The 144,179-nt window shown below is 37.5% G+C and overlaps 1 pseudogene; it reads right to left on the bottom strand.

The window, feature by feature from the left end:
- Positions 1–23,176: 23,176 nt before the first annotated feature.
- LOC121314002 lies at positions 23,177–141,589 on the bottom strand (annotated as a pseudogene).
- Between the last annotated feature and the right edge of the window lie 2,590 nt (positions 141,590–144,179).

Here is a 144,179-nt window from a genome sequence, read left to right as displayed (position 1 = left end):
GCCCCTGGATTGAGTTTCTACTTTACTAAACATGGTTTTCCAGACTGAGTAAGTACCATACCGATAGGATAGGTCAGGGGTTTATACAAATACAAATACAAAATAGTGTGCACTGTAAATGTATTTTTTTACGTTAACTTGTACTTCCCATCTCTGCATAATTATGTGCCATTTAAAATGTTTACCTCAAGATAAAACTATTTATAACACAACAATTTGGGTAAACTGCCGGTTTATTAAAACCAACATAAAAAATATCCAAAGGGATGCGGTATAACTTTCTGTTATTTAGAAATCTCTTTGGAAACATTTATTCCTTTATTTTGCAAGTAAGCAATGTATCCATTTCATCAAACACCGAAAACAAATTCAACCAGATGCTATTGCTGTTACTAAAATGCAGCCGTGCCTAATAAATAAAACAAAAACCGTCCAAGTATGAGTATTATGATTAATAATGATATTTACTGGAACATTTACACTGTACTCCTAAAGAATGCAGAAAGATTGCACTTCCCTGATTAGGAGTGTTGGTGGTCCAGTGGTTAAAGAAAGGGGCTTATTACCAGGAGGTTCACCCCCAAGTCTCTGTAAGTCACTTTGGATAACAGTGTCTGCTAAATGTCTAAATAATATTAATAATAATTAGTATTCAATTATATAGCAAATTGAAAACAGCAGAGTTCATAAGCAGCACAGAGCGCCCTCCATAGGCACAATCGCTAGACACTTGCTTCACCTGCACCCTAATGGAAATCTTGCCTACTCAATCGAAATCATGCACTCGGAAATACGGACGTGATATATTCTGTTTTTTTTTTTTAATGTTATCTGCACTGTAAAAAAAAAAAAAAAAAAAAAAAAAAAAAAATGTAATACGTATGCACAGTGGTATAAAGATACTATAAATACGGTTTAAAAAATAAAAATTATATATATATATATATATCACCAGGGGTAAGCGTATCCCCGGTTGAAAACCCCTGGCATAGGTAAAATAAAAATTAATAAAAACAAATGGTCACAAGTTACCCTCATACCCCTTCTCTCTTGTATAAGGTATTGGTTCCTTTTGAATGAAAGGCCTATGCAGACAAAGTAACTGCTCCTTCGATAGAACCAACCTAATTTCCCAGGGGACAATGATGATGGGAGATGATAATGAGCCTTGTGAAACCTCTGATATGAAAAATACTGAATTGTGGCCAACAAGGAATAATAAATAAACAGTTATCAGTCCAGAACCATTACTCCCTGTGGGGAACTCTCTCTGAAAAGGGGGACTGACCGGCATGTGTCCAGACTAATATGTGGATGTCAAAGATGTATAACTGGTCTGCCACAAGCAGAACCAAAACCGTGTCCTCCAAGTAGCCATATGGTAAAGCGTTGCAGGATAATATTTGAGTGTGCCCCTGATGATCCACAGGGGAATAGCCTTTTCCTATTTAAATGTTAAATTAGATGATGTAAGAAGAATTGAATGAGATGGGCTCACTTGCAAAAACTAGAATAAAAGAAGGGCACATTGCTACAAGGGTTCAGATATCTTATTATACCAGGTAACTGATTTAGTAAAACACACTTGTGATGCTCAGCGCTGGATTTCAGACCCTGTGGTGGCTTTTAAAGAACCTTTGAGAGCAGAGCCGGACAAAGATTTCTAATCCTGCTGGGAGCACTCTGATGTCCTGGACACAAACTGGCTACAGTGTTCAAAAAACCCCTTAGGATTTTCACATATCTCAAACCTAAAATGTTATTAGATCTTAATCTAAGTCCTAATAATAGATAAAGATGATTAAACAAATGACACAAAAACATGATACTTTTTCAACATTTATCCACAAATTATTCAACATTCAATATCCATTCAAAACGTATGTGAACCTTTACATTCAGTAACTGGTGGCACACCTTGAGCCAAACATAACATTTCTCATTGAGGTCAAAAAGTTCTTCCTTTGACTCATCTGTCCAGAGAACATTGCTCCAGAAGTCTTGTGGATCATCTGTGTGCTCTTTGGTGAACTTCAGACAGGCAGCACAGTTCTTTCTACAGAACAAGAAAACGTGTTTATGGCTATCCTTCCATAAACACCACTCTTGTTCAGTCTTTTTCTGATAGTTGAGTCATGAACACTCACATTAGGCAAGGTGAGAGTGGCCTGCAGATCCATGGATGTTACTCTGGGGTTCTTTGTGACTTCCTTCATGATTTTCCAGTTTGTTTTTGGAGCGATTTTGGTAGGATGACCGCTCCTGGGTAGAGTGACTATGGTTTTAAACTTTCTCTATTTGTAGACTAACTGTCTGACAGTGAATTGGTGTAGCCCCAAATCCTTAGAAATGGTTTTGTAACCCTTTCTAGACTGAGGAGAATCAATAACTGTTTTTCTGAGGTCCTCAGAGGTCCTTCGTTTGATTGTGACATGACGTGTTTCCATACACCTGTATAGTGAAGACCAAACTCTACAAGTACCCCATATGTACATGTAATGTGTTTTTAACAATTCATTTAATTAACCCTCTGCGGTCCAATGTTGGACCAGGTCCGACATTACGATTTTCCCTTTCCAGTCCAATGTCGGACCCTGTCTGACATCATCAAAAAAACGTAAAGCACAGGTTCCTAGTTGTTTTTTCTCTGGAAAAAGCCGAGAACCATTCAATGGCCAAATGAAACAAAAAAAAAAAAAGGGGCTTGTGAGCAATAGCCCTAGCAGCTGCACCATACAAAGACAAGCAGACATAAACAAAGGAGGTAGCTGCTTCCGTATCCAGCGTTCAAAGAATATCACAGACATTTGCAGAGCTTTTTGAGATGTTATAGTAATAAAATAATGACTTGTATTGCATTATTGAGGAGTTTGGTGATAAAACGAGTGATCAGGAGAGGATTTATCAGTATGCACGCATGCACGTCTTTAAAACAGTTTTATTCGGGGGAAAAAAAAAAAATTAAATAGCGCATGTAAAATAAACAGCACGTATGAAAATAAATTGGACCTGACGTGTCTGACAGGCGCTGAATAAATGGACCACGAAGGGTTAATGGCAAAAGTGCTTATGCAAAACAGGAAAAACACAACGTAGTATGTGGGGGTATACAAGATTATTTGGGGGAGTATATGGGGGTATACAAGATTATTTGGACCTACACTAAATGGTGAAAAAGATGATTTGAGCAGAATTGCACCACACAGTACATAACCTGTCTTCAAAACAGTCATATTGAAAATATTAACACTAAGACATTACTTTAATAAAATGTGTCAGATTTTCACACTACAATCTTGCTTTTTTTTTTTTTTTTTGGTAAAGTACACAAACATTTAAAAATCTGAAGTTTGTTAGATTGTTAGCACCTATTCACTTAAGATCAAGCCTTGCTCCTGTATTTACTTCTGCATGTATTGCATATAGGGTTGTGACTGGCTAGTTTCTATACATACCTTATCAATCATTACACACCAATTTTAGAATTGTAGCCAACACAAATCAGGGCTGGCAATTAGTTGCGTACCACAGATGTAGCAAATTCTCACATATTCTCATTGTACCATTGAAAATACTGTTGCATGCTTTTTAGCTCACCCTGTATGACAAGTGCTACTTGGAATCAAATAGTACAGTCAAGTCATGACATGCAAAGATGTCTTTTTGGACACTGTACCATTTAAATGCAGACTAGTCAGTATCCACATGGTATTATTGATTTATTGCATAATTTCCAGGGCTTATCTAGATCATAGTACCCAGAACCACTGGTCAAAGCTCCTTAGAGGAATACGATGAGCTTTGGTGAGTGGGTAGAGGCCCAGAGACAGACTACAGTTCAAAAAAAATAATACTTTTATTATCAAATAAACACAAAATAAAAGGGCACAAGGGCCAAAACAAAGGTATTTAAACACAAATAACAAAACACAAAGCAAAACTTACAAAATGAAGGTTTCCAGGCTGGGCAATGCCTTCCCTGGACCAGAAAATACCAAAAACAAAAACCCCCCCAGCAAACCAAAAAACAGCAAGCACAACCATCAGCTTGCTTCCCCAGCTCTCTCCTCTCTCTAATGAGAAGCTGAGGCCTCCTTTTATGTCAGATGGCTGGGTGCTGATTGATAGTTAACTACTCCAATCAACCCCCATCCACCTGAACACAATAAATCAAGGCAGTTAGGGGAGTTTAACCCCATCCCTGCCAATCTATACAGGGCAGAGATCTGCTTTGCCACATTGTATTAAACAGGACAGCAGAGGCTCAGTTTGTCACGTTAAAGTGATATTCTTACCAATGAAATATGAGGGCTGTAGCTGCATTTTTAAAAAAGCAATAGGATGATTGTAATTGTACATTTTAATTTTACAGTAAGTATTGCTGAAACAGAAATGGTTCAAGAAATACATACTTTCCTGTGCACATATTAGTAAAAACAACACAGACCTTCTAATTAATTTACAGACTAATTAACACAAACATGTCCCTATGAAAGTAAATTTTATGAATGGGGTGTGTTTGTTTTAAGGTAAAAAAAGCAGTCAAGCGGTTTAGAGCCATTACGAGCAGGGCACAAGTGTGTAGCAGTTCACTTTCTTTGAATTGGACTGAATACCTTTAATTCAGTTTGGATTGTCTTGCTCCACAATTTCTTCTTTAACAGAATCCTCTTTTTCTTCCTGAAAATGAAGATTAAAAATAAAATGAATTTTGACATTGAAGTTCTACTTTGACAAGAGTTCCTGTCAACCAGTAGTCCTAGTCATGTATAAGAAAATCGATTGACACAGGAGGCTGCGATGTCTGAGGGTTAAAGAAAAGGGCTTGCAACCAGGAGGTCCCTGGTTCAAATCCCAGCTCACTCATGGACTCACTGTGTGACCCTGAGCAAGTCACTTAACCTCCTTGTGCTCCGTCTTTTGGGCGAAACATTGCTGTAAGTGACTCTGTAGCTGATGCATAGTTCACACACCCTAGTCTCTGTAAGTCACCTTGGATAAAGGTGCTGCTAAATAAACTAATAATGATAATAATAATAATAGATAAAAACATGCAAAATCCAAGGCTAGAAAGCTGCCATTCAACACCAATACTATCTGAGCTTTTTATATGCAAGACAATGGGGCACAATGGTAGTAAATTACAGATTGGAGTAAATGTTTTTACTCTATAGTTTCATATCTAAATGTTTACCTTCAAGACAGTGTGCCTTTAAAACATTTTTTTTTGAGGAGATACACGAATCTAGAAACCTTTGTATTTACACATGTTTCACCTATCCTACTAATATTAGTAAGCCTTAGCTCAAATGGCTACCTTCTTCAGTTGACAACTGAATAAATCAAGTTACGAATCTGTTGGTATTTAAATATCAGAGGTCACAGTTTTTTGGCAATTTAAGTAGAAGGCATTTAATTTATAAGATTTTTTCCTTGCAAGAGCCTTGTCACTGTCTTAAAATCCCTTTTGAGAAGTGGCCCTCACTGAAAAGTGTTTCACTTTTTTGAACCCAGATACTTTTAATTCACCATCTGATAAAAGGATATAAATCTAAAACCAGACACCTTATGTGCTGCTGCACCGTATTTCTGTGCCATCCACCATATCTTTCTGACAAGTCTGCCAATTTTCCAATTACTTGTAGCACCATATGTTATCTGAAGATCAGTCAGGTCTAAAATGGGAAACATGAAAATGTCAGGCAGCGGCATGCTAACAATCTTATAAAGCTCTAACTCAGAGTTTTACTCATAATTTACTGCATATCCCTCGGGAGCACATGGTATAAATGGAGTGCATCACACTGCCGGTTTCCATAGGGATGATAAGTGCCCTGTGTCCAACACAAAGAAGATTCCAGCAGAAGTTCAGTTGCTAGCATGAGATATGACAGACTTTAAAATACCTAAGGGTTTAATCATAGTGATAGCAAACACTTAAGAAAATGTATATCTACAGAAAAATCTTGTCTCAGTTTGTTTTCACGTTTTACATTCAGAATGAACTTAGAATATGCAGGCTGTAAAATATACTATAATGTGTTTTTTATTGCAGTGATTTTTAGGGATTCAGGCACTTGTAGAATAATTTAAATGTAACTACCAGTGATAAGTTAACAGATCTGATCTAATGGCCACTCCAGTTGTATTTTAGCGATTTGTTGAATACCTACAAGAAATGTACTTGTTTAAAAAATTGTGAACAGAAAGAGCATACAAATAAACTGGAAGACACATGACAGTAAACAAACTATGAAGGTACATGTAGTCCGAATAAGGCTGCCAAGGCAGTGACCAGTTAGACTGCTGTCATCACCCAAGCACAAAATCTTGATAACATTCGCTGCTTATGTTCACTGGATGAAAAGTGGCGATTGGCCAAACAGAGGGAAGGAGGTTGTCCCTTTGATACTGCTCTCTGGTACTTCTGTAGTTCGTATGTGTTTTGCAGTGCATCCAGAGCATGCTTCCTCCTGCAGCAATGTTGGTGCTGACTGGTGCGTGCTGTACTGTGGGAAGAGAAAACCTGCATTGTTGCAGAAGAGAGCATGATTTGGATACACAGCAATCCTCTGAGGAAAACTTATCTTTCCCCTGGCAAACATTCAACATATATCAATATTAAATCAAACAAAGTAGGCAACTAACGTTTAACTGTAATATGATCTACATTTTTAATTCGTGTGTGGTCCATATCGGTCTTGTGTGGACTGACCCTTACCTTACAGCCATGTCCAGTTTTGAATTGTATAAGCAGTGCATTTAACAGCACCAAGACCTTTATCATTAGATTGAAAGCAGATATACAGTTGCTTTGATCAATAGCAGATTTTGAACATTGCCACTGTGCAGCAGAAAGGCAGCTGTTTGTTTTCCAGTGAATGGGATCCCCGGCTACATGGATCATTTTCATACTGACAGCTTTGACAGCCTGACATTTGCCTTATGAAGTATTTTGAAGAAGCCATCAGGAAAATGCACCTCTGGGATTTTGTAAAGTTGACAGTACTGCCTTTGTTGTATATCTCCATTGTTTCTCATTGGATCATTGGAGGGTGGGGGTGGACTTGCTATATAATTTACCTTTAAAAATAAGTTACTCATTCACCTCACCACTCACCATCGAAATGGTAAAAGACAAGATTTGAACTAATCACATGAAAACATTTAGATTTTTCTGTTGCAAGTTGATTTTTTTTTTTAAATAAGGAAAGCCAATAGTGATGTTCTCTCAGGAGAAGAAAAAATATTATGAAACCCTAGGTGGCAATAAAGTCCTACTCCACGGTGTTTTTCAACAACCAACAGTATTGTGTTATTTCAGCTGCTCATCTGCATTCTCAAGTTGATAAAGCCTCCCCATCAACTTCATAAACAAGGATTACCTTAAAGAACAACATTTAAAATGTACCCTATTTAATTGTTATTGGCGTTACATTTCTTTATCACACCTATCAAGTCCTTAGAGTATTAAAGACCAATTAGTAATATTTGTTTTCTTATTCTTTTTTATTTTATTTTATTTTATTTAATATGTCTGTGTCAATTGACCGTGACGAAAAATCATTTTCAAAGGAGAAAAAAACTTTTTTTTATTATTTATTATTGTCTGTTTTTCAAATCTCCAGAAGGCAATCCACAATTAAATAGTAGTTGCTGTTATTTTCTTGTAAAAGGTAATGGTTATCATGGATGCAGCGAACTTGAACCCCAGAACAAGTAACTAGGGTGAAACTATTTGAGGGAGAGTTTTAATCGCAATTTAGAACTTGTAGAACTGGAAAACAGTTTTTTTTTTTTTGTATTATTGTGTAGCCTAGATTTTAAAATTTATCAGAATACAGACAGATATGTTTAAAGGGAGGGATGGCCTCATCATCACTGCTGGGCTGTATACATTGTGCTGTCATCCCAGTATGTTCTGTGTTCACTGTTCCTCCAGTGTCTTAGCACTACGGTGGCAGATAGCACACACATGCGTTCTGTAAATAGCCACCCCCCCATGACCATGGCACCCCCCAGTATACACAATACAGCCTAACCTATGCATTACTAGCCTTCTTGTCAAAGTTCACAGTTCCATCTGTGTACTTTTAGAAAGGAAATCAAAAGGTAAAAGGAAAATCAAACAGTTGCATCTAAATTTATCTTGCTGAAAGTTTCATCCTGAATGCTTCAAGGCTCGGCCAAGGCGTTACTATGATGAACCCCAGTAGAAACAGACAGGGCTAAAAAATGGAGAAGAAACTCACCTCTATGTTTATGCTGTAAAGGTCGAGTTCGAGGCCACCCTTAACACCCTTGTTCGAAAAACAGGGTTTTGTGGATCCAGACATTCAGCCAACAGAACTGCATAAAAGTATGGGGAGTAGCACACATTGCTGCATCGCAAATGCCTGACAGATGCACCCCTGGCACAAAGCAAACGAAGTTGCCATGCCCCTGATAGAATGGGCAGTGAGCTTCTCCGGTGGGAGCAAGTTGGCTCGCTCACATGCAGTCTTAACTGTGTCTGTAATCCATCTTGATAGTCTCTGTATAGACAGAGCTTTACCATGAGTCTTAGCCTCATAGCAAACAAAAAACTGATTAGACTGCCTCCAACTTTGAGTTCTGTCCACATAATACGCTAGTGCCCGCACTGGGCAAAGCGTATGGAGCTGCCGCTCTCTATCGGACTGGAAAGGAGGATGAAAAGCCTCAAATTCCACCATCTGGTTGATGTTTCCGGCAAAAAAACAGGATTAGTGCTAAGTGTAACTTTCGCCCTGGCATCTGCAAACATTAGCAGGCTTTTGCAATAGTAAGCACTTCAAGCACCATACTAAGCCTCCAGTGACAATGTCTTTCATAGGTGGCCGAAGCCATGAGCGCCTTTCAAAAATTGCAGTATAACCGCTATGGGACAGGTTATGGGGTCAAAACCCTTAGGCAGACACAACGTTTAAAACACGCCCCGCTTGTACCCATACTGGGAATGCGTGGACTCCACTCTGCCATTCTGTAAGGTGTCAATGACGCTATTAGAAAGCTTAAATGGAGCTGTGCAGGGGCCAGACCCAGAACTGCAGGCTTGATCGAGTCAGGATGCCACAATATCCCCCGTGCCTGACTGAGCAGGTCGCAGAGTTTCTGCAGTTTCCACGGCTGACCTTTCAGGAGCTGTATCAGGGTTGAAAATCAGAGTCTCCTGGGCCAAAACGGGGCTACTAACAGTACCCTGGCCCGGTCCTGCCTGATCTTTTCCAGGCACAGCGGGAGCATGACAAATGGTGGAAAATCATACAGAAGCTGCCTCGGCCACACCAGGCATCTATTGTCAGCAGGTCCCTGGCTCTCGTTATGAAGAACCAGAAAGGGACAATGGGTTGATTGCTTGGCTTTGAGCGCCAGTTTGCCGCTGGTTTGCGCACTGGAGGTGGCCACTTGGGAAGCAGACGCACCAGCTCCTTTGTCGTCTCCCTGTACGGTGAGAGTGCTGAAGCATCTCATCCACCGCAGGACCAAAGGTATGCCCCGGTGTAAAGGTGGCATCTAACAGCAGGGATTCATCCCTGTCAGAATGCCTGGGAAAGCCAAAGCTGCTTTCTTGCAGCTGTCAAAGGTGTCAGGTGGAGCAGTGCGCTGAGCAGCTCAGCAAGCACCGTGCCCTGACGGGAAACAGCTGCCCAGAGTTTTTCCAGCTGCTCTGTCCGATCTCTTGGGCTGGTGACTCTTCCTTGTCCTCTTCTTTGTAGAAAGATGGGGAAAAGGAGAAGGACAGGGAGAGGCAGAGGATGAAGAAGAAGACTGTGAAGTTGGCTTTCTACATGGGCTCTTGGCATGGAGCCATCTGGAGAGGAGGCAGCCATCTCTTTTACAGATTGAAAGCCCTGTCCAATGGATATGGAGTGAACTAAAGAGTTGTTTGACACACGTTTCTCCAGCGTGCGCGGTTTGGCATGCTCTGGCCCCAGGGAAGAAGAGTACCTGCTGTGCGTTCACAGGAATAAAACCCTGGCATGATGCAAGTACAAATTGCGCTGTTCAGTATGTAACAGGGAGGACGTGTACAGTATTGTAAAAACTGCTGCCTCAGTCTGCTCAGTAGCAACACCACTATACAGTAATGTAACAGGATGGACGCAGTGCAGAGTACTGTAAAAAACATTAACAAGGTGGGTCAAGATCCGTACCGCTGTCAGAACCAGGTGGGTGATTTTGCACAGGGTCCACTGGGTCACAACTACCGGTCGGTTCGGCACTGCTATGCAGCCTGGGAGGAGAGGACAAAGTCAGCCGACTTATGTTGCTGGGTCCCTGGGAAGGTGCGACTCGAGCCACTGGCTTCACAAAAAATATGGAGGTCTGATCAGCATTTCCGAACTGTCCAAGCTGGTACTGTTTGTTAAAACGGAGCCTAATAATGAAATGCAGAACATGTAAAAGCTTCTCTTTGAATTCCTTAGGAAACTAATCACACTTCTTTGAAAACGGCTGCCTGTATGTCATGGATGATTCAAGATCGGGCAGTGACGCCTTTGTTTGTCTTTTTCTCAGCAGCAAGTCACATTGTTGTTTGTATACCCGGGTATTCACATCTTCTGTTGGCGATTATAATACGCACATCACTATACTTGAATTTAAGATGCAGACCATTTGTTAGAAGAAAAAAATTGTTTAAAAAGCATGTCTTAAATTCAAAGGAATACGGTAATCCAGAAACAAAGATCGTCGACTGAATGTGCATATAGAGAATCCTAGCAGCCTTTCCAATTTGAGTACATACAATTTTCAGTATCAGCTTCACTTCCAATTTCACGGTTTACCTAAGTGTAAAGTATTTATTCCCCTTTAATGTTTAGTTATTAGATTTAGCAAGGTGTCTGGTTTAATTCATTCCAGCTCTATGGTTTGAATGGTACTGTATGTGATGTACTACAGTTATCATGAAAGATGCACTAATAATGAAAACCAAATGTGAATACACAATTACTTAGTTAGTTGCGGTATCCTGCACTGTAGTAGTAAGCATTCTTGTTTCACTCCTCTACAGTTCTGAGTATAGGTAAAAGTATATTGCCTTTTGTACCAGATGAGTTATATTGGATTCATGTTAGAATGCCCACAGCAGGTATCTTAATCCTTGTTCAAATGGGGGGTAACTGAGTGAGCCCTGTCTTTGGTAGGCAAACTTAAGACAGAGGTCCCTTTATCAAAACTGTCATGTATAGTACAATGATGACATGTTAGATCCTGCTTTATAGATAACATACTTTGATCAACCAGTGCCACAAACATCTCTCTGGGCCATCAGTAAAACAACTCCATGCTTTACAGTAGGCTGAACAAGTTTCAACAAACTTGTGAATAAACTCTTCTGCTCTATATCGTTTGACAATGTGAGCAATGGTAAAACAGACTCATCAGTTTCACAGCATTTTGGTGGTGGTGGTAGTTGGAGTAATTGTGTGTTTTGGGCTTACGTTCACTACTCACCTGAGACACTGATTTCAGGACCTGGCTACACTGTTTTTTTTCAATTTTTTTGGAAGCATCAGTGCGTATAATTAAAAGTTAAGTATGTCCAACATGTAACAAAGCCCTTTTTGGGGGAAATAGGTTAAAAGATGTGATGAAACAAAACAGATTTTAAAATCTAATACCACAATTTCCAGACATAGCTGCACATCGGTGTAAAATGCGCTCCACTGCATTCCACACACTTTTTGTCATTCCTGTAGTAAGTTTATGATATTACACACTCCTATGAATAACACACACTATTTCATCAAACCCTGTATCAGTTATTAACACTAGATTCCTCTGCATATTTCAAATAGCAAAAAGCTGTATACAGGCTACTAACTGAAGAAAAGTCTGCAACACACTAAGGAGCATTCAAACTACTAGAATTTTATTTTGCGAAATATGGTAGAAACATGTTTTTTACCTTAATAATTCTAATTTGCAATGAATAGTAAGACTAGATTTTAATTTTAATGTGACGCCTCCCTCGCGTTGTCATCTCTCTCACTTCAGGTATTGGTAACACTGAATGAGACTTCTGGTTGAATGTATACATATTTTTTACATTTTGCATTTAGTTTGTCATGAAAAATACAAATCTGGTTAAATGGAGTTTTATACTGTACATTTTTTTATTTTTTTATCGCATTTGAAATTGAGTACAATATCATCAACACATATTAGGGCTGGGACAAACACAGGATTTTCACGTTCGGATATTCGTTTGTTTTCAAAAAGTAATAGAAGTCATTATATTGCTAAGAACGCAGGCAGAGACAGCATAGCAGCAGGGACAGGGGGACGTGGCCCATGTGTGCGTGTGCCTTTATTTCACAGCAAGACGTTACACTGTAACACGTTAAAGTAAAAAAAAATAAAAATAAATTCCCAGTAGTAAAGAATATGTTGTGTAGGCCTTACTTTAACCCAGTGAATTAACTACAAAACAAAGGATGCCAAATACCAGTTCAAGTTAAATGTAGTTTTGTTTTTTCCTGAAAGAAGTAGTACATAAAGTTGACACCAATTTATTTTTTTTTTCCCATTCCTTGCCATTGCTGTTTCTTCACAATAAAACAGTCCCATAGACATGTTTTCATAAAGTAATAGCATGAGGTTTACTTGTGCCTTTTTGTAGCTGAACAAGCAAACAAAAACTGAAATTTAACTTTAAACACTTCAAATAAAACTAAATGTGGAAATGGCGAAGTAAAACGAAGGGGAAATGGTTGTGGATGTGTGTGTAGGGAAATTGGGTTGCAGTAATGGCGCGAAAGACGTGGGGGCGTGGAAGAGACAGGGAGATAGGGGGAGACATGAGCGAGAGAGAAGGGTGTGTTTGGAAGAGACAGAGTGGAAAAGGGTAGGGTAAAGAAAAACAAGTACTACTAATCATTTTATTTTCATTTGACACCCAGTTCCCTTCCCTTTATGATTTGATTTTATCGATTATCTGGGTGTAAAAATAAACTGCTTGAGCCTTCAACTCCATCACAGCTGCAGTCTTTTCTCTGTCCCAAGAACCTGAAAACGCTACAATATAATATATACAATCTATATAAAAATCATTACACAACATTTCCAGTAAGTTGGGCACTGTTTAAGCGAGGCATTTCACAATGACGTGCATGCCTTTTTTCTGTTCCATGAGATTGACTTTAAAGCAGCAAAGCGCTTTTTTGATCCAGACAGCATTCAACAGAGATCATTATGTGTGCTTGCACATAATCTTGTTTGTTTACTTCTTGCTGTCTAAAACTTTTAAATAGAGGCTCAAGCTGCTGTGATGATCATGTTTTTATTTTTTATATTAAATTTTACATATCACAATTTCATTTGCCATTTTTTAAACTGTCGAACAACTTCCGGTGAGGCGGTAAATAAGTGCAAGGTATTTTTGTAATTTCTAGTGAATATGAATTTTAAAAAAATATTCATTTTCATATTTGGATATTTGTCCCAGCACTGATATATATGGAATGGGCTAATACATTTCTATGTTGACGTGTGCAGAACTAAAAATAAAAGTTGCTGAATTTCACAATTAGAATAAGTGTATGGGTTAAAAGATTGTCCTTTTTCATATCACATACCTGTTCTTAAATCCTTTTTCTTACACTGTTGGTAAAATAATTAAAGCATACAAAAAAAAAAAAAAAAAACAACAACATTATTTACCTTTAAAAGGTCTATTTGTATTTTATTCTACACAGCTGTACAGTTTGTACTGACCGAAATTCACATTATGAACAATAGTGTTAAGTTGTGGTACAAAATTACATTCAAAAGGTTACACACAATGCTTATATGGATAGAACTGTTAGTAAACATATAGGGAGTTAACACAACAGCCACATATATACACACATACTTCACTTTCAATGTCTTGAAAAGGTTGTAGCAGCTCAAATGATTACTTACTGCTATCCAGCTTTGACTATCAACACTGGTCAGAAAGCAAACTGGGGGCACAATACAGAAAGGCTCTCGCTTGTAAATAAAATTAAACCTTTTCCTGCTGATCAAGGAATAAGATGCTCAAATTGCATTAGATTTATCTCAATTCAACAAATCACACACTCTTGACTGATTGACTTTAATCTGGGGTCTGTCTGGACAGAATCATTTTACTGTGGTTTCCCACCCAACCACAACATGAAATCCCAAATAATCTCTTTTGAGTTTATCATTTTATTTTAATCTATTGTATTTCAGTATTTTTATTTTAAAGTTCAGGCTTTCTATATGAACTAGTGACTAAAACTACTCCATGTATGCCCTTCTGAAATGTAAATTAAAATCTTGCCTATTTTATTTTCACAGGTTTCCTGTTACGTATTGAGAGATATTGTAATTACTAATACTATCAACCTATGCAATGTATGATTCTTGCACAACTGTGCAAGATTCTAACTAAAACTATTAATATTATTCAAATAAACCAATTACATTCCCTGTATGATATACAGTAGACTCTGTGCACACAAACACCTAAGTAGAGAACACTTTGGTAAGAGAACAACAACTTGTGGTGAAACTGATTTTTCCCATTGTAAATGCTCCAGCCAAAGTAACAGGAACTTCACAAAACACCTTTTTTGCACCAATAGCGATTCTTTCACAACAGATACAGTACTTTTCAAAAGTGACTTGTCGTCGCGAGTGTCTTGAGGCACATCGACTGGTTTATTCAATCGTTTCAGAACCGCCATCATTAAAAATTGCATCGTTTTGTAATCTGATTTCCACGAGTGCACTTCATTGCTACAAAACGGAATGTAAACAAACAGTGAAACGAGCCACTGTTTCCCTTGTTACAAAAAGTTTGAAACTGTTCGAGCTCCTGAAAAAAAACCTGAATCAGACAAGTCGCAGAGCAATTTGGTGTTTCCCGTTCTGATTCACCATTCTGTTAAATCATTTTGTGTATGCGTTGAATATTGCTCCTGTACATGTATTCATAACTCAGACTGCTGCTGATTATTTTTTTAACGTGTAGGAGTGTTGTGTTAATTTAGTTTGAGTGTTAGCCTGAGGGGTTTATCTAAGCATCCCACCCAGAGGGGGTGGCATGAGCCTTACCCAAGCTGATTGCTTGATTCATGCTGAACTTCATTGTCAGGCACACGTCTTTGCCAACTACCAAAAATCATTCTTCAAGCAATTGTATTTTAACATCTTTAATCTTTCTTAAATACTGAAAAAAATATTGGTGGTCATAGGAAATCTTTGTAATAGCTGTGATAGTGATAATAAAAAAAATAACATTAATTCCAGAATAAATTAAATGATTTGATAAAACATAGACATGCAAAAAGCATAATGTGCACTAGTAGGATGCATATAAACCACTTGTTCGATACAATCTTTAAACATACAGTGTGCTGCAATAAAATCACACACTGCACATCTCTCTTAAGAAAAACAAATCTAACACTACATTTGACACTGTCTTTTGAAAATAATTGAAATATGAAAGCTGATTAAATAGTGTTCACTTTAGATGAAAGTATTGCAGTTCAGCGATAACCCTTAAAACTACTAGAGAAACAACCTTTACAAGATATACATTATTAATGGCTATAGAGCACCATTTCCTTATCTCTATTACCTTAAGGTGACATTGAACATTGATATAACATTCTGCTTTGACTGATGATGTGCTGACCTTAATGTCAAATCGAGTTGTGCAGGCTACTGCTTGTCCATTTACCAAACAAAACTATGACATTTTAGAATGCAATGTTACTTCATGCTGGTATTTAACCAAAACCACTAAACAAGTCGTCACCATGATCTTTATCTTAATTGTAATTCAATACCTAGAATATGCTGGAATACATTAAAAAAAAAAACACCCCGCACACAATATTACACTTTAGGTCAGGGGTGTCAAACATACGGCCTGCAAAAAGAAAAAGTCCATCAGAAATATTTTTTTCTGTGTGAAATTTTATATACTGTAATGGAGGCCTGCTGGGAGACTTACTCTGCTAGAGCCGCTGTTTGTTTTCCCTTGCTTTTGCTTTGCTCAGTTAGGCTACACCAACAACACACCCACAACACAACCTTCAGCTGCTCGCAGGCAGCTCCTAAATAGAGATCCCCCAAGCCTTCACACACACAAGGGCACATTTACATACAGTACACACTAAGTAATTGCTCAGACCCTCGGTCCCGCGCAAGCAGTTGACCGGCGGAAACGAACACAAATCACAGTGCAGCCAACACAGACCCCTCTCTCATACAGCTGCACCGTGCACATGACACCCTAGGCAGCATACTAGCACTGCCAAGACACAAAACATGCTTCCACTCACGCAGGTTGACACACACATAAACGGTGGGGAAAACAGGACAGCCACACACAGAAATACACTATTTACAAGAGGAGTAATAGTCCCAGTCCCCCCACAAGTTCAGTGTAGCACACAAAAAGTCCCACTTGGTGGTACTGCGAGACCCGACCGTACTAACATATAACAGAAGCGAGTCAACCAGGGTCCGTTTCTGTCTACATTATTATGATACAGGTCATACTTGCAAAACTAATGACTCATATAGTAATCAATGTTTGGTTAAGTGGAATGAAAAAAAGAGAAATAAAACTCCCTCGCTATAACATGGGTCTTTGACGCACACACACACACACACACACACACACACACACACACACAATATGAGAGTTATAACCGAAGAGCACTATAAACGTTGGAGGGGGTGGGGGGGTGCAGTGGGACACATAACAGCGCTGTCCTTACTAACGTAACACAAAATTGTCCTGTCAGGACACTGCACTCTCATTGGCTATCATATTATTGTTACTAAAACAATCCTATCCCTACACCGAAACCCTAACCTTAACAGTATCCTATACTGCAGTCATTACACTTTTAAAGTAGTTAATGTTGGCAGTGAATAAACGTTTTTTTTACTTAAAAATAAATAAATAAACAAGTGACTGGAGGTGCTGACTATCTCAGTTGTCCTGACAGGAACATTTCGTGGTACCTTTGTAAGCACTGCCATAACAACACACATCTGACTAAAATACAAAACAACTTCCTCTCTATAATGCACATATAGCGAAGCAAAACTGTAACTTTCTGTGAATTAACCACGTATAAAACACCATGTAATCAACGCTATATTTTTTACTAAATAAAAAAAACAACAAAAAAACATTCCCACTCGTGGATCAGTTTTTAAACTATAAATAGCCTGGCTAAACGACAGTCAGGAGTTCAGTTAGAAACAACAGACAAGCAAACCAAGTGCGAGAAGGAGAGCAGGTCGGGCGAGGGGAAAAAGGAAAGAGAGAATAGGCTGCTGGAGTGAGGTTAAACCGAAGCTGAAGCGTCGCGACACACCATTTCAGCAGCTTTTAGCAGCATTTCTTCAAAAACTCTCCATCAAAAAAGGTTTTGAATAAACCTATTATCTGAGCAATCACATAGCTTTCCTTAACAGTAGCATCACTTATGCTACAAGCATTAGCACACATTAATTGCTGCTTTTTCAATGACTGTGCTAATTCAGATTATCACATTTCTTGCCATGATTTGCTTCATAGAGTTTTTTTTATTGTTGTATTATTTCACAACAGAAATAAAGAAATACGAAATTCCCGATTTCTCTTGAAACACAAGGCACTCGTTCCACCTTTCTCTTCCGGGATAAAGACATGATGACACTTGTCACTAGAGAACTTAGAAAACAGAACTGAAAACCTTTTTCTGGCATCACTGGTGTGGTAACTCGAATCAGCTGGCGCGCTGCCATCTCAGCCACGTGGTCGGCGATTGACAGCAATCATACAACATGACAATGTGTGCTGCTCATGCAAACAAACTCGCTGGAGGCATGTTTGTACATATGTTCTAAGAGGTGACGGTGAGCAAAATAATCAATGTGTACTATTTAGGGGAATGTAGATATGCCAAGTTTGATAATGTTTGTTAAATACAATACATTTTAGGTTTTGGGTTCGTCTGTTTTTATAACTACAACTCGGTCCACACCAAGCACCAGGGTATCGGATCAGGCCCTCCAAACAAAACGAGTTTGACACCCCTGCTTTAGGTTAAGGATTATTCCCTACCAACATGAAAGGTAATGGTTAATTTTAACATGCACAGCAATTTTTTACGGTTTTAATTACCTTAAATTATATTAGAAATAACTCATCAATAATTCAACTGAATGCAGACAGATTCCAATCTTATAGTTTTATTACTAAAAGGTATTGACAGTGTCGACCCAAGGGACTTTTACAGCCTGAAAAAAGAAACAAGGACCAGGGGTCACAAATGGAGATTAGACAAAGGGGCATTCAGAACAGAAAATAGGAGGCACTTTTTTACACAGAGAATTGTGAGGGTCTGGAATCAACTCCCCAGTAATGTTGTTGAAGCTGACACCCTGGGATCCTTCAAGAAGCTGCTTGATGAGATTTTGGGATCAATAAGCTACTAACAACCAAACGAGCAAGATGGGCGGAATGGCCTCCTCTCATTTGTAAACTTTCTTATGTTCTTATGTACTGCAGCTCACACATTGTATACATTGTTTCCAACTTCTCAACTCACTTCCTGCTAATAAAGCTTGAATACAAGAATCTTAAATAACATTACACAAACAAACAGAAGGCAAACACATACACTACTACAAAGCAAGCTGAAAGTTAGCAGGTGCGTTTAATCAACTGACTTAAGGTGTTTTTTTGGGGGTTATTGGTTAAAACCAAAAACGTCATGCCCTAATTATATTGCAAATGTAAAACTATCCTGAATAAGCGGCTGTTCCAATTAAACAAGTCATTTGAGAGGACCTTATTCACACTCATATTCATAATTTACGACATGCACAAGGAAGAAGTATTTTTGACTCGTTTTCGCTTCTCAGCCATGACAACTTGCAAACAGCAAATGACAAAAATGGTGAGGCAAAAAACAGGACTTTACACAATTCACAGCTTAATCACTTATCACTGCACGGACCTGTCTTGCTCTGAAAAGCAATCTCGGTTCATTTGAAAATACTGTATCCCAATTAAACAAAGTGATGTTCCAATTAAACAACATAAATAACACTGAGAAAACCTTCTCCCAGAGTTCTGTCCCATTTAGGCAGAAATCACAATTTTCAGTGTCCCAATTAAGTGGCTACTACTTCATTTGATGAGATGCCGTATTTATTACTTTAAAACATGGATCGAGAATTGATCAGCAGTTTGCTACGCATGTGGACTGGCAGAGCTATACTGGTGTTCTTTTCTGAAAAGAGACTAATATTGCAGATAGCAGACTGTTTGGTTCAAATTGCATGTACTGCTAACAACTGATAGAGACCTTGTGTCTACCAAAGCTTCTTGCCCAGCACTGACTGCAAGCTAACAAGATAACAATGCTGTGGACCAGAAGGGGCCGGGTTCTAAGACTTTTGGAATGCAAAGCATAAAAGAGCTAAAAGGCTCCCAGGGACTGGCGTTGGACCCAAAGGTTCTCAGGGAGAATAAGAGATAACGCCACTGGACTCAAAGGGTCTCAAGCAAAACGGAGAGATATGAACAAGGAAGATGACAAAAACTAGATGTATGGACCTTTTGGGGCGTCAGGGGTCTGAAGAATGCAGAGGTCGTCACACAAGACTACACACACAGACACACGTACACACTAAATTAAATATATGGTAACAGAATAATGTGTTGTACCTTTGCTATTGGTTAAGCATCAGAGAAAGAGGAGATGGACCATCTATACAGAAGGGTATTTAATGTCATGCAGAAATTGTAAGGACGAGAACTCTGTTTTCCTGTACCTGGGACCAGAATCCCTGCATATTTCAATAAACCTAACAATTGATTGAAGAAAAGGACAATGTGCATTTTCTTGAATATATTTACTTACCATTCATTTTTTTAAGTTACTTCAGAGTACTTTACAAAAATTATTTGGGGTTACTTAAGACTAGGTGCTGCTCATTTAGGATAGTTTTGTCATTCAGGTATTATTATTATTCTTATAATAGACGGAATGATAACTCTCCTGTAAACATTTTTTACAGGAAAATTATCACCATTTTTGTCATTTGCTGTTTTCCTGTTTTTCAGTCTTATTATACAATAGTGTATAATAGGATTAGGTGGGCAGGCAAGACCTGTGTATAATAAGACTACTCATAAATAATAAGGTTTATAATTATTATGTATGGGCAGTCTTAACAAACAGCCACTAGTACATGAACACACAAAAAAGATATTGTCAACACCAAAACAATCACAAGGGCCTGCTGATTTAAAGTTCTATCTGCAAATACTGGGAAACATTTGTGGTAGAGCAGAATAATGCAGGTACTTGAAAATCAATAGACAACATAAATTTAGCAAGAAATTACCTTGGCCACATGTCCTCTGTGAGATGTTAGGCAGGATAGACTGATGACCCACAGAAAACAGACGATTTTGTGTGAGGAAATTATTCAACTCCACCTTCCAAAAAAGCCAAATGAATCTTGTACTACAATTTTTAGTAATAACACATGTAGTCCCGCCCCCCCCACCACAATTAAAAAATAAATATAATCAGTATATTTTATATATATATATATATATATATATATATATATATATATATATATATATATATATATACACACACACACACATATATATATATATATATATATATACACACACACACACACACACACACTGAACAAAAATATAAATGCAACATGCAACAATTTCAAAGATTTTACTGAGTTACACTTCATATAAGAAAATCAGTCAATTAAAATAAATTCATTAGGCCCTAATCTATGGATTTCACATGACTGGGAATGGCTATGACACTCCTAAATAAGCTCAGATGCAACCAATTGCCTTCAGCATTGACACAATAAGTTAAATGGAGTCCATCTGTGTGCAATAAAAGTGGTTCACATGATTTCTGATTAAATACACCTGCTTCTGTAAGATCCCACAGTTAGGTAGTGTTTTCAAAGCAAAGATACTACCATGAAGACCAAGGAGCTGTCAAAACAACTGTGGCGATAAAGTTGTGGAAAGGCAGAGTTCAGGGTAGGGATATAAAAGATTTAAAAGGCATTGAATATCCCTTGAAGCACAGTCAAGTCGATCATTAAGCAGTGGAAGGTATACGGCACCACCCAGAATCTGCTTAGAGCACGTCGTCCTCCCAAAGAAAGGAATTGGTCAGAGAAGCCACCAAGAGGCCAATGACAACTCTGAAAGATCTACAGCGCTCCACGGCTGATGGGAGAAACTGTCCACGTGTCAACAATAGCTGAGGTACTCCACAAATCTGGCCTGTATGGAAGAGTGGCAAGAAGGAAACCATTTCTGAAAAAAGCCCATGTAAAATCCTGCTTGGAATTTGAAAAAGGTATGTGGGAGACTCTGAAAAGATGTGCCAAAAGATTCTGTGGTCCGATGAAACAAAAATTGAACTATTTAGCCTAAATGCAAAGCGTTATGTCTGGCGCAAACCCAACACAGTATATCACCCAGGTAATACCATCCCTACTGTGAAGCACGGTGGTGGCAGCATCATGCTATGGGGATGATTTTCATCGGTAGGGACTGGGAAGCTTGTCAGGGTAGAGGGAAAAATGGATGGAGCTAAATACAGGCAAATCCTTGAGGAAAACTTGCTTCAGTCTGCAAAAGACCTAAGATTGGGATGGAGATTCACCTTTCAGCAGGACAATTACCCCAAGCACACAGCCAAAGCGACACTGGAGTGGCTTAAAAACAAGAACGTGAATGTTCTAGAGTGGCGAAGTCAAAGCCCGGACTTGAATCCGATTGAGAATTTGTGGCAAGACTTGAAGACTGCTGTCCACCAACGATCCCCATCCAACTTGACAGAGCTTGAACAATTTTGTCAAGAAGAATGGGCAAATATTGCGCAATCCAGATGTGGAAACCTGGTGGAGATTTAACCCAAAAGGCTCAGACTCACAGACAATTGCTGCCAAAGGTGGTTCTACCAAGTATTGACTGAGGGGGGTGAACACTTACATAACCAATACATGTTTTTTTTTTGTTTTTTTTAATTTTTTATTAACTGATGTTTCACAATAAAAATTCCCTTGCCTCTTCAAAGTGTTGAGTAGGTTGTGTAAATCAAAGAAGAAAAAAAAATCCCATTTAAATGCATAAAGACTTCAGGTTGTAACACAGCAAACTGTGAAAAGGTCCAAGGGGGGTGAGTACTTACTACTATAGGCACTGTATATATACAAAATACTGAAGCTTTAATACAAGACCTTTGATCACTGACCCAACCTTAAACACTATCTTAAAGTTACTGCCCTAGAATTCAATACAGAAGAATGGCCTTTTCTAAAACAATTTAAGCAACAGCCATTGGATTTTTCTTTCTTCTTTTATTGAATATAGTTTTTGTGACAAACCAAGCCCTTATATTTAAGAATGCCCAATACTTACTTTTTGTATTTGGGTTTGTCTGGTACAGCAATACATATTTTGACTTGATTGCTACAACTGTTATGATTTTAAACCAAAGATCTCTATTTGCCTTTAATATCCCTTCAATAGTAAACTCAACAGAGTGTGACAATTAATTAACTTAATTAGGGTAACTTAATTATGCTCTTTCACAGGTCAATATGTTAATCTTCTTATATAATAAAAATGACACCAGGCCATGACTCTGAAAAATTGCAGTAATCAAACATATTGTGAGCTGTTAAAGTAATGCATTTTGTGGTAAGTTTCAAAAGGGATGACTTTTTAATGTCACACTACTACGACTACTACTACACTGAAATACCAGTAAATAGGACACAAACAAACAAACAAAACACATACACATGTCAGTAAACCTATTGGACAGACCCAGATGACTCAAATGCAGCCTTTCAGGTGCCAGACCCACGGCACCAGGCTCAATGGGTTGGGATGCCATAAGGTCCCCCATTCCTGACTGAACCGGTCGCGACGCTGGGGCAGTCTCCACAGCTGGCCTCTCAGGAGCTGAATCAGGGTTAAAATAAGGGGCTGATTTTCTCCAGACACAGTGGGAGCAGGGCAAGTGGTGGGAAGGAATATAAACGATTGTCTCTGCCACTGATGTGCCAAGGCATCTACAGCAAGCGGGTCCCCGCCTCTTATTATGGAGAATCAGAGGGGACAGTAGGTCGATTTCTGGGAGGCAAAGATATCTATCTCTGCTCTCCCGAACTTCTCCCTAATGAGGCTAACCACCTCGGGGTGAAGCCTCCACTCTGAAGCTTTGGGAACCCTCCTTGAGAGGAGGTCCACCGTTCTGTTTGTCACCCCGGGCAGATGTACTGTGATGTAGAGGTGCAGTGAGAGGAGGTCCTCATGTGCCCGGAGCAAAAGCTTGCAGGCCACACGACAGGGTGGAAAACAGCTGCACAGAGCTGCTCCGAATCCACCAATCACTTGGAATGGCGACTGCTCTTCTTCTTCATCCTCTGGGAAGAGAATGAGTGGCAGAGCAGGAAGAAGGCTTCTTGCGTGGGCTACTTTCTCGGGTACGCTGTCCACTCTCCCTTGGCAGAGCCATGGTGTGAGGGCGCAGCCACCTCCCTACAAGAGGGTGATGGGGAAGAGCGCTGTGCAGTTATAAGGGACACAGAGCACTCTGTAGAGCTGTGAGAGATGTTTCTCCAGCATGAGTTTGGATACAGATACAGGCAGGAAGTGTATCTGTCATGTTTTTCTCAATAGGCAGACTGGCCTTGCATGTCTCGCAGGGATAAAACCCAGGTATGATGCAAGTAGCAATGCAGTGTACAGTAAGTAATGGGGCTGGTCAAGATACGCACAAGACAGACTTGGCACCATACCAGGGATGTCGAAACAGGGATGGTACTGGGTCGTTGACTTTAGCATCGGGTTGGTGAGGTACGGTACCATTGCAGTAACCTCGATCCTGGTTGTGGTACGGTACGGATCGACAGGTTTGCAGTTACCGCGGGTATCACCGTATAAGGATGCCCACCTGTGCAAGCTACTGGCAAAACCACTCCGTCAGCACCCACAAGAGACTGAGGGAAGCCTGCTTGTTAGCGGTACTAACAGCCCTCGTAATGGTGATGCAAAGCAGTCACCAAAACAGCAACAAGACACAGTGGAATAAGACTGCAAGCAATCTCAATATAAATCATGTATCTTGGTCCAGCGTAATGCTGTTGAGCCCAGCAGATGTGCGCGTACTTCTGTTAAAAAAAAAAAAAAAAAAAAAAAAAAAAAACCACAGAAAATACGACAAGAAAATATTTCTGCATAGAAAACAGTAACAATACAATTACAGTTCAGAAAGTAAATGTCTTGTAACTTAAAATGAGAATTTTAATTTGACTCCAGCCAGTGCTAAGCAGCCTGTGCAGATAGCACAAATCAGCCAAGTTATGTTGCTTGATTCCTGGGAAGAGGTGACTCAAGCCGCTAGCTTCACGAGGCACAAGGCCGCTTCTGGACATAATAAAACAGGCTGTAGTGCACAACATACGCGTAAATAATTAAAAAAAAAAAAAATTACAGCGTAAATAAAATATTGCATAAATTATGTGAAACACAATAATTAGCAAACATTATACAGTCATAACAACAAGTACTTATCTGATACCAGGCTCCTCCCGTCAGATCAGATCTTGAAAGTAACAATGGTGCTGAGATCTGTGTGTGTAGTCCTTTATACTCTCAGGGGCGGGCATGACAGTGTCAGGCTCGGCTGACCATCTTTGGTATAGAATATTAAGGTTATGCGGTCTTTTGGAGGTAAACACCTGTGTGGTAATGGTTACATTTCGTACTTGAAAGGGAATTGTCAGTTTTACTAATGCAGCTTCTAAAGTGCTACAGGTTTCTTCTAGCTTTTATGACTGGAACAGAATGACCTTTAATACTTAAAAAATATCCCTGCTGATGTTTTTAATCCCGTTAAACTGCTTCTAGAGTGCTTTTGACTAATGCCAGCCATCAGGTAGTTGCACATAATAAAAAAAAAAAAAAAAATGCTTTTATCCAAGGTGACTTAGAGACTAGGGTGTTCAAACTATGCATCAGCTGCAGAGTCACTTATAACAACATCTCACCCGAAAGATGGAGCACGTTAAGAAGGAGGTTAAGTGACTTGCTTAGGATCACACAATGAGTCAGTGGCTGAGCCGGGATTTGAACTGGGAACCTTGTAGTTACAAGGCTGTTTCTTTAACCACTGGACCACACAGCCTCCTACGTTACAAATTTACACCCCATGTCCACAAGGTTGAATTAAAAGCACAACAGTACAGTGAAATAACACAGTTCTGCTTTTTTTTTTTTTTGTTTCATCATGTAAGGTGCTGGGGCTCCACAAGACTCTAAGCTCTTCTAATCATCCAACCTGTCAACAAGCAGCCTGCAATTCTCTAAATTGGCAGCAGAAAATGAATGTGGAAATCCAAAAATCCCAAAGTAATTATTAGCAGAAATTGGGCATTGCTGGATTTAAAGTAAGGGCTGTTTGATTAAAAACTTAAAGCAGCCTTTACCCAGTGGACTAAGATAAAGACCTGTCATGCCAGACATTAAGCCATCAATTCCCTCACAAGGAAATTAATCAAATATTCTGAGAACTAACAGCATCTACTTATACAAGGTTCATATGCTGTGTAAATGACAACCTTTTTTCATAACCACAGCTAATCAAAACATAGGACTGGATGCTATAAATAATACCTTAGGACCAACATGCTCCATTTGCCACCAGATTTATACATATACAATGAAATACTGTACATAGATTTATGTTTGTCTATATAACATCAGAAATGCCTATACCCTGTTCATTATCTTCTGCAGGCTTGTGGTTACTAGATCAAACAAGTCAACCTAAATATATAAATCCCATTTCCTTAAAACACCATTCTAAATGTGAAAATGGAGTATCTATTGAGAAAACAAAACCACCCCAGACTTCTGAATACATGAAAAATACATACATACACAAATAAATAAATAAATATGCATAATGCATACAAACCCCTTTTTAGCTTTAGTTCTGATATGCATTTAAACTGTATTATTACCCACATTCTAAACAGCTAAACACATACTGCACTTACAATGTGAACAATGTTTCAACCTTTTTCATATTCTATAGTAGAAACCACCTATATTAAAACAAACATATTTAAAATATGTTTAACCCTGCTGGCCAAAGGTAAACATATGGGTTTTGTAGGCTGCTGCATAAAACCACTTTTAAGTATTAAGAAAAAAAAATCCCTTATATAAGATTGCTCTATCCAGAACTAAAGACTCATCAAGGGGTAAACTAATAGAACTACAAGTTATTGAAATGGTCATTGGTCTATGGTATGTAGAAAGTGTGGACAGCGGAGTTAAAAGGTCACTGCATTTTTACAATTTCTTTAGATTCAGAAAAATACAAAAATGATCTGGCAACTAGGATTCTAATGTTCAGATAAGGCCTAAAGAGAACTAATAAAACACGATAATAGAATTAAAGAATTCATATCCACTCAGAAGTATTGCAAAAATCATCTAACTGAAAGGTGATGAAGTAAATAACATGACCTTTGAAGGTACAAGAAAAACACATTTTGATGTCAAGACCTTATATCTTGTACTTTGTTCTTTTTTTACTGGCATTTAATTTTTTTTCTTCTTATACTTCAACAAGGCTGAATATATTATGTTAATGCAGCATTTGAATGTATACCTTAGCATTTACCCTAGTCCAAGTGAAAATGTACACAATCCATAAACTGGCTATAAACAAGCTTTGCATCACAATGGAACTGGCTTGCAAATTAAAGGCCTGTCGGTATATTACAGGGGCTGACATTTTATTAGTCAAATCAATTTTGCGTGGCCTGGGGTGGAAGGAAAATGGATGCTGTCTTTATTTGCAGGAGGTTTATCTCCAGTTCCAGTGAAAACATGACTGCAGTAACGAATTGAACCAAACTATCTAATAAAGACTTATCAGCAGCAGCATAACACAAACACCGGCCTTTCTTTTCAGGCTGTAACTTAATGAGAATTATTTTTAAAAGCTTGAATTAAATTTTGTGGAAAACCCATGGGTTGACAAGTTAAAGCTATTGAATTAAAGGTTTACAGCTAGAGGTTTTTTCCCAGGTAAATAAAGTACTTTTTCTTACCATTTGTTTCTTTAAAAAACAATCAGGAATACCTGAATGGTGCTACCACAAAATGTCAGCTCCATGCAGAAACTAACAGCTTAGTTATGTACATATGTAGTTTACATTATTCAACAATGTTCAGACATTGAAAGCCCCAATACTAGGGTTAACAAACACAATAAAAAATATTTTCAGGACCATGCCAAACCTTTTTAACAAGTCTAATATGAATGTAGTGTATAATAATTGAAATAGCAGCCCTCCAAAGTATTCAGGTTTAATACTAGAATGGAAACACACAGCAGAATGACATGACAGAGTATTTAGGATTTGAAAGGTACCATAATTTTATACTTCGGCCTAGCGTAGCCTGCTGTCTGTTAACCTTTCTAGTTTAATCTTAAATCCATCCCAGAGCTACAGTACTATATCTTAAAATGGGTGCTGTCTGATAACTTTAAAGTAAGCTGTAATAGTCTTACCTCTGAAATGCCAGATTAATGAAAAATGTTGCTGGCATGCCTCTCAGTCCCAGCCTATACCTTACCTTCTGTATTTCTCGATATCTATTAAGAAGTTGTTTAAGTGGAAACTGTCTATTTAGGGATTCAGTTTCCTCATTTTACAAATGAGTTGTCATTGCTTTTAATTGATACATCAGATATTATTTTGCCAATTAAAAAGATACCAGGGGAGGCAGCCTTTTATATTATCCTTAAAGATCGTCAATGAGTTTATATATTTGAACGTGTAAGTTAATTATGAATGATACAGCTTTAAAATATTGTGCTTTAAGGACTGTATTTTATTTGTCGAATAAACTGAAGAATTAACTGAAAAACAGTTTAGTCATGCTCTTGCACTTCAATTAAAAGGCGCTGCCATGAAAACAATTCGTCTGTGAAAATACTGGTGCTTGTATGCTAACACTTTAATTTTAATTTACTGTTACAGTCAAAGCAGACGCAAGATTATAAAGTAAAACTAATCAGCTTTTAGTTGCACACATTTTTACTTGCAAGTATTCTGTAGTCTGTATTGTTTGCACTTCTTTTAAAAAGGTTAGGCTTCTGAAGTAGAAAGAATATATTAGATTTGCCCTTTCTGTATTTAGCCATACCTTATAAAATTAAAGCACATTTTGATTTTCTACACAAGGGTGACAGAATGCTAGTCTAAGTTATTTGATTGAATTTATTTATTTTTATCAGAGAAAAGAGCAGCACCTAGAAAATGCTAAAGTTTTGATAGAAATTTGACCATTTTCATTTTCTGGAAGTTATCAGGATAACCATCCTCTTACCCATACATTGATGCACATACTAGATACTAAAATCAGAGTTTTGTAATTCCCGAATTGAGCCATTTCCATTTGCGAGATGCCACAATATTGGGAAAGATACCCTGTTGATATTCATCAGTACAGATTTGTTTCACATCAAGATTCCTGTATTTGGCAGCTTGCAGTGTCACTGCTGATATCTAGCAGTCAAACTGAAGCAACAGATTCTTATTTAAAAAAGGCAACTGTGCACTGTAATTGAAACAAAGCACACTACAAGGCAGGATATACAGACTGGACTTCATTATCACCTGATAGCAAATGGTAAACCTTTTCGTGGACAAAGACTATTAACATCTTATTGATAATAAAAATACACCTTTTCCCCAAATAGACTTATAAAAAGTTTAAACAACCTATACCTGCAATTATTAACAATTGTTGGCTCATTAGTTAATATTTCAGATGTTTTAAATCACCAAACGGGTTATTTGTTGCACACCAAGTTGTTAAACTGAATCATATCACTTGTACTTTTCTTCCCTGTCGTACCTGACAATAAACATAAATACATTAATCTTAATTGGCAAAAACAGGGTTACCAAACTAATGAGTTCCATATAAGAATACAGAAAGTGGAGATTTAACTTTCTCAGACTAAGTGTCTGACAAGCCACAAATGAAAACAGAGTTATGCATGCTTTGAGGGGATGAGACGTTATTGTAAGTAACTCTGCAGCTGATGCACAGTTCACACAGGCTAGTCTCGTATCTTTGTGATGGTGGTCCACTATGAATGGTGCTATATAATAATAATAATAATAATAATAATAATAATAATAATAATAATAATAATAATTAATTACCAGTTAATAATTAACAACATAATTTGAACATAAATAATATTTTTACATCATAAATCTATTGAACTCTTTTTTTTTTTTTTTTAAGTCCCTGAGATACTGTAGTTTTTAGGAAACATATTTCTTAAAAGCAGTCCTCCAGTAACAATGTACTGTAGGTCAGTCAACAAATAAAGCTGTTTTGAAAAAAAACTGCTTATTGCTGGCATTACAATATACAGACTAGTTGAAAACGAGTGGCATTATTACAGAAATATACAATTTCATAAATTTACAAATTAAATACAATGTTCAGGACACTTATCTCTCCCATCTCTAGTTTCATCTGCAACAATGCAGACTGGTTTATGCTGTACTTGCTGTAAAGCTGCTTGCATGTGTTTCTCGTATACCCTGGGTAGATAGAGTTGCCTTATTTAGAGCAGGGCTCTTCAACTAGCTTTATTTTTTTAATTTAAGGGGGGCAGACTGGAAAAAAGTTAGGAGTAGGTGGTCCAGAGTATCTTATTCTACACATTTTTAAGCAATAATAAATATTACATAACTTAATGTTCATGTATTGAAAAGACTTACACATTTTACCTTATGAATAGTACGTATCCACTCCCAAAGAAAATGCAGTTTGAAAAACTATACTGTTAAACCAAGACTGGATGCCCTTACACAAGATTGAATGACACTACATGTATTAATTGAATTAATTTACAATGGTGATAAACACAGTACTATGCAGCTTACAATATAATTCAATAAACAAACTTATTTTTATTCTTGTGGGACTTGTGACATTTTCAGGTACATTAACATTAAAATGAAGTAGGGCTTGAAAGGTCTTCCAACAGAGCTAGGTTTTCTTAAACGCAACAATCTGATAATAAGCTGTCACATACAGTGTGCAGTGCTTCATAAAGAGATTTCAAACAACAGCGGAAGTCTAAAATAGCCTGGATTTTAACAAGCACTTTGTGCTGCATTCATTGCAAACAGTAAAATTATTTCAACTTCATACATAAAGCATTTATTTTTGATCCCTAATTAACAACTTTAACTTAAACAATTCATATGCCACATTTCATCCGTTATCCTCTAGAAACATTCAGGTGCTCCAGAAATGTATAAACATGTTTCAATGTTGTATTGATATTTTTTCAGCATGTGTGTGTGTGTGTGTGTGTGTGTGTGTTCATTTTGTAGGTAAGACACATACAAATTAAATCCCAATTAATAATTTAGCATAAACATGCAAGTACAGGTAATCTTATCCTTTAGTATGATGCCCTTATGCTCTTATTACCCTCCAGCCTTATTGCAACTGGCAGGCATTCATTGAAAAGTGATGTGACAAACACAGTGATGTGTTTAAGATCTGAAAGCCTGTCAGGACCTTTGTGATGAAGACTGCCTATTACTGAAAAGTGACAGGCAGTATTACTAGCTAAGAAGATGCTGCCCTAATGCCCTGCAGCAAAGTCACTGACTGCCCATTATTTGACATAGTTAATTATGTAAATATATAGCTGAGAGAGGCCAAGTTAACAGGATTGCAAATAAGTAACTTGTAAGGTTGTGGAGAATAAAATATAATTCACACTCTTTAGGCAGATAAGCCATTTCATTTTCCAATAATTTGTCAATCCATCTACAATAAGGCTAACTATATCTTGAAATAGACTTTCACTTTTGGGGTTACAAACATTTTAAGTGAAATAACGTTTTTTAGGACAGTCATGAACCATGTGTTTACCAAACACTTACTTGAAAGTGTGCAAAATGTATGTGTCTATAAGCCGAAGGAAAGCATTCTCTATATAGTAGACTCTCTTGACTTAGTGAAATGCAGTGTAATAAATGGCTAACTGAGATTGCAGCAGTAGTGTTATAATATACAGCTTTTTTTAATGCTGTCTAATGCCAGTATTTGTCAAAACTTTAGAAATGCTAATGAATTGTTTACACACTTGTTTTGAAATCCTTGAACAAGAATCAAGAGAAGCAATTTAAGTATCAATGCATAACAACCCACTTTTACTCACAAACCTGAGAAAAATTCAATTGCAATTTTTATTCTATCCAGATGCAACCAATGTATTTAAACAGTATGCAAGTATGTGTGTGTGTGTGTGTGTGTGTGTGTGTGTGTGTGTGTGTGTGCATGTGTGAAGGGCAGCTTCAGTAATTAACTAAGAAAACTGTTCCATAAATCTTACATAGTATAGGGTGGGTGCTATACAACATCCTGACCAGGCTCTGCCAATCCAATCTGCGATTCAGTTCTGGGCTTTCCAGATTCGAGTCTTGTGTGGTGTTTTTGTGATGTACTGTAGGCAACTATACACCAGACTGTGTTAAGACTGACAACTCTCATCACTTTTGACCACAGCAGGGTTCAAGCCCAGCCTCCAGAGGTGAAAGCTTACTTGTCCTTGGGAGGTTTGCAGGCAAAGAATTTTCCAGGTTTCCAATTATAAAAAGTAACACTTGTATGTGTATTTTACAATGCTATTTCTTACCTTGGAGGATGAAGTATCACAGTCTTGGCAGATCCAACCATAGCCTGTCTGTTTTGGAGACTTTTTTTTAGAGGATGGTCCAAACATCCAAAGTGGTAGCACAGGCAGCATTCATCACATCTAGACGATAACATAATTTAGGTCGATCAATTAAAATTCTACACTCTTTCCATATTTTCTCTATACCATGTACTTTTAAGATTTTCCCTTCAAATTTCACAGCTCTATGTTATCTGAATATATATACCCATGTTGTAATAGACTTCAGTTTACAGTTTTGAGTCTACAAAAGCAGAAATTACATTCCAGTACAAAGTGTTCTCATCTAAATGCCCTTTAATGAACCTATCCAAGATATGGACACCATAATCATATTCCCAGAGTGTTATATTTATACTGTGATATTTTTCAAGTAATGCCATAAGGCAAGCAGACAAAATCATATTTGCATACAAATTATATCCTTGTAGGAGCTGACGTGAGATAAGAATAAATAAAATGTGTCAGAGGCCGACTTTGGTCTTGAGAAGTCACTGCATTTGTTATCCTCTAAACAAGGACTGCACAGGCAGTTTAAATATGTAGAACCACAAATTACATTTCCCTGCCATCCTTGCATCCTGCAATATGAGCTGTCATGAGCTGATGGATGCTATTGTTTTCAAGGCATAAAACAATATTTATTTTATGCACCATATTCACAGGTACATTTTACTTTTGAGCAGTTTACTAACACCTGGATAACCATTTAAAAATTGAAACCAAATTAAATCTCCCCTTAGCCACAATAAAAAGAACATTATTTTACCCACCCTGTGTACAAAAAAAAAAAAAAAAAATGTTATGCCTAAATACAAACATGACACTTCAAAAATCATCCCAGATCCTACAAGTTCATTATTAATGCTGACATGCCAACAGGGCTCTCAATTAAGACATATAAAAACAAGCAATTTGTTTATGCTGTGCAATTTTTGAACAGCTAGTAAACAAAATTCACAAAGAAATTAAATACCGTATTACTTTGAATTAACGCCTCACTCAGATATCAGCTTTTAATAGATGCCACCCTCGAATAAATGCCACTCTCAATAAAGAAACGTAAAGGTTTTTTTGTTTGTGTTTGTTTTTTTTTTTTTTTTTTCTATACCTGCTCAAAAAATAAATAAAGAATTCTGACTATGTACATGTGAAGCACCCCAAGAGACTGAAGCCTCAATCCACCATGTAATACAAACTAATGTAGAGACACCTTAGTAAGAAAATTAGATTTTATGGTACAGTCCCGACAGACAACTCAAGATTAACCACTTAATCACAGCAGTCCTTCACATCCACCTCCCCAGCAGCAGAGTTCAGTGCCAACACAGCAGGGAATAAAACAAGAACTGTCTGTTTACCTCACCCTCAGCTTGAATGGTGAAAACTTTAACAAAGCGGAACTTGGAGCTTTGCTGGTCACTCTTAAGTGCTGTACGAAAGCTGGCAGAAATGTTCTGCTTGTAGGGGATTTAGTTTATTTTTATTTTTATTCAATTGGAATTGTACTCAAAAAACAAAACATGTGCTTACTATATTTGAGGAGATTTTGTTTCGGCTTTTCTTACAGAAAAATTACAAACACGCAGGTAAATTACAGTGAGAAAAAAATACGCGAGTAGGATATATTTTATTTTTTAACAGAAATCAAACCGATATTTAGAGGTAATATTTTTCGTTATTAAAAACAACTGCATCACACTAAACTGCCGTTCACTCTACTCTTCTTGTCCCTCCCCATAGCAACCCATACACAATCCTAATTCGCTGGTACAGTACTCCCCTGACCTCCCAATTCCCACCCAATAGGCTCTCGTTAACTGTCAGTAAATGTACTGCATTCAAGCTTCAAAAACAAACAAAAATATAGTACTGCAGATTGGAGCCTTTCACGGCGCTGCTTCTAAAATGCCTTAAATCATGTAATAAAATATTGTAGCTTTTGTAAAGCATAGTATTATTAATAAATGCCACCCTCGTTTAAGGGCCACAATCATTTTTATCAATTTAAAATAAACGCTGTGGCGCTAAATTATAATAATACGGCACTACTACGACTAAGAATAGTAACAGTATGAGGCCGCTGTGTTACAAAACAAAATGTTTGATGTGTATTTGCATAATGATGTATCATTAAACAAGTGAAAAAAGGCAAACAGATATCTCACAATTAGAAGAGCTGTGGAAACCTCTCTACTTTCTAACACTGAAAGTCTTTGTATAATGTTCAATGACACTGGAATGATTCATTTATTATTTGCAAACTACAATCTGTTATTTGACTGTGTCCTTTAGTTAGTGCTGCTTTGCATTCCACTAAAATCAACCAAGAACCTTCCTGTCCTGATTAACTAATTATGTACTAATCAATAGTGTAGATCCTGATTTTACAATGTAAATCAGATAAATGAGATGACAGCCAAGGGTCAATCTCATTTTATTTTCAAAGCCCAATGCCCACATTTATTTCCATTATGCCACTACTACCTGCACAGGGAGTCTTATCAGCTAGGCTGCAGGAGTCTGGTAGGGAGCACTAGGGAAAATGTTTTGCATTTTCAAGGCACACCAAAGGGTACTGAGCAGATGCATTTAAGTCACCACTTGTCAAGTAAACTGACTAAAAGCCCACTCTCACAGAAAAGGAAAATGATTCAACATTCTCTAGGCAGCAGCCCCAGTCTAGGACTTTTGAACTAACTATAAGAAAAGTGCTTGGATCTCAGTTTTAATGAGCTTAAACACAGACTTTACAAATATATAGTATGCCCCACATATATAAAGCCCTGATGTATTACTACTGTGCTAGGCTCTGCTTCAAGAGATAATTGCTGCAAGAAATCAGTAGGTGGCATGCACTATTCACATATGTTTCCCTGTCTAAACTATTCCAGACTATGGTTCAATTTAGAATGATGTTTCTGGTTTGATTGGTCATCCCTATGCTTTCTGATAGTGGTAGAGTGTGAGAATCGGGTGGCTAGCAGTATATCTCTTCCTCATGTAATACCTACATTCTTAGTTTTTTGATAGTGGCCTTATTGTTGTGGTCAAGGGTTTGAGACTTGCACATTAATTGGATGGCAAACGGTCACATTATCCAGGATTTTTAATGCACAGGAAGAATCAGAAAAAGTAGTTTTACACCTTGCACAGGAGGTGGAGTTGGGTGCTATCTTGGTCAATGCTAAATCAGAGTCCTGAACATTTGTCTAGAATCAAACTTGTAATTGTTATATCTATAATGAACATTCTACTGCCTCTCCCCTCCTATGAAACTGACAATACTACTGCAGCAATTACACAGAGTAACACATCAAATTTCACTCCCAGAGGATCCTGTCACTCTTCACTGAATACCAGAATGCCATTATTTGACAAACTGTTTTATCAGAGTGGTTGTTTGACAGTTCAATTCTGACAAGACATGTATTCAGAATGTCCACAATTAGAGAAAAAAAAAAAACACACAAATCATCTGCCTTCAGAGGACTTACAAAACAGAGAAATGGCAACATTGTATCTTTAACACTGTGGGAAATGTCCCATTACAATGTTTTCAGAAGACTACAAAAAGTTAATTGAGTGAAAGGTTCTTCTACTGGTAAAATGCATTTGGGAGACCAAGAAAGCATAATACTTTTCTTTGAAAAACACCTAAAGAGTTTTTAGATATTCACTGAAGAATATCCTGAGGCAAATAAAAACTGAGTGAGTCTGTCCCTGCTGGGGCAACTATTCAAAATGCACTGAACAAATTAAATAAAAGAAATATACAAAGTTTGCTCCTGAGATTTATCTGCATTTTGAGCGCTATTGATGGAATAAATATTGCTTTTGAACCTGACAGAAGACGACATCATAAGCAAAAGACTACAAAAGAAATGCAAACTCAGCAGTTATCAGTCTTTGTTACACTCAACATGGGCACCTACCTTATAAGTTCAATTACCACCTACGAATCTGAGCTCAAACACCAGCGCTTATGCAACATCCTACAGGAGACTTTTTATAATAAATGTTATGTTTGAAAAATCTGTGTGATCTGGTAACCAGAAGGTAACTGTTCTTTAGCCACAAAATAAATATGGACTGGTTTCAAATGGATGGTTTTATTTAACCAAGCCTAGACATTTTTACTAAAATTTCAATTATCAATTAGTTTCAACTTGAGAATGCAGGGGGGGAAAACTCTTTCTTTCCATAATACATTTAGCAGATGGACTGGGTTCAAATGGATGGTTTATTAACCAGCCCTAGGACATTTACTAAAATTTAAATTATCAATAGTTCAACTGATAATGCAGAAAACTCTTTCCACAAAAAAAAAAAACAAACAAACAAACAAAAAAACCCCACTGTGCTACACTTAAAAGGATTGTGTTGTTGTTTAGTAATATCAGCTAATACCCATGTATACACAGACACGATTTACTATTATATGAAAGAAGCAGAAGACATACATTTCAGAAACTAACAGGAAAAGAAACCTCAAACTTCTTGGAAGAAATGGCAGGGTATTGGGACTATTTTTCTTCGAAAGTGTTAAAGTAATTGTAGCTAACAAAATAGTTCCATACATTTTCTTCACCATGAACAATTGAAATAACACATAAATATATAGACACAAATTACAGATCCTTACTACAGTTTAGAGAACAAGTTAGTATCAGAAAAAAAACATGTTTTATAGGACTTATTTGTTATGACAAATCAATACTGTAATAAAAAAGTAACCTGGGCAAAACCCTAAATTCTCTTGTGACATCTTTATAAACCAATTAGCTGGATACAGCATTATTCAATTTAAGTTAACTTTTTGTTTGTCAAACATTATTTCATTTTACTTTTCATAAGCTAATGATGCATGTACCAATGCTCATGTTACATCATCATATTTGATAATCCATATTTGGGGATTCCAACTCACAGCGTACAGCGCCCGATTATTACCTTGTCCTGCTTACATGACACTTTCGGCCATGAAAAATCTTTAGGAATAAAAAAAATTCAATTAACAAAAATCATTAAAAAATGTCTCAACAGCAAGATTAACATCAGCTATTTGTGTGAAAAATGGTGTGAAGAACAATTGATTCACTGAGGTAAGCATGCATTTAGTGAGAAAGTTATTATTTTAACTGCTGAAAAGAAGACAAATTGGTACAATGCTGCAGAGACAAAAAATGAGAATTACTCTATTGTTATATATTGCATGCAAGTGGAAATTCACTGGCTTTTCCTCTGTCTGCAAAAGTGCACACATTGCCTTACTGCTGTACCAAAATGTTAGTTCTGAGATATTTGAAAGTAAAAAAAGTACAGTGGTTCAGAATTAATATACAGATAGATAAAAAATTAAAAGTTGTTTTTAAAGTACACAAAAGGTGTTAATGATACAGACAATAGTCCTTCTTCAGCCGTGTAGTAAGAAAAGTAAACGCAGTGAACTTGGCATTTTTTTAAGAATTTTGTGGATGATGTCTTTTCAAGATATTCCAAAGTTACTAGTTTGAAGATGAACACATGCCCCCCCCCCCCCTTTTTTTTTTTTTTGTTGCGAACAGCATTTATTCCATAACACTGAATGATAATGATTATTAATTAGTCATTTAGCAGATGCTTTTATCCAAAGTGACTTACAGAGAATAGGGAGTGAACTATGCCTTAATTACAACTGCAGAGTAACTTACAATAGGACCTTGGTTTTACGCCCATGCAAAGGATGGAGCACAGGGTCACACACAGTCTCAGTGGCTGAGTTGGGATTGAACTGGGAACCTACTGGTAACAAGTCGTTTTCTCTAACCACTGGACCACCATGATCATTGTTGAAATGTCAGGCAACTGGAAATGTAGTGATGTTGATTTGAATGCTTCGTAAATCTTACAGCAAGCAGTCCGCTAAACACCTTTTAGTTTCCCCAGTGTACAGTTTATTGCATTTCCTGCAGATAATGCAGCACACTAGTCCTTTACAGGTGCATATCAAGGTTCATGGGTGTTGAATGACGATTTAATGCCTCTGACCTCTGTTTGGATGTTAATGTATTTAGAGGGAGCACAGTGTGGTCACAACTGAAGGGCTTTTATTCCAAAACATCCTAAATTATATTATTTTGCACTGCAGTTATACCTCCTTTTAAACCTATATAAAGTAGACAATGTGTATATAAAGATTGCTCCATCTATATCTAGCTACAGTATATGTATATCTATATCTCTCTATCTATATATCTTGAATGTAGTTTCTAATATCTGATAAACAGCAATAGACACAAAGAGTCACCTAAGATGCACTCTTGAAGGGGCAGGTACTGTACTTTCCCAATGCCTTCGATAATGTACCTCTCCCCCTCTATCTTTTGAAGAGATTGCACTTACAGACCTTGTCACAACAAGGTCCTTGATGTTATCAAAGCAATTTGTGACTACTTTAATCATTGATAAAATTGAGCATCCTGAAGAGAGAAATTTTGGTCTGGCAGAATTCAATCACTCCAAAGAGTGGTTATTGATTGATGTAATCCTATTTGGATGTGAGGCAACACATGTCTTTCTCCTCAAACTAGTTGTATCTGTTTCATCCAATGTTAATCTGCAAGGAGTTCTTAACTGTTTCCCTAAAGGCAAAGCTCCTTCATCTATGCTTAAGCTGGTTGAAGAATAAATCTTCATGGCCACATTGGTTCATATTTTACCACTCACGTTCAGACAAAAATAAAATAAAAGACCTAATACCGACATCGACAATGAAACAACATTGTCATTCACGTACAAGCCATTGTCATTCACTTCTAGTTTAAGGTAGAAATAGCTTGATCTTATAAATATCACTGCATTAAATTCACATTCAAAATTACCTAATTAAGTAGCTATTTTGCAAATATTTAACCAAAAAATTAACTAGTACAGTACCACACTTTTTTTTACCCTTTATTTAATACAGAATTAGATACATACATAATTTTTTTTTTTTTTTTTTTTTTTTTTTTTTTTTTGTTTGTTTGTTTGTTTTTTTGGATGATAGTAAGAGCAGAATTGCTAGTAGAATGTTACCCTTATTTAACTAATTTCAAATTCAGACATCAGATATCAATCTGACAGGATAAAGAACCTGCAGTATACTCTGCTGACAAATGCTTCTATATATAACAGCAATTACTGATGATTCTCACAAAAACTCTCAAAAGTGAAGACTCTGTAGCACATTCTGGAGAACAGACTTTATTCCAGATTTCATTTTTTTTCCCCTTCACAACAATGGCCATGTGTTGTCCAACATAGTTAAATTACATTTGTAACTGATGTCCTTTCAAGGTTTATGACATATAGCATAAAAAAAACTAAAAAAAAAAAAGTTAAGCTCACTAATCAATACCCTGCAGCTGAGTTTAATAAAAATAAAAAAAATACAAAAGATTACTTTAGTTACATCAACTTAAAGATATAGAATAAAGTAAACAGTATACTTGGCAAAAGTCCAGGAATTCCTCGTTTCATCACCAAGCCGATTAATCTTTAAAGTGACAAAAATAATTGTACACATTTATCAAACAACAGAGAGTAATTAACTAAGGAGTGACCGTCAGATCAGGTCAATAATGGACAATGCACTTCCAAATTGATTAAGGGCTTTCCTGTGTGTCGTTTGTAGAAGAGGGGCAGAGTACCCAATTTTGCAAATGTGAGCCTGTTTTATCGAAAAAAGAATACAACAGGAAAAACCTTGTTTGATTTCAAATGAAAGAATTTAATCAATTGGTACCTACTACTTGTAATGCATGTAGTATATTCCCTACTCAAATTTTGCCAATTGAAATATAGTCTTTACCTAGAAGCAACAAACAACCTTCTGTTTTGTGAGATAACTAATCAAAAAGGAAACATCAAGTCCAAATCAAACACAGGAATATGGAAGAATATGATGTTTAAAAGAATCCCCTCCACTCAACTTAGGTAAAGTCATGAAAATATACTCAAATGTTTTACTGGCAGTGACCCTTCTTGTAACTGAAAAATACCAATTGTGCATATTATGTATCTGGATACAAAATGGTGACATACCCTGGCTTGCCAATGAATTAAAACCTGTCCTAGATTGTGCTGTTGGGGACTGGGCAATTTGTAGGGCATTTCTTGCCCATCTTGACCAAGAACTGATCTCAAGGAGCGTCCCATATGAACTTGCTTCAAAAAACGGCACAAATAAAAACAACACAGATTTTACTGAAGATTCTCAAGATAAATTTATAACATCAGGAAGAAAACACTGTTCCAAATAAGAATGTTTACAAGGTATCTTTCATTACCACCATAAAAGGTAATGGGTATAAAGAATTTTAAAATCCTCATCACTATACCACATGTGTTTGTAACAGTGAATATTGTGCTTGGTTGAGCACATTTACCTTAGTCTTTGCAGCCTAACTATACCCTTATATGTTCTTTCAGCAATGACTTGCAGTCCCATTAAAGACCCATTTTTCAAGGATGATGATGTGAAGTGTTCTCAAAACAGCAACACATTTCACCAGCATTTAAAGAGCAAATCTGAAGGCACGGAAGAGAAATGTAATGCATTTCAGCAAAGTAATTGTTATATCTAAACTCCTCTAAATGCATTACCGGATCAATTCAGTATAGATTTGACAGTTCTGTGGTGCCACTCTCCGTAAACTTCCCCCCTTAACAGTTGTTAACCTTTCAGGGTATTAAACATGCTCATATTTTGTTCACTTTCATAATAATACTTTCATAATAATTAATAGTGTATGCAATTACTGCATAGGGCGCTTACATAAATGAACCCTAAAGAACTATTGTAATTGCACCAAGAAGAAATGGCTGTGTGGGAACAACACTGAAAGATGCTGGCAATTTTGGTGAATGGATCTTCAAGCAATATAATTCAGATGCTTGGTCACGCTCCCTCTACATACCTAACCCAGCTTTTGTGTTCTCTTTACTAGGAAAAACGGGAGTCAGCAAAACAAAATGCCAACATTAAATCATTTTGCACCATTCTATGTCAAAAATGTAATGGAAAATGCACTCATCATGGGAAAGGTTACTATTCTTCCAGAACATCTTTCCACTTGGTTCAGGGCTCATCCCTTAATATAACTGTGCTGATACCACAGCTGGCTATTCTCCCTGGGCTTAATTTGGCAGATGAAGGATTATGGCATTTACGGGATGCTACAGTGTAGTGATTTTAACAGTTACTCAACTGAAAGTGATTCTGTGATTTAAGTACAACTACTCTGTATGCACAAATGCTAAAAATCTGTAGCTATACTATCTTGCAATGTCACATTATGCTGTTAAACAGATTTTCAAGTACAGCATATTACATTAGACCAACAGTCAACATGAATAAGAAAGCTTTTTTTTTTTTTTTTTTTTTCATGGAATGCAAATCAGTTTTATACAGAAATACACTGACAATGATAAGCTAAGATATGCTTTAGTAAGCAGTGATTTTATGATGCAGTCTTGGATTCCACAGTCATACAAATCCAACAGCAAGGCGGCCACCATCTTCTTATTTACGATGGCCACTTCAATACCTCCTTTTGCCCCAATAGAAATGGCTTCTTAAAAAGCACATTGCTTTTTACATTTTTTTTAATCTGTTATGGGGTTTTCAATTATTCTGGGTGGTTCTGGGTTCTGCTGATCCAGTACTGAATTTTTCAATTTTTTTTCTAAATCTGCATTTACCCGACAGAGCTAATTTTGAGTTAGTAGCAGAATCCTAAATGTCAACTGAACAGCCTTCCTCATTCAATTCAAATTATGTGACAATGAGACCTTTCATTAAGACAGTAACTCAAAGTATACCATCTCTGGGTTTATATAACCATGCAAATATGAAGTCACTCCCTCAAACGGTTTCGTTGATAAAAACACTGTGTAAGGAATAGTGTAAGTTTTGTAAAATAACTGGCTTCAGTTATTTTTTTTCTTTTATGACAACTTGAACTTGCCCTAGAGATTATATGTAGCTAATTGTATAACATCCTTAAAGCAAAAAGTTGCTGCATGATGTGCCCCATATTGTAACTGTAACCCATAGGTGTCGCTGTTAAAAATAATTTCAACATCTTGCTGTCATGACACAGCGAATCAGTGCAATAGTCAGGGTTCTCCCCACGAATTCTGTGCAGCTGGGCAGCAGAACATTATAGCTGGGAGCACTTTTAACAGAAAAATAAACGTGACTTACCTCAAATATATAATACGACAAAGAATTTGAATAATGTTTTGTCTTTCAATGACTATATCTGGTTCCGCTTTTCTACATTTTCTTTTTCATTGCTGTTTTTTACTATGGTAAATTACCGTGCTCATTTAGTTCACTCTAAGATTTGACTATGGAAAGATAACGTAGGGTTATTGGAGTTAACAAAAAATTAACAAAGGTAACCCTTTCACCTCCTTTTTTGCATAATTATTGAGCTTATTGCTTAATTTAAATAGTTTTCTTTAAGTTAAGTTTTCAGGGCATTTTGTTGTGCATGTCTATTTTTGTTTTTCGCTGTTCTACATTTTTTGAATGCAACTGTTCATTTTAACCATTTTTTTTTTAAACACAACAGTACTCGCACACGTTTGGTCACCATCATAACTGTTAGATGAAACTGCAGTGTAATAATCCAGAACCTCTGCCCTTAAGCATTTGTATGTCAGCTGACAAATGTTAAGCTGATATCCCATCACACCTTTCTACTTAAAGGCGTACAGCCTCTATAAATGAACCCCCAATAAATCTCACAAGCAGCTCAGTACACATTGCTACGATATCACTAAAAAAACTGAACTGAATGATAATACCCAAAACTAATTGTAATTTTAATAAAGTAGCCGGCGCAAATATATTATTAGGTGTTGGATTGCACCGATCATCGGCTTATTTTGACCCCCTGCATTCATTGTCACTATTTTTGCTTTGAAAATAACTGATTATTTTTTTAATTATTTTTAACGTTTTAGCCTCTCGAAGTGCTTAACACAGAATATTCACCCCTTCAACTCACGTAACACAGCTGTCATGTGGTTCCAAGATTTATTTTTTTCAGCCAGCAACACGCAAGTGATCTAGTCTGCTAGAAGCGCAATCAATTCTTATTGTTAAAGGCACAGTAGAATCTGCAAGACAGGCGGATAAACCTAGGGAGAACCCTGCTAGTATTATGACAAGAGCTTTAAAGCAGCATTACACTGGATTTTTCATTCTTTTGGTACATTTATATCGCATCACACTATACCGACTTAAAACTATTCTGAAAGGTGACATTAGCAAAGGTCAGCAATATTATCAATAGATTATTTTAATTAAAATGGAATGCCATCACTTTAGTCCTTTGCCTTTAAACTTCAGTCCAATAAGCTTTAAGGGTGAAGTGGGATAGTTGCATATTGTGGGAAAACTAACAAAAAAAAAAAACCTGGAAAAAATGATTTAAATTTTGACATTAATAAAAAGTAAATACGCAGATGTTCAATAGCCTATTGTATGTATTTACATAGAATCCAAAATTCACTGGGGGCACTACTAGAAAGCTAGGAGTATAACCATTAGCCAAAAAACTAAAACAAAACAAAAACCATTAAAAAAAAAAAAACAGCTGCGTCAATATTCTTCACACAAGCTGGGTCTCAAAAGGGATGCAATTAAAAAAAAGTTAATATTAACGAGGTACTTGTACCCAACAAAGGACAGTATTGTACACTTCAAGCAACAGATTAGAAGGACAGATATGACAGAGAAATAAAACAGGAAGACCAGCATAAGGAGAATGTACCCTGTGACCTGGAACGAGATTGTGAACAAAGAAACCGGTGATGCTGCATTATGTAATTGTTTCGGAAACGTGTTGAAGATGCACACCACTGATAACTTAGAAGTGAGGGAGAGCCAAGCAATATAAACACGAGAAACCTTTACAGAGACCACTATACTAAATAATGAATTGTCATTCCTATCCTCTTCAGACCACTACACTGGACAACATATATCATTTCATAGGCAGTCTAAAGAGCATACACAGTAGAAACACTGAAAGGGTTTGATTAAAAAAAATCAAACGATACCATATTTGTACCAAAACACAAATGAACAAGATACTATATAATGCATTAAGTAGAAAAGCCCTTTTTGAAGAATGGTACAAGCACACAAACTAAAACTAATTTCACTACTGAATGACATTGATAAAGATTTCCAGTTGAAACCGCAATCAACTTTACTAGTTTATTTTATTTTGCTACAAAAAAAAGCAAAGCAAATCACAGCAAGATTAGTAGTTTTATGTCAAGCGTAAATCTGATTAGTCAGTACAGAAATATATATATTTAGATATATATATATATATATATATATATATATATATATAATATACTGGTTCTAGAAAACTATATATATATAAAAATTACGAACATTCGTCATAAATTTTTTTAATGCTTGTAAGCAGTTTTAATGGTAAGACAACTGAGATGGGTACATACATTCCCTATGGTAACCAAATAAAAAAAAACAGCACATAAGCTCTAAGGGATGCAGTTTTTGGGGGATGGATGACACCTGTCAAAAATACTGACAGGCCATAAGGCACAGATATACAGATGACAGCAGAGATATGCTGAAAAAAAGTAAAGTAAAAGAAATCACAAAGAAAAAAATATATAGACCATCTAAGAAAATGTCCGATCTAGTTAATTTGGTATCTCTCCAAAAATTACAATCAATCTATTTCTCACTGAGGCAAAGTGGTTGGCAGTGCGCAGGTGTAGAGGTGATGCATTGCTCAGTAATAACAAACACAACACAGTTCACTGTGAAAAACAACTCTTTATTTTTGAGCTGGATTGCTTGTTTGTCAAGCTAAAATAATAATACCTGGCTCTACACAACGATGTATATAGCACATGTAAATCATGGGGTTCAGTCCCAAAATAATAATACTAATAATGACATACACACAAATACACACACGATCACAAGTTCAATAGTAAGTGCTCCTAATAAAAGTGGTAACTTACTACAATAATCAGTGCCAACAGTAGTGCAATGTGGTCCAGGTTTGATGCTGGCTTAGCGCGACAGCTCACGAATATTTAGCCATCTAGAAAAACAGACAACAAGTTAAACAGACAGATAAGACAACATTAAACACTCACGGTACTTTTTCGTTTGTACGTCCTTTACAGGTCTTTCCGTAACCATACCAAAAAGGAACAGATTGCTTGGCCACATCCCCTGATGTACCTTTAGCCCCGCCCCCTTTGGTAGTGAATGCAATCACGTCTCCTCCGATCCATCACTGACACCATCGCCTACCGCAGTAAGGCACTGACTTCTAGTATTGTGGCTTCGCCCCCTTTTTGGATGTTCCACTTCTGACTGACCCTGGAATGAACTGTCAAACCATCCAGTGTGGGGCACACTGTTCCTGTTATACCATGCCCTCACAGGTAGGGAGGGAGATTGTTGACTCGGACTCATTCACTCTGTCACACTCAGACACAAACTGAAATTCAAGTTCTTAAGCAAAAGTATCAGAAAGGATTATCCAAGAAACCGAATGAGTTAATGTGATTTTGGCATTATTTATGGATAACGACTGAAATCTGTATGAATTACATATAATCAGAAACTCAAGACAGATTACGTCCATGGCAGCATACTGATAAAAAGCTGCACAAGCGTGCAGATATCAATGTGCTTTAATACACTTTATTTATTAGCTAATCCTCGTCACGGATTATAAAATATGATACAGGAAACTGCAACTTCAAAGCTTGATGGCCTAGATTAAAGTACAGGTTGATTTTTTTTTTTAGTTCTGTACTGCCATATCTTTTTCAAGTTCCACAGCTTTACATTTTCAATACAAAAGGAGTTTGGTCAGAGTTGCCTGAGACACAGAAACATTATAGGAGCTAAAATAACACTACTTTAATCCAAGATCAAGACAATGAATGTGAACATTTATTTGAATTATAGGCTCCAAACGGTAACCATTTCATCTTGAATGTCCATGGAAGTAAGAGTTAGTTCTTCTGCAATACACATAATTCATAATGTTACAATAAGTTACAGCCTAAACAACATATAAGGTTCAAACTTAAACAAGAAACTCAGCACAACAGAAACTGAACTTCCTAATCAATCTTAAAAATCATTCGGTACCTGCAATTGACATGTAGCGTTCATATAGCCCAGTTCTTTGTCGTTACCGTTTGCTTTTGGATTACTTTTTCTTCCTCCATCATGTAAGCATACTTTAATATCACACAAACTCAGTTCTGTACTTTTGAATTGAATCACAATTCTGCTCTGGGTCAACTCTTACTGGCCAGCTCAACTGGCACTCCACCTATAACTCGAACCAGTAGATCATTGCAAACAGCATCTCCATATCGGCACTAGGGGTGCTAGATTCCACTTAATTTATTAAACATTTAAACTTTTAAAAATATATAGTTTCAACCTTTACAATGTTAAAATAAAAAACAACATTGAGAAAGCGCTATTACTTAATTTTGAACAAATAGCTTTTATAAATTAACACATATATGCCGATAAACAGGTCTTCTGATTTTCTTTGTTTTACCCTGGCTTTTCTACTCTCCTTTAAACACATAATTGATACATGTTAAGCCATTTGTGTATCTCAATCACAACTGAGAAACACATTAATAGTAAAATTGATTTATGTTTTATTTTTTCTATGAAACAACTAAATGGGCTTTTAAAGCATAAGTCTTATTTTTTTAAATGCAGAAGTGAGTCCTCTTTGTAAATGTAAATACAGTTACACAAACAAATTGTAATAAAGTGTGTCCAGCATAAAATACTTTATTTTTCATTATAGCTTTAATAAAAATGAGTCGCTTATTAACATGTTGCAGTCTCGTTTCCATGTTCTGCTTGTAAATGAAGAATTAAGGTTTGGCCAATTTTAAAAGCCCATTAAGTTGTTTCAAAAATCATAAATGAAATCAATTTTACTCAGTGGTGACTGACATACACGAATGGCTTAACAGGTATCAGTTGAATTCTTAAAGGAGAGTATAAAAGTCGGGGTAAAACAGCAAAAATCAGAAGTCCTATATATAAATACATGTATAAAAACAATGAAGCAATATGAAACAATACTTGCATTATACAGAAATGTTATGCAGTTTAATTATTCAAACGGTGCTAAAATCCAAATTTGCAAATCTATCCTACTGTATATAAAAGACAACAACTAGTTATGTTCAAACCAAACTGACTTTATTCCAAGTACAGTATTCACGGAAATTTTCGTGACATTTGCAGGATCAATATTCCATTTTAAAACTTGTTGAATATACTTGCAATGTTGCATTGTCTGGGGCCCACATCCTCCGCACTAAACCCAACACCAGTAGTAGAAGCAGACATGTACAGGATACTTAATTTTCATGAGCTTTAACATTGTTCCAGTACTGCCGCTGTAACAGAGAACAGCCTATTTTACTTTTCGGTCTCCCTTTTTGTCGAAATATGGCCAGACAGGGCTTCACTTATTTCAAGCGCCTGAAGATGACATTGCTAGTCATGTGAGCATAAACATGCAATGATGTCACTGGACAAAGGTAGGAAGTAGACAATGAAAAAAAAAACGGACAGCCATTATTTGCAGACACCCTCTTGTTCTTAATATTCGACTTGCACATTTCTGACAAAGTTTAAATGGTTACGCAAAATTAAAAACGTTTGACATTTTACTAATGTTTAAATTCTAAACAATTAACAACCCTTATTGGCACTTAAGTTAGATGTTGAGACGTGTATAAAGTCAAAACAGAATTGATTTAAGAATGCTTTGGAGACCAAGAAAATATAACAGGCAGTTGGTGGAAAAACAACATACAGTAATGGTAATGTTCAAGTTTTAACAATCACTATTATTTATATTCTGCATGCATGTATTTCTGTATTTTGTTTTCTTTTTATTTTATAATTACTGCCTTCTAATTATACCTTCACTTATCCGTAATCATCCGTAACTCTGTGTGCTACTATATTGCTGCTCTCTCTCTCTCTCTCTCTCTCTCTCTCTCTCTCTCTCTCTCTCTCTCTCTCTCTATATATATATATATATATATATATATATATATATATATATACACACACACACACACACACACACACACACACACATGTCACTTTCAGCAGAATTACAGAAACAATTTAAGACATGAATCTGAGCCAGTGGGATAATGTCACCTTAACTTAGACTCAGCTGATGTGTGAGGTTTATAATATAAAACCTTGATTAAATAAATTGTGATTCTACAAATATCACATTTGCACTTCTGCACTGACCTTCTGTGTCCAGAATCCATTGCTCTGAACCTCTACTCCATTAGTATGGACTGTGAGCACTGTCCAGTTGTCAATTAATTTAATTAGATGCATTCTTCAGACTGTTTTTTAGATGTTTATCTCAAGGACCTCTAAACCATTGACTACGCTCTTGACAAGAGGGATTAATCCCTTTGCATTAGAAAACAAACAGATTATCCTACTTAATTACATCTAAATCCACAGTATAAATGTATGTGGCAGTTCAATAAGCCAGATCAATGGAGGTTTCCGAAGTGATGTTTCCACTAAATCAGTTTTTTTTTTTCCTCATTTAACATTGCCATTTTCTTCATTACTGACATAAGGTGATCTTAATGAAGATGGAACTTCATCAGGGAAAATATCAACAAGACCGGGCCTACCTGACTAAATTCTCGTCGTCTCCTGGACCTTACAGGTGGCACACTCTGTCCTCAGATCATCTGCTTTTGGTTTCTTCTACATTACTGACTGTCACTGTCTTCTTTCTCTGAGAAGTGGTTACTGGGAAGTATGAAAAGATTAGACAATGTATGATGAACCAAAGAAGATATATTTTATCTGATAGAAAACAAATATATTTGTATATAAAAATATCATACCTCTGTTTTTTCCTCTTCGGAGATGGAGACACGTTTTTGTTTTTGGCCTCTAGTTCTCTATAATAGATAAAAATGGACATGTGAAAATGTATGACACACACAGACAGACAGGAGTGTTTATATATCCCTAGATTGTGACAACACTCTTAAATTGAACAAAATAGAGAAAAAAAGGCAAAGCATTTTATTAAGTTTCTTCACTGTTATGAAATATTCTACTATTGAGGGTTTTTTTAATAGTTCATATGCGCTCAATAACATTTGACAGATGGATAATTAATTAGACTCTTTAAATATGTCTCACTCACATTTTTACTTATATACTAACCATGTTTCACAATTCGATAATCTAGAGAAGCCAGGAAAAATCCATGGCTATTTACATAAAATTCCTGGCTATTTTCATGAGATGCTACTGGAAAAACAAACTGTTCATTATCTGTCTTCTGTCTCTGTAGCAAAGACAATCGAATTAATGGTTCACTGATTGGTTACTGGAGATTAGGATTATCCCGTAAATTTGTGATATCTGCATATCATTAAATCAGAAAGTGAAAAACGAGAATGGCATGTTTTTTTTTTTTTAAATGGAATATTTTAATTTAGCAAACTGTGAGTCATAAAAAAGCTGACTTTGTACATAGTGCAGCAATGAATATGTTATTTAAGAATTAATATTTCTGTGTTTTTAAAAATAATTGCAATTCAGAATCCTATTTCACTGCACCTTATCTTTTTATTATACCTGCAACTATGGTACACAATCTATCTAAGTAGGTCTGGAAATTTTTGATTAAATCTGTTTTTCTACAACAAGTTAGTTTTTTGTATACCAATATTTTTTATATATAAAACTTTCTAGTGTGTGTAAGATCTCTGTATAGCAAAGATCAGTAAAACTACAGTCAAAAGACAGGTAGGATGGGCCTTAAACTCTTCCACTGGTCTGTTGTAGAGAACACATCCACACATGTACTGTACTGTGACAACAACATAGCAATGCTTATTGTGAGATAGATATATACTGAAAATAAATGTATATTTAAAATGAAATGTGGCGTTGTGAGCAAACACTACAATACCCAGGATAGTTGCCGTGAGAACAGTGTAAAAAAAAAAAAAAAAAAAAAAATGTAATGTAATAAAGTAAAAAATAAGATCTTTGGTTTTCTTCATCATACAATATGTGCTTCATTGATTTTGGCGATGCTGCTGCTGCATATACAATACAGAGAACTGAAGAAACAGAGACGGACTATAGCTAAATGAAACTGTAGGTGAGATGATTGATATTAAGAGGAGCATAACAATAACCAAAGTGATATTAACAGCAGCATGTTTCCTGTACCTGTCATTTTTCTTTTCATTGTTAACATCCTGACAATTTTTTACACTTATATAAGGTGACAATATGGCTCTGTCTTCAACAAGATAGTTTGGGACAGTTCAGGCTTTTTAACTCACAACGCAATGCATTCTGGTTCGTTTTACCTGACTCAGGTACCATTCTTGCCTTTAAAAGAAGCAGAAGCACAATTGGGTTGTGAGTTGAAAAGCCTGAACTATCCCACACTGTCCCGCTGATCAGAGCCATATGGTTACCTTACACTTATAACTTTGAAGTCTGTTTCAAAATGGCTGCTCTAGTGCACGGATAGTGTCAGAATTATTGACCACATTGTCAAACAGGTAACACAGCAACAACGATCCATGATGTGCTACAGAACTGAAAAGCCAGAACACTTTTTTTTTGTCTTTTTATTATTATTATTATTTTTTTTAAATCGCTCTATTTTAAAATGTACAGCTACTGTATGCCTTACAATCACAAAACAATTAAATCACTGAAATCCATTGTATGAGGTATGTCCATTATAACTAAAAAAACATGCTTCGAAAGTAAATTGCTAAGAATTTTGGAATAGTAAACTATTGTAGGATTTGTTTTAATCGGCCTAAGGCAAACAATATATTAATGCATAATTTAGACCCTCCTACGTTTCAAAAATCCCTTTGTATAGTAAATAATTAAAAAAAATAATTAAAAATCACACATTCTTCAAGATTAAGGTATTCAAGTGATTTTAAAAAGGGGAAGAAAAATATACAACATATTTAAACTGATATAATCCCATCTGTTGCCTTTGGCAACAAAAGTCTTGGCAGATGGAGCAGTTATCACGGGTACCAACTGCTTTAATGCTGCCAATTGGCAGCTCAATTTACCACCATTACCCCTATACATATAGTGCCAGACAATAACTTAGCAAAAAAAAAAAATTCTGAGGTGATATATCAAGACCTATAACCTTCTAGACACATTAACCTATTTAATTAAATTAAAACATAAGTGATTAAACATTTATGAACAAATATAATTAACTCTCCTAGTGAGCCACACTATATTCATGCTGTCATGTTTTGGGTTTTTTATTTTCAGCATCACAAAACATTATTTGTAGCAGGAACAACATTTTATCAAATGCTAGTTTCAGGTAAATACTGAAGCTCTGCTATTCAGCTAATAACAAATGCCTATACACGGTGTCATCAAAACCAAGCAAGTGGTTCCTATGACAGCTATCAATACCTCAGCCAGATACAAGATTTTTCACGTTACGTACAAGATGAATACAAAACGTAGATATCCCCATATTATCACGATAAATGATAATCTGGATCTAGAACAGATATGTTTTATTCTTTTAGATAATTTTAAAAGGAACATTGAAGTTTAAAGAAAATATATATTTCATTGAATTTTATTCTTTTAAACTTCCAAAAGTAGTGCATAGCACATGTCCAGACAGTAAATGGCCTACAAAACTAAACACACTTTAATTTCAGTGAATAATATTGAATTAATAAAGAAACATAATTGAAAATTGCCTGCAATCAGGAGTCAAACTCTGTTATACCGACAATAGATACAGATATTAAATGCTTTACTGGAAAGATGGATCCCTGTTATCTTATATTGAATGAAATGGTCAGCATATGGATTATTTTTAAAGCAAAAGAACATTTGTACTCTTATGACATATAAGCCATACAAGATTAGTATTCATATTTAATTTAAGCAGGGGTAGACAATAGCACAAACCCTGCACCCATTTTATATAGCACTGTTACTAAAAACATCAGAGCCTCTACTCTGGGGTCTGGATGTTTTAAAAAATATTTTGTTTTTTTACCAGATGAAATACAGGTAAATGCTCTTAATTACATCTTGGCTACTTGCACATTTTAAAATGTTAAACTTAACTTAATGTGTGTAGTCTTTATTTTTATGTAACTCAGGCCTACCTTGTAACAAACAATATTGTTTATACTCAATAGCCAGAGACCAGAGATAGTCAATGTTAACTCAGTCAGTTATATTGAAGCATTTGTGTTCATCCGTGCAAGCCCACCCCCTCCAATTAGGTAAGTAATGTAATTTTTAAAAAACGTATATATTTTTTTATAGTGTTGGCTGTTAAAATAAGCAATTACTATATTCATTTTGTTGATATTGCCTTGTAATGCATGTTTTATTGATCAATACTAACTAGTGGCGTAGAGAGGCTTCATAGGGCAAGGGCGCAGACTGAAATTAAGGGATCCACCTCACACACACACAGAGTACACTCACTCAGTAATCCATATGAATATAAAATCAATAATAATTTTCCAAAATATTGAAAAACTATACAGGTACAATTGTTATCAAATTGTCAGAAACATTAAACATTAAAAACATTAAAACGCACCTATATTATAATTGACATTCCTTGCTTTCTCTTCTGCAAAACGATCTATAATTATTTTTGTGTCCAATTTCTTTGCCCTTTCTGCTTCAAATCGAAATTGTAGCGAGTGCAGACAGTCGCACCTGTAACACTGAAGTCCTGGGGTAGTTTTTGATCAATTTATCTTTCTGTAGATGCTACATTAACTGGAATTTTCAGGAATAAGAAGCAAGCTGCACATACATCAGGAAATAGTGTTACGACTTGGTTATCAATCAAAACAAGGTTTGCAACATTGCGCACAGTATCAAGTTTGGAAATCTCTGCTCTCACACATGATCTCAATGATAACAGCTGTCCTGGCAAAGATGAAGAAATGTCTTGATTATAAGCATTCACCAAATCCTCTCCTGCTTTGTAAAGTTCTTCATCTGACATTGAAATTAAATTCCTAGGCACTAGGGACTGGAAAATGCTTACCACATCTTGAAACCTTTGAAGTGATTTTTCAATTGGCTAGTAATTATGTCGAGTGTTGGATAAAAAACAATAACTCTGAAATTACCCTTTGGATCAGATAGCCTTTGATCTGTATAGGGTTCATTGAAGTTCTGATGTGCGCTTTTGAGAGAAAGTCGTTTCAGCTAGCCACATTTTTGCTAAATCAATGGATTGCATTTTCATTTTGAAGAATGTATTCCTCATGTTGCTAATCTGAGCATTTTGTAATACCACTCCAGCACAACTGATATCTTGAGCTTGGTGTTGAAGTAGTTTTGAAACCGCATCAGTACACTGAAGAATTTTACATTCAAGAAAACTGTATAAAATGACTGGAACTGTTTCAGCAAACTCGCAGCTTAATTTCTCTCCGTAGAGCTTGTCCCTAAGAGAAAATTTTTCATCAGCAGATCTATGTCGTAATTCCACCAAACAGTTGTAACGAGAAGACCAATGAGTTGGACAGTTGAGGTAACATGGGAATCATCTAATGATGATTGATACTATGTCCAAAAAAGGTGTACAGTCTCTCAACAAGATCATAAAAATTGCATATTTTTGCAATAGACTTCACTGAATCATTTCAAACTAGGTTTAGGTTATGATTAGTGCAATGTACGTACTTAGCAAACTGACACACTTCCAATAATCAAGCTTGAACTCCTGAATATGCACCGCTATATTCACTGCACGATCATAGCCCTGTCCTCTTTATTTTGAGAGACTCAAACCTTTGTTCTCTAGGGTTGCTGTTATTTGGGTTTCCAACTCCTGTGCATTCTGATTACTAACTTTTGTGAAACTAAGAAATTATTAATTTAGAATTATATCCTCCGGTTGTTCAGCTTCACTACTTTAAAATTCCCACATACCGAATTACGAGACTTAATTGGTCAGCTTTTGATGAGTCTTGTGTAGTAACAACAATTATTGTTGAATAAAAACTGGGATGATTTTAAATCACTGATGATTTCTACAACAATACTCTGACACAGTAATTTGATTATTTCATTCTGTATTGTAGGACAAGTCACAGCGCCATTTTGTTTTTTGCAGTAGTTTGAGCACAGGATCATACTTACTCAGTAATTCAATAATAGAGAAGAACTGTTTTTACTTTCTGTAGTTTCTTTATGCCCTCAAAATGCTAAATTAGACCTTGCCAGGGTTAGCGTCACACTAACTACTCTCTCAAGCAATTGACGCCAGTAGTTAGCTTTTTGCCTGATTTGTGCTTCTAAAGATGTGTCCAAATTTCTATGTCCGGCTTTTCCGCTGCTGGACTTGCCCCGGCTGAAGGAGTCAGTCTGGGAGTTGTCGGCACATCTGCTGACAGTCGCACCATTGGCAGCATTTCCACTACCAGTGGTACAGCGTGAGGAGAGATTCGCCCCACTGTCAGCATGTCTGCTGACAGCATGGCCAGTAGCAGCCTGGCTACTGGCAATATTGCCACCCATCAACCCCTTAAAGTCCCTTTTCTTGGCCCAGGACTTTGAGCGAGACGTTTGGGATTTTAAGGGGGGAGGTGGCCATTGAGGCCATGTGTGCTTTGCACAAGGGGGGGTATATGTGGCAAAGTGCCCGCCCCTGTGTGTATTTTGTGTTGTGTGTTAATATTGGTGTATAGTCATTGGTACACGGGATATAAACTGGTCTATGTATGTGTTTAAAATGTATATTTGTATTTAGGCACGAGGATTGCACAGCACTTCACGTGCAAGTAATGCGTAATAATATGTGAGCACAGGGAATTGCACTTTATTAATTCACATGCAGTTGTACCGCAACTCCAATTGAATGATTGATTAGCAATCAAGTCTTGGTACAGCTGCATAAAAGCTGCATGTTTTCACACACTCGGGATTGTGTGTTCGGTGAGTGGAGAACGGGATTGGAGACAAGAGGTAATAAATAATTAAATAATAACGTAAAGTTAAAATATCTGCTCACCGTGTTTTGTGTAGTGTTAGTCCGTTTTGTTTGTCTCTTTTGTTCTGGCAAATGTGCCGTGTTTTTGTGTTTGTTACAACCGTTTCTTTTCTGACTGTCTGTTCATTTATTAAATGCTGAGCGAAACCATTCTCAGCTCTACAAAACTCCACCTCTCTCTGTCTTTTATTTCCTGTTTCTGGTCTGACGTCACCCACTGCAGCCGTCTTTGTGACAGGTCTTCATATCATTTTGCAGTAGTTGTGCTTTGATTTCATATGTGGTGTTTTTGTACCAGTCCAGTATCATCTTTTTTTGTTTGTCTGTTTACTAATTTATAATTTACAAAGCCTAATGAAATAACAGAAGTTATATATATTTTTTTAAATATTTGTTATTCGGTATGCAAATTCTTTAAATGTGTTACACTTTTCAGGGATGGAAATAAGACTCCCATTGCATCGCAGTTTGATCATTTCTGGTTTTACTAGGCGTTTAATAAGATTTACCTGCACTTATCATCTATACAGTGTGGAGAATCAAGCTCATAGTAAAACCAGGAATGTTGGTACATATTTTGGCTTTTGTAGCCAGTCAAAACTTTTTGCTTTCTGTGGGAGGGATGTTCAACTTCCAATATGCTGTTTTTTAGTTTTTTTTTTTGCTGTCTACCATGAAAGATGGATGTTTATTTTTATCATAAGAGAAAAATGTCTGGTTGTTAAATATTTAGTGTATTTTATATTAGTACATTGATTGTATACATTTCTTTTAATATCAGTAGAACAATACATTATAAAATAGCTGGAGTTATAGAACGAAGAATATTTCAGTTGGCCCCTAAATTTTTAGTTGGCTACCAAATTTTGAAGTCTAGAGCCAGATGCCCAAAAGGATTTTGGCAAACTTTGAGCCCTGTGATGGGTCTAAAAGCTGCCATCCTCTAAAATCACTAAACAGGACGCTAGCTGGTGTCTTACATGCACTAAGAGAGACTCACTTACACTTCCAGTTGTCTTGGTAATTAATATGACCAAAGATTAAAATAAATTTCTTGGAAAATGGCTATTCTGTACTGGATGATTTCCATAATCAAACCTGACAGAGAAACCAAGGTATAAAAATACAGACGTAAACTGAATTTCAGAGCTGTATTTCAAAGCATGTGGTGTTCATCATCTGGAAATTAAAGTCACATAAATATGGCAAATATGGCAGCCATATTACGTTAGAGGTCAAGTTCAAGGTCAGCGCCACATTTTAGTTCATTAAAAAAAAAAAAACACTGATTAAAATACAAACCAGATGAAGCTGTGTACTACATTTGAAGATACTCTCTCAAAGTGTGTGGCCTGTATTGTTAATATTGCCGAAGTATTTATTTATTTTTTCACTGGACAATTGCAATCTGATTTGTCAAAGGTAATCATAACAGTACAGCTACGTACCAAATATCTCAAAGTGTGCTGCAATTGCTTTGGCTCATTCCATGCCAAATCAGCTAATCTGGATACACTTTCCATAGTGACCAGCTCAAAATGTGACAAAATGTTTATTGTGGGAGGGGGTCTTCAAATATTAACTAGACTTCATAAAAACATTCTATGTATTTAAATCTATAAATTGCCCAAGAATATTAAAGACTATTCTTTGTGGTTATGTTTATGGGTGATCTAATAATATAGCCAAAAGTATTACTGAACATTTATGAAGATCATTTTTCTCTGTCATGTTTAAGGATGCTTAAGTGCCAAATTATGTTTAGACATTACAAGGAGGCTACATACCCAGTTGCAAAACAAAGGTAAACCCAATAGCTAAAGTACAGTAAGCAAATATTGCCTGTCTTATTTTGGGTTTATTTCCTTCATACTATTAAAAATGAATCCCACAAAATGTTCAATAAATACTATTGCATTCTGAAGGTTACTCTACTGAACTTTGTGGAAAAAAAAGGCTCCTTCTGATAAAGCTCTTGGATACATTTGGCCGGGATTTTTATCTTTCTGAGAGAGAGAGAGAGAGAGAGAGAGAGAGAGAGAGAGAGAGAGAGAGAGAGAGAGAGAGAGAGAGAGAGAGAGAGAAGAGAACTTAATCTAAAAAAACCTGGGTATGGTAGAGTATGATAAGTGAAAACAATAATGATAAATAACAGCAGTGTGGTGCTGACTTATCTTTCATTGCTCACAGTAAAGAATGGAAAAAGATACACTTGTATATCTTTAAAATGTTTTATATCTTCAGGTGTAAAAAAATTAAAATTAACCTGAATAAACCACCGGCTGTCATTATGTAAAATGTACCCCCCCCCCCCCCCCCCCCCCCCCCCCCCCCCTTTTTAATACTTTATTAAATAGACATGCCAGTCAGCCCCAAAATGCCCCCCATGAGTAATTACATTTCCTTTTTAGATACTTCTAGTGAATGAAGAGCAAAAGGTGTCATCCTCTTGTAAAATATTTCTGTTTTTGTTGAGATAACACAAAACAGTCAGCAAGAAAAATAACAGTATATTTTTAGGTGGCAATTTATTTAATGTTGAGTACAGTAAAGCCTAGACTAGAAGAAATGTCACCCACTTCTGCGCCGTCTTTCAGGTGAGACGCTGTTGTGAGTGACTTGCAGCTGATGCATAGTTCACACACACTAGTTTTTGTAAGTTGTCTTGGATAAAGGCGTCTGCTAAATAAACAAATAAAAAAAAGGCTCCATCAACCAATCAGGGATGATTTTATACACTTTCAAAAACGCAAAGTATAGACAGGCAGAAAGCAAGATGAGTGAGTGAGTTTATTTTTATATATACTTATGGAGACATTTCTAAACACAAATTAATTTCCGAGTACGTTATGTCAGTCAGACTCAAACAGTTCAAATGTTCACCGGAACAGAAGGGTTAAGGAAGGAATTTACCATGTTTCTTATCTGGATCTTCTTAGGTTCTGGGGACACATCCTGTGGAACAAATTTTAATGGCTCTTTAATTTGTCTCCTTGATCTCTTAGTCCCATCTGGTAAGGTTTCCATGGCAATCTCTGCCTCCATGTCATGCTACCTGCCTGGTCACACTCTGAACACTGCCTGAAAAAAAGTAAAAAAAAAAGACTGCATTACTACAACTACAGAAACGTTAAATAAGGCTTATTTCATGATTTGAAAACTCTATGCCACCTTATTCAAATGTATACCACATTGGCTCAATGGCTAAAATGAGAATTTGAATGAATTAAAATCTCAGGCACAATGCAACAGCGGTATATTTCTAAAATGAGTAGGTAGTCGATATTCAATATTTAAAAAAAAAAAAAAAAAGAAGAAGAACGTCAGGGCAAATTAAACAACATGGCAGAAAAAGCACAGATTAGGAGTTATTTTTCAGGTTTTGTTAGCACACAAGTAAAGGTAATGACTGCATCTAAAACGTCTCAAATAAGTAAAATTTTGCCTAGCGAAAGCTTGAAAAGTAAATAGTTTGGGAAGCATTTGATGCTCACTATTCTCTTTATTTAATGTATGTATGGTTGTATGTATTTAATCAATTTATTTATGGAAACCATATCTCTTAATTATTAAAAGCGACCACCCCAGGTACTTTCAGTGTACTCTCCATGTTGTTGTTTTGTTTTTTTTTATGTCTGTGACAAAACTCAAAAATCCCTATTTTCCTCAGGATTTTCTGTGATTAGTAACACTATGTAACACAATTTTTGTTCCTGGGTTGGAATTGTTATTTCCTAATTGCTTATGCCTCAAAAGTATAGAAAATGGCTATTATTCCCCACAAACTTTGCTTTTGTGACCAGGACAGTGATATTTTGAAATTTACCTATTTCCAATGAGAAAACGGGCGAATTTGTGTCTTTTCGTTCACATAAAGTCCGAAAAAAACAACATATGAATCCAAATTAACACGTATTTATACTAAAGTAATACAAAAATGACTACAAAAGATTTAGAAGTGAGTAGTTTTTTGAGATTTACGATTATACTGTAAATCACTTTCATGAATCAACCCCCAAATGTAGTCTCCCATCATGTTCTCGTTATACTGTCCTTGGTAGCGCCGTTCAAAGTCCAGTATATCCTGGTGGAAGCGCTCGCCTTGCTCCTCTGAGGGACATCCTACAGCCCATTGTGCCATAGTTCTTCACCAGAGTCTCAACCAGCTCCACATAGTTTTCGGCCTTGTGATTGCCCAGGAAGCCCCGAACCACTGCGACAAAGCTGTTCCAAGCCACTTTCTCCTTACTAGTGAGCTTCTTGGGGAATTCATTGCACTCCAGGATCTTCTTTATCTGTGGTCCGACGAAGACACTGGCTTTGACCTTTGCCTCAGACAGCTTAGGGAAGAAGTCTTGAAGGTACTTAAAGGCTGCCTTCTCCTTATCTAGAGCTCTGACAAATTGTTTCATAAGGCCCAATTTGATGTGCAGTGGTGGCATCAGCACCTTCCGGGGGTCCACCAGTGGCTCCCACTTGACGTTGTTCCTCCCCACAGAGAACTCGGTCCGCTGTGGCCAGTCCCGCCTGTGGTAGTACGCCTTGGTGTCCCTGCTGTCCCAAAGGCAAAGATAGCAGGGAAACTTGGTAAAAACCACCTTGGAGACCCATCAGGAATGCCACCATTGCAGCCTCTTGATGTCATCTCAGAAAAATGCAGATATGTATCCACTTAGGCAGCTGGAACTAAACTGAACTGGTGGGCTTAAGGCCCCTGTATTTATACTACTATTTATATTACTGGAAAGTTCTAGAAGTTACTCCAAGTTTACTCAGCACTGAATCTATCTGGAATGTTCTGGAAAATAGTTAAATTTCAAAATATCACTGTCCTGGTCAAAAAAGCAAAGTTTGTGGGGAATAATAGCCATTTTCTATACTTTTGAGGCATAAGCAATTAGGAAATAACACTTACTACCCAGGAACCAAAAAAAAAAAAAAAAATTGTTACACGGTGTAATCAGAAATCTGTCTTTGCTTCCTGCCTACGCATTTTGATTCAGGGGCTCCCTGCTGGTTGTGATGTTATGATCACAGAACACTCCTATAGGCTAGAAAGGTGTTTTCTATTTCCTTAGCAATAGTCTTAACATCCAGGCAAGAACCTGTTTATGTGCAAAATGACAAGATGACTGTGTGTGTTAAGGGAGGGACTGCATGTATTCTTAAATAAGTTTGTTATTGATTTTACAACGACTCGAGACAGATCGAGACTTTTTTGCATGACTCGAGTTGATCACGTCTTTGGAGGAGGGAGTCGAGCCGAGTCTTTGCATGCAGGAACTCGAGTCAGGTGAGTCACTTGATTTCAATGACTCGAATCGAGTCACAAAAAATTGCAACTTGATTCCGAGTCGAGTCATTGTCTCAAGTCATTACAACTCTGGTTAGTTGTGATTTGATAATTCAGTGGGCTGGCAAACATGTTAGCTAGGTTTTAAAATGTGGTCTTTAACAATCATTGGTCCAAAAGGAAACAGTTCAGAAACACTAAAGAAACTGAAAACATTTCAAAAGAACCCCATGTTTCATCTCTGTTCTATTAATGAAAGGAACACAACAAAGATGAAAGGAAGACAATCAATATAGCCCCATTCCTTCTATTATCTACCAGAAAATGCCTGGAATAATTAAAAGCGAAAGCCTAGTTTGAGATAAGAAGCGAAGCTCAACCATGAAATTCCCTGCTAAGACACAAACAAGTGGTTTAAAACAAAAGCAGAGTACCCACCTGACACACAAACGAAGATCTATAAAACCAATTAAATGTTTCATCATCAGCTGCTATCTACGATTCTTCGTAAGTCTGATGAAAGTGGGAGGGTTTACTCATTTAAATGACCTTTTTCTTGCTTTATCCTTATTTCTGTAGCAACTACATTTGTCTTTAAAAAAAAGAAGAACATCTTCATTTTATTTGTTCATAGCAAAAGCTCAACATTTTAAAAGCTGCATTGTAAACTAGTGGAAAAATTGTATATAATGCATATAATGGAGTGCTCTCAGGCTAACCACCAGTAACCACAGCATTTGATGTTCTAGGGCTTGTAGAGTTTTAATAATAATTATTATAATTATTATTTTTTTAAAGACCTGGTTTAAGACATTTAGGTTACAAAACATCTTTACAAGGCATATGCTGTATAGATTTCAGAGCTCTGCCAATTGTTGGCTCTGGATCAATGGAAATGGGTGAGGATCCAGCTGAATGAATAGAGCACTTACTTATACACTACTTACGATAGAGATGCATTAAATGTGTAATGATGGCAAAGTCAATTCTAAGCTACTGCTTTCTCTGGGGTACTTAGTGCTATCTTGGGGAAGGCAAATAATTTAGCAGCATTACCACCTGCCATTCCCCAACCTGTTCTTGTAAATATACACAAATACATATAGAAAATGTCTGAAAACCCACCTGCTTTTTATTTACATTCTAAGCATATGCCACATCACCAACAGGAATAAATTACATTGGCTCAATGGTTTCGAAGCTGAGCAAAGTGGAGGGTATACAAACCATTCAATACAATCTACCGCTGTTCATATTCTCAGCAAAGCTGGGCTTGAAACATGGTAAATGATGTCCATAACAAGTCACAAAGAACAAGGCATCCATCAGAAGCTACTGGCAAGTGAGCCATGAAGAAAGAAATACATGGTCCCATATCCTTACTGGCAGTGGCAATGAACCATCCAAATCCAAATGGTCCTTCGTCCACAGTAGAAATGAACCAGAGTAAAAAAAAAAAAAAAAAAAAAAGGCAGAGGCTAACTCCTCCCTCTACAATAACATTACAGCAATCACATTTTTAGTGCAAGTGCCTAATTAGTATGTTGGCAAGTAGAGATGATGAATGCCATTTTATAACAGAATTATGGTACTCCAGGGTGTTGTGATGTGCTGAAATATCATAAAGACTGTGGGCCACAGGCCTTATATCACAACACCCTGTCATACCATAATTCTAATTGTATTCCGCTTTTGTGTTGTGTGTTATTTTACAATAACGCTGTCAGTTATTTAAAAACACACACACACAAACACCCTCGAATTTGGTTTTATGCTTACAATCTAAAACCGGTTAATTAGTGGCTCTACAGAAGCACCTTAAATTTGATTACTTCATTGGATGTTGTGATTGAGTACACAAAGAGCCTGAAAAAAACAATTACAGGTAGATGTGTTTAGGACAGTCTCTGGTTCTAGGACAGAGAAAAGGCATATTGACAAGTAAACATATCGTGTTAATGAGCAGAGCAATGAAAGTGCAGGCAGTGTAGTTACGATCATGTGTCGATGCACATTGTTCATCCAACCTCTCAAATGTTAAATGGGTAGAGGAAGAAGATTCTAAATTCCCAGAAGATTCTAAATTTCTATAATTTGCATTGTAAAAACCATTCATTTTTGATGCTTGCACTCTACATATAGAAGTTTCTTTTTATTTCTTTTTTTACCATGGTAACTTCAAGAATAGGAAATCATTATACATACAGTAGTAAAGGTGAGAAAAATGACTTATTATCCTTTGAGAGCCAGAAACCTACGTTTTCAAAGAGCGAAACATTTACTATAGACTAGCAGTCCCAACGTACTGGCGTTGTGAAAGCCTGACACCCTTAATTTGCTTAAACAGCTACATTGTGGATTTGAAACAGACTGAACCACTGATGAGTGCTCAAATAAGAGGTGGAGTATTCCTTGCCCCAAAGTAACCTGCCATATTCCTCCTGAGGTTCAATAAAGCAAACTATCCGTTTACACAGTGAGGAGATCTCCACATTCAACTTCAAACTCACCTCGTTTCTCTAGAGGCTCATTTAAAAAAAAAAAAAAAAAACTCTGAAAAAATGCTGTGTAATTATTTAAAAGGGGACTAAGTGGTACACTTGGTAGTACACTAACCCTTCACTTTAGTCCATGGGTTCATTATCATATAACAAAAAAGTCACAGTTTATTTTGATTTGAAGATTGTGCTAGGCCTGCATATAACAAATATATTAGGAATACAGTCTATCTTTCATGAGATGCTTGCAGCATGAAACATTGATTTTATGAGTAGACACCAAGGTCACATGCTGCTTAGTTTATTAAAAATATAACATTAGTTTTTTATTTTAAAATAAAATAATATATATATATATATATATATATATATATATATATATATATATATATATATATATATATATTTATAATTCGAATTGTTCTAAACCTTGTATCATTAAAAAAAAAAAAAATTTACATCTGGGTAGATTTAAACATTAGCAAGAATGAGTATTAGAATCTCACAAGTGCTATCAAAACTGGATTTTAAATAAACACCAAAACTTTACAAAAAAGGACTATCAATTTACTTTGAGAGAAATGCTGTACATCATAAGGAAGATGACAGTTTTGCTGTTGCGCTTAAAGAATGCACACGCTGGTATTAGCGCTGTTTCATTGAACAGCCCCGGCTTGCGCCAGTTTGTAAATCACCCCATAGTATTTTTTTGTGGATGTGCTATTGTGTACATGTGACATTATGGTGCCTTGTGTAACTGTGTGAGTTTTTTGACAAGCCCTGTGTTGCGCATGTGAGACAGTGGTGAGATACTTTCCTTGGTGCTTGCTGAAGTATGTCACCTCCATGATTTGCTCCACAGTTTGGAGAGATTTGTTTCTAAGTGAACTGGAACACGTTTTGTTTCACATGGCAAAAGGTTGAAATGGAGCAAAGTGGCAAATGTACTGAGTCCCCTTCCAAGCAAACCGAGCACACCATTTCAAGTGATCTCGGTTCATTTGTTTTGATGCGATTACGTGGTTCTCGGAAGTTTCACATATAACTTCAAGCCAACCGAAACCGCACTTCAATCCGTCTCAAAGGGTCAAACGTACTATGTGTGAAAGTCTATTGAGGGTTGAGTAACATTACCAAGAAAACAGTAACACTCATGACCACAGTAAATACAAAATACTAATGATGTTTGCACAACTTCCAAACAAACATCAAATTAGTATTATTATTTATTAATCAATGGTGTGAAAACACAATTTTACATAAACAGTAGTATATCAAGAATGACTGCAGAATGCCAATACTTAATAAATGTGAAGCCTTTTAAAAAAATTAAAAAATAAATAAATAAATATTAGTCTGTCACTCGATTAACAATGTTAACCTAATGAATCGTAACTGTTCTAAGGGAAAAGGTTTGCAAACTCATACCAGCTCCCCTTACGGGAATGTTTAATGATGAACTGCACTGTACTCTACATGTGCAGGTCACTGTTTGCAGTATTATTTAAATTCACCTGTGTGGAAATTTAGTTTTTACACTTGCTATCAGTATGCACTTAATTATGATAGAGTGGTGTGTATTAAACTGTAGGTTAATACAGACTGCTTGGTTCGGATTAGCAAGATTCGACTGTACATGTTTTAAATTGTCTCCAGAATCCCTCCAGCAGTACATACTGTAAAAAAACAAAGAACATAATTTGTAGGTACTGTGGATTAGAGTCCTGCGGGGCTGATTTTTATGACCTGCTTCCAACCTGGACCCGCTACTACATGACCCGACCCGAACCCTCAACAACACCGTCTTCTTACCTGCAACCCGACCCACTTTTATAAGACCTACAACCCAACCGGAACCCACAAGTGTTTGTCCTTTACCTACTGCCTGTGCCGACTGACTCTCTCACGCTCTCTTCATGCACAGATATCTCTACCATTCTCCAAGGACTGAGTTTATACAATAGGGTATACAGCATGGTAGCTTTTTCTAGTGGTCTGAATATATTTTAACATTGTAAGACAGTCAGACACTAGGTCACCCAAAAGAAGAAGCATACGCTCCCATTATGTTAACCATGCAGAAAAACTGAGTAACTGGCTTTTCTGAACTATTTGTATTTAGTTGTAGATACATACCCAGTTGTTTTTACACACACACAGCACGTACAGAGCATACAATATATTTTAGGAATCACAACAAATGTAGTTGGTGGGTAAACAAAAATGAAAATGATAACAAAATGACAATAAAAAATGTAACACAGTTGATGGTGGTTGAAAGAGTTAATGTAGTTCAACTACACAATTTGTAGTTGTGCCAAAGATGACTGTCTCCAAAAATAACTTTTATAGAGCAGCTTCCTACCCTGCGATGAACCTGAGTTTAGTGAGTTACCTGCCATTCATCCCATTATACAGCAACTGACAAAGTTACATGAAAAGCCATCTGCAGCATTCCAGATCCCGGGAAAGCAGCAAGAGGAAAGGACTTGCATCGCTCAAGATTGCATAATGGGAATAAGTAATTCTTAACTAAAAGGACAGCAGCAATTAAAAAAAAAAAAAGAAATCATTGATGTTTATCTTTATACTACAAAAATGAAGCAAATTCAGCTTCAATTCCTCTACAATCATATGGATATTTTTCACAACTGCTTATTTAAATGTTCTACTTTTCTTTCAAGAATCTTTTAAATTGGGCCTGGCATTTAAATGTAAAAAAATATAAATATATATATAAGTATGTATTTAAGAAAAATATTTAAACTGTAATTAACACTATGCCTGTAAACATTCCAAAAGCTATATAAAAAAAAAAAAAAAAAAATGAAGATAAAATCTCTATGAAAAATGTAGTCTCACCAGTAACTATTTTCAGTCTTCTTGGGCATCCTTGTGACGGGTGGATCTAAGCATCCCTGGTGGTAATGCAGTTTACAGGTATCACAGAGGAGGTGGTGCTGGTCCTGGTTTTTCTTGCAAATCCCACAGCTGCCAGGGAATACATTTATAATCCAAGCTTTTTTAATCACACTTAATACATTTTGTGAGTTTGCTTACCTTTGTATGTATGATAAAGACTAAAAAAATGTATTACATATATGCTGTAAGTTCAAACATACTGTAGAAGTGAACAGAGCTTCTTTTTAAAGATATGCCATGAAAAGGAGCAATTCAACTAGGCAGGTAGCAACTGTCAACCAATTATAAAGAAAATGGATTAGCGTAGGCGTATTACATTCCCTGTGGTCTACTGTTGCTAAATAATTTTTTGAATCACATGACACATTTCCTATACAAGCTGTTGCGAACATTACAAGAAAATAAGTAGCAAAAGTTTTACCTTATAATTTTGATTGAGTGTTTTAAGTTTGGATGACCTATGCAAGCTGCTACATCATTAATGAGCCAGGCTTGTCATAAAAGGTATAGTCCCTTTAACCCATTTGCAGCCTTCACTGGTGATGTTTGATTACCCTAGTGGTCTTTGGGTAGCTGCCATTGGCCATGTTCAATATTACACTATGCATCCCTTCTTAGCTGTGTAACTGCAGCATTCCATCATTAAACTGCACCAAACTTCATATAGAGACAGTCAAGCCCTTTGTGAACCTGTCGGACTTGTCTCTGTTTACTTACAAAGCTTTATTGATAGGCTGTTCACTTTGAAGATAGTGGCTTTGATTTCCCACATTTTATTCTTTCTTTTTTGGTCCAACAAAAACTTTCGATTTTATTTCAAAAGGACAACGAAACCATGTAAGTAGTTAACTTTGTGATATTCTAATCTTTAGAAATAATTTTATTTGGAAGTATATGCATGAATAAACTTTAACATCCCAGTTATTAGAGACATAATCTCTGTATATATATATATATATATAGATATATCACTCTAAGAAATGTTTTATATCAGTTATATTTTTACATAATCTGTGAAAATAATTAACTTTAATTATACCATGTTCTTTTTTTCATTATATTGGTAAAAGCAGTGATAAAATGCTTGCCTGTTAGGTAACATCTTTGACATAGTCGCTTGGATGTAAAAGAGTTAAAAGGCTTATGCTGGCACTGTATGTTCTACACCTAGTTTTGCTCCCCTGCTGAACGCACTGGAAGTGTAACAAAACTTTATGACTTCAATTGACTGATGATAAAGAAACTTTACCAAACATGTAAACTAGGGTATGGTAGAGATAGTCCTCACAATATGAAAAAATAGATCAAATAAACAGAAAAACACATTACATGTAAGGCCATGACCAATAATTTAAGGATCTACACTTATTCAATTTCATAAGGGCATTTAATTGAAAAAAAAATACAATACAACTAAAACATGAAAATAAATCAAATATAACTACTTCCACCACTCAATAAACCAAATGATGGTAAGTCTCTCCACTGTCATAGATTTCAATGGCTATGACTATTTTATAGTAGTACCTGTAATATCTGATTTCATTGGATCCTGGGGTCGATCGGATATGTAAAAATAGTGTATCTCGACGGGAGTCATTATACTACATTGCAGGAGTTTTATTAACGTTTGGGCAATAGAAATTAACAATGTCAGGTACATCAGTGTTGCACTTATATTACACTATGTAACACAATTTTTGTTCCTGGGTAGTAAGTGTTATTTCCTAATTGCTTAGGCCTCAAAACTATAGAAAATGGCTATTATTCCCCATAAACTTTGCTTTTGTGACCAGGACAGTGATATTTCAAAATATCACTATTTCCACTGGGAAAACGGGCAAATGTGTGTCTTTTCGTTCACATAAAGTCAGAAAAAAACAACATATGAATCCAAATTAACATGTATTTATACTAAAGTAATACAAAAATGACTACAAAAGATTTAGAAGTGAGTAGTTTTTCGAGATTTACGATTATACTGTAAATAAACTGGGAATAATAGCCATTTTCTATACTTCTGAGGCATAAGCAATTAAGAAATAACACTTACTACCCAGGAACAAAAAAAAAAAAAAAAAAAATTGTTAAAACGGTGTTATTCAAAGAAAATCAGTAAGCCAAAGTACTGTATTCCTTAGAATTTACGACATGCTTTTTAACCATTTTTGATTCTCAAAAATAGTCTACGTTTTATTCGAGTACAGTATAATGATGCTGTGGCAGGAAACGGTGTTGCGGGGACCCAGACCAGAAGAAAGCACAACCAGAACAGAGGTACGGTGCAGTGGCGCGTGCGCCGTTTTATTAATGAGAACAAAAAAATATAAATAAAATATTTGAACAAAAATAAATATTTGCTCGCAGAGCAGAAATAAAACAATTAAACAAAATAAATCACGACCACAAAAATAAACGCTAAGGTCCGGCTGGGCAGTAGCCTTCACGGATCCTTATTCTTTTTAAAGATATCTCTCGCCTCTTGTTCTCCCGTTCTCCACTTCTGAACACCCCCCTTAACATGGAGAGAGCTGCAGGTATTTATACAGGTGACCATCTCCCGATTAGCAATAAATTAATCACTTAATTAATTCGGGAGATGGTCACCTTCTGCACGGGTTTTAATTATTAGCGTGGATGGGCTTCATCCACACTACAAAACAAACGCACGGCGGTTTGCCGTCAAATACATTTTTTAAATAATAACACAAAAATGCACGGCTGCGCCGTCATACAAAATAATAAACAAATACAAAATAACACAGGGGTGGAGGGGAAGACCCTGTTCTAAAATAAACACTGTGCAGTGCTGCTCACCCTGTTACATATCCCCCCCCCTTGTGCAAAGCACACATGGCCCCAACGGTCACCTCCCCCCTCAGTCTCAATGTCCTGGAAGAGGGGTCTGGAGTAATCCATGGGGGTGGCCATGGTGGGATGTCCTCCTCCCCCCATGTCTTCCTGGCTGGTAGCTCCCTCTTCCGGGGCTTCAGCCACTGTTCCTCCAGCCACGAAAGTGTGGCTGGGGGCGCTGGTCTCCTGACCTCCCCCCCTTCTTCATGGCCAGCAGCTCCCCTTTTTGGGGCTCTGACCACCGTTCATCCTGCCACGAACGTGCGGCTGGGGGCGCTGGTCTCCTGACCTCCCCCCCATTCTCCGGCAGCAAAACTGCTGCAGTGGGAGCAGGTCTTCTGATCTCCCCCACGATCTCCGGCAGTGAAACTGCTGCAGTGGGAGCAGGTCTCCTGACCTCCCCCCCGATCTCCGGCAGTGAAACTGGCAACCCCAGGCGATGCGGAGCGGCTGGCAACCCCAGGCGATGCAGAGGCATCCTTGGGCGAAGCGACGCAGGCATCCTTGGGCGAAGCGAGGCAGGCATCCTTGGGCGAAGCGAGGCCAGGAGTCAGGACAAGCTGATGTGCTGGCCCTCTTCGTAGCCGCTGCGGCCGGGCCATTTTTCCCCATCCTCCCCTCAGTAGACTATTTAGTGACTGCTGAGGAATGCCAGCATCAAGTCCTGGTACTCTTTCTTGTACAGGGAGAGGCAGCTCCTGCTCCTCTCCTCGTGAGGGTGGGGGAAGTGATACCAGCAGGCATTCATCCTCTGCTGGTGGAAAGGGGCCCAGCAGGCATTCACCCTCTGCTGGTGGGGGAAGTGATACCAGCAGGCATTCACCCTCTGCTGGTGGAGGAGGCAGAGGCAGCTCCTGCTGCTCTGCTTGTGCCGGTGGAGGTGGCGGAGGCAGAGGCAGCTCCTGCTGCTCTGCTCGTGCCGGTGGAGGTGGCGGAGGCAGAGGCAGCTCCTGCTGCTCTGCTCGTGCCGGTGGAGGTGGCGGAGGCAGAGGCAGCTCCTGCTGCTCTGCTCGTGCCGGTGGAGGTGGCGGAGGCAGAGGCAGCTCCTGCTGCTCTGCGCCTGCCGGTGGAGGTGGCGGAGGCAGAGGCAGCTCCTGCTCCTCTCCTCTTGAAGGCAAAGGCGGCAGGGGCTCCTCCCCTCTTGGCGGCAAAGGCGGCAGGGGCTCCTCCCCTTCTGGCGGCGAAGGCGGCAGGGGCTCCTCCCCTTCTGGCGGCGAAGGCGGCAGGGGCTCCTCCCCTTCTGGCGGCGAAGGCGGCAGGGGCTCCTCCCCTTCTGGCGGCGAAGGCGGCAGGGGCTCCTCCCCTTCTGGCGGCGAAGGCGGCAGGGGCTCCTCCCCTTCTGGCGGCGAAGGCGGCAGGGGCTCCTCCCCTTCGGGTGGCAGCGGGGGGACCAGCAGGCATGCTCCCTCTGCTGGTGGAAAGGGAACCAGCATGGTCTCTCCCTCTGCTGGTGGCAGTGGTGGATGCAGAGGCAGCAGACATTCTTCTGGTGGGAGGGGGCAGTTAGCTGGAAAATGGCCCCTCTCCCCACAGATGCAGCAACAGTACTGTACTCCCATGCTGTGGAGGAAGGCTTCCCATCCATCCTCCTCCTGTGGCTGTGGCTCTGTTTCCACCTCTTCTTCCTGAGGTGGGGAGTGGTGGTAGTCGGGCAACACGTGCCCGACCTTGCCAACTTCAAAACACCACTCCTCCCCCCTCAAGCAGGTCAGGCAGACGTCCACCTTGCTGGATGCATGGTGGGGCTTGCAACCAGTCCCGCACTACTGCTTCTGCCGCTGCTTCCTTCCCATCCTTCTTTCTTTTCTTCACTCCAAAAAATAACGATTAAATTAAAAAAAAAAAAAAAAACTGCAGTACAGTACCCCTCTGCAGTACCTCTTCTGGCCTGAGTCCAGGAGGCGCTGGTGATCCCACGCTGGACACCATGGGCAGGAAACGGCGTTGCGGGGACCCAGACCAGAAGAAAGCACAACCAGAACAGAGGTACGGTGCAGTGGCGCGTGCGCCGTTTTATTAATGAGAACAAAAATAAACATAAATAAAAACTTGCTCGCAGAGCAGAAATAAAACAATTAAACAAAATAAATCACAACCACAAAAATAAACGCTAAGGTCCGGCTGGGCAGTAGCCTTCACGGATCCTTATTCTTTTTAAAGATATCTCTCGCCTCTTGTTCTCCCGTTCTCCACTTCTGAACACCCCCCTTAACATGGAGAGAGCTGCAGGTATTTATACAGGTGACCATCTCTCGATTAGCAATAAATTAATCACTTAATTAATTCGGGAGATGGTCACCTTCTGCACAGGTTTTAATTATTAGCGTGGATGGGCTTCATCCACGCTGCAAAACAAATACATTTTTAAAATAATAACACAAAAATGCACGGCTGCCCTGTCATACAAAATAATAAACAAATACAAAATAACACAGGGGTGGAGGGGAAGACCCCGTTCTAAAATAAACACTGTGCAGGGCTGCTTGCCCTGTTACAGATGCGTATATATTAAAATTGGCAACAAAAGAAGTGACTGCCAAGAAAAGACAACAAAGCCTGAAGCTTTGTGAATCCACAAGCAGCTACGTGACCGACTGCTGAGAAAAGACAAACCAAGCTTCCTGAGGAATTCCAAGAGAAATGTTTACAATTTCAGCATTTCTAACAGTCCCAGCTTGGACAGATTGGAAATACTGATCAGACCCTGATATTTTTTGACATGCCAAGTAATACCACAGTTCAATGCTGTTGTGGTACAGCGTACAGTAAATGGAAAAAATAAATAGTGCACTAATAATTCATACTCCACACAGATTCATTTAAATGCAACTCTTTATTACATAAATAAAAGTAAAGAAAATGAAAAAACAGCAACTCTGAAAATTCCAACATCTTAAATCACTTACCTGTAAAGCACAGCTGGAACAGTTGATGACTTTGGGTCCCTCCTTCCTTCTTACATGGCTTTCTTCGGTGCTCGCAAAATGGCTGGGGTATTCCATTTCTGTCATTTCAGACAATTTGGGTATTTTTGTGATATTGAACAGAACTATCCACAGTATCATTACTTCTTATTGAGATGTATTTGGTACACTGGACTGTGTTACCAACATCAAATACTACGTATACAAGGAAGTACAATCTATAGATGAAAAAATAAAAACAATTTTCAGAAATGGTGATTAAACTGTGTATAGTCAACCCTTTGAGTAGTACAAATGTACCGGTACATCATTGAATTAATGGTTTCCAGGGGGTACGAACATACCGGTACGTTCTGCAAATTTTGAGCTTTGAACTTGAATTACTGAGTCTACAAAACTGCTGATAATGTGACATTGCAACACTAGGTGTCTGTAACACCTTGTAGTGGTCTCTTGCGCCATCTGCCAGATAATTACAGAATTACACACAACAAACCCAGTTACAAAATGTCAACAAAGTCTGGAAAACGGCGAGAAATACTCTGTGGAAAAGAAGTACTAGAAATTATATTGAATTCTGATTCCGATTTAAATTCTTCTACTGAATCAGGCGTTAGTGAAAATATCAGTGAAGAATATTTACCTTCAACATCGAGTGGCCCAACCTCAGACAACGTGACAAGGATCACTGACCTACGATTTCCTCACTGCCTTCACCCTCACCACATGTTTACCTGGATATGAATATGAGGGCTTGCTCTCTCTCTCTCTCTCTCTCTCTCTCTCTCTCTCTCTCTCTCTCTCTCTCTCTCTCTCTCTCTCTCTCTCTCTCTCTCATTGATCCTGATCATTGTTTATTGATTACCTGTTATTTTTGTCAAAACCTTTCGCTATGACAAAATAATGATTACTATTTATTTGTTTTGTTTATTTACTGTAAGAAATAGTTGTTTACATATTTTTATTGTGTAATAAATTGCTAATAGGCCTACTAACAAATGTGTCGATATGAGGAGTGTAAATATGAAAAATTATGAAAAATTTAAAAAAAAAACTCACTCCAGTGGGCCCATCAAAACACTGTAAAACTCACTACTCAAAGGGTTCAAAACTGCAACCCATTAAGTACGCAATATAGATTAAACTTAAATGCTTATTTAGGTACAAATGTTTGACAATTGCTTAACATTTAATAAAGAAAAAATCTATTCAGGCATGTGCACATTTAAACACCAAGTCATTTTTTATTTTAATTTTTTTGTAAATGAGCAGAACTGACTATATTATACCATAGAAAAGATTAAAATACAAAGACTATTTTATTTAATAAAATATGGTTTACGCAGCCTCAAAATAGCCATGCATGTAGAAACTCTACAAAATAATGCATTTCACAACTTCTATGGGAATTTTGAGAGTGACAGACAAGGACAAGTTGGTTAAGAAAGAGAAAAACACTATCCCAGACAAAAGAATATTGAGGTAGTTTATTTGTCTCAACTTCCCTGCAACACTGGTGCTCTATAGGTTAATTAGAAAAAAATATCTCATTGGGCCAAACTCTCCACAAAGCAGACAAGATTCTCTTCGGGTTTCCACTAATCTGCAGCATGCTAGCTGCTCAGACAGCAATCATCTATCAAAGTCATTTCTCTGCAGCCCTGTGGGCTGGCATCTGTTCAGCCAACTGGAAGAAAGTGTCATGCAAGCTGTGCAAATGAATCTTACTGCTGCTTTTCTACAGCTTGCACACAGAATTTATTTGTGGGCTTGTTCTGATTTCAGGTTTTGTTGGTAAATATTAAGAGTCAACTCCTCAGGGTAAGGAAGGATGTTGCTAAATGCTCATGGCTCATAATTCTTTTTTTTTTTTTTTACAGGCATATCAGGCAGTGTGGCAGAAATAAAGGCTAATATAAAATAAAACCTTAGGAAATTAAAATCTCTTTCTATACAGACTTCAGATCAACCTCTTTCATAGTTGAATTGGGACCTCTAGTTGAATCTCTTACACTGATCAGTTGACCATAGATTCAAGCTCACAGCCTCCAAATAATTTGAGTAGACACACTAGACATGCACTGTGTTGATGGCTCCCTGCAATCCTCTTCCAATTTTAACCTGCTCAGATAATGGAGAATTTATCTTCCTGACAACTTTAAGAACTAGAAAAAGACCAGATTAAAACTGCTTTCCTCATTTCCAGACATACCAAGAAAAAAAAAACTAAACACATTCAGATGACTGGTCATTTTAAACTGCCACCACACAATGACTAATTTTGGAGAGTCTCAATAACTGGAATTTCTATGGTAAGAGAAGGAAATGTTAAATTATGCATCTGATAATATGCCTGTGCAGCAATATGAAAAGACTCAGTTCATTGGACTATAAATAATTGTTTAAATAATACTTTCACAGTATTAGTTATGCAGACAAGGTGCGGCATTTTTTTTAACATGCAATATGTAAATTCCCACTGAATGAGAGAAAAACAAAGTTCTTATTACAGTATATTTATTTGCTTATTTTTTTTTTTTCTTAGACTGATTAAATAGCCAATATGCGCGGCTGAGCAGCTAGGCACAGCTGTTGCCATGGCAAAAAGGAGGTGCTAGGCAGATTTAATATGAGATTCAGGTCCAGCTCTATCATGAATGAAAGGTCAAATTGGTTAGAGCAAGTAAAGGATGGATTTTACAAACAAGATCGCTATTATAACAATAAAATGAAGCCTCAAGTTTCCAGTTGGTGGTTTGCACCAATCCACATTTATTTCAATCAGAAATCATTATCCAGGTTACCAATGGATCTGATCAAATAGATTGTTTTAAAAGCACAATAGTAAAGGTAGATGGGAAGCAGCAGAAAAGGAAGTGCTGAAAAAGATGAAAAAGGTCACCAACCTGAGCAACAATGCTACCGAGTATGCCCATATTGTTTGCCCTTCATTCCTTAGATTGCTATTGACATTTGTAAATCTTCCAAAGACTCGCACACCTGAAATAAGACAAATGACAAAAATGAAGTAGCATATACAGAAAGTACTAAAAAAGGGATATACAACATCTTTATTTCTGAGCATTTTCTATTATTGACTATAGGAAGTACTCTTGACCTAGACATGAAAAAAGTTAGTAGAACCTTAGTGTATTTCAGGGGGCTGGAGCCGGGACTCTTCTGTTGAGTCATCCCAATAAAATATCAGTCAGTCAGCCTTCAATTACTTGTCAGTCACCCTATTTAAACCATCGTCTTGCTTTTCACTTTGCAGTTACCTCACAGACTTGCAGACCCAATCTTAAAACAAACCTTGTTTTCAATCGGTTTAAAAATGACTATTCACACGAGGCAGCTTTCATTTACATCTGACTCAGAAGAAGAATTCCTTCAATAAATAATCCACCGGAAAAACGTTCAAAGAAATCCACCCCTTCCGCTTCTCCTCCATCTGACAATGCTGCTGATTCAACCTCAAGCTCATTCTAAAGCTGCTCTTCCTCCCTAATCGCATTCTCCTATTCATTCTGAATAGGTGCAGAAACATCAGCTGCCAACCATAAAATCAACCAGTCCTTTCTCAGCGGAGGAATGCTACAATCGCTCTTCGCTCCTTGATATTATTCCACTAAAAAAAGGATCGCTAGCATGCTTTGAGTGGAAGAGCATATATATAATAATTGAAATTAATCAGATATTTGTAATTACAGGTGCAGTCATTATGATTTCCCCCGTCAACGTCATTCTGTGAGTCTGACTGTGCGTTGGGGCTTGTTAAGCATCTTTCTGACAGCTAGAGGGCAATACCTAGTTAGAAACTGCTTTGAGTATAGATAGCAGGGTCGAGGTCACATGCTAAAACTAATGAATAACAAAAGGGCAAAGCTAACTTCTAGTAAACTCCTTTGTGTAAGGCAATAGCAGAAAATAAATAAACTGTACAGTAGCTTATATCAATAAGTAAAAGCATGCTTTTTCTTAAGAAATGGATACATTCATTATCTACGTGAAGGTGGTTTTATGTTTGCCTAGTTTACTCTATAATAAAATACCATTGACTTGAGAATTGACACAAGCAGCAGAAAAAAATAAAATAATAAATAAATACCGGTATGTAAAAAATAATAAAAGCAGAGGTAGCCAATTTGATCTAATTTCATTAAACCACAATACTTCACACTGCAGTTTATGTCGTTTCTGAGCTGCAGTGTTTACTGAAAGCGGATGGATTTACTTCAGTTCAACCGACTGGTGGTAATTGTGCTGATAGAAAACACAATATACGAGTAGGTGTTTTGCTTCAACAGTAAAACTTTATGCACTTCTTTTTTTTGTTGTTTTTATTGATTATTGATATGTCACTGCTATTTGTTTGTACCGCTATCACAATGGTGCAAACCTGAGAGGAAGGTTCCTGCTGGTCATCTGTGCCAGTCTCCCCCTTAGGAGAGCAAGATGCTCCTAACTTTCGAGCTAATCATTTGACTCACTTATGAAAGGTGGCTCTTACAGCTGGAGGGGAGACCCCTGGCCCTCTCTAGTGTTTATTTCTTCTTCTCCAGCTCTTTTGTTCTCCCTGCATAGATTGCAAGGCTCTTCATGTGCCTCAGAGCATCAGCCTAGTCTGACCTCTTTCAACTAAACAACTCAGCAAGCCACAGAGACCTTGGTTTGACCTCCTATCCTTCCTTAGTTTCCCCTTGGGGGGGGGGGGGGGGGAGTCCTTGCTTCCCGGCCTTGGAGGTCAATCGGCTCGGCCTCACCTCAGCGAGGATGGTTCTCCGAGTAGTCAAGGGGAAACCCTTATTCTGTTACTAAGTTACAAGCACTTTGTCTTTATTCTAGTAGTCCCTTTACACAGGCCTGGCTCCTGTCTCATGAAGTTACGAGAGGCATACTGGTAAACAACACTTACATGTACCAGATAAAACATTCAGCAAATCCTTTGTTACTTCTCTATAGATGTATAACAATGTTGGGCATAAATTGTTAGCACAATTGATAACCAACAAAAATAGCCGAGAAGCAGCCAAATGTTTACATACTGAAGTCACTGTATTTTGTATCTTGCTTAATTGCGCTGTAATTCTTGATATGTATTTTTTGTATACAACTGTAAGCCACCCTGTAAGGGCGTCTGCTAATAAATAAATAAATAATAATCATAATCATAATAATAGCTATGCTACAGATACAACACCATTTTTGAAAATAATTAAGAGAATAAAGACCAAACTGCCAAATAACACTATTTTATTTTGCATGGATGTTATTTTTGCATGGATAAAATCACTGTAACCCACTGGTCCTAGGAAATAAACTTTAGAAACATGTAAAGAAGCACTGGACAACAGAACAGATAAGAACACAGAATCTACAGAAGAAATATGAAATATAAAACAAAATAGTTTTAGAAAACAGTTATTTTACGTTTGGAAACGGAAATTTCAGCAATAGAAATGAAAACTGCATGGAAACCCGGTTTAAGAAAGCTGCACGACATAAGTCAAGGCCAAATTGTAACTCAGGACAGAAATATTTAATATACTCTTCCGTATTTTTATATTAATTAGGTTATTTACATTTGGAAGGAGAATGTATCTGGATAAAAGAAAACTACAAGGAAACACACACACACACAACCCAAAAGTACTACTAAAATAGAGTGAGAATAAGGTGGCTTATTTTTCTTTTACCACGGAAATTGTCCAATTGTTATGATCAAATTCTTCACTGATAACACTCGTAAAATCTGGAATGTATCGTGATATCAGCAGTCATAGAGGAGTGCACTGGGGAGACACGGGGTAAACTTATTGTTGCATAGTGTGCCATCTACAAAATCATTTCCATTCCATATTATACAATGAGTGTATGGTTTGTCTTATGCTTGGAAAAACAGTGCAATGTTGGAGACAAATTACATTTGAAAAATAATTAAGATTCAGTACCCCCCCCCACTAGAAGTAGTAGAACAAATAACTATAAATATATCTATAAATAATATAAAACACATCAGCACTATATAATAGTGTTCCTACTTTACCTTGTTATATTCTGTATGACGTTTTTCCTGTTCATTTTCAGGCCTATCTGTAAGATTCTTCTGGTCTGCAATGTTGTCCTGGATTTGTATTATTCGCATATTCCTTTAACAGAAAACGATCACTTTCTACAAACAGTCAGAAATGTGTAAGTAACTCCTATTCATATCAACATTAACATTCTAAACATTGTTCCATTTGCATGAAACAGTTGGTAAGTTTGTACAGTTACGTTCACTGAATTACAGCAACTACAAAATGAGGACTGATGACTTTAGCCTTTGTTTTTGTCAATGGGTAATCGAGTATTTTCAAGATTATTAACTGGCTAACCTGCATCTTTACCCTATATGTTAATGATTTTATTTGCAATAATTGTGTTCTTCGTACCAAGGCAATAATTCACAAAGTCTGCAGTTAAGGCTGGTTGCTTATGCTTTCTTCTGTCATCTACACTAGCGCTGGTATCTGAGATGTCTATAGGGAAGATGTCTGTTCTGATTCCCACCAGCTCAGCCTTGCGCATAAGCTTGCGTATGGCAGAGGCGGTGCTAGTGAGTGGCCATGGCAGCTTCTCTCTGTGTACCAGGCTTGTGGCCTGGTGTTGTGAGCCAGCTCGGCTTTGGTACGGTATTGTTGAAGCATGGTAGTGATACAGGCCTAGAGACATATAGTAAGTGGTCATGTTAAAAAATCTTTGAATACACTCATACACATTTAAGTCATACATCATTTGCAAAATAATTTATGATCAACTTAAGAACTGTGAGGCTTAAACAAAATAATCACGAGGCCTGTTTTAATTAATGGTTGTGAAAACAATAGACTGTATTTTGGTCAAACTACATAAATATAAAAACAAGCTAAAGCAAAAATAATATTGAAGACTACAAAATGCAACCAATTTTAGGTCAGAAGGCAATGTTAATATTTACTACCTTTTTACACAAAGGATTTGTCATATGCCAGAGAATTTGTAATTTCACTTGCAATCACAGAGCTACGCTATTCTTCTTAATCAGTGCTGATGATAATCAGACTGGAAAGATTTAGCATTGGTACCTGTGCTTCTGGTGCAAGTTGTTTCTCTCTCTCTTGCAAGGACATTTTGCGGTATGATTGCAAAGGTAGTTCTTCCTCTTCCACTTTCTGTCAAACCTATCTGCATGTTGCTTGCAGTAAGCAAAAAATGGGTCTGCAACGTCCTGAAAAACAAAACAGAAAAAAATTATAAAGTACTATATATTTATTTGATACTGACTACAACCCTAGGCAAGTAAACACAGGACCCGTACACACACACACACACACACACACATATATATATATATATATATACATATATATATATATATATATATATATATATATATATATATATATATATAATAAATTTAAAATAATGTATACATTATTTTTCACATATATTCAAAGTTATACAACATGTTCTATAATAATCAGAGGCTAATGTAATGTACGTTGCATCAGAGCCCTGTTGCTTGAGCAGTCACAATCAACTTCAACAAAAAATAAAAAATGACCTGAATGTGTTTTTCTCTACTTCCCAAGAGACATTTCTGCTCATGGCTCAGGACCAAGCATAACATTGACTAGGTTTTTTATAATCTTAAGTGAAAACTTTAAGCGTTAATAGTGGGGGTAGGGCAGAATTTGTACTGGTACTGGTAGCATGTCAAATATGAGGAGATTAAAGTGAAAGATTTCAATATGGACAAAGCATAACCTTCAAAAAAAGTTTTTCATTTTGCTCAAGCGCCCTGCATCCAAAAGGCTTTTCTGACCTGAAAGATCATCAAAAACACAACATTTCTTGTTGAGTTACTTGGTTTTTTTATTGATATTTGTAACCAGTGACATATTCTGCCACTCTGGATACGCACCAAAGCAGTTAGCAATCGAGCATAGCCATTTGACTCCCTCTATTACTCCCTACACCATCATCAAATATACAGCACCTTAGTTGTCCTAAATAGTTTGTACACATATATATATATATATATATATATATATATATATATATATATATATATATATATATATATATAGATAGATAGATATAGATAGATAGATAGATAGAACAGTTATAAAAATTGTCATGTGTAAGTTTAAATAATGCCTATGGCTATTATTCAATTAATGATTAACTATTGGATTGACTGATGTCTTTTACAAATTATAAAGCTGTGTTTACTAATTAACAACCACTACAACACCTGATGAAGACATACTATGTGTTGAAATGCGCTGTGTTTATTTCATGTTTTGTTTTAATGAGTAATAAAATGTTTTAAACAAAATGCAAGAGGAATCAGATGCATATAATGATTAGTGGTCAAGTCTAAAAGAATAAATCAAGCATTTATTTTTTTTTTTTTTTAACTCTAGAGATATTAATGTATAAAGTGCCTTATGGTGGACACCTCTTTTTGGAAAAAGCTTTTCTGTGCTTGAATGCCTTTTTCTTCAAAATATATATATATATATCTATATATATATATCTGTGGAGAAATATAACTTTATCTAGAAAAAGATATCTATAGGATCTATCCTTATTATATTATACTGATGACAATGAGAAGACAAGGATCTTCCTCCCCGTTAGGGGAGATTGACGCTCTCCCATCCTCAGTTGATGATGCAGTGACGTTCTACAACACCACCCTTGCTCATCGATACTGTTCCCCCTGCTAACCAGAACCACATAGAAAGATTGTAACTGCCCATGGTACACCCTTGAACTTCGAGTGCTTAAGTCTGCCTGCCGCAAGCTTGAGCACAAGTAGAGGTCATCTGGACTAACGGTTCACAGAGAGATCTGGACCGACCAACTCGCGAGATACAGGCATGCGCTCATCACGGCCAGGATGAAGCACTTCTCTGAAACCACAACTATGGGACACAGTAAACCCAATGTTCTCTTTAAGACCATTGACCAAATCCTACATCCAGCCACTGACAGATCCATCTCCCGTCCATCCTCCTCTCTTCTGTCATGATTTCTCCTCTTTCTTTCGCAACAAAATGGACATCTATTCTACATCTTCCCGCCACAAACACAGTTTACTACTTCATCATCTTGACTCCTCCGTTTGACTCTCCTGCCCTCTCCCCCTTCTCTCCTCCCTCCATTGCTGATGTTTCCGGCTTACTGTTGGAATCAATTACTGCTACGTGCCCCCTGGACCCCTGGCTGACTAAACTTGTCTTTTTGTGCTTCTGATCTTGCTCCTTCCATTATGCACACTCTCAACCTGTCCCTGGACTCTGACTCTGTTCCTACTGCCCTTAAGCTTGCCCAAGTAACGTCGGTACTCAACCCCCCCCCCCCCCCCCCCCTCCCCCGGCTGGCTTATCCAATTTCCTTCCCATCTCCAATCCAACATCCCATGGATAACAATCTGCTTGAATCGCTACAGTCTGGCTTACGGCCACATCACAGTACTAAAACTGCTCTGCTCCGGATTGTGAATGATCTCCTGCTTTATGCTGATGCCGGTGCTCCCTCTGTGCTTGTCCTCCTTGACCTAACAGCCGCTTTTGACACCATAGATCATGACATTCTTCTTGATCACCTTCAGAAGTATGCTGGGATCTCTGGAATCTGACTCTCCTGGATGTCCTCTTACCTATCCGGATGCATCCAGTCTGTTTTCTATGCTGGATGCAGTGGTGTCCCCCAAGGATTTGTTCTTGGCGCCTTTCTCTTCAATATCTACATGCTTCCCTTAAGTCATCTCATCTGCCAACACAGCCTCATGTTTCACTCATATGCTGACAACACCTAGCTCTACTTAAAACTCAACCCCGAATGCTCTTCTGCCATGGTTCAGCTCTCGGCTTACGTTCAAAACATTGAGGCCTGTTCAACTGAACACTAGCAAATCTGAACTCTTTCTAGTAGTATCTAAAATTCAACTTAAGAATCTCAGTATAGTTGCCCTGAACCTCAGAAACTGTCTGCTGCTGCTTTCCCCCACAGTATGAAGCCTTGACAGAAACCTCTCCTTTGATGCCCATATCTCCTCCATTGTCAAATCTTCCTTCTATCATCTTTGAAACATCTCCAAAGTCCGCCCCTATCTTTCCCTCCCGTATTTGTCTCCTGCTGGTTACTGCAATATATGAAGTATTATGCATTTTTCCCTATTTAATGTATTATACTTTTTTTTTTTTTTTTTTACTGTATCTCCTGTATTATGCATTTCTCTTTATTTAAAGTATTATGGATTTTCTTTTTACTGCATCTTATAAAGCACTTTGTGATGGTGATATAAAATAAAGACTTGATTGACTGAGCTTGTCGAACTAACTGACTCGAAGTCGTTTTAAAAAAAAATATATATATATATATATATATAATATATATATATATACTATATATATATATATATATATATATATATATTATTACATAACATGCATAAAATGAAAAATAACATGCAAAAAGTAATTTAATACTCTGACAAAAGTATTTGGGCACCTTTACATTAGTATTTTGTGTTTCCACCCTTTGCTTCCTTTACAGCTAGTAACCATTTCCTGGTATCTTTCCAGAGATATTTTTACCCGTTCTACAACACATCTTTGAGTTCCGCAATTGACTTGGTTTCTTTCTTAACTAAGCTTTCTTTATTCAGAAATTATTTTGTAGACTTTGGGAGTTTTACTGAATTGCTTACTAATGGTTAGCTTTCCAATCATTTCTAGTGATTGATGAGTATCTCCGTGCATATAGAGCTGTTTTGGAATTATTGTTTCCTTCACTATGCATGTATCATTATTATTTCATCAGCACCACTTGGATAAGCTGAATGGCTGGGTTAGGCATGTAATTCTGAAAGTAAGCATTTCTGATTACACTAATGAAAATCCAGGTCGGCCTTTCAAAGAACATGATTGATATATAAATCATTTTCATACTGTACAGAAAAATGTATATTTAGAAAGCTGCTTATCATGAAAATGGCAATGAGTTAGGTGACCTGTTTACATAAACTGTTAAAACTACTTGGTTCACAGTACTGCCAATCATTATTTCTCTAGCATTCCTCATTTTTTATTTTAGACAAACTATGACCTGACCTGGCTGCCAATCTTTTATTTTATATATAGTAAACAAGCCTTGTGGCTCGGGTTCGTTTTTGCCCTTAAAAACAACAGACCCAGACATATAATGTTAAGTTTAAAAACTTGTGTCTCTAAATAAAATAAAAAAGAAACAGAAAACCAAAACCTAGCTCACACTGGAGCACTAATTAAACGTTTCAAACAAAACCCTAACCTAATGAACTGGCCAGTTTAAAAACACAGGTTCACAGAATACCTTCAGTTGCTAAATCTTCACTGTGACAGCCTCGTTTCACACAGACTTGAGACTGCCTGGAACAAACATTTTTCTTGGTTTGTATACCTGCCTGATAATTGCAGGCAGATGATACTAATTACAAATTAGAGCCAGGTGACTCATCCTGGCTTCCCCTCCTGTGGCATTCTGGGGAATGTAATCTTTTGAGACTTCTCCTGGACTACATTTTATTCCTCTTCCTCCCCCAAGTCTGTCACTATATATAATAGACCATACTATCACAACACTATCTACTTTCATTTTATTTATTTATTTATTTATTTATTTATTTATTTATTTATTTATTTAAATCAGCTATTTACATTTTAATGCAAATGTTTTACAAAATAAAGTCTTCCCTGTGTCCAGGTTTATAGAGTACGTCTCAAGTCGTGGTTACAACAATCCCCTAAAGACACTGATATAAACATTTATCAAAATATTTGTCTACTTTTAATAAGTCTCTTAGATTTATTTAACTTGGGCTGTTCTGTGTAAATTAATTCAGACAAAGCAGCTCTGTGAAGATGTGTGACGATAAGAGAAAGATGTAGAAATGTCCCTAGGCAATGCTGTATACTCATTCCATTGCAATTTTGTTCTGCAGAGTGTTTAGGGCTGGTTCTGTGTGTTTCTTCACACTATGGAATTGATTCTCAAAGCTATTCACTCCAAGTAGTCGTTAGAGAAGAAACATGAATTACATTCTAAAAGTAGTAAGAAAAGCAGGCCCCCGAAATTAAATGCCTGGATTATTTATTTATGGTTCGGTAACTTTATTTTGTGCTTTTTTTTTTCTTTTCTGAAAAACAAAATGCACTCCTAACAAATCGGGGTAAATAGCTATGAGAATCTAGCCCTATGTCCTTACAAAAAAAGCCACATAAAATAACCAAAAAACAAAACCAGGATTAATATTATGTATTTTTATCTTGATAAATACCTTACACAATAAACAGAAAAACTAAACTTTAAACATTTACTTGATTTTACTTGTCTCGCTGTTTGGACTAGGGCTATTTATTATTTTCAACATAGCAAAGGATACACATTGCTATGTTGCTAAATGTGCTATGTGCATAGATGGGTTTTTTTTTTTCAAAATGTTGAAAGGCCCCAGTGACTCTGTATCAAGGAAATAAGCAGACTTGTGAAAGCCCCCTTACTATGTAAAAATTACTTTTGAGAATAGCCACCTCAATTTTCTCCTTGACATAAAAGCTTAAATTATGTGATCCATCAGCCTCACAATACACTCAGCAGAAAATATATCCTGAACATTGCAGTGAAGCATATGCAGTCCTGGATGAAAGGAGACAAATACCTATAACGAACAATAATGTAAAACCTGGATTTATTTTAGTGTACCTATAAGAAACCAGGTATTTAATAGAATTTCTTAAAACCCTAAACCAATTCTTAAAGAGATCAGTATTAGCTCACTTCTTCAACAGCAGCCTCAGACAGCAATCCTTCCCTCTGAGCACACGTCACGTTAGTAGGACCTGCACATGCCTGTGTCACAGCTTATGCATACATCGGTACATGCAAAATGGCGGTCTTCGCAAAAACTGCACTCCTAAAATGAAAGAAGTTTTAGCTAAGCTACTTCTTTGTTATTTTAACAATGATAGATTCTGTCTTGCATCAAAACATAAATCTATAAAGCTACAGTTACAATACAACTATATTCCTTAGTATATATTTTCTACATGTTTTTTATTTAATTCTGTGAACAACATTTCTTGTTTTGCTTTTGTTGAAATGCTTACCTTGGCACCGTATTTTGAATAGTTCACTGGACGCAGTTTATCAATGTCTCCAAAGGCTACTCCAGGGATATAAAGGGCACAGACAACATGGACCCACATACACCAAAATAGGAAAACATTGTTCAGTATGCTTGTTTAAGTATCATTGTTTACCATCAGGAGTTTGAGGGTGATTTAATTGCGCAACAGCTTCCATAGTTAGATTATAAGCCAAAGAAGCAGGCACAATAATTTAAGATAATAGCAGAATGCATAGAAATACTTGGGACTGTAATTAAGATTTAAAAATAAAGACAGTCTCGTGATTCCATTCAATACTGAGGTGTGGGGTCCCGGACAGCACTGGTGTCTTAGTGTAGCAATTTGTGGTACACAGGAAGTAATTATGGTTCACTCTGGGGGGAAAAAAAAAGGACAAGAAAAGAGCAAAACAACATGGTGATGTTTTATTAACCATAGTTGCCTGTTATTAGATAGCCAATGTATCTTTTAATAAAGAGGCGTGGAAGACTGTGTGTTGTGATGTCATTCAGCAAACATAATTCGTTTGACTGTGGGGTATACAGTACACCATTTTAAATGCATTTTAAATTTTTGCTTGGCAGAGGCGTTAGAAAATTGTGAGCCAATACTTCACACACTGATAGCTGTTATGATTTCTGACCATACAAATGGTATATGCTCTAGAAAAAATTTAAAAATAAGAATATCCACGCATTCCTATTCTGATCTGTACAAAAGCCTCCTTGCAACAGACCTCTCTGACTATAGAAGAGAAAATTCTCCGGTGATATCTCACCACGCTTGCTGATCACAATAACAGCATATGGTCAAGTTGTGCAGATGCATCCTGTGCTGGTAAATTTTCTGATGTTTTTTTTTTTTTGATGATTCGAAACGTAACAGATTTTGACACGACATACTACGTTTTCTACCACTTAAAAACAACCTCAGGTCAGGAAAATAAATGGCATACACTCATGTAGATCACTAAAAAAACAAAAAAACAAAACAGGCATTTTAGTACGTCATATTCCCCCTCTTTAAAAATGGTGCATTTTTGATAGAGACGAGATGTAACAATCTGACCAAGTACCAACGTATTGAAGTCTACTACTGACAAAATGTCAGGAAGCACAGCCAAATTTGAGAAATAAAACTATTACTATGATAATAAATGTATTAGTTCAAATGACTTGTGTCCGAATCAACCTGTAATTTAGAAAGTCAAGGTCAACCAACCCCTAGCAGAGTCTTCATCGAGCGGGCACTATTGCTTTTAATTAATGGGGGATTTCAACTTCCCCCAAATAAAATGGGAAAACCCGGTGGGTAGCGCGAAGGATGAAATAGAAATGGTGGAAATGACAAATGACTGCTTCCTAACACAATTTGTGAAGGCACCCACTAGAGGGGAGGCATGCCTTGATTTAGTCTTTTCAAATAACGAAGATAGAATAACTAAAACAGAGGTCAGAGAACCACTGGCAAACTCAGACCACAACATGGTCTCATTTGAAGTGTTTTTTAAATCCCCAAAAGAAATGACTAAAGCTAAGGTTTACAATTTTAGAAAAGCAAACTATGAAGGTATGAAACAGAGACTAACAGAAGTAGATTGGAGTAAAATAGAGAAAACACCCACAGAAGAAGGATGGTTGTTCTTCAAAAATGTAGTACTAGAGGCACAAGACAATTATATCCCTAAAGTAGACAAATCTAAATGTAAAACTAAATTGCCAAAATGGTTTAATAGATCAATTAAAAAAAAAATTCAGCGAAAAAAGGCACTTTACAGAGCATTAAAAAAGGACCAAAAAGAAAGTACGCAGAAAGAGTACACAGAACTGCAAATGCAAGTCAAAAAGGAAGTTAGAAAGGCCAAGAGAGAAATAGAAATAAACATTGCTAAGGGAGCTAAAACCAATTCCAAAATGTTTTTCCAATATTACAACAGCAAGAGAACATTCAAAGAGGAGATTAAATGTTTAAGAGATACAAATGGCAAAATCGTAGAGGAAGAAAAAAAAAATAGCAAATATGTTAAATGATTACTTTTCACAAGTTTTTACAAAGGAAGATACTGACAACATGCCCCACATGTCATCCAGTTCCTGTCCAGTTTTAAATAACTTTAGCATAACTGAGGCAGAAGTGTTAAAGGGACTAGGAGCTCTTAAAATAAACAAATCCCCTGGGCTGGATGAGATCCTCCCAGTAGTACTCAAAGAAATGAAAGAAGTAATTTACAAACCGCTAACCAAGATCATGCAGCAGTCTCTTGACACAGGGGTGGTACCGACAGACTGGAAAATTGCAAACGTAATACCGATCCACAAAAAGGGAAACAAAACTGAACCAGGTAACTACAGACCAGTAAGCCTGACTTCTATTATATGCAAACTTATGGAAACTATAATAAGATCCAAAATGGAAAATTACCTATATGGTAACAGGGTCCTGGGAGACAGTCAACATGGTTTTAGGAAAGGGAGATCGTGCCTAACTAACTTGCTTGATTTTTTTGAGGATGCAACATCGATAATGGATAATTGCAAAGCATATGACATGGTTTATTTAGATTTCCAGAAAGCTTTTGACAAAGTCCTGCACAAAAGATTAATTCTCAAACTGAACGCAGTTGGGATTCAAGGAAACACATGTACATGGATTAGGGAGTGGTTAACATGTAGAAAACAGAAAGTACTGATTAGAGGAAAAAACCTCAGAATGGAGTGTGGTAACCAGTGGTGTACCACAGGGATCAGTATTAGGTCCTCTGCTATTCCTAATCTACATTAATTATTTAGATTCTGGTATAGTAAGCAAACTTGTTAAATTTGCAGACGACACAAAAGTAGGAGGAGTGGCAAACACTGTTGCAGCAGCAAAGGTCATTCAAAATGATCTAGACAAGATTCAGAACTGGGCAGACACATGGCAAATGACATTTAATAGAGAAAAGTGTAAGGTACTGCACGCAGGAAATAAAAATGTACATTATAAATATCATATGGGAGATATTGAAATTGGAGAAGGAATCTATGAAAAAGACCTAGGAGTTTTTGTTGACTCAGAAATGTCTTCATCTAGACAATGTGGGGAAGCTATAAAAAAGGCTAACAAGATGCTCGGATACATTGTGAAAAGTGTTGAATTTAAATCAAGGGAAGTAATGTTAAAACTGTACAATGCACTAGTAAGACCTCATCTTGAATATTGTGTTCAGTTCTGGTCACCTCGCTATAAAAAAAGATATTGCTGCTCTAGAAAGAGTGCAAAGAAGAGCGACCAGAATTATTCCGGGCTTAAAAGGCATGTCATATGCAGACAGGCTAAAAGAATTGAATCTGTTCAGTCTTGAACAAAGAAGACTACGTGGCGACCTAATTCAAGCATTCAAAATTCTAAAAGGTATTGACAGTGTCGACCCAAGGGACTTTTTCAGCCTGAAAAAAGAAACAAGGACCAGGGGTCACAAATGGAGTTTAGAAAAAGGGGCATTCAGAACAGAAAATAGGAGACACTTTTTTACACAGAGAATTGTGAGGGTCTGGAATCAACTCCACAGTAATGTTGTTGAAGCTGACACCCTGGGATCCTTCAAGAAGCTGCTTGATGAGATTTTGGGATCAATAAGCTACTAACAACCAAACGAGCAAGATGGGCCGAATGGCCTCCTCTCGTTTGTAAACTTTCTTATGTTCTTATGTTCTTAAAAACACCTTTTTCCTTTAAAAAAAAAAAAAAAAAAAAAAAAAAAACTTTACAATCTAGATTTACTTTTAACTTGAAATGATTCATCAGGTACCCTTCTCCTGATAAATGTCTTAAGATAATAGTCCCAAACATTTTAATAAAAGATCACATAGATAATTAGAGGAAAAAAAACAAAACAAAAAAACAGATAACTATTAAACAAATAACTTTACTTATCAGAGCAGCTTATAGTTCATCTGGACAGATATCTGAATAGAGAAATATTACTAAAATGTTTGTGTCTTGGTTTGTTGTTGCTGAAAGATGCTGAAGATGATTCGGCAATTGTGAGGACAGGACTGGTTGCTTTCGTCAGTGCAACGTATTGATTGGCTGGTTTTGGTAGATAATAAGCCGGCACTTGTGCGGATTGATTTTAAGTTTGATTATACAATTGATGTGGTGACATTCCATTAGCTCGCATGGCAAAAAGTAATAACAATTTATCCTAGTATAGTAAAAATGGGGTACTGTATCTTTCCATTTAAATTGAATGGTACTTGGATTTAAAAATAAATAAATAAATAAATAAAATAATGTTCTCTTGGAGTGGAAAATCTGTACTGCTTGAATTTATCTGCTTACAAGCCAAATCCTCCTATTTAGAATGATATAGTTTTAAATGCAGACTCTGGGAAAGGAAATAACCCAAAGTCCAATATAAAAGATACACATCTTCAACAAGCACTTGCTTCTCAATTTAATTTCCACTGTTTTTCATGCTCTAGTGAAGTAGTAAATGCTAGTGCAGGCTGCAGAATTTTATCTGTGATAACACCGCAATTGACGGTGTGCTTCATGCTGTCCTTCTCAGAACACTTTAGTATGGATTTCATCAGATTTAAGACTTCGGGCTCTGTACACTGTCCTCATTCTGTAGGCACATGATCCTTAGTCTTTAAAAGACATTTATTCCCAGCATTATTCTGACCAGTAAAAAAAAAAAAAAAAAAAAAAAAATTTACAGGATAAAATGCCACCTAGAGTAGCGCTTTTCAGGGTCATAACAAAATGGGGACCCATATGCACTGTTCGTTTCTGTCAGTGACACTATAATCAAGTAACAGCAGTAGTTTTCACCAAGCATTTACCATTCACTCCTATTCCCCATTGACACTGTGGATTCAATTTGGTTATGATCAGATAATTGTTTGATTATGAATTACAAAACTATCCATGCACTCATTAATTATTTTGTTACCTAAAGCAGTTCTAAAGCATTACATCATCACCTTTTGTATCCACCTGTACAAAACACTGTAGACAGCAGTCAAAAGTTACGCAAGGGTCTGCAGTAAACCTTTTGTTTAATAACATGCTGCTTCCTGAAGCCAGATTGAGCTAGTTTAGCCTCATTTGATTGTCATTTAGAAAATGTAAAACCAATATAACGTACATTAATGTTATCATCGTCAACGTTAGCCTTTTATTCTTGAGAGTGGCCAACATGAAATTCAGGGATTTCAGGTCAGATGTTAACAGTAAAACTGACGTGAAGACTTTAAGTAAATGCATTTTATAAAAAGCATTCATGGTTGTATGCTATTTATTACTCCAAATGTGTTATTATATAGAACAGTGGTTCCAACCTTTTTCAGGGATCACCTTGGTGTCTGAATTTTTCCAACGGACCACTTGCCACACATTTTTTCACAACGGCATTTTGAAACTAATTTGTATGTATTTATTTTTATATATATATATATATATATATATATATATATATATATATATATATATATATATATATATATATATATATATATATATATATATATATAGAAATATAAAAATTTAAAATAATATATACATTATTTTTCACATATATTCAAAGTTATACAACATGTTCTATAATAATCAGAGGCTAATGTAATGTACGTTGCATCAGAAAGCCCTGTTGCTTGAGCAGTCACAATCAACTTCAACAAAAAATAAAAAATGACCTGGATGTGTTTTTCTCTACTTCCCAAGAGACATTTCTGCTCATGGCTCAGGACCAAGCATAACAATGACTAGGTTTTTTAAGTATTTATATAACGTACCTAACTTTATGAGATTCCTGGGCTTGGATCTTTGCTACCAGATCAGCAAGGAATGTTGAAAGTCTTGTAAGATATTAAACTAGAAATTTGTAGAAAATTAAATAAAAATAAAAACTGAAATAGCTTGGTTGGATAAGTGTCCATCTCCCTTGTAAAAGAAATCCTAAATTAGTGATTCACATGATTTGAGGATAAATTCAGCAGTTCCTGTAGGTTTCCTCTGCTGGGTATTGCATTTCAAAGCAAGGACTCAACCATGAGCACCAAGGCGCTTTCAAAGAACTCCGGGACAAAGTTGTTGAAAGGCATAGATCAGGGGATGGGTATAAAAAATATCAAAGGCCTTGAATATCCCTTGGAGCACGGTCAAGACGATTATTAAGAAGTGGAAGGTGTATGGCACCACCAAGACCCTGCCTAGATCAGGCCATCCCTCTAAACTGGATGACCGAGAAAGAAGGAGACCGATCAGAGAGACTACCAAGAGGCCAATGGCAACTTTGCAAGAGCTACAGGCTTTTATGGCCAAGACTGGTCAAAGTTTGCATGTGACAACAATATCCCAAGCACTCCACAAATCTGGCCTGTATGGTAGGGTGGCAAGAAGGAAGCAATTACTCAAGAAAGCCCACCTTGAATCCCATTTGAAGTATGCAAAAAAAACACTCAGGAGATTCTGTAGCCACATGGCAAAAAGCCTCTCACGGCGCCGCTTCTAATATGCCTTAAATCATATAATAAAATATTGCAACGTTTGTAAAGCATAGTATTATTAATAAAGGCCTCCCTTGTATAATCACCACCCTCGCTTATGGGCCACAGTCATTTTGATCAATTTAAAATAAACTCTGCAGTGACAACCTGAAGTAATATGATATTACCACAATTATTATTTTTTTTTCAATCAGACTCTTTTTGCTTTAATAGTAAGTAAAGCACCTGAAGACACCCAAACCTGTCATTATGTTTATAGGCAGCACTTGGCTCATTATTGGCACAAAATAAGCAGTAAAACCTAAGAATTATATTACAACAGTTCAGAAAACCAAATGTCCAGTACAATTGAGAATCATATTTACAGTAGTTCAGCTTACAAATAAAGGTGTTTTGAAAAGACCCGTTTAACTTAATGCTGGCATTTACAATAACAAAAAAAATATGAAACAGTTTAGTAACAGTCCAGTAATGTCACGTGAGAGTAATCCTATCATGTACTCCACAAATTAAGTTTATTGTTTTACTGGCATTATAATAATAACCAGGAGGATAAAATATGAAACACTGATAAAGGTGTGTTGACTTCCTCATTGCTCTAAAACAGGTTCACTGCTATGTATTACCCGATTGTAATTTAAATAGCGCCCCTTTTAATGTAAACGCATACATCCTATAAATTGTTTCTTTCTTAATTCTGCAGTGTTGTTTGCAAGATTTAAAAACAGTCGTATCTCCAGACAGAATGTCTTTATGAAACCAATAGTGTGTAGTTTAGTGACTACATCCTTTAACAGTTTTGAGCTCATTTCTTCATCGTCAAAAAATATAATTAAATTAAGAAACGGCCATGGTTTAAAATTGCTAATTATAGCTCCATTAAAGGCAGGTAGCGTGGAAAGAAATAAATTAAACAATAATGAAATATGCAATTAATTTAGCTTACGTAAGGAAAGAGCCACCTTGAGTGTAGTACCTTAGTCTTAGTTTTTCAGCTTAGAAGAAAGTAGTGCTTTGCCACTGTTGCCGTCTATTTGCTTTCTTATTCTGTACGTGAAGGTATTCTTCAATTACTAACACTTAAATGTGTATTTTCGACTAATGTGCAGATTACATTTTTACCAGTTTCAAAACACTTGATGATTTCTGAAATGGTCGTTTTTTTAAAAGGGAAATAAAACAAAAACTGTCAGAGTGTGAGTATTGTGATTTATATTTATGTTTACCAGAGTATTTATACTTCTAAATAATGCAGGAAGATTGTGCTTCACTGATTTTAGTGTTCGATTACACGACGAGTTCAAAACTGTAAAGTTCATGAGCAACACTCTATAGAGGCAGAATTGCGAGACGCCTGCCTCGCCCACCCTGTACCAGTAGATTCGCTGGTGCCCGAGTGAGCTCTGCGCTAATGTGAAGTGCATGTTTACAGAGGGAAATCAGAGAATCAGCTGCAAGACAGACACAAATATGCTTATATTAGTGCTTTGTAAGAATGGTCTCAAGTTAACAGGTTTAGCTCAAGAGGCTGGAGTCTCTATTGAGGTTGAGATTTATGATAATAACTTGCGAAAGTTAGTAAACTGAGTGCGAAGGTTGTTGCCAGTTACTGTGAAAAATGTGTGTATTTTAGCCTTAGAGGGAATGCTGAATGTTACATAAAGTGTACACTGCAGTACTTCACTGTATTTACAATCTCTTGGTGGACCATTAATACAGTAGTATTTATGTGAATCAAAAAAAGAGAAAAATCAGTACTAATAGAAGTGCTTATTTTCTAGACTGTGAAGCCAAAAGTAAAAAATGTACAATTACCTTTGTTATCAGAAAGACTTGGCTTCAGTCTACAGAAACCTGTATTTACTTGAAAAAGTCACTTATTCTTGTCTGCGTCTGCGATGATAGGAGCATGTTTACCACTTTTACTGCATCACTGAAATGCTCTAAAAGTCAGTTATTGCCCTTTTGAATGGCAAATGCTTTCATGTCTTTAATCATATTCTTGGCTTCAGGCACAGAAAACAGTTTTCCCCAGGAGGAGTTCAGAGGCACCACTGCTATACTCATCCTCATCACCATCATCATCAGTTTTTGTGTCGTTGTGTGGCTTTACGACTGTGATCAGTCTGGGACCTCTTCAGTCGTTGCAAGGTTCTCATCAATCTGGTACGTTTTTTCAGTCGGCACACCAAAAAGACTGAAACATGTTAACTACCACAAGAGGGAGACCGTGTTCCTCTTCTGGATGAACATCTTCAATTGGTGAATCCACAGTTGACTCGGCAAAGGTGAAGCTGCTTTTGGCAAATCATTTTTTGATGGTGATTGGCTCAAAGTCACTCCATGCTCGATGAATGCAATGTATTGCATCCAAGAGTGAGTCCATTTTAAAAGCATTGGAACCGATGAAGTTACATCAGATTCCATTTGGTGCAGAATAAATTGAGGTGGTGTTTGGGGAAAAGAAGCAGAGTTTAATGTTTGTAAGTTTAATATGGGGGTGGCATATTAAACTTACCCAGAAACAAAACTATTTCACTTCCCAAGATTTGCAGTCAAATCTTTGTAACCAATTTTCAAAAAGTTCTGAGTTCATCAATGCTTATTTCAGGGTGGTATGTAAACTGAGTGTGTTTGGGAAGGAGGTGAGAGGAGTGTGGGGGTAGAGACTACCAGGAAAAGGATGTGTGGTATGGATTTGAGGGAAAGAAACTTAAAACAAAAGAAAAGGTACTATTAAAAAATATATATGGTTTGGTTTTACAGAGTAAAATGAATTAGCCTTCCCTACTTTAGGTTTTGATTCTGTATAAAGAGACATACTGTGATATTAAGTGCTCCAAGGGAGCTAGGATGTTGTTTGTTTGTTTTGATCTGCAAATAATAAAAGTGCCCAAACCGTGCTAAAATATAAACACTGACAGAGTTTCTTGGTGTACCCACACAAAAGCGATGATAGAGCTTCGGGCCACCCTGACAAACGGGGCTTCATCACAGTAGATATATACCGTATGTGGGTAGAGACAAATGGACACATAGCTATTACTTAAACGTAGATGCATAAAATATATAGCAAATTAAAAAATATCTTTACCCAGTGCTCCAGGTAAGTAGTGTATTAGGTGTTTTACGCATTGAAAAAAATATGAATTACGTATGATATTTAAATGTATTGTGTAAACAATGCCCCTAGCAATTTCGCTGCACAGTTTGATTTTGCACGTTAACAAGCTTCTTGGACTTCGTTGGTTCCCCGCACCTCGATGGTCAGTCATTATAACAGTGATAGTTAGAGAATAGATCACAAAAATACCAGGACTGCTAAATGTAAGGCTGTAGAACACTAGAACTACCGGAGCGGTCTTTTTGGCGCATCATGTTGTTTAAATGCATTTCTCTCCACTGATTTGGCAGCTAGGCACCTGTGCTTTTTTTTACTTTTCCTAAATAGATATATTAAACATCTCAAACCACCAGTAGACACAGGGTTGCAGAAACTTACGGAGATATGATAAGTTATACCTAGAACTACCACAGCTGTCATTTTGACTGTCATAGTAAAACAGTGGGTTTGGCTTAGTGCTGTTGAACTGAGAGCTTCTTGTTTATTTTTAATAGCTACAGGAGATGTGATTTATCTATCAACAGCTGTAAAAATACATATTTTTGGCAATATCCTGAAGGAAAACAAACAATAACACCAAAATTTCTGATTTACAAAGAAATTATAGGAAAATACAAGTGAGGAAATCAGAATTAAAAGCAAGCACTATGTTTGGTATGTTAAAAAAAAATGCTGTTTTGATTACATTAACACAGAACAGTTTTGTAGCATGTAATGCTGCAGTAGTTTTATATGCATTTTAATAGAACGTAACAAAGACCGCAACAGTAGTTCTAGGTATGTATGTACTCCCGTTAGTTCTAGTGTTAATGCAAATGCCGTAAGTTACCATTAACCCTTTGTGGTCCTATGTCGGAATTTTCTCTTTCCAGTCCAATATCGGACCCTGTCCGACATCATCAAAAAGACGTAAAGCACAGGTCTCTAGTTGTTTTTTCTCTGGAAAAAGCTGAGAAAACCTTTCAATGGCTGAGTGAGACCAATAGGAGCCGAATGAAGCTGAAAAAAAGGCTGTAGCTGATAGCCCCATGCACAACAGAGATAACAGAGGCACAAACAAAGAAGATAGCTGCTTCTGCATCCAGCACTCAAAGAATATCATGGACATTTGCAGAGCATTTTTAGATGTTATAGTAATAAAATAATGACTTGGATCGCATTATTGAGGAGTTTGGTGATAAAAAGAGTGATCAGGAGAGGATTTATCAGTATGCACGTTTATAAAGAGATATGTGAAAAATACAGCGAACAAGAGGTGGAGCTTGGCTGGAGATAGAGTATTTAGTGTCATTTTGCGATTCAGTGCCTTTTAAACCTGTTTTACTTTGAAAACAATATATTTTAAACAGCACGTGTGAAAATAAATTGGACCTGACGCGCCTGACAAGCGCATAGTAAATGGACCGCTAAGGGTTCAAGTATGGATTGTACTTATTGGAAGTACTCATAACTTCAAAGTAATGTTGTATTTTACTGACCCAAAATACATTTTACTCACATAGTGTCTAAATTGGAGAGTAAATTACTGAATGACTGAAAACATTATCTGGAGTGCTGTCTCTTAAACTTAAGATAACAGTCTCTACTCATCTCATCAATATTCTACTCCCAGCTGCTGCACAATGTGCCAAATTCATGGTTTAAGATACTGTCCCTGCCTTAAGGACATGTGCTACGACAAGTATGCTATTTTCATGTTTGAATATCCGTTCAAAATTCAGATAAGTAACAGCTGATCTATTTTTTTCTAATCTGGCTTTCTTTACATTTAACATGTTTTGAATAGATGTCAATAGAAAGAAAAAGATGGCCTGTTATGATTATATTATGAATGGCTTCAGAGTTGCTAAGTCATCAAGAATGCCCTTTCCAAGTTTACCAACATAAAACTGTAGGTCAGGAAAACACATTTTAAAAAGAATATCACCAAAAATAAATACAATGAAATCAAATAAATCACTGAATCACCTTCCAGCATCAGTCTCCTTGAAAATCCCATCCTTATTAGGACACAGCTCACAGCTGGGTGTAACTCCATTTTTACATGCATCGCAGAACCAGCGTTCAGTGGAGTTTTCTGAAGCTGAACTTGGAATCAACACCATAGCAACCTAAAAGAAGTTTAAATATTAGTACATGCATATAATACTGCTGTTACAATCTACCCTAAAGACTGCTTGTTAAAACCAGGACTAAAAAAGGAAGAAAAAAAACATGCCTTGACAGATCATGTTAAAAAAAAACTGTGGAGTACAATGTCAAAAACATCCTGATGGGGATATAGTGTCTGCACACATTTTGTTTAAAAAAACAAATACCAGCATGTGACTGAAATACTAGAAAGGAACACAATATTTTCACAAGTCAATCCTATGAAATACTACAAACTTTTAAAGTTTAAATCTAAACAAATGCTTCCAGTAGAACTTATTTGTAAATTAAATAAAGATGGTGAGATGTACAATTTACCTGCTTCCTAATATATTTACAGTATCATAAATCAGTATAGGCTAAATAGTATATTGGAATAATGTATGGTACAGTAGATGGCTCTTGTTGACCCGCAAAGCCTAACATGCTAAAATGTTTACAACATGACTTTATAATCCCAAAATAAGTAAGATCACCCTTTTCAGCTTTGTAACAGTTGGCAGTGAAAACCAGAAAAAACTGACATTATCAGTAATAGTCTAACTTTATCAATATTTTATAGTGCTAGTGTGCACTAGAACACAATGACAAATCATAAGACTAGTAAAGCCTCTATAAAATAAAGATAAGTATGTACAATAGGCTTTTGGGTTTGGGTTTCAATAATATGAACCTCATGCAAGTTTTATCAGTGTAATATTACTTTGACACTGTGCAGTCGATCTGTTTCTTAATTTTAAATGTGCAATTAAATGAATGTCCAATTTTTCATTGCTATAAAAATATAATTATGTACTCCTGTACATCTCTTTCTGATTGATGATGTAAATATGCATGGAGGATTTCCTTTTGCTATTAATTTCCTTAGCAATCCCATGCTTTTGTTTTTAAAGGTCAAATGTTAAAGTGCATCACTAGGTCATGTGGCACCACATATAAATGAACTGCTAATAAAAAGTGACCTTCCCCCTGCCCCAACCTTATGATCCATTGGTTTATATGCATCACAAATTGTAGTGATTGAAATGCAGAGCTGCCTTGATGTGGGGTGATGCACTGTCTACAGATAAGGGTATATTTACAGTACAGCACGTCAGTTACAAGCAGCTCTGGAACTTGGAATATGTAACCGTTGCAAGGTTGTTTTAAGAATAGAAAAAATAAATATCACTGCAGACAGGGTCATTAAAATATAACTGATTTGAAGTGCTACAATCTCTAATGCTTAGTTTTATGACGGGTTTGCCCTAATTCAATTTATCCCCATGGTCAGAGGAAAGCCTGAAGATTCATTTGCAAAGTACGCCAGGGTAGTGGGGAGAATTCCTCTTACGATTAGAGTCACTGGGAAAGTGATGTCACCGTCCTTGCAGAAAAATTGTTCAATGAAAACAAAACTGTTTTTTGCTGATGTAATGCTGTTGCACTCTTCGGTAATGTAATATGTTTTTGTCCTTATTTTTTCAGGTAGATAAATCACCTTCTATGAGTCCAGTGAAAAACAAATAAACAACTCCTGAAGGTTCTCTTTGGTTATGGTTTTATGGTTTCAAAGAATTACTCCATGATCTTTTTTTTTTTTTTGCAAAGGGCAGTCCCTATGGCTTAAACACAAACAGACAGACCCATGATGAAATGCACATGTCTTGACAAATGTAAAAAAAACTTTAGATAAGATGGAAACATACATAGTTAAATACAACATAGTCTGTCTGAGACAAGACCTGAACTCAAGACCATAAAGCCATGGGTGCCTACTTTTTTAGAAATAACATACAATTGAGTTACATCTTTTAATTGACATGATTTATTTGAAAAATGACTGGAGAACTTGTAAATAGAAGCTAAAAACTATAATCCTTTACAGACCATCACCAAAAGTTTGGATTTACATTCCTATGTTTTAAGGATTTTTTTTTTTCTGACAGAATCAAAAAATGTAACTTTTCATAATAAAAAGAAGAAACAGAAATAAAATGCAGTCTATATTTTCATTCAATTGCAAAACTACTCTTGCAATCGAGTCTGAGTACCAACTGAGCTGATTAAATATTAAAAAACAAACACTGTGTTGAAATAAAGGTTGCAAGTCACTGCATTAATCCATCAATTTAGGTATATTTAAATGATCCATCTCCAGTATCTATTATAAAACTACAATAAATGAAGAACCCAAGATGCCCAGCAAATAGCACTAATATTTTCAAGACGACTAAAGGGCACATATACAGTATCTGTTATGTGGCAATTAAATGGATATTAAATGGTTAGCTGTAGTCAGTGCAGAACACAGCAAAATGTCACAGAGTAAAGAAGAAAAATGTTCAACAAGATTTATAACTTTGTATCTCATTTAATTTACAGTAAATGGACCCAAGGGCACTCGCTGGCAAGTGCACTCGCTGGCAAGTGCACTACCAAGGGCTAGCGTCACATACTTGATATGTACCAGACATTTTTCTTCAGACACACTGCAATCAATATGTCAGCAGTGCTAACATCACAGTTGGGGGTGTGCTGGTATTACAAGTCAGTTACAAGATCTTGGCACAAATGCATTCACCCATTGTGACAGATTAGCCCATGAAAAAGGGTTTAAAAAATAGCAGGATTTCTACATATCTCCAAAAGCCAACACTTTGTGAAGTAATTGCACTGTGATACATTTAATGAGCAGTTGTCTTGCATGGTACAAGTTATATTGTTCTAAACCATTTGTTTAACTTACTTTCCCAAGAAAGGAAAAGTGACATATTTTCATGCCCTAAAGCACCCATGATAAATTGCTTATATTTGTATTTGACAGTGCCATTTTATTGCTAGAATTCCTATGCATTTTGAGATAATTTAACACTAGAACCGCCAGATTTTTGAACTACCTAGAACCGCCTCGTGGGTCATTTCGACCAATACCTTTTAACACTGCTTCATTATGAAAAGTGTTATCAATGAACATCATATCTAACACTTGCAACACAGTATTTAAATGGAAAATTGAACATAAAAGGCTTTATTGTCAAAATGAGCGCATATACAGCACAACTACAAAGACTGAAAAAATATAATAAAATATACAGTTCAAAAGAAACAGGTATGTATATATACCCATGTACAGGCTTAAACAGGTATATGTACACACAAAGCTATAAAACTGATTTTCCCTAATACTACATTAAATAAAATATAACACTACTTCCGGTATGATGGCTGCATTGTACTCTATGGAGGAGAGTACGCGTCTGACTGTGCCTGCATCCAGGAGCTGTGTTGTAAACACAGACGCAGTTCCATTGAACGCTATTGTGTAAACTGGTACATACAAATCATTAAAACCTTTTTTTTTCTAAAAGTAATATAAAGTAAAGAATATATAACATATTAGGCACATAAGTTTTTATCCTACCTGTCATTTCAGTTTGCTATATGCATCGGATTGCAGCTTGCCGTATTCCAATCAAAATGACTACTTTCAAGATTAAATATTTCCTTCCGATATATTTCCAGTTGCATTTGTGGAACAAAACAAAGGATTGATGTCTCCTAGGTACATTGAAAAATAAGCAACTAGGCTTTCACTGAGTTGGCATCTTGACAAATCCACAATCATGGCAACTCTGTCTCACAGTCAGTCTCAAAACAAAGAAAGGCTTGGAAAAAAAAAACACATGTTAGGAGGAGTGGGCGTGTCTTGTTTGCTGCAGTTACAAAAAAATAGAATCTTACGTTATAGTAAAACAAAAAAAGATATGTATTGTAATGCATGGGTCACATTGACCCACGTGGCGGATCTAGGTAGAACTGTTTATAACTTTATCATTTTTGTGATTCTGGCTATCAAAAGCCATCAGGATATTTAATTCATATATTTAGGAAAAGTCAAAAACGGATGCACATATATGATTTACGACAGAAGAGTAATTAAAATTTAAATGCAAAATGGGTCACACTGACCCGGATGGCGGATGTTCTAGTGTTAAAAGGGCAGAATTCATTCATTTGCGTACTGTACATTACTGACAGAGTGCATATATCCATCAAATAAATAATTGCACATTTAATGTGTGCAGTAAAATCACAGAACAAGTGTCTACATTATTTATATAGCTGTGACAAGGTAGCTGAGTGCAGAGGTGATGCAGTGACAGAAACAGAGACTTAATCCGGTTTGGAAAAGGGGTCTTTTATTTGAAATCCAGGGCTGGTGACCAGTAACAATAATAACAAAAACAATCGGAGGTTTTGCACTCCCAAACAATAATGAACCACATGTAATCAACCTACAATAATATATACACCATCACCAGTCCTGGGTGGGTGCAGTAGTGCTCTTGGAGGGTGGTACAGTTTAGTTTCTGTGACTTAGTGAAGTGCTGTTCTGGCTTTGTGCTGGCTCTTGGAGACAGCTCCGGAAATATGTTAGCCGTCTAGTGTACAAAGAAGATGATTATTACACAGACAAATAAACACACAACACCCACGATACTGTTACTTTTGTTTTTGGCATTCACTGGTTCGTTCTCAGTCCTTCTCGGTTCTCCATATAAACCAATGCGACGGAACAGATTACAATTCTCCGTCCCCTTTTATGCTGTCACACATGACCCCTTGGTAAACTAGTGCAACCACCTCTCCAATCTGCAGCTGTCACGTCGTTTCCTTTCTGGGTCAATACGTTCTTGCAACAGAGTCTCGCCTTCTTCCAGACTGGCCAACTTCCCCGACCCTGGGAAAGAACTGTCAGACCAGCCCATCCAAAGACCTCTGTTCTCGTTGCTTCATGTCCTCACAGGTGTGGAGGGAGATTTACAATGAAGAATCATTGTATTTCTGTCAGACTAGCATATAGTTTAATTCATTCCACAGTTTTCACTTCAACAGTTCACCCAATGAGTCAGTACTTTGAATACAATACCGATCTAAGAGTATATTAAATATCCTCTTAACTTAAAAGTTGCATCAAATTAAAAAAGGACCTGGATGCACAACAAAAAATAATATAACAGGAACAGTGAACCATTACCCTAATTGCAAAGTATGTTGACCATAATGGTATAAACTCCAACCTGTTCTTAATTATACTGCTGCTTTGTTTAAAGATGTATGGTGCAACTATGCATCATTAAAAGCATTATTTACTTATCTAAATTATGGTTTCAGATAACTGTCCCCTTCTATACAAAACCAATGTATGTAGACGGCCCTCAAAATCATGTAATAACCTCACAGTACCCGAAAGATAAACCGTATAAAATGCCAAATGCAATCTGAAACATCTATAGGAGGCTAGGAGTGTTATGTATAAGTTTGATGAAGATTGAGCAAAATCAAGGAAGTTATCATGGTCTCCGTATACAGTGTGACAGAGAGACAGATGAACAGACACACATAAGTGCTTAAGTGTCCCAATTTTTTGAATGAGGACCCTGTAAATGGCCACTGAAGAAATACAATGTTAAAACTGAAATGTATAACAGGGAGTTGATGAGTACAAGAATGAGTGCATGGCTTACTCCTCTGGTTAATATAAATATATCTCAGAAGAACAAAAAGAACCAAAAGTTGAGGGAAATGAGCCAACAAGTTGCAGCTCATATATACATATATATATATATATATATATATATATATATATATATATATATATATATATATATATATATATATATATATATATATATACACACACACACCTTTGCAGGTAGTAAGTAATGATAAATGGCTAAACATTAAGTTGTGTCAAACTAAACAGACAAATAATATTTCTAAACCTCAAATTTCCAAGTTACAAAAAGATTTCCACAAAAGATTACTGCCTCAAGGGAAACAGGCCTATTTGCTGACCAAGCACTACTATGCTAAAAAATGTTGTCATTTCTCTTCACTCTGGTAACAACTAAACCATCACACAAAAAATATTGGATATTTTTCCTTCTGATGCTACAAAAATGACATTTGCATCAGCTCCACAAGAAGATTTTTTTATACCAGGCCTTCCACACCGACACCTTTCCACTTCAACCAGTACATCTAACAAATATTATAAAACAGATTTATCACCTGCATGAACATACCACCGTTCTATCGCTGTTGAAGAAAACAACCTGCTGTAGCTCAGCAAGGGATGTTTAGTGGCAGTTTGAATCTGACAACTCATAACTCACATGACAAACTTGTGGCATTAAATACAGCCCCAAGCCTCTTCTGTGGCTGTATGAAATTGCACAGCACTGCAAAATGAAGTGCAAAACATACTGTATATACATGTGTAGGCAACACTGGTACACAAAGCAGACCACCTCAAAATTAGCAAAGCCTTGATGATTTTTCTGCAGCTGGAATGCATGCCGGTAATGTTTCAGAGTTAAAATAAAGCATGTAGTAATGTGCTTTTAGTTTCTTATACAAATTAAGCTGATGTGCGGTTAGGACAGTTTTAAGACCCCAGTATGCTGAACCTGGACTCAGTAAGAGTATCCTAACTGTGGGTGATGTTCTCTTCAGTGGGTGCAGAGGTTAGACGCATTTCCACCTTGAGCTGTAATATAGTCTTGAAGTAAAATGAGCAAGAGATATATTGCTATGCTGGGGTACCATGTTGTGTGTAATTTGTACTGACTTCTCTGTATTTTGACATTGTAATAATGTAATTTTTACTGACATAGAAACATTGTGCTTATTGTGGTTTGTTTTGGTATTCTAAGATGTATCATGCAATTTCTTCGTAAATTTTAGTTTTGGCACAAATCTAAATAGGGCCAAAGCAAGCACCAGTTATGGGCCAGTGGGGACAAAACACGCAAACTAAATTGCATACCATGGCAACCTGTGAAATTGATAACCGTGGTATGGAAAAATTGTAACTTTTTTGAATACCATGAAATCAGTATACTGTGACATCCCTAGTGAGAGTAGAGCTAACCCGACAGGTACAGTACCAAATGAGATGTGTTGATAGTAAGAGTCAGACAATCCAAAGTTGCCATTAAAAAAACAAGTAAAGAGCCATCAGAATTTAACCAAAAGTGGAAGAGGAAGTTGATCACCAAACTTCTGGACCACTCAAGGAGTAACTGTATGCTCAGGCTTAGTCAGTTACTGAACAGGTAAAGAATAGGTTATGACCTTTATGTGTGGAGCACTTTGAGTAAGTTCGTAGCTAAAATGCTCAAGTATATTCTGCACTGTGATGCAAGTTTGACTTGTGCATTGTTTTTTCTTCTGCCGCATCAATATTTTGTTTGGTTTTCTTGATGCTGGCAGCAGGACCACCACTAGTTCAGTAACAGACGTTTGTCCTGTTGGGGGTGAGTGGCACTGCACACTTTACCTTTACCAGCCAGGTTGAATAGAAATCTCCGTCCTGTAAGGAATCTGAAGGCGAAAAATGTTCAGGAATATGTATTGCCTAAATTTCCTTTCTGGAAACTACTCTGGCTCAATTATACCTTCTTGATGACATCTTTAATAACTGAAATTATTAACCATCTAAAAATATTGGGAAGTGCTTATTCTGACAAGTCAAATGGTACAATTTGTTAGTTTCCAAATCATAAAACCACACCTGTTGTGACACCAAGCCTGTTGTATGTGTGTGTGTGTGTGTGTGTGTGTATATATATATATATATATATATATATATATATATATATATATATATATATATATATACACACCCACATATATATAGTGCCTTGCAAAAGTATTCAGACCCCTGACCAATTCTCTCATATTACTGAATTACAAATGGTACATTGAGATTTCGTTCTGTTCAATATTTTATTTTAAAACACTTAAACTCAAAATCAATTATTGTAAGGTGACATTGGTTTTATGTTGGGAAATATTTAAAAAAAAAAAAAAAAAAAAACTGAAATATCTTGCTTGCATAAGTATTCAACCTCCACACATTAATATTTGGTAGAGCCACCTTTTGCTGCAATAACAGCTTTAAGTCTTTTGGGGTAAGTATGTACCAGCTTTGCACACAGTGTCGGAGTGATTTTGGCCCATTCTTCTTGGCAGATTTGCTCCAGGTTGTTCAGGTTGGTTGGACGACGCTTGTGGACCGCAATTTTCAAATAGTGCCACAGATTCTCAATGGGATTGAGATCAGGACTTTGACTGGGCCACTGTAGGACATTCACCTTTTTGTTCTTGAGCCACTCCAATGTTGATTTGGCCTTGTGCTTGGGATCATTGTCCTGCTGAAAGGTGAATTTCCTCCCAAGCTTCAGTTTTTTAGCGGACTGAAGCAGATTCTCTTGCAGTATTTTCCTATATTTTGCTCCATCCATTCTTCCTTCAATTGTAACAAGATGCCCAGTCCCTGCTGATGAGAAGAATCCCCACAGCATGATGCTGCCACCACCATACTTCACTGTAGGGATGGTGTGTCTTGAGGCATGGGCAGTGTTAGGTTTGCACCACATATAGCGCTTTGAGTTTTGACCAAAAAGCTCTATCTTGGTCTCATCTGACCACAAAACCTTTTCCCACATCGCAACTGGGTCACTCTCATGCTTTCTGGCAAACTCCAGAGGTGCTTTCAGATAGAACTTTTTGAGTAAAGTCTTCTTTCTTGCCACCCTCCCATACAGGCCAGTGTTATGCAGAGCTCTTGATATGGTTGACTGGTGCACCATTACTCCACTCCCAGCCACTGAACTCTGTAGCTCCTTCAAAGTGATTGTTGGCCTCTCTGTGGCTTCTCTCACAAGTCTCCTTTTTGTGTGAGCGCTGAGTTTTGAGGGACGGCCTTTTCTTGGCAGTGCCAGGGTGGTGTGATGCAACTTCCACTTCCTGACTATTGATCCAACTGTGCTCACTGGGATATCCAAACACTTGGATATTATTTTGTACCCTTTCCCTAATCTATGCATTTGTATTACTTTATCTCTAACTTCTGTAGCATGCTCTTTGGTCTTCATTTTCCTTCAGATTCACAGCCTTACCAATGATCCTTCAACAGTGGGGTTTTTATCCAGAAAATGTGACAGGAACTTTAATGGTTCACAGGTGGAGGCCAATGGTAAGGTAATTGTGTCCTCGTTAGGGCAATTTCTTTCACTGGTGCAAACTGGGAGCTTCCACAGCACAGGGGTTAAATACTTATGCAAGCAAGATATTTCAGTTTTTTTTATTTTTCTCTGTTATTGCAAATCCTGTGCTTGCTTCCTCAGTTCTTTCTTTGCCTGCCTTTTCTTCATTTGAGCATCTCGCCATCAAGCTCCCCTCTTCCACATCCCTCACCCTTGTTGTTATCTATCGTTCACCAAACCACAATAAGCACAATGTTTCTATGTCAGAAAGTAATTACATGGCTACAATATCAAAGTGATACTGTAAAACAAACATAATCTCCTACATTGAAAATTGTGAAGATTAAATATATTTCAAAAGGCACTAATATGCAGAAAATAAAAGGGCAATAATTCTGTTAGCTTTTCATTTTTCTTGAGACAGTCATATGTTATGCAGTGCTAAAGCCTGAGTAGAGTAGTTAACTGGCTTTAGCATTCTGTATGTAGCTCCAAGGGCTGACACTGCAAAGCTGTTTTTGCACATCATAGCCCCTTGCTGTTTCAAAGTTACACCGATTTAGTACAGCACGATTACATATCATTTGTTATATTTTATGCAGTTGGCAGTTCACAGATTATCATTCATCTCAGTATTCCCTTTTCCGTTAATCTCAACCACACACCATTTTAAAAAGCAACATTTGGCAAGATGTTTCTGGGCACAGTAGAGGAGAAGTTGACAGATAGACATAAAATAATTCTAAAGTTCCAACTTAACAAGAGAGTAGAACAGCGTCTCCTCTTGGCAACACTATTATACATTTCATAAGAGTTAATTACAAATACACACAGGTCTGGGAGGTGCCAGTTATTTCAGGTCTTAACGGATTGTAAGGGTATTATTTAGAAGCATGAAGGCAATGACACATCTTGAAATCTTTAAACATTTAGGGGTAGATGTACTAAAGTGCTGCATCTGTCGCAATCGTTGCAAACCAGTCAGGTTTACGTGAAATGTACTAAACAAACGCAACTCTGTTAGCATTATTTTAAGAATGCTTTGCAGCCGCAGTTCTTATTTACCCATTTACGGCATGCCTGGGATATAACATACACACTGATATAAAGAAACAGTCTCATGGAATCAGATAAAATCGTATTAAATCCTGTTTAAATTCTCCTTTTAGTACATACTCTCTGTCAGTGCATACTTCCTGGTATTACGCACGCACCGCAATGGCACGCAGCAGTCTGTGCTGCACATATTGTGTACTCGTAGGCCTACTTCTTGCTGTTTGAACTTGACCTTGCTCTCTATTACTGTAATTTATGTAGTATTATCATGGTCAGTGTTAAACGATTATCAATTTCACTTAAGGCCAAACTGTACATTATTGTAGAAATCTTAAAGGGAAGAAAGCAGTTAGAATTATATTGTCAAAGAGCTCAAGTTTAAAAAGCAGCAGTCACTGAGGCAGTCCTCTAAGGTCCTGCCCACATTAGAGCAAAAAAAAAAATCGACAACCAAGTTCAAAACCGATTTACCTGAACCCTAGCTCAACAGTGTTAGAGTGTCCAGGTTGCAGTAATGAAACCGAGTTAGTTTAACCTAACTGTTGTTGAAAAAACACTTTGCTGTTTGACTGTATCCCAGAAACGACTGTAATGTATAAATGTAATTCTTTCTTTTTTTGCCCCTCGTAAATGTTGCTGTTTATTTTCATTGAACACGGGAGCAGAACGGAGGACCTACGATAAAGTGCCTCAGTAATCAAAAGGGGGAATAATTCATATGGGGAAAAAAAAGCCCACGCCATAATAAATAAATTAGATGGGCATTTGCACAGAGGGAAAATCTGGGAAGGATAAGACGTTCTTTAATTTAATTAAAAGTCGAAATGAAGACATGATATGATCTAAACTAATTTAAAAAGTGTTTTGGACACATTTTAAGTTGTGTATACTACTGTCCATTAGCATATCTGACTGACCAATGGAACATGACAAGACTGAATCCTCCTGTATTTTAATTCAGGCTTGTCTTTTCTTTATTCTCATCTCATGTAACAAAGGGGATTATGGTAAAGTACTACCGCAAAGCACTAGGGGATATCGGACGATACTGTGTATATGTACATTAATCAAGTAGTACTGTACTAGGTTTTGATTTTTGTGCTGATTTGGCAGATATGTGTATGTACCTGTTACTACATACCTCGGTTATGACATACTGTTTTTACAGTCCCAAGGCAGTACGTTGTATCACAGTTTCACTGCACTGTAATTAGATGTACTAAAGCTGCAGGGCAATTATGACACTTAAAATTGCATCAATTTGTTAAGAACTTTTGAAAGCATGTTTAAACAGTCACAGTTGTTGCTGGCATTTCCCAGTCCACTTTTTCTCATATGTTGCCAGTTGTGCTCAATGTATTTTTGAGACTTACACCCAAGTATCTAATTTTCACTAAAGTCAGGGTATACTTACAAGCCTTGAAAACAAATGTCTATGACATTTCTGGTTAACAAGGATCCAAAAACTACTAATGAACCTCCAGCAGTCCATAACTGCCAAAATGTAATTAGGCTAATGAACCAAAGGGCACAAAACAATTTTAGAAAACTGTACAGTATGTGTACAGTACACTGGCATGCAGACCCCACCGTTCCCCTCAGTCCACAATGCTAAAAAATGACAGTAGACTGCTTCAGTAAGGTTCATCAAATATTGAATACTTGGTTCTCAAGATGAAGAAATTGAACTTACACACTGCTGTACATACGGATAAAACACAGACAGGATTTTACCATTTTTTCTTTATTAATTAACTCATGCAGGTGAATCGGTCAATAGCTGGCCCTTCCTAGTTTTACTCCTTAACAAACTGACTGCAAAATCCAACGAACATGTTCTTTCATTGTAAGGCAATACTTTTGATAGGTTTATATTTGTGAAATACATCTAAAGCGGTTAGTTCATTATAACTAGGGGTCTACCTAAATCGAGATTTTGCGGATTTCGCGGAAAACGTGAAATTGAGAGGTCACTGCAAAATTCAACTCATAAGTACATAAGAACATAAGAAAGTTTACAAACGAGAGGAGGCCATTCGGCCCATCTTGCTCGTTTGGTTGTTAGTAGCTTATTGATCCCAAAATCTCATCAAGCAGCTTCTTGAAGGATCCCAGGGTGTCAGCTTCAACAACATTACTGGGGAGTTGATTCCAGACCCTCACAATTCTCTGTGTAAAAAAGTGCCTCCTATTTTCTGTTCTGAATGCCCCTTTGTCTAAACTCCATTTGTGACCCCTGGTCCTTGTTTCTTTTTTCAGGCTGAAAAAGTCCCTTGGGTCGACACTGTCAATACCTTTTAGAATTTTGAATGCTTGAATTAGGTCGCCACGTAGTCTTCTTTGTTCAAGACTGAACAGATTCAATTCTTTTAGCCTGTCTGCATATGACATGCCTTTTAAGCCCGGAATAATTCTGGTCGCTCTTCTTTGCACTCTTTCTAGAGCAGCAATATCTTTTTTATAGCGAGGTGACCAGAACTGCACACAATATTCAAGATGAGGTCTTATTAGTGCATTGTACAGTTTTAACATTATTTCCCTTGATTTAAATTCAACACTTTTCACAATGTATCCGAGCATCTTGTTAGCCTTTTTTATAGCTTCCCCACATTGTAGATGAAGACATTTCTGAGTCAACAAAAACTCCTAGGTCTTTTTCATAGCTTCCTGCTTACATTTCAGTATCTCCCATATGATATTTATAATGTGCATTTTTATTTCCTGCGTGCAGTACCTTACACTTTTCTCTATTAAATGTCATTTGCCATGTGTCTGCCCAGTTCTGAATCTTGTCTAGATCATTTTGAATGACCTTTGCTGCTGCAACAGTGTTTGCCACTCCTCCTACTTTTGTGTCGTCTGCAAATTTAACAAGTTTGCTTACTATACCAGAATCTAAATCATTAATGTAGATTAGGAATAGCAGAGGACCTAATACTGATCCCTGTGGTACACCGCTGGTTACCACACTCCATTCTGAACCATGTCATATGCTTTGCAATTATCCATTATCGATGTTGCATCCTCAAAAAAATCAAGCAAGTTAGTTAGACACGATCTCCCTTTCCTAAAACCATGTTGACTGTCTCCCAGGACCCTGTTACCATATAGGTAATTTTCCATTTTGGATCTTATTATAGTTTCCATAAGTTTGCATATAATAGAAGTCAGGCTTACTGGTCTGTAGTTACCTGGTTCAGTTTTGTTTCCCTTTTTGTGGATCGGTATTACGTTTGCAATTTTCCAGTCTGTCGGTACCACCCCTGTGTCAAGAGACTGCTGCATGATCTTGGTTAGCGGTTTGTAAATTACTTCTTTCATTTCTTTGAGTACTACTGGGAGGATCTCATCCAGCCCAGGGGATTTGTTTATTTTAAGAGCTCCTAGTCCCTTTAACACTTCTGCCTCAGTTATGCTAAAGTTATTTAAAACTGGATAGGAACTGGATGACATGTGGGGCATGTTGTCAGTATCTTCCTTTGTAAAAACTTGTGAAAAGCAATCATTTAATATATTTGCTATTTTTTTTTTCTTCATCTATGATTTTGCCATTTGTATCTCTTAAACATTTGATCTCCTCTTTGAATGTTCGCTTGCTGTTGTAATATTGGAAAAACATTTTGGAATTGGTTTTAGCTCCCTTAGCAATGTTCATTTCTATTTCTCTCTTGGCCTTTCTAACTTCCTTTTTGACTTGCGTTTGCAGTTCTGTGTACTCTTTCTGCGTACTTTCTTTTTGGTCCTTTTTTAATGCTCTGTAAAGTGCCTTTTTTCGCTGAATATTTTTTTTAATTGATCTATTAAACCATTTTGGCAATTTAGTTTTACATTTAGATTTGTCTACTTTAGGAATATAATTGTTTTGCGCCTCTAGTACTACATTTTTGAAGAACAACCATCCTTCTTCTGTGGGTGTTTTCTCTATTTTACTCCAATCTACTTCTGTTAGTCTCCGTTTCATACCTTCATAGTTTGCTTTTCTAAAATTGTAAACCTTAGCTTTAGTCATTACTTTTGGGGATTTAAAAAACACTTCAAATGAGACCATGTTGTGGTCTGAGTTTGCCAGTGGTTCTCTGACCTCTGTTTTAGTTATTCTATCTTCCTTATTTGAAAAGACTAAATCAAGGCATGCCTCCCCTCTAGTGGGTGCCTTCACAAATTGTGTTAGGAAGCAGTCATTTGTCATTTCCACCATTTCTATTTCATCCTTCGCGCTACCCACCGGGTTTTCCCATTTTATTTGGGGGAAGTTGAAATCCCCCATTAGTATGGCTTCTCCTTTGCTGCACGCATTTCTAATGTCATTGTATAACAGATAATTGAGCTCACCATCTGAATCTGGCGGTCTATAGCATGCTCCTATTATTATGCCCTTTGAATTTTTGTCCGTTATTCTGACCCATATTGATTCGGTTTTATTTTCTTTGTCCAGGTTTAACACCTGGGCTTCAAGACTGTTTCTTATGTATAGCGCTACCCCTCCTCCTCTTCTGTCCTGCCTGTCTTTCCTATACAGTGTATACCCACAAATATTATATTCATCCCCATCACTCTCAGACAACCACGTTTCTGTAACACCTATCACATCATAGTTACCTGTTAGTGCAGTAGCTTCAAGTTCTAGAATTGTGTTTCTGATACTTCTAGCATTTAGATAAATACATTTAATGGTTGTCTTACCTGAGTTGTTGTTCTTGTTTTGATGCGGTCTCCATTCTGTTTTTTGTTGATTTCTCCCCCCTTCCTTTCTAGTTTAAATGCTTCTGAACCTGCTCGAGGATCTTTTCTCCGAGTAGACTGTTCCCATGTTATTTAAATGCAGTCCATCCCGTCTATACAGATAGTCCTCGTTGTAGAATGTGGTCCAATGATCAAGATAGGTGAAGCCTTCCCGTGTGAAACACGTCTTCAGCCATGCGTTTTGATTAATTATTTCCAGCTGTCCATATGGTCCTTTGCAAGGTACCGGTAGTATACCAGAAAATACCACAGTTTTGGTTTTCTCTTTTAATTTCCTTCCTAGCTCTCTGAATTTGTTTTGCAGGGATTTTGGTCTGTCTCGTCCAATGTTGTTTGTACAGATGTGGACGACTACTACCGGGTCGTCTCCTGTTCGTTCTAGGAGCCTGACCACGTTCTCAGTGATGTGCTTGAACTCGTTTAGGGGCCAATGCATACAAACAAATACGGACGGAAAAAAACTTGTTTAAATGAACTACTGCAAAACGCAAGCGACGCAAACTACGTATATTTCTTCTGTAGTTAGCTCTTTTTTATTCCTTCGCCGTCCTGTGTGCATTGCACTTAAGCATAAAAACAGACAAACAAAAAACGTGCACAAATAACATTTACAAAAAAAATTCTCCAAACGTTCTTGATTATTATTCAAATGACAGCAAAGTTTTAATCAGCCTATCAGTGCGTCTTTACTGCTTTTCTGTGACCTGTAATGTGCAGTTGGGGGTGTGACAAAGTTGGTGCTGTACATCGGTTGGTAACATCTGGTTTTCAGCATTGGGGTTAAAATATTAGAAATGGACGGGAAAAAAAGCAAAGTATATTTTGGCAGATGATCGTTTCAAGATATTTCCCAAAGAAACTGTACATGCAGATTGAGGTAATTGTTTTGCATAATGTGTCTGGAGAAAATACGATCGATCGCTATTTAGCTTCAGAATCACACATTAAACAAAGTCAGAGTCTGCTGAACAGAACGGAAAATAAACAGATTTCAGAAACCAAGCTGGAAAGTCAGCCCAGACAAAAAGTATTCCTGTATGGTTAAAATAGTACTACACGATCCAGCACAGCCACCTCGCTTCAACTTGGTGCTTACTTTTTCGAGGTTATAATTTTGGGGGGGGGGGGTGCTGCACTTGCCTTTAACACATGACACCACTCTGTTTTAGTAAGGAATCAAGTATCAGTATTTTTAGGCTTTAAAGTGTCCACTAAATCTCAGCGAAATCCTAATTTTATTCCGCAACCTACCCCTGAATTAATACGTAAATTTACCGCGATTTAGTAGACCCCTAATTATAACCTTCGAAAACTGGGATGATTTTGAAAAATGAACCAAAAAATATGACTGCATTGAGAGAAACTGAGAAATACATAAATAAAATATTGATTCAAATAAAGCTGAGAAACACTTCATTTACTGAAGAAAATGTCAGTAACGGAGTATAATACATTTCCACTCGCAGACACCGGATGTTTTCCAGGAGCCATTTTAGGTCCAGCACTTTAATTGGCTAAACTTGGTTAGTCTCCTGGTGATGAAAAGTGTTTGCCTCAAACTAGATCTCAGTTTCCTGGAACTAGATTTACAGCCACTGTTCCTACAAAAGTGCATTTGTGTTCCCAGGGCTTTAAGATATTAGTTGCAAATATAAGTTTTAATACCATGTAATTTTCTTAATTCAGATATTATGCAGTTACTCCATGTACTGTTACTTCATGTACTGTTACTCCACAGTTGTCACACTGTATTATTTCATCTGCATCTTCACTGTTATCACCTAGGCACACACAACAGATCAGTATGTGATCCATCTTCTGAGAGCTCCTGTTCTGGCTTTTGTTTAGCTGCAGTGAGTCCTACATTTTTTAAAGAAAATTTTTGAAAGAAAATCCACCATAACTTACGCAGAAATCCACCATAGGTATGTTTCTGCGTAAATCCCACTTTTTGGGTTCCGAGGGAGACTCTTCTGTGCTGCCACTGGCACTGGCTTCACCTTCCAAAACTTTTTCAGTTTCCTTCTTGCATTTGGTGACAGCCTCCTCTTTGCTCACAGATCCACATGGTTCACTGTCTGTTATTTCCTTTGTGACAGATGTTTCTTCAGTGTTCAGACTTTTAGGCTGCTCTTCGCAAATCGATCCTCCTTCTTCCTCCTCTTCTTCCAGTGCATTTGCTTCAGAGTCACTGTCTGATCCTCCAGCACTCTCATTTGACCCATCATCATCACTTCCATTCCCACTGCCTTCTGAGCCTGTCAGTTAGGGAGCAAAAATAAATAAATACAAATAACTTGCAAGAATACAGAATAACAGATGGTCTATCACTATACCTCACAAAACAACTTGTGCAATCTCAAGTTTGAATCACTTATAGTAGCAGGGCGGTAAGAAAGCCCTGCTGTTTGAATGTATTGTTTGTTTATGTTTAGCACAGGGTCTCCCCCTCTGCCCCTGTGTTATTTTGTATTGATGTAATATGATTTATTTATTGTATTTGTTATTGTTATGACGGCGTAGCTGCGTTTGTTTTCTTATTGCTTTGTTTTTATTTAGATGTGTTCTGGCAGAGACAGGATTGGCAGCCCGTCCCCTGCCGGTTGCTAATTTTAAAACTTGTGCAGAATGTGGCCGAGGGGTAATGAGAGAATTGATAGTTTAACTCCTTGGCCATAGTAAATAAAAGCTTGCACCTCTCTGCACTCTGGGTGGGGTGTTCAAGAGGCGGAATGAGAGTGGAGAGAGAAGAAATTAAAAAGAACTAAGGATCAGTGAAGGCAGTTGTTCAGCCTGACCTTAGCGTTTTGTGTTCGAGATTTGTTTTTATTTACCTGTTTTATTTGTGCTCTGTGAGCAAGTTTATTTTTGTTTAATACTTTATTTGTTTTTGTTGTCTTTAATAAAAGCGGCACGCACAGCGCGTTCTTTTGAACAACAGTTACCTTACCTGTGTGTGCTTCCTCATTCTAGCCTGACGTCACTGCAACGCCATTTCCTGTTACACTTACGAAAAATGATACTTTAAATGTATTTTGTCTCCATTGCAATGTATAACTGGTAGAGTTACAGTCACCAGTAAAAAGCAACTAGACTAATCCTGTTGCTATAAAAGTCATGTTGAAGAAAGCAGTTCCTATTTAGAACAGTACAAAAAACGTTTAGTGAAGACCTATTCGAAGTCTTTGAAATATTAAAAGAAATCAACAAAGTTAATGTAAGTCACTATTTCATAAGTAGCAAAGAGAGCAGGACCAGAGGATTCAGCTGGTGTCCAGATCAGAGGGTAGAAAACACTATTTATTATTTTTTTTTACCCAGTGAGTGTTGTGCTTGAAATGGGTCAATGCGTTATGCTGCTGCTCAACCTCTCAGAATCGATGTGTTAAAGTTGCAAGGTCAATCACCGACTAGGAACTGTACAAGCATTAAAAGGGCCAAATACCTTTCTCGTCTTTTAAACTTTTCTTATACTATATAGGTATACCTTTTATGTTCACCCACTCATTCATAATGCAACAGAGCAAAACAAAAATATCTTTACTTATTATCGATGTCAAGATTCTCTTTTTAGTACCATTTGCAAATGAAATGTGAGTGGCCTCATTAATTCCCACAATAGCCAGGCAATCAGAAACAATAGGGAGGCATAAATCAAATAACATCTTGTCAATAAGAAATGAACATGAAAAAAACCTGAATCAGCCTTTAACTTCCTTAACATAAGTTGCAGATATGCTCAACAGATTTTATCAATAATACATAAAAAATGACAACCAAGAGTATTGTGAAACAGTTCAAAGCATTTTTATAATTCATTTCAGTAACGTTGGCTATGAAATAATTTTTAATTTAAAAAAAAAAAAAACTCTTATAGGAAAGTTTAGGGCATAGTTCTCAACACACTCTCCAAAGTTAAAGACTAGGGAATTAATCCTGACAGGAGGGAGCAGGACAAATTAAAAATAAATAAATAAATAAATACAATTGTGCACAGTATGCTGCTGAACAAAAATCTATTTACAGTGGCGCATGCTGCTGCCACTTCTGCTGTTCAACTATAAAACCTGGTTGCAGGCAAATTATTTGGCAGACATATACATTTGTGCTGGTACAGTCGGTTGGAGACCCTACCTGATTATGTGTGTATAATCTTATTTAGACTGTACTTTAAATACAAAAAATACAAGAGATTGGACAGGATTTTACAGAGAGAAAGGGCCTTCCAAATCAATGAATACATCAATGAAAGATGTTCACTTCCTTGAAAGAATTTCAGATACCACTCAATGAGGAATGGTCACGTTCTGTATCAGCACATCAAATCAGTTCTGTTCAATGTCAATGGTGTTCCTACACCCTACACGGAAAATGAAAAGGGGTAATACATTTTTCTATAAATAATATACATATTTCCAGCATCATCTTCAACTAGCTAGTTAGTAATCCTTTAGGTGCAGTTACCTGAAGCATCACCAACTTCAAAATCACTGTCGTCCGAACTATCATAACCTAGAGCTTCCAGCAGAGAAGCTGCCAAGGGCTTCACTTGTCTTCTCTTTGAAGGACGTTCCACTGTGAACAATAAGAAGTTAAAGTCCATTAAGGTGAGATGATGTTAGTTCAACATTTAAGAAATTCATGTGTGGAAGGGTGGTGGGTAATTCACTGACACAGGAGACAGACAGGTGGATTTGGCAACACCGCACAGGTGCCCAGTTTTATTTTCGGGGTGCTGTTTTTAAGTTTATCCCGCAGATGGTGCTGTGGGTCCGTGGTCTGATTTACCAACGATGGTAAACAGAACCACGGGCATACCAAGCGATGGTACACAATACCGGCGCCTTGCAGGTGCTCAAAGAAATAATAATGAAAACAGAAGGCAAAAATAACAAGGGAAAAAAATAACACAATAACAAAACTACAAATAAAAGGTGCTGCACTCTGCAGCAATATCCCGGTCGCCGCTGCCCGTGCGACCCGGATCTCCGTCCTACGCTGCCAGCTACCTAGCCTGCTCTGTTATATTTTTAAGGGGTCTGCCCAAGGGTTCCCCGCTCTCACTGTCTCACTGTGACACTTTCGTGTCTTTTACTCTCTCGGCTGGTTCTCGGTCCGCAACCAGCGTTTCCGCACTCTCAGCGCGTCTCTAAGGGCAGACCTGAGGAAACAGCAGAGCGTTATTTTATAGGACCAACAATCTCCCAAGACTCGCCTCTCAGCCATTCAGAGAGGGGGAAAGTCCACATACCCACTTTCCCACCTCCCCGTGTCACTGCCATGACTCACAGGCAGTTGTTGGGCGACTGCCGCCCTCTTCCTGCAGCCCGTGAACACGCCAGCAGTCAGCACAGATCTCTCCCTGCTACATCATGAAATAAAGATCAGTTACAAAATAAAATTTGGCATTTAACTTAAAAATGTTTTCTCCAATCTTTAACTCCTATAATTAGAACCAAACAACTACGTAATGTAATTCAAGATTAATCAAGTTGTTTGATTCTTAGTTTTGTAACATTTTCTTCCTCCTTTCAAATGCTTTGACAATACAGTTTTTCCCTTATTTGTGCTTTTTTAGATTTGAATAAAGCTGACATTTTCAATTAACTAAAACTTTGTTCCATAAAGTTGCATTACATTTTAACAATAAACAAAAAATAAATTATTTTGAAACAGCAGAATTATAAGCTTGGCAATGTGTAATAGTTACAAAGCATTAGTTTGTATGTATATATTTTCAGTTTTATGAATGAAATAAAGTTTGACATGCTGGGATGTTGTTAAAAAAGTCAATCTTCAGCAATATTAAACTGTTTTATAACATTCTTAAATTAAATAATTCAATTAAAAAATAACTAGCTTCATGAATAGGGCTCAATACAACTAAATTTTCCTAAAGAAAGCATGCCATTTTTACAAGTACAAACATGACTGTTGCAGCATCCTGCCTTTACTGTACTGTTTCACATTTAAACAAAGTCATCATGAACACAGTAGCTTTTAGATTTATTTTCACAATATATGGTGGTGTACCATAGTCACTTTTGTCCTATGATTTGTGAAATGAAAATAAAGCTCTTAGCTATACAAAACTACAGGAAGTGTTGTATTGGCGGTTTCTGCTTCAGACTAAACGGTTTACATAAAATTACATTTGGCAGTCGAAGATTAGTTACAATAGGGAGTCGAAGATTAGTGCTAATCAGGGTCTTTGAAATCACAGCAAGTCACAGATATTTTACACTGCAAGTATAACACTTAAAACAGGCATCAGGGGAGGGGTGGGGGTCGTACTAAGCATACCTCATGAAGTTAGAACTTGTATAAATGGCTGTAGGAGGGTGCATGTTATATATATATATATATATATATATATATATATATATATATATATATATATATATATACAGTACCAGTCAAAAGTTTGAGTCTATGTTAGAGCACTGGCCTAAGTATAAAAGTGTCTTTGTTAGATGTTCTCTGAGTTAACTAGCATGTTACCTAATTTACCTTTTGTCACCAATTATTGTTAACAGGTGAGGGTCCATGATTAATATAAATATAGGCAGCATAGGTACAAGTTTGTCATTCCTGAATGTAAGGGAGCAGAAAATGACAAAATACGCTCAGTTAAGCAAAAAAAAAAAAACTTTAAGAAATGAAGGTCAATCTTTAAGACAAATCGCAAGAACTTTGCAAGAGTCTGTAACTGCTGTGGCGAAGACCATCAAACGATTTGAAGAAACTGGCACTCATGAGGATCGAACAAAGTCAGGCAGGCCAAGAGTGACCTCAGAATCAGAGAACAAGTTCATTCGAGTCACAAGTCTGCGAAACCGGCGAAATGCAAGCCTGATAAAAAATTTCTGCCCCTGAAATATAAACTCAGCTACAGTGGCTCTCAAAAGTATTCACCCCCCTTGGACTTTTCCACATTTTATTGTGTTACAACATCGAATCAAAATGGATTTAATTAGGAGTTTTTGCCACTGAACAACATAAAAAAGTCCATAATGTCAAAGTGAAAAATAAAATCTACGAATTGTGCTACTAGAAGTACAGATGTTTCAACATCAACTGTTCAGAGGAGATTGCGTGAAGCTGGAAGAATTGCTGCAAAGAAACCATCGTTAAGAATGCAGAATAAGAGGAAGAGACTTTCCTGGGCCAAAAACACAGAAACTGGATGTCTGAGGAGTGGAAGTCGGTCTTATGGACTGATTAGTCAAAATTTGAAATATTTGGGTCCAACCACCGAGTATTTGTAAGACGCAGAGAGGGTGAGTGCATGAGTTCTGCATGTGTGGTTCCCACTGTCAAGCATGGAGGAAGCAGTGTCATGGTCTGAGGTTGCTTTGCTGGTGACAAGTTGGTGATCTTTACCAAGTTCATGGCAAGCTCAACCAGCATGATCATAGCAATCTTCAGAGGCATGCCATTCCATCAGGGTATGGCTAGTTAGGCAGCCCTTCATTCTTCAGCAAGATAATGACCCGAAACACACCTCAAAGTTGTGCAAAAACTATCTGGCGAAGAAGGAAAGTGAAGGACAACTCAATCTAATGACCTGGCTGCCAGTCTCCAGACCTCAATCCCATAGAACTTGTTTGGGATGAACTGGATAGAAGAGTCAAAGCAAAGCTGCCCACAAGTGCCCTACATCTCTGGGAATTGCTGCAGAAGAGCTGGGAAGACATGTCGGGTGATTTCCTGCTGAAACTTGTTAACCGAATGCCTCGTGTTTTTGAGGATGTTATTAAGGCAAAGGGTGGCTATTTTGAGGAATCCAAGATTTAGAGACAATTTTCAATTTTCTTGAACATTGTTTTGACACTCCTTATGTTTTGTTTTGTATATTGTAACATGTGTTTTCATTTTCAAGTATTTACAGAAACGTATACAACATAAAACATGGTCAATGATGAAAAAAACCTAGTTTCCAGCAAGTGTACTCAAACTTTTGACTGGTACTGTATATGTGTGTGTGTGTGTCTATATATATATATATATATATATATATATACACACACACACACACACACATATATATATATATATATATATATATATATATATATATATATATATAATACACACACACACACACACACACACACACACACACACATATATATATATATATATATATATATATATATATATATATATATATATATATATATATATATAATTGTGAGGCGTGTGAGTAAAAATGGATTTTCCAGACAGCGATTTAAAAGTAAAAAAAAAAATTAAAATTTTATTTAATATTACACGGAAAAGAAAAAAAAACAATAAAGAAGGATGTGAGGGAGGGAGTACTGGAGTAATCAAAAATAAAGGAACGGAAGCCTCTTAATCCTCTTCGTGATCTGCTCAATCCAAAATGAAACAAAAAGAATAAAAATAGAAAAGAGCAAAGTTAGTAAGGCCTCCGTCTGTAATTCAAAGTAAATAACATAGTCCACCCCGCACGTACTTCCCTCCAGCCTTTTTTTCCCCGCCTCTATTCCTCAGGACCAACCCCGAACACAGTAGCACATTACCTTTAGTATGCAAACCCCGCCCCGGTAGTCAGTGGATCACCAATCCCAGACTGACAGGTATCCTTAACTTCACTTGACTCCAGTGGCTGGAATTTACATACTCGTACTTCCGCCCCTCACCAAGGTGCCGCCCCTCAAAAAGATGACTTTTTGTCATGGTCACAAGACCTTGGTAAGGGAAGTCCCGAGTTGGTTTGATGCCTTCTACTGTTGGGAGGCTGAATTGCAGACCGAAACCCCTTTGACTCATCACAATAATATATTATACACACAGAGTTTTTTTCTAGCAACAGAGAAAAAAACAAACAAAAAAAAAACTATTTGACCAACGGGCAAAGTGTAACGGCAAAAATTGTTGTCCCTAACATAAATCTTGTCCTGGGCATCAGGCGATATTAATTGAACACCCCTGACTAATAGGTATTGTATTTCTTTAATTGCCTGTACTGTTAGATATCTGATTTCTCATATCAATGATTTTTGTATTAAAGTGGATGATTAAACTGCAGAGCCGCGTGTGCTTCCAGCCGCTGGCGAAATACAACATTGAAACAGGGAAGTGAATTCCAGTGCATTAAATACTTAAATTGTTGATTTGTTAAATTAAATCTGGCTGCACTTAAAAATAGTAGTTTAGATTTCCTTCGTGTGCTGGGCTGTGTTGAATTGGGAGGCTGATTAGAAAGGTGTGTAAAGTATACAGCTGCAGGGCAACAGGATAGTATAAATTGTCAATCAGTGTCTTAGAACTCCAGCAGTTCCAAGAGCCAGCCGTCGAAGGGCCACACATCCAAGGGCAGTCTATACTGTGGCAGTCCGAGTGAGGACAGGCGGAGCTAGGACCTTTTTCCAATCCCTCCAGATGGCTACTAGAGGCCTCATTCCTTCCTTGACACTTAACGTCTGGATCCCCTGGACAAAGCAGGCTCACTTGTTCTCCCCCTATGTTGCTACAAACTTGAAAATCTCCTTTTTCAACTATTGTTCCCTGAATAACAAATCTCTGCTTCTCTGTCAACTTATAACTGATATCAATCTTGATCTTCTCTGTCTAGCTGATACCTGGCACTTTGTAAACCTCATGCACTTGCTGCATCTAGCCACCCCAAAGGGCTATTCCCTCTTTGACAAACTTTGGCAGAGATGGAGGCTCGGCTGTTACTGCTAATTCTGTGCTTGATTCTTCAGTTCTTTCTTTGCGTACCTTTTCTTCATTTGAATATCTAGCTATCAAGTTCCCCTCTCCCATATCCCTCACCCTTGCTGTTATCTACAGTCCACCTAAGAATAACTCTGCTTTTGTTGCAGAGTTCTCAGAATTCCTCTCCCTCGTCGCACTTCTACTGACAAACTCTTACTCCTAGGTGACTTCAACATTCATGTTGACTTGTCTTCCTCCCCACCTAGTGACCGACTTCAACACGCTTCTGGATGGTCTTGGACTCTCTTAATCGGTCAACATCCCCTCTTACACCCGAGGACACACCCTGGATCTGCACATCACCAGGGGCCTTGATGTCTCCAATCTCTCTGTCTCAGATGTCTCTCTCTCTCTGACCATTTCTTAATCACTGCTAATATTAATCTCCCTGCTCCTTGCTCCGCTGTTGATACTGTTGTCTCCTTCCATCCCAAGAATCTACTGAATCCTCTGAAACTCTTAGAATGTGTCTCTGCATCACCTCTAACTGGTACTTTCCCGTCCTCAGTTGATGGTGCCGTGACTCTCTACAACACCACCCTTACTCGTCGAGACTGTTGCCATGCTTACAATCAGAACCGTATAGAAAGATTGTAACTGCCCATGGTACACCCTTGAACTTCGACTGCATAAATCTGCTTGCCTCAAACTCGAGCACAAGTGGAGGTCATCTGGACTAACAGTTACAGAGAGATCTGGACTGACCATCTCGCGAGCTACAGACGTGCGCTTGCCATGGCCAGGGTGAAATATTTCTCTGAAATCATAACTATGGGACACGGTAAACCCAACGTTCTCTTCAAAACCACTGACGAAATCCTACATCCAGCCACCGACCGATCCAACTCCCATCCATCCTCCTCTCTTACCTGTCATGATTTCTTCTCTTTCTTTCAGAACAAAATGGAAAACATCTATTCTACGCTCTCCCACCACAAACCCAGTCTACTACTACTTGACCACATCAGTGCTCCTCTGGTTGCTCCTCTTGCCCTCTCGTCATTCTCCTTCTCCTCCTTCTCCCTTCTCCATTGCTGATGATTCTGGCTTACTGTTGAAATCAACTACTGCCACGTGCCTCCTGGACCCCTGGCTGACTAACCTTGTCCGTCTCTGTGCTTTTGATCTCGCTCCTTCCATTATGCACACTCTCTACCTCTGGCTCTGTTCCTGCTGCCCTTAAGCTTACCCGAGTTATGCCGGTACTCAAAAAAACCTCCCTCGACCCGACTGACTTATCTAATTTCCATTCCATTTCCAATCTCCCTTTTCTCTCCAAAAAAAAGCAAATCGAAAGGGCTGTAGCCAGTAAGCATGTGAAACATCTCACGGATAATCTGCTTGAATCTATACAGTCTGGCTTCCGGCCACATCACAGTACTGAAACTGCTCTTCTCTGGATTGTGAATGATCTCCTGCTCAATGCTGATTCTGGTGCTCCCTCTGTGCTTGTCCTTCTTGACCTAACAGCTGCTTTTGACACCATAGATCATAGTATTCTTCTTGATCGCCTCAGAAGTATGCTGGGATCCCTGGAACCTGTCTCTCCTGGATGTCCTCTTACCTATCCGGACGTATGCAGTCTGTTTTCTATGCTGAGCACAGTGGTGTTGCAAATCCAGTCACTTGTGGTGTCCCCCAAGGATCTGTTCTTGGGCCCCTTCTCTTCAATATCTACATGCTTCCCTTGGGCCACCTTATCCGCCAACACAACCTAATTTTTCACTCCTATGCTGACGACACCCAGCTCTACTTAAAATTCAACCCTGGTAGCCCTTCTGCCATGTTCTGGGTCTGCATTCAAGACATTGAGGCCTGGATGTCTGCCAGTTTTCTTCAATTGAACACTAATAAATCTGAAATCCTCCCAGTAGGTTCTAAAACTGAACTTAAGAATCTCAAAGTAGCTGCCCTGAACCTCGGAAACTGTCTGCTGCTGGCTTCCCCCACAGTACGAAGCCTTGGTTTACTTCTTGATAGCAACCTCTCCTTTGATGTCCACATCTCCTCCAAGGTCAAATCTTCCTTCTACCATCTTAGAAATATCTCCAAAGTCTGTCCCTACCTTTCCCTCCCAGATGCGGAGATACTTTGTCATGTTTTTGTCTCCTCTTGTCTCGACTACTGCAACTCTCTATATGGTGGTCTTCCAGCACTCACCGACTGCAGCTAGTTCAGAATGCTGCTGCCAGGATCCTTACCAGATGTAAAAAAACGTGATCACATCACCCCCCTCATCTTGCTCCTTCATCACACAGGTCCCAAGTACCCCCTCAACCTGCTTACTCACTATGTCCTTGCCCGCAAGCTGATGTCCTCTGACTCTGGCTTACTTGTTATCCCCAAGCAAAAGCGCATCACACTTGAACAACGCTCATTTAGCCTCATGGCTCTGACTCCCTGGAACTCTCTCCCAGCTTTGGTTCGTGCTCTGACCGTAGCTCGCTTTAAATCAACTCTCAAAACCCACCTGTTCTTTCTTGCTTTCCATGCTCCATGTGTGTTATTAGCTGCTGCTACTATTTCACGTATTGTTACTATCATGTGTCCTGCACTTTCCACTGTATTGTACTATTTAATGTATTATGCACTTTCCACTGTATTTAGTGTACTATTTAATGTATTATGCTACTATCATGTATTATGCACTTTCCACTGTATTCAATGTACTATGTATTATGCATTTCTCTATTTGAAGTATTATAGATTTTCTTGTATTTATTGCATCTTGTAAAGCGCTTTGTGATGGTGTTCCACTATGAAAGGTGCTATATAAAATAAAGATTGATTGAAAAACATCACTGCTTGCTGGCGACAATGCACCAAAGGGGGGCTACTTCTGCTGGTTTGTTAATTTAGCTATTGTTTTAAAATAGATTATCTTTATTTGTTTCTATAAGATTTGAGTAATAGGCTGATCTAGATGGAGTCAGAGCAGCCTTATATTTCAAGATATTTCCAGACACGCAAGAAGACCTGCAATTTGGTGTCTTTCCATCTACGTTCCAGTTTCCGACATGCACGTTTAAGTGTATGTGTAGTTACATTAAACCATGGGTAGAATCTTTTAAGAGTCACTTTATTATTTTTGATAGGTGCTACATTATTAAAGATATTGCTTAGGATGGTGTTATAATGATCTACTGAACTTGAGTAGTGAATTATAAGGACGATATTTAATATAGCGCCAGGTGTGCTTGGTAGAACTTGATTGCAAAATTAAATCGTTTATTAGGAGAGACTTATTTTCCAGAGATATTGTATTCAGTAAGGCCACACAAAGGAAGGTCACTACTGAGTTACTAGAATTATCACTCTCTGACGTGTTCATTTTAGTTGAATTCTTAGAACATGAACCCCGGGAAGAAGCTGGAAATTGACAACGAGGGACTGAAAATAGAATAATACATTTGTGGAGTTTGATCACATGACTGAAGAGTGAATCAATTTTCCTGGCAATAGACTTTCTCTAGCACACCGTCAGCCTGTCAGAAGGGGGTCCTCCAGTTCTAGAGAATTGTTGATATTGAAAATTATATATTTTATTTCAACAAAACATTAATGATATAAGTAATAGAATACTGATTTTAGAAATTGAGGATTACATTTTAAAAGTGCTTACCATATTTTGCGAGGGTAATGAATAAGGTTGTTCTGTATGACTCATTTTCTCTATGTAATAAGAAGTCTTATTCACATCATTCATGTATTTAATTATTTCAAACTGGATCCTATGCCAAACAGGAATCAATTTCCGTGCAGACTCATTTGTTTTAATGTTACTAATTATCAACAAAATGTGTTTTTTATTTAATCACAGACATATCAGTTGGCAGATGCTTATGCATGAGAAATGATTACAAAGAAGAAGGCTTCAGTCTGTGAGTCTGTAGCTTGTCCAAAGGAACCTGGAATCTGCAGCCAAACCTCTAAATCTTTTAGTTCCTAACTTACATAAGATAATGGATCTTGTATTTGTAATTTTTCTTGGTGCCATTATACTGCCATTAAAAAAAGTTTACTTGAATTAACAAGAATTTCTGCATCATAACAAATGAATTGCATGCAGACCGAATTGTTGTTTGTTTTTTTCGCCCATCTAATTGAAAGTTGTATTTTAGTCTGCACTTAGCACATAAGGCAATTTTATTTTAATCATACCAGAGATCCATAAATTTAGATGAGGCCTGTGGCAAAGTGGTGTATGGATACAGGTGAGTGCAGTTCAGTGGAGGTACAAATCATACAGATAATTACTAACAGGTGCAAGGGTGTTTATTGAAATGACTACAATATCCAGAGCCTTATGGCAAACACCTGTAAATAATAAATGATGGAAGTGAATACAGAGGCGTGTATCACTTCAGTTTGTAAGAATCCCACGGGTTTGACCCGCAACCAAAAGTCCAGTTTTACACACCAACACTAAACACAAAACACAAACACAGTTCATGACATTAACAGTGAATAAGTGCTAGTGGTGTATTACAGTAGGGGTGAAAGTGATGTCCTGGTTTATGCTGGCTTTCTCTACAGCTCCGGATCATTGCTACTGGTAGTCTATTGACAAACAGACAACAGTTAACAAAACTCTAACAAACACAAGATAAAACTAAATGTTCACAATATGACAACACAGACTCCTTGTAGATTTAAACACTAACCATTTAGCAAGGAACAGATCACTTACACTACACCCCCTATATATACCCTCGCTGTGCTAGGTGGGATACACATGACCACTGCCAGCAGTTCACTTTATCAACAGTATGTCCCTCAGTTGGACTTGGGAGCTTTGTGAATAGTTTCGATAGAATAAAATTCAACACAATTTGTTAAGAATTGATAAATTCTGGAAGTTGTAAATTGAAAGACAGTACTTCACAAAATAAGCCTGTTTCAAGGTACAATTAAGGTTTTTTCTGTATTCATAGCAATCTTTAGCATATCAAAAAACAAAAAATCATACAAAAATTACACTATTATGCACTGCCTATCTTGATTTTAGCTGAAAAGCTACACCGTGTTTCTTATTGGATGTTCGGCTTCCGTATTGTTCCCCATGGGCTGTATTGGAAGTTCAAGCTTAAACACCGCCCACTTTTTCTAAATTCAGTGAGGAAAATGGCTGCAAGCAGGAATATGCATCATAAAGTGGACAGCGAAAACCAAGCAGTCATTTCAACATGGCCTATCCTCCTCGCAGTGTAGTGTGTGTGTGTGTGTGTGTGTGTGTGTGTGTGTGTGTGTGTGTGTGTGTGTATATATATATATATATATATATATATATATATATATATATATATATATATATATATATATATATATATATTATAGCTTAATTCTGTTAAATATAACCAGGCCTCCAATGTATTTCACATTAGCCATTGTAATACTGTTGTGTCATTTTCACACCATCAAGCTATATAATTTTTTTTTATTTTGCAGATATGTTAGTGTTTTTTCTTAACGATATGCATACTGTATTCTAACACCCCAATTACCACTTTTAAGGAATTTTCTAAAAAAAATAAAACATTTATTTTCCTATACTTGATTTTTATTAAATTAAATTCTAGCACTTCAGGATTTCAGGGACCTGAACAAACACTGATATTTATACTAAATATGTGAAAGTATGCAAAAAAGAAAACAATAAAATCCAAGAGGCTACAACAAAATAACCGAAAGAGAAAAAAATAAATACATACATAAATAAACAGATAAATAAAATAAACAAATAATGTAAACAAAATCTGACCTAAATCATCAGTCACAGGATGTGGACAGTGAAAAGAATGACGTGATCATCTTAAGTTTCAGATGAGACATGATGAACACCTGCTTGCTTTGTCATCTATTCAAGCTGCAAGCTGTTCAAGCACGCTTCTCAAACTCAGTAGTTTTTTTAGTACAACATAGTTTGTCCCGCTCTACAAAATTAGCGGATCACTCTTTTTAACTGGTACAAGATGAGAAGCAAAAAGAAATTTCACATATATAATTACAACTGCGGAGTATGATTGCATATGCCATCCCACTGACCAGAAAGTGGGGGATATATATACCCCTCATCTCCCTGGGATCTACACCCATGTCTCAGACACATGCTCACCATGTGTCCTTTAAGTAAGCCATTTAACCTTCTTGTGCTTTGTGTATTCAGCCATAAAATTGGTTAGTAGGTCCCTTGTGTATCTATGTACGTAAACTGTAACATCTTTGTTGGAAATGTTAAGTTAATAATGTCTCATTGGAATACATGCTTTGTATGTTTTACAGTAGCTTTATATTTACAGATAGATTTAGTATCATGTTAAGACAAACTATGCAATCAGTAATAAAAGCCTCTGGCAATTGTGTTGTGTGTTTGTGACAAAGTGCCCGCCCCTGTGTGTATTTTTTGTTATATGTTGCATGTGGTGTGTTAAATGTTGGTGTATAGGCATTTGTAAACGGGATATAAATGGGTCTGTGTTTCATGTGTGTTTAAAAATGTATAATTGTATTTAGGCACGGAATTGTACATCACTTCATGTGCAATTAAAGTATTTAATATGTGAGCACGAGGTTGCACATAATTAATTCACATGCTGGGATTCAAGTGAATAATTAATTGGTAATTGAATCCCAGCACAACAGTACATATAGATGCACGTTTTACTCACTCAGGGTTGTGTGTTTGGTGAGTGGAGAACGGGATAGGAGACGGAGGTAATAGTTGCAATAATAATAACAGATGTAAAATATCTGCTCACCGTGTTTTGTTTATTGTTAGTCCGTTTTGTTTGTCTCTTTGTTTTGGCTGCCAGTGCCGTGTCCTGTTTTTGTCCTGTATTTTTGTTTGTACAACCTTTTTATTTACTGTTCTGTTCACTCGTTAAATGCTGAGCGAAACCATTAGTTCAGCTCCACCAAACTCCACCTCTCTTGTTGTTTATTTCTTGGCTGTGGTCTGACGCCACCCACTCTGGCCATCTTTGTAACACGTGGTGTCTTGAGTGGGATAACAGCGCCTCCAAGCGTCAAACCAGGAGAGGTGTTTTTATTAAAAAAAAAAGGACAAAGATGGGAAAGAACAGCAGAAGGCAGCAGCCACAACACCAGCCGGAGGAACAGCAGCCCAGGTGTTACTACTACGCTGAGCCTGGGCATTCTAGGACCAACTGCCCCTGGTACCCCCTCGGACAGCTACCCCAACTATTCCCCATCTGCGAAGGTGAGCACTATGGAGGAGGAGCAGGGGTCGCCTCAGCAACCACAGCAACAGCGGGAGGAGGTCGGGGATGATGGCTGGGAGGTGTTTTTAAAGAACCTTGCGGCAAAGTTATACCCTGGCTGTGGGGCTTATAGGCACACGTTAGCCATATGCCCTAAGCAGTATGAAGAGGAGGAACTAGTGCCCAGACGGGGGGATCGTAAGCGTCCAGTGCCCAGACGGGGGGACCGCAAGCATCCAGCGCCCATACGGGGGAACTGCTGGAATCCAAAGCCTGAGAGGCAGCTGTTCCCACCATCACCACCAGCAGAGGAAGAATGCCTGCTGGTTTCCCCATCACAACCAGCAGAGGAAGAATGCCTGCTGGTTTCCCCTTCCGAAGCAGAAGGAGAGTCGCACCAGTCCCCTGCAAGAGTGGCAGAGCCGCATCAGTCCCCTGCAAGAGAGGCAGAGCCACACAAGTCCCCTGTATAAGGGTAGACTACACTCCGCTCCCACCTCCGCCGCCAGGAGACTACATGCCTCTGCCACCTCCATCAGCAGGACCAGAGCAGCAGGAGCTGCCTCTGCCTCTGCCACCTTCATCGGCAGGAGACTACATGCCTCTGCCACCTCCACCGGCAGGAGCAGAGCAGCAGGAGCTGCTGGGTCCCTGTCCACCAGTAGAGGTTGAATGCCTGCTGGGTTCCAATCCACCAGCAGAAGGTGAATACCTGCTGGGTTCCTTTCCACCAGCAGAGGATGAATACCTGCTGGTATCACTTACCCCACCAGCAGAGGATGAATTCCTGCTGGTATCACTCCCCCCACCAACAGAGGATGAATGCTTGCTGGTATCACTTCCCCCACCATCACGAGGAGAGTCTGCTGAGGGAAGCACAGGGAAGAACCGCCTGGCCACAGTGGCCAAGAAGAGGGCCAACACCCGCACCCCAGCTTGTCCTGACTCCCTGCCTCGCTTTGCCCAAGGATGCCTGCCTCGTTTCACCCAAGGATGCCTGCCTCGCTTCGCCCAAGGTTGCCTGCCACGCTTCACCCAAGAATGCCTGCCATGGTTTGCCCAAGGATGCCTGCCATGCTTTGCCCAAGGATGCCTGCCTGGCATTGCCTGGGGTTGCCTGTCGCTTCGCATCACCTGGGGTTGCCAGCCGCTCCGCATCGCCTGGGGTTGCTAACTTCTCCGCATCTCCTGGGGTCACTGGAACTGCTTCGCCAGGGGTCAGGAGACCACCCCCCAAGCAGTCTTTCCACTGCCAGGACTACCCCGGCTGGAGGAGCCAGACTGGGGACTATTAATGTCTCTGCTGATGGCATTTCCGCTGTCAGCTGGGAAGCTGCCGGCATTGCCACCAGCAGCAGAAGACTGGTAGGAGAATTACACAAATCAGCTCATGAAAAGACACAATAAACCCACCCAAAAAAATTCACTGTGAATATGTTCTAAAAAGCATTGACTGTTTATAGTAAAAGAATGATAGTGTTAATCATAATGTATATTGAAGAGTTGGATGCTGTGTGATAAAATTCAATGTTTTAATGCACGATTCAGTATAATTTATCACAGTGCAAGGACAATTCGAGTCATCCCTCTTACTTGCTCCAACCATCAGTCTTAAGCTCCCTTCATATCTGAATGAATCTAAGCTCATTTATATTAATCATGACTTGTTTGTGAAACTGCGAAAGTCAAAGGAGGGCAAAAGAAACAAACAAAAAACAAACAAAAAACAGATATTCATATATGTAATAGAAAATGTTAAATTATAGATAAGAAGGTGTCAAAAACAATCCTATTAATGTCTTTCTGCAACTATTTTGATGGCAATTTTGGATCCTTGCCCACTGTATCTCTGCAAGTCTCAGGTATTCTCATGCTGCAGCTATGCTGAAAAGAACACAACAGGACAAAAGAAGCATTTAAACATTTTATTCTAATCGTTGTAATCATGGTTTTCACATGGTTCGTCTAAGCAATACATTAAAATTTGATAATGTTCACCCTAAACTATACTTTTAAACAAAATAAAGTAATTTAAATGTGTAAAATAGAAAAGGTTGTTTTTTAAAGATGCAGCGCCCCGGTAACCATGCTTGGGTGCAGATTCTTGAATCTTCTAGCGAGGGAACTTCGATCATTAGATATAGCCCCATACATTTGGATGAACAAGGATGAAGTTAAAGATCTCAGTCTGCTGATCTTCAGAGTGCAGTTATAAAGGATGAGGAAAACGTTAATCATACAACCCTATAAAAGGAGAAGTACAGCTCCTTATTGGATGCAGTTCTTATAATGTGAAAGAATGGTACCCTTAGTAACAAAACGCATAATATTAATGCCCAAGTTAACAAAAGGATAAAATGATTTGAGACTTTTATGCCTTGCCTTTAACAAAACCAAAATAGTTAATGAGTAAATGATCTAACCAGAGCTTAGGGTGCAGAACCTTGCTCCGTTTTTTTTTTTTTTCACTGTTATAAAGAGTATGATGTAAAAGTTATTACATTTATTTTATTGGGAGCTCTATAACCCAAGGGAGGTACCATTGTTGGTTGTGAATAATGGTTGCATAATGGTGAATAATGGTTGCCACAATGTTTTTTTTTTTTTTTAAAGTAAATACTAGTTCAGCAAATAAACTGATATCTCAGTGTTGGTTTCAAATATTTCCAGTGTACTTTTATACCATATAACATTTGTTTTTAGTGGTTTTGGTGCAAAGATTAATTATATAAGTATATAGACAGAATAAGGGAGTCTGGTCATATTGTCATGAGTGGAATGAGGAAGGCAAAGTGTCGGCATTTAAGATCTAGCTCAATGGACCATGGAATGGTTCAAGCTCAGTGGAAGTTCAAAGCCAAGTAAAGGCAGATTTAGAGAAAAATGTTAATAGCTATAAACTAAATATTAAATGTTATGGACCAGATATTCAAAGATTTTGCCAATTTATGCAACTTTTATGTAACTGTTTGCATTGTGAATATCACACATGTACAGTCGCAGAATAAAAAGTATTGGCATCCTACACTTAATGTAAGATAACTCACAAAAGCATGCTAAGTACAGTGCCTTTCATAGTGGACTACCATCACAAAGCTCTTTACAAGATAGAAGACTAGGGTGTGTGAACTCAGCTACAGAGTCACTTACAACAACATCTTAACTGACAGACAGAGAACAAGGATGTTAAGTAACTTGCTCAGGGTCACACAATGAGTCAATGGCTGAGCTGGGATTTGAATCAGGGAGCTGGTGGTTACAAGCCCATTTCTTTAACCATTGGACCACACAGCCTCCTAGGATGTCAAATTCCTACTCTTCAAAGCATACTCTCAATCTGTCTGAGGGTCACTGCCTTGACGTATTTTTTACAATGATCAAAACAACTGTTGCACAGCAAAAAGGAAGTTATATTCATTCCTGTGATACCGCTGACCTGAGTGTAGTGATTTTTTCCATTACAAGGATACCTTATTACATGCCGTCAAGCTGCATTCTTCAAATTACCTGAACAATGCACATCATTTGCTGTGGTTCACCTGTGTTAATGCAATTCACTCAAAAAGGTACACAGCTAGCCAAGACGTATTGCTTAATTATGTGTTAATAGCAAGTTAATATGTAGTTAATGGTATATCATTTTGCTCAACTGCAAAATAACTTTTTGGCATTAATGAGACGTCATTTTACAGAAAAAAAAACAAAAACAAAAAATAAAAAAACTGATTTCCTGGAATATAAAACAATCATCTGTATGATCGAAATTTAATCCCTGCATTTAATAAAACAGATGGCTCAATTCACAAAAATCTGCTTTTAGGAGTCTTTTCAAAAGCAGTCCAGGTGTCTAGAAATTTATTTTTATTGCTGGAGTAGTTCCATGGTAAATAATAATCTTAGCAGAAACAACAACTGAAGGTGAAACAGTCGTCACATAATATGATATTTAACATATTCAGATACTTTGAATATTTAGATGTGATAAAGAATCCAATTGTTGGAACCCAAGCCAAATCAAAGAAAATGGTTGTTTTAGTTTTTGCTCCAGATATTTATATCCTATAAAGGATGGGGCCTCCAGGGCAATATTATCTACCTCCCCACATGCTGAGTTTCATCTCATTATTTGACTGTTTTGTCTGGCCCCTGCTTGTACCATCCGTTTAACATGCCTTAAATTCAAATTAGTCAACAGCAAATCCTATTAACCATTGGGATACCCTGAAGTCAAAAAGATAGCAATAAGGCAGGGGAACGTCGCTTGAATCAGTGGGAGTGGGAGTTCATTAATGCCAGTTCACTGTATTACATGTTTTTCATATACCTGGCCCAATAATGAACACATTTATGCATTTAATCAAAATATTATTTAGAATTAAGGCTCATACAGCTGTTATAAGAGCAACATACTAGTATAGAAAAATATATCACAAGGATCTCAACCATATTATCACTGTCAAAAGTGAACCTCCATAGACGTTCTAAATCAGCCAATCAGACAGCATAATTGACAAAATTCTAACTAGCTATAATTTTGTGGATGCTATTCTGACACACATCGAATTAAGTCATAATTGGCAAACATTTTAAGTAACAAACAAAAAAATATAGCTACTGAGGTAAATTTAAAAAGTACTGAACAGTAGTTAAGAGAGAAAGTGACTGACCAACAGTAATAGGTAAATGTCTTATAGTGTCTTTATGTCTTTATGTCTTCTACTGCTACATGGAGAGAAAATGCACACAGTAAAGTTGCTTAAGTATTTTATACTGAGGTAAATTTAAAAAGTACTGAACAGTAGTTAAGAGAGAAAGTGACTGACCAACAGTAATAGGTAAATGTCTTATAGTGTCTTTATGTCTTTATGTCTTCTACTGCTACATGGAGAGAAAATGCACACAGTAAAGTTGCTTAAGTATTTTATGTGCAGAATCAAGATAAAACAAAGTAATCTATTATTGTCCTCATCCATTGCTGTGAGCAGATTGACATTTGACAACAAAAGAATACTTCAATTTAAGCGTATCCTACATCTTTTTTAATTTTTATTTTTTATTTTATGGTGCCAAACCATTGCCCCCTATCCACCTGTATATTCTAGTTGTTATCGGCTGTAGCGCTAGGGATCTTTATTTAATTTATGGTCCGTATACAATTGTGCAGGGCTGTCCAGTCACAGTCCTGGAGATTCCACTCCATGTTTTATCAGGTAATTTGAGATAATTAACTACTTTAGGGTCTGGGTGGAGGTTTAATTGGTTCAATTAAACAATTTAGAACAGAGTTGGAACAAAGACCAGGACTGGAAGAGTTAACTTTGGCAACCCTTTTAGTAGAGTCCTCCTAATTGTCCAGCGATATGTTCTCTTATTATTATGCTTATTTTTACATTGTCATTATTAATGTGGACTTCTTTTCTATGCTATACCTTCCAGTATATTCATTTCTTCGAATCTGTGTCAGTTGAAGTTCAGTCTTTAAATACAGCATGCCAATATAGCGTCTCTTTGTTTAACTTCTTCTGTCCTTATGAAGTCTAATTATTGAAGTTCTCGCAGCTCTACTCCAGTAAATACAGTTTTGGAGGAAAAAATGAACACAATTAAAATGTAAAGGAGGCTGTATGGTCAAGTGTTTAAAGAAACAGTCTTTTAAGTAGGAGGTCCCCAGTTCAATTCCAACCTCTGCCACTCATTCATTGTGTGATCCCGAGCAAGTCACTTAACCTCCTATGCTCCGTCTTTCGGGTGAGACATTGTTGTAAGTAACTCTACAACTGATGCATAGTTTACATAGCCTGGTCTCATATCTTGTAAAGTGCTTTGTGATGATGGTCCATTATGAAAGGTGCTATATAAAAATTATTATATTATTAAAAATGTTTTGATGAAATGTAGCTTATTGTTTTGCAAAGGTTATCGCTGAAACTAGTGTAATTTCAACCCGATACACAACTAGTGTGATCTAGCTAGCTACAACACATATGAAACCTATGCATAGATAGTGGTGATAAATTGTGTAATAAAGAACTGTATAAAGCAGGAGATAGAGTAGATGTATTTATTTTACTACAGGTTCATCTATGTTGACTACTTCTTGGAAACTTGCTGCTGTAGAGGCAAGTATTGAATTAATGGGTAGCAAAGGGAATTTAAGCATCGTTTTGCTGCAAAATCTGAAAAAAGCCTGCACCATTTACAAGTGTTATACCGATTTTTAGCAATAAAACTGTGTTTTCAAGCCTACTGGTTTCACACGTTATCTCTGGTTACACTCCTAGGACTCAATTAAGGGAGTACAGTACTGTGCTTTTTCTGTGCAAAGGCATGATAAAATAAACTAATATATAGTTGTCATTTAGGCAACAAACAAGTGTGTGTGTTTGGGGAAGGGGGGGTTGTAAGGGATGAAATTACAGGGATTAACATTAGGTACATTAAGACGATTTCTTATCGCTACTGTTTCAATACTCGCCAACTGTGTTTAGAAGAATTTGTTGTGACCTCAGGCCTTATTTTCCTAACTTGCTAGACGTTTCGTCCCCTCCACTTTACAGTAGAGGTTGGCGCCCATGCGTACAGATATAAGTTATTGGAGAAATAGAGCACATAACCCTGCATTGCATATCAGTTGTGGCAATCTGGATCTGAGGACATGATATCTATGTATTTGTATCTACTTGTTTATTATGTTCTGTATCTACTTTTTATACACTTCTATTAAATTGAAATTGTGTGATTAAATAACTGTGAGAGAAAGCTAAGGTTTATTGTTTGCTGGGTGTTTCTTTGTATTTGTTAATATTCGATATACGTTTGTGGTTGTGGTTTGACGACTGTACATTGGTTGCTGTCATGTTAACCAAAAACTAATTTTGATTAAGGATACTAATTTATAAGGTAATTTGGAAACAGCTATCATAGCTGAATTCTGCTCTTACACCAATTTATCAGGAAGCTTTCCGATATTCCCTTTGACTTTAATATTTATAGACATCAAAATGTCCTCAATGCCCTACAGAATGTGTGCTGGGGCTGACATATGATTGATAGTAACATGTTATTTCCAGTCGTTCAGAATATGTTATTCTATTTGTCTTGCCAAATAGAAAAAGTAAGAAACTTTTAAAATGTAATATCCTTCAAATGATCAGATACCAGGAGAGAAAAAGAGATAAAGAGACCACAAAGAAAGAATACATATCTACTTCAAACATTATTTAACGCAAAACTGACTCATGCAGTCAGTGGCTTCAAGAACAATAAAAAAAAAAAAAAAAAAAAAAAAAAAACTTTAAACTGCACAGTCTTATTGATATTTAAGGAACTTTTGTACAGTATAAAAAAAGAAAAATCCTGAGGTGAATAATTTTATGATGGTTGTGTAAATCAATGTTTTAAAAAAAAATGTTTGGGTTAAAAACTTTGATCATATGTTTTAGTACTTTTAAGTGTATTTACATAGGATTAATTAAATACATGATAGGGTCGATGTGAAAGGAAAGCGTTGCGGATGTGGCTGGATCCCTCCAGGAGGAGACTCAGTGGCAGGAAGATGAAGTTTAAAGCATTTACAAATACAAACAAAACAGGAACAAAAACACAATGACAAAATAAAGGTTTAAGCAAAACAATATCAAACAAACTACAAATCAAAACACAAGCTTCGGCTGTGACGTGTGTTTACTAACTTTGTTCAGGCTGGGCCATCGCCTTCACTGAACTCTCCTTCCAACTACCTCCCACTAAATAAAATCAAATATAATTATTTTCTGTTATGGTATATCCTGTGGTCATAACACTAATGGGTTTTCTATGCATACCAGAAAGTAAAGTTGGGACTGAAGAAGATAGATTTATTTTACCATGGCACATTTGTTATCTTTGTTGTCACTTAAAATGCATATAGCATAGTTGAGCTTTGGGGCCATTTTAGAAATTTCACAGTGCCACTATATGATTAGGGCTGTAGATTCATCACCCAGGATGAATTAAAAATGTATAGTTTTATCATGGTGACAGGCTAGCAAGTGGTGACGTCAGGCCAGATGCCGGAAGAACAACAAACAAAGTAACTGCAGTTGCAAAAATCGCGTTCGGAGTTGTTTATTTAAATACAAAAATAAATAAAATATTAAAACAAAAAAAACACTTACTCACAGAGCACAAAAGAAAAAGATAAACAAAACAAATCGCAAACACAAAATAGACCTAAGGTCAGGCTGGGCAGTTGCCTTCATTGATCCTTTTTATTATTTTAAATTTCTCTCTCCTCTCTCGCTCTCTTTCTGCCTCTCGAACGGGGAAAATTGCAGGGTGTCATATTCTAAAAATAAACAAACAATATAGTACAGGGCTCCTCGCCCTGTTACAATCATTTACAAACATTTAAGGTTGTGGTAATCCTTCCCTATTATGAGATACCTGTCTTGTTTTTACACAGCAAAAACAACAAGTTAAAACATAAAATAATATGCCATCTCTTATGATAAATAGAATGTATTGTTCTTAAATCCAACTATTCCTAAAACTCAAGCCCAATACAGTACATTGTTTCACTACATCTTATTCAGATATAACTTAAATAGGTTGGTTGTTTGGAATATCAAAATTCCTAAACTAAAGAAACAAAAAAAAGGACATACAGTGTTACTAAAATGTTTACCTAACACTGAGAAAAAATAATATAACGTGGCATTTAAACTGAAACAGCAGAGGGCTTTTGTGAAAGCTGGCATGTGTTTAAAGGTATTGTTCAGTAGATGTGATTATTGATAGGTCTGATATACAGCCTAGCTTGTCTGACCCAATGGGATATTGTCTTTTTCACAAATCTCATCTTGCCAGCAATGCTGGTTCTATAGGGCGGCTTATCAGCTTCAGCCAGAGTCAGCCACACTTGCCTTCATTGCCTGAGAGGAAAATAAATTGTGCCCATGCAGTTAATAAGAAAGAATTGTGAGTGAGATGCATGGTACCATACAAATGTGATGAAATGACTGAATGTTTCTCTGTAAAGGCAAGTTTCAAATGCATAAGCAACATTTCATCTCAAGAGTCACAATGCATCTGGTAATGTATTTTGACCCCTAAATGTAAATGTTAATAGAATTCAATAAAAGTGCCCCAAGCCAATGTGGAATTACCCCCAACAAGCATCTAAGGAATTGAAATGGATATTTAATAATAATAATAATAATAATAATAATAATAATAATAATAATAATATAATATATTTATTTTTATATAGCACCTTTCATAGTGGACCACCATATATATACCTTAACCTTTCAAAATATATCGTCAAGTGACGCTGGTGGCAGGCTGTGAACTCGTGCAAATGTATTTCACTTTTACTTTTATTTAATAAAAGGTTTACAGTGGAGAGCTTTTCTGTCTGTTATTTTCCAGGTCACCTTAGTTTTTAAACGGTCCCAAAAATCAAAATTTATATATTATATATATATCATATATATATAATATACATTATTATATATATAACATATATAATAATGTAAACAAAATACCTGCATAGTTATATTATTTTCACTCATTAAAGCTCTCAATACACAAAACCGAAAATTGTTTTGCTTACACGGGCCTAAGCTTAAGTTTATATAGAAGACACTACCATTAACCTAATTGCTCAATAACAGTAACAGAATGTGGGTAAACGTAGGTACATTTTGTTGTGCAAATGGACAACGTTCTTTGAAACTCAGCATTCTAGGTTGAAAAAGGTGTAAAACTGTCTCATTGATTATTTTTTAGAAATTATGAAGTGACATTATAGAAACCACAGTGTCAAAAAGTCATGCTCACTTTTACTGCATAAATTGCACTTCCACCAGATTTGGGTAAATCCCACATTCTTCCTTTCTTTCTTTTTTTGCAAAGCAATCCGCCTGTATCATTTAGTTTTCTTCATTTGTAGGCTCACAGGTGACTATAACCTTGATTACTGCCTCCATATACACTGGAATTTTTCATCAAAGATTTCTAGTAATAGTGTTTGTCATACAGATAACTTATTTTTCCCTCAGAGTAACACCTCATTAGTTTATATACTATTTGTTTGACAAAATGTGTTTCTGCTTGAAAGACAATGGTTTTATTTACTAAAATTAGACACAGTGCCACAATATGTTTTGCAAGATTTATTAGTACACTGTTGTTTTGGGTTTAGAAGTGCTTTGTTAAATGTACAGGGACAAAATATATTGATTACCATATTAATCTGTGCCAGAAAGAAGACAGTATCTAAGCAGCAATTAATGAAGGTGATTGTAATTCATTATCAACATGCATTTGGGCATGCAACCATCAACCTTATAGCTATTCAAATGACATGCCTTACAAAAACAGGTACAGACCTTCTGTAATTTTGGAACATAATTATAAGACCTTGTGACAAGGATGGTGAGAGATTAGTGAAAGAGTGAATGTCCGAACTGTAAATGATGTTCCAAACCCATATTTTAATATTTAGAAGAATAATAATGGTGTACAATAACTCACCCATCTACCATCAATGGTATCAAGGTAAAAAGGGGTACAGTCCTGAAATAATAAATAAATACACACACAATACATAATCCAGCATGAAATTGTGCTTCCCAGTCTTCCCATGCACAAAACTGTGCTTCTCGTTCCCTCCCTGCACTAAACTGTAAAGGTGTCCAAGGGGTGTGTGGTGCTAGCTGTGACGCTGGATGTGCTATGCTGTGTTGTGCTGTAAGGAAAGTGCAGGGGTTGTGCTGGCTCTGTTGCTGCAGCTCCACTCTCAGTCCTCTGTAATAAAAGAAAACAACACATGGCACTCCTGTCAGCGGAAAGGGCCATGCTTACACAGCTGCACCCCCTTTGTAATGCCAAACTCCTCCCAGTGATCAGCCCATCTCCAATCGCTGAGTAGCCCACAGCTGAGCACAATCAATTTGTTTAACCTTATTGCAGCTACGCCCTTTCTCCAAGATGGGCGACTTCCGGTTTTTCCCTATCATTGAGTTAGGCCATCTATGGTAAAGAACACCGCCAACCTTACCAAGCGCCCATCCAGGCTGGCAGGTAGAATTACAGCTTAGATTCCTTCTCTCACCATCACAGATCAGTACTGGTGATATTTTCAAATAGCACAGTTTGTATAGTTGACTGTTACAAGAAAGTAAAAGAAAAATAAAAGACTAAAGCAAACCTTTGTTTTAGGCAAATATAGGTAATTGCTTATAGTTGCTTGCTATATATTTTCTATGACATAATAAATAGTGAATACTGCTCTAGAAAGTTGGAATTGTGGTAGGAACATGGATAATTGGCAAACACGTTTGTAATCATATAATTGGCATCACATACAAGCTGCATATTAACAAAATGAAAGCCTTTCCTGTTTACAAAAGAACAGCTGTTCCCTAAGCACTGATTTCTTCATCTGGCTAATGCACAAAGGGATCCAAGGATAAAAGACTAGGACTCCACACTGTGATTATCACAGTAGCCGGGGCCTAAACTGCATGAAGAATACAGATTCTAAGAATGTAGAATTCTCCCTAAACTGTTTTTCAAAGGTAACAGATAAACATAAGGCAAATGGTTTATCCGTTGATCCCAAGCTGTTCATCCATACAGGTGTACATGTAGTGGGTCATATTTCATAGATTTTCCAGTCCTTTACCTGAAATGTGAATTTAATTGTCAGGAGAATATATTCTGTCAACAGGGAGTTTGGTAAAAACCCAATTGTTTATAGAGAGCTTTTAAATAGAATCAATAGGTGGGATTGGGGGAAAGGGGCAAAGCTGCAGTATCAATTTAACTACTTGTTCCTGTATTTGTAATATTATTTGTTAAACTGCATTTTCATGTGATACTAATCAAGATGTAAAAATAGCTAAACTATGGATTCATATTTTATAATCACTATTGACAGTGACAGTCACATGAAGAAATAGTAATATCGGTCTCCCAAAGAAGTCAGGTAAATCAACGGTTCCCAAACTGGGTTGCAAAAGGTCCCAAGCTGGGTCTCTCAACAGGGTACAGTTAATATACAAACATACCTGTTCATGTCATGTGACTGTCAAAGGGGAGAGTTCAGTAGTCAATCCACCATTGCTGTAACACAAAGAAACTCACAATTGCATTCTTAAATCATTCTGTTTCTATCTGCTCACTGCCCTGGAATGAATATCTTTTCACACCATTACCATTATGATCACCATTACCGTCAACCCATAATACAAATTGTTACGTTTCAATATATGCATCACAGTTTAGAAGTTCATGCTGTCTTCATGTCAGTTGTTGGAATGGTGTTTAGCTGTCTGTATAGTCATACAGTGTCACTTGCGATGAGAACAGAATAGTGAAAAGATAGATCCATGTTCCTATGGCTACGTCTCTACAGATAAACCTACCACTACGGCTACACTCCGGACATATGGCCATGGCAAAGATCAGAACACGGACTCCAGATCTACTACTACGACTACACCAGCAGCCTGCTACCGCAACAACAAGTACCAGCCATTGGTTTAAATATTTACTTTTGTTTATTTAATTAAACACAGAGCGCTAATGCGCCTCAGTTTTGCCCATACCTTTTGTTTTGCACTTCTTCCTGGTCCGTGACATCACCACCCACATCCAACACTCAAGCCCACCTGATCACATATGGTATCCTGCGTGGGATAAACGCCTTCAGGAGCTGAACCAGGAAGGATTGAAGTGCACCGTCCAAGACTACTGAATCTGCCTCGCCAGGGGTTGCCAGCTCTGCTTAGCCTGGAAATGTCTGCTCGCTGTCACCTGGGGACGTCTGTACACCATTGCCTAGAGATGCCTGGCCTGGAAGTCGTTTGCTGCTGACCTCCTGGGAATTGTTGGGTTTGGAGGAACCAGCCTTGGTGCTGCTAGCATGTCTGCTGACAGCCTCGCCGTTGGTAGCATTTCTGCTGCCAGTGACACAACAGGAGACAGCCTACATATTGTCAGCAAGGGAGGAAGTAGCTTTTTCCGCTGCCAGGATTGTCACCAGTGAACCCTTTGAAGTCCCTGTTCTTGGCCTGGGTCTTTGAGCGAGACTTTTGGGATTTTAAAGGGGGAGGTGGCCAATGAGGCCATGTGTGCAGTTTTGCCCGTACTTTTTGTTTTGTACTTCTTCCTGGTCCGTGACATCACCACTCAAGCCCATCTGATCACAAACCTGCATTGAAGAAGAACAACATGTGACTGCTACTGCTGCACGTAGGAAGGCCGAGTTGGAAGCCAGTATAAATGCCCTTCGCCGGGAAAAGGAAGCGGCCATGGCCGAGGTCATTGAAGCAGCTGCAGAACAAGATGGTGGGGTGAACCGGAGTAGGATTGATAGTCAAGTGCTCTCAGAAGATCCAGGCCGGCTTACCAGTGACGATGTACTGGACCACTCTGGCATGTATGTCAGCTTACCCTCTCTACATGACGAGGAGGAAATAATAGATGCAGAAATGCTGCCGCTTCCATATGAAGTATACACGGCTCCTCCAGATGGAAACCAGTCCAACGCATGCTCTACCATGTATGCCAGTCACCACCACAGTGATCCTTACGTTCACATGCATACGGATGGTCTACATCAGACTCGCAGTCCAGGCACGTATGCAAGGAGAGACACACTACTTCATGATCACACACTAACCCATCAATTGGATGCAGGGCTTGATTGTGAGGTTACCTTCAGTAAGGGTCGTTGTGCACAACACACATCCCTCGTACAGACGAAATACGTCTGACCAACCTCACTCTATCCCACCATTCAATGCTACCACACCCAACTATCCCACCATTCACACACCTCAACGCTCGCATACCAAAGCATTAGGTATGACGGACTTGGCCAAATACCTAGTTTGTTGTGAACTAGTCATCACGGTTTGACGACCATCAAGTTTGATGACCATTCCGAGAAACTATTATGGAGGTCAGGAATGTGAAGAGCATCAGGTCAGTACATGTGAATAACCTCCCAGCAGGACTGAAAACAGTGTGGGAAAGGCTAGAGGAGTGCTACGGCTGCCCAGAAGCCATTGAGCATGCACTCTTCAAGAAAGTTGAAAACAACAAAGAGCAAAGGCTAAGAGAGCTTGGGGATCTGCTACTGGAACTTGAGATGGCCAAAGCAGATCCACACCTACCAGGCCTTAATTATTTGGACACCGCTGTGGAAATGAACCCCATTGTGGAGAAACTGCCACACGGAAATGGATCTTGCAAGGATTTCCCATTCTTTTCAAAGTTTATCCACGGTCTAGCTAAGACTAGAAACGATCCTAGCTTCGCATTCGGTACATGAGGTGCGTCTAGTTCAAATCCTTCAAACATTGAGAAACCAGCCGCGAGATACAGTAGTACAAGAACACCCACACAAGACAGAAGTGTCTTGTACAATGTCCGCGCCTTCTACCCATGCAACCAACACAACTAGGAAGGTAAAGGCTCCAGACTGACAATGTCCATTGCACAAATCTCACCTTCTTAAAAAGTGCTGTGGCTTTAGAGAGTTATGGCTTTGTTTCTGATGCTGCGCTTCTATAAATCACCTCGCTAGAAACTGTAAATCAGCTGTTAAATGTACAGAGCTTGACAGTGATAAGCACGAGACCACTCTGCATCCAGATACCCCTAAATCTAACCCTCTTAAGGCTTCCATGCCTGCATCAGGGCATGGCAGGAAGGAGGAAGAAGAGAGAACAGCACCAGCTTTAATAACATCCAAAAGCACTGAGGTTTGTGGAGAAGACTTCAGTGGAAGATCCTGCTCTAAAATATATCTAGTTAGAGTGTATCCCAAAGGACAGCATGAGAAAGCAACAAGGATGTACACATCCTGGACGATAAAAGCAATAGATCATTGGCCAGGTCAGAGTTCTTGATTTATTAGGCGTACGTGGGAATGCCTCACTATAGACACTCAGAACATGTGCAGGGCCGATGGAGACAACAGGGAGAAGAGCAAACAAAGATGGCAGTAGTAAGCTATTTCTCCCTACACCTATAGAATGTAACCAGATGCCAGAAAATAGAAGTGAGATTCCTACACCCCTAGTGCAGCACATCACCACTCTCATCTGAAGTCTGTAGCCGTTCACATCCCACCATTAAATCGAGATGCACAGATTGTACTTCTGCTCAGCAGGGACATGCTGAGCGCACACAAGGTTCGCAAACAGTCCCCACAGTGCTCCCCATGCTCAAAGACTCAACCTTGTATGGTTGATAGTAGGTGACGTCTGCATTGGCATTGGCAAAGCTCACAAACTGGACAACATCTGTGCCTTCACTACAAGCGTGCTAGAGAATGGGCATCTTGGTTTAAGCCATGCCCTAACCACTTCTTCGCGAAAGAGAGACCTGGCAGGAAAGAGCAACAAAGCTATACTTCCCAGACCTCCAAGGAGATTTTCATACAAGGAAAGTGTGATGATGGTCTTGGACATACATACAGTGTTTGAGAGAACAAAGGAGGACAATAAACCAGCCCCTTCGATTTAGGACAAAGACTTCCTTAAAATAAAGGACAAAGAATTCAAAGACGAATCGAACAGCTGGGTAGCTCCACTCCCATTTCGCACGCCTAGACGTCAACTTCCTAACAACGAAGAGCAGGCCCTAACCCAACTCACTTTGCTACGTTGTACCTTGGAGAAGAAACCAGAGACAAAGTGTCATTTTGTGGCCTTCATGAAAAAGATATTTGACAACGGCCTTGCAGATCCAGCTTCGCCATTGAAGGAAGGTAAAGAGTGTTGGTATCTGCCGATCTTTGGTGTGTGCACCCATAATACAAATTGTTACGTTTTCAATATATACATCACAGTTCAGAAATTCATCCTGTCTTTGTGTCAACTGTTGGAACAGTG

This window comes from Polyodon spathula, chromosome 4 (assembly GCF_017654505.1).
Source record: "Polyodon spathula isolate WHYD16114869_AA chromosome 4, ASM1765450v1, whole genome shotgun sequence".
In the NCBI taxonomy this organism is placed as follows: Eukaryota; Metazoa; Chordata; class Actinopteri; order Acipenseriformes; family Polyodontidae; genus Polyodon; species Polyodon spathula.
Note: the sequence above shows the minus strand (reverse complement) of the source record. Positions and strands in the feature narration are given on the sequence as shown.